Source organism: Lepus europaeus, chromosome 7, assembly GCF_033115175.1.
Source record: "Lepus europaeus isolate LE1 chromosome 7, mLepTim1.pri, whole genome shotgun sequence".
Classification (NCBI taxonomy): domain Eukaryota; kingdom Metazoa; phylum Chordata; class Mammalia; order Lagomorpha; family Leporidae; genus Lepus; species Lepus europaeus.
Window position 1 is genome coordinate 107096860 of NC_084833.1, and position 121896 is coordinate 107218755.

The following is a 121896-nucleotide window of genomic DNA, read 5'->3' on the forward strand; positions in this document are numbered from 1 at the left end:
AAAGGGCTCGCCTTGGGCCGCATCGTTGTGCAGGGCAGCAGGATGAACCAACCCCTCTTCCCAGAGCTCTTCCAGCCCTGGAGGGGAGGAAGGAAGCAATCCAAAGGCAAAGCAAAGGCCCTCTGAACCCTCCCACAGCATCTCGTGCTGGAGGACCCCGCGCGCCTCTTCTCCCCCTAACCAGCGACAGCTGATACTTCTGCCCTCGCCAATAGGGAAAGCCAGTCCCCTCCCACAGAGCCATCCATCATCTTGAAGGCCACTGCCCTGCACAGCTGCCCACCTCCCCCACCCCAGCTGCCCAGCGAAGCCAGGAGAAGCCAAGCACCAGGGGATGGGTGGAAGCTAAGGCTGCGGAAAGACCAGCTGCCCGCAGAGCGTGCGGCCCCGACACATCTCGGTCGCTTTGCCACAGATGTTCTGCCAGGGTCCCCACCCTGCAGCCATCTCAACCAAGCAGGAAGCTCAGACTGATGGAGTTCAGGCAGCTGCCCTGGCTCTGACCCAAATGGCACTGGGTCAGCCCCGTGTCTCTGGGTCCTGGGAGGTCTTCAGACTTTGGGTGGACTCCAGGTGGGCTCAGAGGCCAGCCAGCGTCCCAAGGAAGAGCTAAGGGCAAGCTAGGAGCGGAGCCCAAGGTGCGACAGGAAAGACTCCTCTCTATCTGGGAAGAGGGAAGGACAAGTGTAAGTCAGACCCAGCTGCCTCCTCCGCCAGGCACCAGTGGGCACGGAGCTCCCAGCGTGGTCCAGGGCCGGGGCGTCTGGACATTGATGGGAAGGAGGTAGACTCGTCCCCTCCTTGGCACCTTTCCCATGGAAATTACAGAAGCTGAGGCTGGGGGGGGGGGGGGGCGGGCAGCTCCCATGTCAGAGACGGAGAGCCCCGGAGCAGACAGACAGAGAGGGGCCTCTGGGAGCCACCTGACCCAGGCCCCCGCCCCCACGTATCACCTGAGGCTGTGCAGCGTGAGAAGCAGACCTGGGCAGGGAAGTCCCCAGTCCCCAGGAAGCCCTGTCCCCAAGAGGACACCACTCAGATGGAACCAGAGGAAGCAACTCCGCGCTTGGGGGGACTCCACGCTCAGGCCGGGGGTGGGGGCACCTGTGGGGCCGTCTGTCCTCCCCCTCCCCAGCCTCTGACTGCGGGTGAGAGCCCAGGGTCCCCTACAGCAGGCATGGGGCCCTGTGCCTGCATGTCCGGGAAGCCCTGGAGTCCCCCTTTTCCTCCCTGCATCTGGAAGGAAGCTGGCTAAGGAGGAGTCAGACACAGAAGGAAAAGGCACGAGGTTGGATTTTGAATTTTCTTTTTAATAAAAAGGCACCTATAAAACAGGTCAATACAGTACAGGCAGCACAGAGACCCCCAGAACAAGCCTAAAAATTGTTTCAAAATAAAAACCAAGAGGATGTCTTCACATATTGTATTTATATATTTATATTTATATATATATATTTATATAATGGTACAAAATGGCTGGGGGTATGGCCATGGATGGAGGGAAGTAGGCTGGCCTGTGAGTTCACCTTGGGAAGCTAGAGGTGGGGGAGGGAGAGAGGGGAGCAGGGAGGGCATGGGGCCCTTTGCAGCCTGCACTCTCTCCCCTTGGGGCAGGACACACTCAGACACTTCGGGCAGTCTTGGGACAGGAGTGGGGGCTCCCGGGCACAAGGCCCGGGTGGAGGCAGGGTGGGCACAGCGCCTGGCAGGTGCTCCCCAACACAGAGGCCCCAGCCTCAGCCCCTGGGAGGTGGTGGGGGCGGGGGTCAGGATCCTGCAGCCAGCCCCACAGGAAGCAGCGCTTGGCGCTTGACCCGGCTGACGGTGGACTGAGTGGACAGCACCAGACTGGGAGAAGTGGGGGCGAATTCCCTTTGTATTACAGCTGCCAATGCGAAACCAGGCCCTGCAGGCCAGGGGGGCTGGGGCGGGGCCCTGGCAGAAGATACCCTGTCTAGAATGGCCCTTGGCCCTGGGGGCAGAGCGCCAGAGGCTGCAGCCACAGAGCAGCCCCGCCCCCTCACAAGGCAGGAAAGGAAGTGAGAAAAGGAGTTTTGAATTCCTGGGGCCAAGAGTCGCTTATGGCTTCAGCTCAGACCAGAGGCGGGTGGGGCGCTCCTCCAGGGGAGGGCAAGGGGCTGAGGGAAAGCAGGGGCTGGGCCTGGGCGGGCGCGGGCAGGCCTGGAGCCCGGAGCCCCCGGGGCAGGGGGCCTGGTCGGTGCTGGGCGGGCTGCCCCCGCCCCTAGCACTCCCCATCTCTCCCTCTGGGGTGGAGGCTGGAGGGCAGCAGACTGACTCAGCCGAGCGCTGCTCCTTCCTTCTTTGGTAAGAAGTGGGAGGCAGGCTCTGAGGAGTCAGGGCCCAGGGGCCACCTGGCCAGGGGTACTGTGGCCACAGGCTCCCACTGAGGGGGGCAGGGGCCATATCACCCCCTCTATGGCTCCCCTGGGGGAAGCTACTCAGCTACTGCCTCCTCCTCCTCTCCTTCATCCCAGCATGGGACAAAGGGCTTCAAGTTCTGGCTAAGATGTAGCAGCAGAGGCACTGACATCAGCAGTGGGAAACCAGGGCCCCGTGTCACCGGCATGGGCTAACAGGCGTGCAGGTGCACGCTCATTCTCCCTGCAGCCCCGCTGGGGCTCACCAGGTGGAAGCCTCGGTGGTCTGACCTCAGGGTGGTGTGGGGCATCTATGTCATTTCATCACTTAGGGAGGGGACAGGAACGGACACCTTTAGGGACGCAGAGACACGGCACTCAGTGGGCAGGCATGTCCCTGGGTCCCGGGAGATGGAGGGGCAAGCATTTGAAGGAGCTGGGAGGGTTTCTTTTATCCTTTCTTTTTTTGTGTGACTTCTATCAAAACACAGAAATACAGCACACGCACAAACCGGCACAAAAGCCCAGCGCTCTATTTACAGCTATGGCTGGCACCTGCCCACCTGGCCAGCTGCCTGCAGGGAGGGGTGTGAGAGGGGGTCAGCCACATCGCAGGCGGGGGAATAAGGCAGGAAAAGACAGAAGGGAAAGGGGTGGGGGCAGAGAAATCAGAGGCGGAGAAATGAAGACGGGAGACAGCAGCAGAAAGAGGTGGGGATGGGGGCGGGGCTTGCAGAGAGAGAGAGAGAGAGAGAGAGAGAGAGAGAGAGAGAGGGAAAGGAGACGCCTAGGGGTTGGGGAGGGGCAGTCCTGGTGGCCAAAACGGAACCAACCCCAATCCCGAATCCCCCCCACCCCCACCCGCCCAGCTCTGCCGCTTCCCTCTAGGCTGCCAGCACATCTGGTCTCCACAAATGCCCCCACACAAGCCCCCGCCCCGCCCCCTCCACCCCACCCCTGGACCCAGGCCATCCCAACACGGCGGGGAAGTTTTCTTTAGGTTAGCATATTTGCAAGCTTGCCCCAGCTCCGCCCTCGCAGGGACCGCTAGAAGGGCAGGTTGGCCATGCCGCCCGGCGCCGGGAGGTAGCCCATCTGGCTGTCCAGAGACACGCTGCGCTGCCGCAGGGGGTGGGACACCATGAGGTTCTGCTGGGGCGGGGGGCCCATGAGGGAGCCCTGCGGGGACAGCATGTGGGGGGGCTGGCTGTAGACCTCGCCCCCCACGCCCCGTTGCTTCATCAGCATGAAATTCTGCTGGGCCATGAGGCCTTGTGGGGGGGACATGACTCCCTGGTGCAGGCCGTGGGGCACCATGCCCTGCTGCGGGGGCACTCCTGTCCTGCCCAGCAAGGACATCTGTCCGGGGTGGCACATGGACATGTTGAGCCCCCGCTGGACGCCCTGCTGTCCCGGGAGGTTGGGGGGCCGAGAAGGGGTCTGCTCCGCCATCATGTTCTGCAGGTTCATGAGATGCAGGTTGGGGGGCTGGGCCTTGGGGGGCTGGTTCTCGCTCTTGGGGAAGTACTGGAGGGTGCTGCTTGGCTTCTCAGAGGGGATGATCCTCGACAAGTCGAACTCGGGGATCCCCGTCGGGGTGGGCCGGATCACCTCACTCAGCTCGGGGTCGTTCAGCACGGATGCCACCCCAGGGAGCACGCCTGGTGGGTAGGTGTCGCCCACGCGCCCAGCCATGCCTTTGCCCATGAGGTGCTGCTGGGGAGGCATGGGGCCCGGGGGCTGGCTGGGCAGGTCCTCTGGGGGCAGGGGCATGCCTGAAGGGTAGTGCTGCTGCAGGCCAGGCCCCCCGCCCCCACCCCCAGTGGGGGCCATGGCACCATGGGGCTGCTGTAACCGCGGGGGGAAGGGCAGCATCTGGGAAGAACTGGGCACAGGGCCGCAGGGGGCATTCAGGGAGTCTGGGCCCCCAGGGGCCATCATCATTGAGTTTTGAGGGGGCCCTGCTGTCCCTTGCGCGTTGGGATGCAGTGGAATGTTGGAGCCCAGGGGAGTGGGGGAGGGCAACATGGTAGGCGGGGGCTCATGGGACAGGGGCTGCTGGCCTGGCAGGTTCATGGCCATAGGGCTCTGGGCAGCAGCCGAGTTCAGGTGCATCTGGTTGGGCTGGTTGTTGCTGATGCCTGTGGGGCAAAAGGACAAGGGGGTCAGAGCCGTGTGTACCCAGCGCGGAGATGGTGCACAACTCAGTGCCTCCCCATCCCCAGCCAGGCGGTACCAGCCTGCCCCACTGGCCTCCCCCACCCCAGAGACACAGCGTGAGGGCACTGGAGAGATCTATCCAGAAGCCCGGAGCCCAAGTTCTGACCACACGTGTGCCCGACACACTGCGGAGGAGTTTCCTGAATGGCTGCAGTTAAGTGGCACCAGCATCCAAGGACCTCAACACCCCTCCCCACCTCCCACGCCCAGGTCACCGTGGAAGCGCAGAAAAGCCAGCATGGCCGCGGGGGCACGTCTTCGCTGTGCCTACTCTTCCCAGCCCCGGGGTCCCCCAGGGCCCCCCAGCTGTCCCCACACCTGGCCCAGAGCCCTGCGGAGGCGGTGGTGGGGGCAGCAGCTCGTCGTCGGAGGTGGCGATGGTCTTGATGGCATTGTGGTACAGCGGGGTGGAGCTGGGCATGGCGTACTTGGACATCTGCGACATCATCAGTGACAGGGGGTTCTGGGAAGGTGTGGGGTCTGGGGAGGAGGTGAACGGTAGGCTGGGGTTCATGAGGCTGCTGGGAGGGTTGGCGGGAGGCGCGGAGGAGCTGCTCCGGGGGCCGCTAGGTGGGAGGGCACCTGTAGAAGCGCAGCGACAAAAGAGAGCAGGGGGTGACTGGGCTGCTCGTACTGGGGGACTTGGGATGAGCTCAGCTCCCCATGTCTCCCTCAGACTCCCCCAGGCACACCTATGTCCCAGGGAACACCGTAGCCCACCCTCTTCAAGCAATTTCTGAAGTGCAGAAGACCCTACCCCAGCCAAGTCCCAAGCACAACTCTTCAAAATACCCGGGAGATGGGTGCGGTGCTCCCTGAGCAAGCCCAGCACAGCCACCGCCACCTGCCCGGGGGGTGGAGGTGTGCCCAGGGTCACCTGAGAGGCACCCCGCTGGTCTACTCACCCTGTTCCACGTTGCCCAGGGGCGCAGAAGAGTTCATGGTGAGAGGTGGCTGCTTGTTCTGCGAGACCCCAGGGCTGGGCATGGCTGTCTTAGGCGAGGCAACCCAGCCTGGAGAAGGCACCGCCATGGAGGGAGACTTGAGCCTGCTGGGCGAGCCAGTGGGCGACCGGACGCTGAGGGAGGAGCTGAGGACCTGGGGCGACTTGAGAGGTCCTGGCGGGTTGGCGGAAGCCAAGGGCACCATCTGGGAGGGGGTCTGGGGCGACTTGAGGTTGGCAGAGGGCGAGGTGACCAGGGGCGAGTGCACCTGGCTAAGGGTGGGCGACTTCAGGTGCCCCATGCCCGGCGAGCCCATCTGGTTAATACTGATGGTGAGGTCTGAAGGCCGCCTGCCCAGCCCCCGGCTCGGGGCTGAATGCACGGGCCCGGGGGGAGGATTGGACGCGGCAGGCAGGGGCATGTGGCTGAGCCGGGTGGTGCCCACACTGCCCATGGGCATGGAGCTCTGGTCAGGGCTGAACATGTCTTGGGTGTTGCCCATGTCCTGCGGCATGGCTTGGTAGGGCCCCTGGCCCCCGGAGAAGCCCTGCTGGCCCTGGCTGGGAAACTGGGAGGGCATGAGCATCTTCTGCGGGCCGCCCATCATGCCACTGCTGTTCTGGGCCCGAACCCGGGCCATCTCCTCGGGACTGAGGCCCTGGGGCCCCATCATGTCCCCAGGACCCCGCATCTTCTGTGACATCAGCATCTGCTGCTGTGGGGTCATCTGCACATTCAGGTTCATGTTCATGTTCATGTTCACATTCATGTTCATGTTGAGGTTGCCCGGCCCCATGGGTGGGTCCACCTCCCTCAGCCCAGACTGCCCCATGGGCGGGCTCAGGAGGCCCCGACCTCCTCCGAACTCCATGCCCATGGGGGTGCCCGCCAGGCCCTCGCCGCCAGCCATCTGCCCAGGGAACATGGCAGGATCCATCTGCCGGTGCGCCTGCATCATCCGCTCCATCTCCATGCTCTGCCCCATGCCGCCGCCTGCCATGCCCAGGGGCCGCTGCATGCCCATCGACCGCTTCTCCAGCAGCTGGTGTCGCAGCAGCTCCTCCCGGACCCGAGGGGTCATGAATCGCTCGGCCTCCCCCTGCCCACCTGGGTAGGGCACAGCGTTCTGGGCAAAGTTGCTGGGGCCCCCCATAGGGGGCAGGTCTTCGGTCCAGCCCATGCCGGGCCGCACAGGCCTCTGCATGGCATTCATGGGCACCTCCATGGGCATGCTTTGCATGCCCCCAAACCCGGGCACCCGCTGCATCTGGTTGCCTGGGAAACGGGGCCCAGGGAAGGGAGGGCCTCCCCGGAGCTGCATGGGATCCTGGACATCCATGGGTCCGCGCAGCTGGCCACCCATTCCGGGTGGCCACTGATCCCCAGGCTTGCTGTGGTAGGGAGGCGGGGGCCCCCTCACCATCATGCCCCCCATGCCCATCATGTCCTGCAGGGGGCGGCCCCCGTGCAGCCCGATCTGCTCTTCCTTCCGCCGCTTCTCCTCGTAGTACTCCTCCTGCAGCTTGCGCCAGGCCACCTGCTCAGGCGTCAGGCTGTCCTGGCCTAGCCTCTGCATCATCATGTTCATCTGCGGCCCCATGTCCCCGCCGGGGGGGTGTCCAGGCACGTCGTGCTCCAGCGGGGGGCCCCCGAGGCTCTGTGTCTGCGACATCATGGACTGCAAGGGCTCCTCATACTTCTTCAGCCCGCTGGGGGGCGCCGCCGTGGGCTGCTGGGGGGCAGGCGGGGCTTGCGCCGGGGCGCCCCCCTCGCCAGCTCCTCCTGGGGGTGCCTTGAGGAAGGGCTCGGCCTCCCCGCTGCGGAGCAGGAGCCGCTCGATGTCTCGCAGGGTCTGTAGGGAGCGCTCCCGGTGCTCCAGCTGCTCTTTGGACAGGCCCTCGGAGCCCACCAGGCTGCGCTGCCCATTGCCCGCAGGGGCCGCCTCCCCCAGCAGGGCAGGGCCTGGGGCAGCCCCGGGGTCTCCTCCGGGAGGCATGGAGCTATTGGCGGTGGCAGCTGTTGGGGTGTTAGGGTGGGTGCCCCCAGTCCCACCACCCGTGCTGGCAGCTCCCACCGAGTTGGGGGCCAGGTCCTGACCACCGGGGTCCTCAGGAGGTCCCTCGGAGGGCAGAGCCGGGGGGGCACTGCCGGGGGCTGGGGGTGGCGGCGGTGGCGGCGGCAGCGGAGGTGGCTGAGACTGTGGGGTACCTGCTGACGGCGTGCTCAGGGGTAGCGGTTCTGGGGTGGGTGGCACTTTGGGGGCCTGTGGGAGGACCAAAACCAAGCGTGAGATAGGTGCAGCGACGTCCAGTATAGTTCCTGGAGGTGACACGGGGGCCCGGGAGGAGGCCCGCCCCAGGCAGCACACTCACCTGGTCCAGCTTGGCCCGGGGCACGTTCTGCTGGTGGTAGGCGAGGATGGAGTCGGCCCGGCCCTGCAGCACTGCCTCGGCAGCCCTGCACCAGAGTGGGGCGCAGACAGCTCAGGACTGTGCCCAGGAGGGAGTCCCCCCTCCCACCGTGCTCCCATGGCCCAGGCCGGGGCGGGGAGGAGGCCCGGCAGATTCCGGCCTCCCTGGCACTCACGTGTTAGCCAGGTGGGTGGTGAAGACATACACGAACTGAGAGGTCGGCTTGCCCCCGACGCCGCCACCCCCGCCCCCGGCTGCATCTGTCCGGAGGCCTGGCGGGGGGCCGTGCGGGGGCCCTGGTGCACTGCTCTCGCTGAGGGGCAGCTGGGCAGTTGGGCCGGGGCCCAGCTGCGGGGCCGCCATGGCTGGGTCTGCTACATTACAGTCTGCGGGAGGAGAGAGGACAGGGAAGAGGGTAAGCGGCTGGGAGGCAGGCAGCAAGCAGGACCGGCCGCGCCCCCAGCCCAGGCAGGTGCACTGCCTTACAATGGCCTGCCGTAGGGGGCCCTACTCTGTGACCCTCCACACTCACCTGCCCAGGATGGCCGGGGAGAGGAGGCAGAGGGGAGATGCGGCCCTTCCCCGCCTGGCACTGGGCTGGGGGCTGGTGGACGTGACCTCACCTAACCCACTCGTTCCTGGGCGTTCCACTGTACAGAGGAGGCGGCGGCCTGGGAGCCTCAAAGCAACTCAGGCCAGGTTACAGCCAGAGATCAGGAGCCAGCACTCAAGCCCAGGGCAAGGACGGGGCAACGCTGCTCCTGTCTGCTCTGCCCAGCACGCTGTGGTCTGCGCATGTGCACACACACTGCCTAGTGACGCCGGCATGGAGAAGGCAAAGAGGCTGCACAAACCCGCGATTCACCACCCACTGCCTCTGGGACATGTCGGCCCTCTAAGACCCAGTTTCTTAAAAAAAAAAAAAGGGGGCCGGCGCCGCGGCTCACTAGGCTAATTCTCCGCCTTGCGGCGCCGGCACACCGGGTTCTAGTCCCGGTCGGGGCACTGATCCTGTCCCGGTTGCCCCTCTTCCAGGCCAGCTCTCTGCTGTGGCCAGGGAGTGCAGTGGAGGATGGCCCAAGTGCTTGGGCCCTGCACCCCATGGGAGACCAGGAGAAGCACCTGGCTCCTGCCATCGGATCAGCGCGGTGCGCCGGCCGCAGCGCGCTACCGCGGCGGCCATTGGAGGGTGAACCAACGGCAAAAAGGAAGACCTTTCTCTCTGTCTCTCTCTCTCACTGTCCACTCTGCCTGTCAAAAATTTAAAAAAAAAAAAAAAAAAAAAAAGGAAAGTAGTGTAACAGAGGAAGAGAGAGAGAGAGAGAGGAATCTTCCATCTGGTTCACTCTCCAAATGCCTGCAACAGCCAGGACTGGGCCAAGCCGAAGCCAGGAACCCGGACCTCACTCTGGGTCTCCCATGTGGGCGGCTGGAACCCACGCACTTGGGCCATCACCTGCCTCCCAGGTGCGTTAGCAGGGAGCCGGATCGAAGCAGCCAGAGCTAGAAGCAGGTACTCTGATAAGGGATGCCGCTGCATCACAACACCTCCCTAAGCCTCATCTCCTCGACTATCCAATGGACACACAAGCCACGACCCTGCACAGGGCAAAGAAATCTGTTTTTAACAAATTCAGAACTACAGCACCAAGTTGAAAAAATCCACGTGCAAAACAGAGTTGGAAAAGGCCGTGTAGAAGCAGCAGAGTGGGTTCCGCATGCAGTTCCCACGCGGTTCTGCACGGCAGCCTGTGCAAGCCCTGAGGGTGCCACGTGTGTGGGGGGTGGGCACACTTCTCCCCACCAGCCACCGTCGGCCCAGGGACAGTGTCACAGCCCACAGGTTGAGGGCTCGACCCCCAAGGCTACCTCCACTCCAGATGCTGCCTGCAAGCCACAGGTTGCTCTGATCCTGCTTCTGAGCGATCTGCTACCAGGGACTTTAAAAAGTCTGCGGAAAACAGAGGGGACCGGCGACGTGGCCCGGTGGGCACTTGTGACACGCACATCCCATGTCAGAGAGGCAGCGGGAGTCCAGGCTGCTCTGTTTCCAATCCAGCTTCCGGCTAAGGGCCCTGGGAAAGCAGGAGACGATGGCCCAAGTGCTGCCACCCACATGCTGGAGTTCCGGGCTCCTGGCTTCCACCTGGCACAGCACTGGCTGAGCAGGCGTCTGAGCAGTGAGCCAGCAGACCACGGAGCCCCTCTCCCTGTCCCTCTGCTTTCCAACTACATAAATCTTTCCCTCCCCCAAAAAAAGTTTATGGAAAATGTACATGATGAAAAAGCTGAATGACTTTTGTACATTCAAAGTGAACTTTTTATTTTACGTATTTATTTGAGAGGCAGAGAGACAGACACACAGCCTCATTCATGGCTGGGGCTAAGCCATGGCCAGAGCTGGGTGTCGTCTGCAGGTGGCAGGAGCCCACTACTGCCTCGCAAGGTGCATATTAGCAGGAAACTCGCGTCGGGGGTTGGAGCCGGGAATTGAACCCAGGTACTCCCACAGGGATGCAAGTATCTCAACCATTTATTTGAAAGGCAGAGAGACAGAAACAGTCCGACAGACAGAGACCTACCATCCACTCACAGATTCACTCCCCAAACGCCTGCGACAGCCAGGGCTGGGCCAGGCTGAGGCCAGGGGCCCAGAACTCTATCCAGGTCTCCTGTGTGGGTGGCAGGGATCCAAGTGCTTGCGTACCAGCTGCTGCCTCCCAGGGGCGCATCAGCAGGAAGCTGGGATTGGAAGCAAAGCTGGGACTCTACCCTGGGCTCTCTGATGAGGCTGCGGTGTCCCAAACAGCATCTTAACCACTGTGTCACGTGCCCACGCCCTGACGTTCTCTTCATTCCACTTTCCACCAACCGTCGTATACATGAGAACTCCCACAACCCCACCCCACCTTCGGGTTCCACTCATTGGCGAGAGCAGCACATGGCATTCAGGGCAACGCTCGCCTCCACTACCGAGGAGCTCACAAAGAATGGGGAGACACCAGGGCAGGGCCTGCAGGAAGGTCTTGGTGCCCCGTGCCCTCTGCGGGTGCGCCTCCTCCAGGAACCTCCGGGCTCGCAGCTCTCCGGAAGCCCCCCGAACCCAGTCCTCCTGGAGGTTTCTGGAAGGCTCACTAGGTAGGCAGGACTGATCGGCTCAACTTCAGCCCCTCTCCCAGCCTCAGATTGGGGGTGGGGCTGAAAGTCCCCTCCACTAATCCTGCCTGGGTGTTTCCAGCGACCAAGCTCACTCACCCCACCCCACCCCACCCCTGAGCTCTCAGTCAACTTGTCTACAAAACACGAAGCACTTGGGAGAGTCCAAGGACCCAAGAGCTGTATGCCAGGAAAACGGGATGCACACTCCCTCCCCAAAGAGATCAGCCTCCGAGCACCGAGAGCTCTGTCCCACCGTGGGTGGCACACTAGCTGGTCAGTGGGTCATCCGTGGGCAGGCACACTCAGGAGCTACCAGCCTAACGCTGCGTCCCCAGCCAGGTGTCAGGCTCCCAGTCAGTGATGAGCCTTCTCTGACAGAGGCACCCCACGACGGTCCTGCTCTGACTGCCGCTCTGCGTGAACACACAGGAGCGGAGGCTTCCGTGTGGGGCTGGCGGGGGGGGGGGGGTTCAGGGACCTGAGAACCGGCCTCAGGGCGTGAGGGCTGCCCAGGGAACAGGGTTGGTTGCTGGACACGCTTGGCGGGGAGGCAGAGTTTATGTCAATAAGGACCTTTGCAGTACAATGATAATGACCAAAGAAACGGAATACTGGGGGGCAGGTATGTGGTATGGTGGGTCAGCCTGCCACTTGGGGTGTCAGGATCTCATGTGGGGATGCCAGTTTGAGTTCTGGCTACTCTGCTTCTCACACAGCTGATAACACATCCTGGGAGGAAGCCGGTGATGGCCCAAGTGCTCAGGCCTCTGCCACCCACGTGGGAGGCCTGGATGGAATTCCTGGTTCCTTGCTTTGGCCTGGCAAAGCCCTGGCTGCTGTGGGCACTTGGGAAGTGGTAAGCCAATAGATAGACCATCTCTCTGTCTCTTTCCCTCCACCTTTCATGTACATGAAAATAAATCAATTTTTTTAAGGACTTATTTATTTTACTTGAAGTCAGAGTTACAGAGAGGCAGAGGCAGAGAGAGAGAGAGGTCTTCTATCCGCTGGTTCACTCCCCAGATGGCTGCAACAGCCGGAGCTGGGCTCATCCGAAGCTAGGAGCCAGGAGCTTCTTCCTCATCTCCCACGCAGGTGCAGGGAACTAAGGACTTGGGCCATCTTCCACTGCTTTCCCAGGCCATAGCAGAGAGCTGGATCGGAAGTGGAGCAGCCAAGATTCGAACCGGTGCCCATATGGAATGAATGCTACCACTGCAGGCAGTAGCTTTACCCGCTATGCCACAGCGCTGGCCCCATAATAAATCTTTAAAAAAAAAAAAAAGTGAATTGGGAGTAGGGGTGGAGGCAGTGTGGGGTGCCATCACTGAGGGGCTCAGCCAGACGCTGGAGGATCACAAATCAGTCTCCTGGGAGAGGGGGGACCTGGGACCGATGGTCTTTGGAGTCCCAGAGAGCTGTAGAGGATTCAGAATGGGGGCACTTCAAAAGTTCGGGGGTGAGCGTTTGACACGGAAGTCAAGATGCCTGCATCCCGTACAAAGTGTCTGTGTTAAGTCCTAGCTCCGGCTCTAATTCCAGCTCCAGCTTCCTACTAACGCACACCTGGGGGGCCGCAGGTGATGGCCCAGGTACTCGGGCCCCTCCCACCCTCATGGGAGACCGGGATGGAGCTGCCTGCTCCCACTGCTGGCTCAACCAAGCTGTTGCACGCAGTTGCGAAACGAACCAGCGGATGGGAGACCTTTGTGTCTCTCTGCCTTTCACATAAAAAAATAATAAAAGTTATTTCAAGAAGTTAATGAACAGGGATGGCATCCCACTTCCAATTCAGCTCCCTGCTAAAGTATTTGGGAGGGGCCGGTGCTGTGGCATAGTGGGTAAAGCTGCAGCCTGCAGTGCCAGCGTCCCATATGGGCACTGGTTCAAGTCCTGGCTACTCCACTTCTGATCCAGCTCTCAACTGTGGCCTGGGAAAGCAGTGGAAGATGGCCCAAGTCTTTGGGCTCCTGCACCTGCATGGGAGACACAGAGGAGGCTCCTGGCTCCTGGCTTCAGATTGGTGCAGCTCTGGTCATTGCAGTCATCTGGGGAGTGAACCAGCTGATGGAAGACCTTTCTCTCTCTCTCTTTCTGCTTCTCTGTAACTCTTTCAAATGAAGGAATAAATCTTTTTTAATTAAAATTAAAAAATAACTAAAGTACATGGGAAGGCAACAGAAGGGCTGCCACTCACATGTGAGACCCAGATGGAGTTCCTGGCTCCTGGCTTCCACTTGGCCCAGCCTTGGCTATTGAGGCCATTGGGGAGTGAACCAGCAGATGGAAGATCTCTCTCTCTCTCTCCCTCTCTCCCTCTCTCCCTCTCTCCCTCTTTCTCTCTAACTCTGCTTTTCAAATATATAATTTTTTTTTTTTTTTTTTGGCCAGGCAGAGTGGATAGTGAGAGAGAGAGAGAGAGAGAGAGAGAGAGAAAGGTCTTCCTTTTTGCCGTTGGTTCACCCTCCAATGGCCGTTGCAGCCGGCGCATCTCGCTGATCCGAAGCCAGGAGCCAGGTGCTTCTCCCGGTCTCCCATGCAGGTGCAAGGCCCAAGGACTTGGCCATCCTCCACTGCCTTCCCGGGCCATAGCAGAGAGCTGGCCTGGAAGAGGGGCAACTGGGATAGAATCCGGCGCCCCAACCAGGACTAGAACCCGGTGTGCCAGCGCCACAAGGTGGAGGATTAGCCTGTTAAGCCACGGCGCCAGCCTCAAATATATAAATTTTTTTAAGTTCATGAAAACTGGATTTAAAAATATAAGTTCATTTTAATGCAAAATGTTTTAAATCCATACCTACTTTTTTCTTAATATGAATTTTTCCATCAACTTTTTGAAGACCACTTATATGCACAGATTTCAAATGTTTTTGCATCAAGATAAATTTTTTTAAGATTTAGTATTTAGGGCTGGCGCCGCGGCTCGATAGGCTAATCCTCCGCCTTGCGGCACCGGCACACCAGGTTCTAGTCCCGGTCGGGGCGCCGGATTCTATCCCGGTTGCCCCTCTTCCAGGCCAGCTCTCTGCTGTGGCCCGGGAAGGCAGTGGAGGATGGCCCAAGTCCTTGGGCCCTGCACCCGTATGGGAGACCAGGAGAAGCACCTGGCTCCTGCCTTCGGATCAGTGTGGTGCGCCGGCCGCAGCGCGCCAGCCGCGGCAGTCATTGGGGGGTGAACCAATGGCAAAAGGAAGACCTTTCTCTCTCTCTCTCTCACTGTCCACTCTGTCTGTCAAAAAAAAAAGATTTACTATTTAAAAGACAGTTACAGAGACAGAGGGAGAAAGAGAGGTCTTCCACCCTTCCACCTGCTGGTTCACTCCCTAGATGGCTATAATGGCCAGGGCTGGGCCAGACCAAAGCCAGGAGTTTCCTCTGGGTCTCCACGTGGGTGGCAAGGGCCCAACCACTTGGGCCATCTTCTGCAGCTTTTCCCAGGCGCATTAGCAGGGAGCTGGGTCAGAAGAGGAGCAGCTGGGACTTGAACCAGCACCTATACAGGATGCCGGCATCACAGACGGCTTTACCCCTTACACCACAATACCAGCTCCAAAATAAATTGATCTTTTAGATCCATTTTTCCATGAACATGCTGAGTGCATCCTTTGTGCCCTGGGTCTCTCTCCTGCACACTCCTCCAACAGCACACTCACTCCACCTCTGTTTCTTCCTCTGAAACACACAGCTTAGCCTGCCTCCCAGGAACACATAGGCAAAGTACCAAAGCAGCCACATAGTTCTCTCCTCCTTTCTCTGGTCTCTGCCTTCAACAAAGCCACAATTCCGCATTCTCCAGCTAGTTTCTTGCACCTAAAGTTGTCTCGGCCCCTGAACAGCTCTGAGGGGACACTTGTCACTGTGGAAGGGTTCCCCAGGGAGACAGGTCCAGAAACACACTGATCAACAAGAGAGTGGGCACCCATCCACACCCACTCCGCCTCCTGGGGACACACCCCGGCCCTCGCCAGGAGTCACGCAGAGGTTAGGGAAGGGCGCCAAGTGTCAGCTCACACCCAGGCTTAGCGTGGCTTTGACCAGCTGAGCCAGCGTCCCACGCCCAAGCAGCGAGGACCTTCGCCGCCCTCCCTCCACTGACCAGTAGGTGGCAGCATAGGCCAGGCATTCACGCGGAGAGGTGTAGGTGAGGTGGCCAGGGAAGGGGCCACCTGCCTGAACCCCACCGCCGGTCCCCAGTGAGCGGGAAGGCAGGGGCTGGGCCCACGCACGCACGCAGGGAGGGGCTGGCTGCGACGGTAAGGGGGAGCTGACAAGAGATTCCCTCAGGGCCTCGGAGCCAAGGAACACTCACTGTGGGTGGCCGCGACCGGCTTGTCGTCCTCCTCGCTGTCCGGGCCGGAGCACCACTCATCCCCGCTGTACGGCTGCTTCCGCTCCAGCACACAGCGCCGCTTGCTCCTCGGCGCCACCTCTGCCCAGGCAGGACCGGCAGGCGGGTGAGGGTTAGTGCCCACAGCCCCATCCTCCCACGCGGCCACCGTCCCTCCCGGGTCCCAGAGGGCACTGCCCAGTCCACGGCGGGCACTCTGCCAGTCCCTGGCCCCCGCCACACCACCATTTGTTTCTGATTTCTCCCTGCAGCCCTGGCTGCCCGTCTCCCCTCCCCCCCCCCACCAAGCACTGCATAATCCCCAACCACAACTGGTTCTAATTAGGGGGGGAGGGGGAGGGGGCAGCCACTGCTACTCTTCCAGGCCCCAGTGGCTGCTCCCAGAGGGCTCCCACCAGCCAGAGACACAGGCGGCTGCAGGGAGGTGCCTGGCCCTGTACCTCACCCCGGAGCACCTCCCTGGCCCCCACTCTGGGGCTGCAGTGGGAGGCAGGAGAGCGATGAGACCGGTGGCCTGGTCACCCTGAGCCTCCTCTCCCTGGGTGGCACCGTGATAAACCCCACTCCTGAATGACCTGGCACGTGCCCTTGCACAGATGCTGTGAGGGTCAGGCCAGCGAGAGGGAGGCGGGTTTCCAGCGAGCTGGGGGCTGGAGCCGTGGGAGGTGCTAGGTGTGGATACCTTTGGCCTCTGAGTCCAGGGACGGGGTCCCAGCCTCCCGCTGCTCTCCGGAGTCCACAGACACGCTGCGCTCCCGCTTCACCTTGCCCTTGAGCGAGCTGAAAGGGGGCACCCCTGCCTGGGGGTTCTTCAGACTGGAGTTGCTAGGTGAGATCTGGTTGGCCTTGGCCCCATGGTTCCCCGCCCCCACGCCCTTCGAGCCCAGGTTGCAGGTGGGTCCTTGGTTCACATTCTGGTGCTGGGACTGGGCCCCGGCATTCCCTGTCTTGCCATGATTGGTCAGTTTATTTTCTGGGTGCATTGGCTTGGCTGGGGCAGGGGGGCAGTGGCCGCGGGGGGACAGCGGCGGGCTCCCCGGAGCTTCTCTCCTCCTGGGATGGGGTAACCTGGGAGAAGGCAGGAGAGACAGAAGTTAATCTTGCCAGGGGCTAGCGTACCTGGGCTTTAACTCTCCCATCATGCCTCACCTAAGGGGAGCAGGGGGAGCTGAGTGGCACCTCCAGGCCACCCACTCTTCCCCTCCTCCCACCCTCCCTCCCTCCACGGCCCCTCAGACAAGGCTGAGACCATGGTCTACCTGGCCCCATCGCCACTCCCCAGCCAGGGCCTGGCACTGGCAGACCCTGCACCCCCGCCCCAACCCCAGCCTCCACCAGACCGCAGGCTCCCGTGGCCGGCCCGGTCCTCTGGCACCTGACCAGCACCGAGCGCCTTCTCGTCTAGGGCTGGTTCCTTTCAGACTCCATCCGACCCAAAGCTCAACTCCACCACCAGCCCTGAGGGTCACTCCTTCTGCCCCAGCCCCATTCCCAGGGGGAGGTGGGAGGAGCACACCCAAGGCTGGTGCCCACTGGTCCAGACAGCTCCCCGGAGCCGCAGGGGCAGGCCTGGGGAGGGTGGGCCGGCAGGCCGGGCGGGCAGGCGGGAGCAGGAGGGGGGAGGGGCGCGGTGTGACGAGCAGACGGGAGCGCAGCTTGAAGCCAAGGATTCCAGCAGCCTGGGCTGCGGGCCCTTTAAGCTCCAGCCCGCTCCCCCCGCCGCCTCCCCCTCCCCGGAGACCTATTAATAGCCGCTGGAAAGATCACATCACGGGAGAGGATATTTATCCCCCCTCATTCCACACCAGCTCAGATTTATTTCGGCTCTGCTGTCCTGCTGCTGCCGCCTGGCCCAGTCGGCCGGCTTCTCCCGGGGAGGGGAGGGAGGCGGTGGCAGGCACCACCCCCTCCTCGAGCTCCCGCCCCCAGCCACACGGAGGCCAGAGGGCGCCATTGGACCCCACAGTGGGGTGGGCGGGGGTCTGCTCAAACCGTTTTAAGGAGGGAAGAGCTAGAAGGGACCAGAAGCCGCAGGCAGCGCCGGCGGCAGGCCCTCTCCACACGCTGGGCCCTCGCCCGGGGCCTGTCCTCCTGCCCGGCGGAACCCCCGTGGGCCCACTGGTGGCCTGGGGAGCCAGGTGGCGGGAGACGTGCTCTCCACATCAGCACAGCAGGCCCTGCACCACTGGGCCCTCCCCTTCCCCGCCCGCCACGACACCCACACACCTTGTCTTGTTAGCCAGGATCCTCATGGTTCCCACACACAGTGGGGCTACGGCCCCTGTGCGTGCCCAGGGCCCAGCCAGGTACTCGGTACTGGAGCACGGACTGCAGCAACAAGCCCCAAAGAGAAAACTTGTGATTGGGGAGGGGAGAAGGGAGGACCCAACAGCCCTGGGACTAGGGAGCTGGCGGGAGAGGGAGCACTAGAGACGGGGGCTAGACCCCGGAGGAGCTGCGTGCACCTGGCCCTCAGGGAGCGCGCAGTCTCGGGCTGCGGGGGTGGACAGCACGGAGCAGCTGGGTGCCCCCCCCCGGGAGGGGACTCCCGCTCCCTTGACACGCCCCTCACCCAGGGTTTGGGAACCCCTCTCGCCCCGCCCCCGGCGCCGAGCCACGCCCCGGGGCGCTCGGGCCGCGGCGGGGGCCGGCGTGGGGACCAGGCCCCGCCCCGCCCCCAGCTCGAGGCCTAGCCCGTGCCCATCCCAGCAGGCCCGGGCGGGCAGCGCGAGGCCTGGCGGGGCCCCGGGGCTGCAGCTGGGCGCTTCTGGAGACCAGTAACGCTGGCTCGGATTCCTCCCCGACCGCAAGAATGCAGGAGCCTCCCCTCCCCCGCCGGGGCCCCCACCCCGCCCCCTCGGCAGAGCCCGAACGGAGAGGCAGAGCGAGCGAGGGAGCGAGCGACAGAGCCAGCGAGGCAGCGGGCGAGGGCGAGGGCGCGGGAGGCGGGCAAGGCTACAGCGCGGTTACCGGCCCGTGCGCGCGCGCGCGGAAGGATGGACGCACGGACGCGCCCGGCAAAGGCCGGGCCTCGGCGACCCACAAGGCCCCGAACTCTTGACTCCCACACTACTCACAGCACACACGTGGACAGGGAGACAAAGACACGCATGAGCCCGGCCATCTAGGGGCGCGCTCACGGCCGGCCCCGGACGCGCGCCGAGGCCGCCCGAGGGCTACGTGGGGAACTCGACTCATTGAGCAGATGAGAGGACTGAGGCCCGGCCGCCAGCGAGCCCTGGAGAGAGGGGTCTGGTCTTCACAAAGGCACACAGCGTGGTAGAGACACCGCCACGCAAACCTACACGGACACCTCACCCACCCGTCCCGCCAACTGCCAGCCGCTGCTGATCCCCGCCCGCAAAAGGTGGGGGAGGGAAGGGAAGGCGACCCGGCCGGCCGAGCCTTGTCCCGGTGACAGGCGCAGCCAGACGCCGGGCACGCTCGTGCCGCTCCCTGCAGGGCTGGCACTGGAGAGGGGGAGGGGGCCTCGCGGCCCCGCTCTGGGAACCTAACCCTAACTTAGCCCCAGGGCACAGCAGCCTTGCCGACTCCTTTCTGCCTCTGGCGAGGAAGGGTTCCAAAGTCCAGGCCTGGCTAGGAAGCAGCTGCCACCCCCATTCCCTGCATCCCAATCCGGGAGCGGCAGAGGCAGGCGGCAGGCGGGGGCACCCGAGCTCAGGGCCAGGCCTCTGGCGGACCGGCGGCGCAGACTCTCAGCAGTTACCCCTTCGCCCTGCGCCGCCCTTGGGGCACGTGCCCAGCACACAGCAGCGTCCCCTCAGAGCCTTCCACAGATGGGCGTGGGGCGTGCAGAGCAAGGGCCACCCACTACCCGCCATGCTGGAGACCTGTAATAATTTGGGGAGAGGGTGTGGACCCTTTCCAGGGGTCCCAGGGAGGCCAAGGCTCCTCCCCAGAAGAATCTCAGTGGCCCTCCCTGCTGGGACTCCACCCCGCCCTCCTACCCAGCCGCAGGGCAAGCTGAGTCAAGCAAGGATGAGTCAGGACTTTCCCATCTCACGTCTCCCCCTCCGCCCCCCAGGAGTCAGGCCCACTTCCCCAAAGACCCCTCCCCCTCTCCACTCTCAGTCCCCAAAGACAGCAGGAGTACCAGCCAGACTGCCCCCAGGAGTGGTACTGCAGGGAGGGGGGGTGGGGGTATCCGAGCTCGAGGCCAGGAGCCCACAAGGTTGGGTGGGGAGAGGTGACCAGCTCACAAACAAGCAGCAGGTGCAGGAGTCACCTGAAAGACACGGCGCCTACCAGGCTTCGTAGGCTTCGGAGACAAAGAACCCAAGATCCTTTGACACAATCCCCCCTCCTCAAGGGGGTAGAGAGCCAGCAGCCTAAGAGTGGGGAGGGGACCTGACCCAGCAGGGGGTTAGGGGTGAGGAAAGGCTCCAAGCCCAGAGCCTACAGGTGTGACCCAGCAGTTCTGACAGACCTGCCTCAGGTACGGCAGGCATCCACACACCACCACCTCCTGCCGCTGCCCCCATGTCGGGAGCCTCTGCCAGGGCCCCCAGTCTCAGCGCCCAGCTCCAAACCACATCACTGGAGCAGGAGATGCTTCAGAAAGTGCATGCTCCCACGTGCAGTGGGTGGGGCCTCTAGGGAGGACCCCCAGGGGACAGCCGCCCAGACAGTAGGGTCTGGGTCCCCTTTGTCCTGGGTGTCAGGACTCCTGGTCCTAAGCAGCCGTCCTCTACCTCTCAGGTCACTTCCTCTTCCCGAAGTGGTGACTCAGCGGGCGGGGAGGTCAAGGAATCGAAGCCCAGCAGGAAATCTGCTCAAGGACCAAGGTGCTTCTCTGGGACCCTCTACACGGGGGGACTTCCAGGCTCGGGGGCCTCTTCCCCGCCCGGGGTTCCTAGCAGCTCTCCCCCCAACCCCACAGCCCAGCTAAAGGAGATTATGCAAATCACTCATTTTCACCTGGGAGTTTCCAGCCCCGCCCCCCACCCACCCTGCGGCAACCCCTGCCTGGCCACGGAATCTCCGAGTTTGGGACCTTCCAGAAGGGTGCTGGGGTTAGGGGTGGGGACCTCAGCCCACCCCAGGCCACTGCCCCTTCTGGGGCCTGCAGGCTCATGTAGCCATGCCTGGACTGGCCTGAGGCCACCTCACTTCTTCTGGCTCCTTCAGCCCTCACCAGTGTGGCCAGGCCTTGGAAAGCAATCGTGGGGGGTGCCCCCCAAGACTGCTGCCCAATCCTCGACTGCTCCCTCCCTCAGGGGGAGGAGAGGAGTGGGGGGGGCACAAGGAAGTAAGACAGGGCAGGAAGGCCAGGCAGGCAGGCAGCGGGCACTGTGCGCCAGGCACAAACAGCCAACACAGGAAACCACAGCCCACCCCCGCCCACCCCACCCGCCCCAGGCTGGGAGAGAGGAGTGTCAGAAGCCTGGTACCCCAACTGCAGCGGCCAGGGCCAAGGGTCAGCCCAGGGCGAGGGAGAGGCAGGAGGCACTCCAGTAAGTGCTGGGCCAAAGACCCTACCTGGGGAGGGGGAGAGGAAGCCAGACTGGCAGGGATGGGCCTGCCTCTTTAAATCCACCGAAATCCTGAGCTAGGCCCAACCCAGCTCTGGTTTCACAGGAAGGAAGGAGTTCTGGAGCCAGTAGGGCAGGCGGTGGTGGCTGGAATTAGCCCCACCAGCCCAAATATATCTGGTCTCCACCCGCCACCCCACTGGCACTTCCTGCCCCCTGGCACCTGCACCAGGGTGGGGGTGGGAGAGGGTCTGGGTGCTACTCCCCATGCCACGGGAGACGCCAGTCTCAGGAGATGACCTGTTGCTTGGGTACAGGTGGGCAGAAGGTGACTTCCCAAGCCTGGACTCCCAGAACAGGGAAGAAGGGCAGAGTCACTCCCCGTGGGCCACCACCTGGCCTCAGTCCTCCAAGGGGTTAATGGGGCCCCTGTTTAGGGGGGTAGGGGTGGCCGAGGAACCTCCTCCAAACTGCCTGGCTGCTGGGAACAATGGGGCCATTGTGGGAGGAGCGAGTGCGGGCAGACTGCTGGCACGGCCAGCGCACCACGGGGCGGGACCTCACCCAAGGCCTGCCGCCGGCTCTGCTCTCCCCCAGGTGCTGCCAGAGGCAGAGCCCCTCACCTCGCCTCGCCTGCCTGGCCTAAACTCTGGGCACCAGCAGCACCCACAGGGCCCTCCAGCTCTGCCCATGCTGATGTCCAGAGCGCCAGGACCCTGCAGGCAGCAGGGGCATGTGGGCCAGGACAGGGTGGGGGTGAGGGTGATGAGACAGGATGTGTGCCTGTGATCCTCCTGCAGGGGAGACAGGAAGGCCAAATGGGGTGTCTGGTGTCAGTCCTGGCACCTTCCAGCCAGAGGAGCTTAGGGGATTGTGAGGGCAGTGACAGGCAGGGTCCCCTGCCCCCAGGCCTGCTCCCTGGGGAAGCCCGGTGCCCACAGCAGCCTTGCCTGCTGGGGTTGGGAGCCTGGCAGGCATTGTGTGTGGTGGCATGAGAACCGGCTTTGCTGCCAGGCAGACCGGGTGCCTGCCAATCATGCCGTGTCTCCCCTGAGCTCTGGAACCTCACCATCCCCTTCTCCCTCTGAACCTCGGTCTTCTCGCCTGCGACGTGAGCGTCAGGAGCATGGGATACAGCAAGAGAGGACGCGTGGTGAAGTGGGCTCAGTGCCTGCCACCGGCCCCTTCTCCATCCCCTGCCGCAGCACCCCAGTATGTGGGCATTTGGTGGATGGGGGCACTGTCCAGTGTTTGCCCTCTGAGGGCCCCGGGGAGCAGGACCCATGGGCTTCTGAGTGGTGGCACCCAGGACAAAGACTTGGTTTTGCGTCTACTCTCCTAGCAGAGGCCCTCTCCCTCTGCTTGCATGCCCCTCAAGCCCAGAGCGTGAACCCAGCAGGAAGCTGTCCATTCTCTTACCCTGAGGGCTATGCCTTAAAACCCCAAGGGAAGGGGCATTTCCTCTCCACCAGGCACCTCTCTGCAGGCTCCCTTGGCAGTCACCCTGAGGTGTCGGGCTGGGGGGCACTCAAGACTACTACGCTCTCACCATGGAGCTCTTTAAAGAGTGGAGGGTTGGGGCCACCGCTGTGGTGTAGTAGGCTAGGCTTCCACCTGCAGCGCCGGCATCCCATATGAGCACAGTTTGCAGTCCCGGCTGCTCCACTTCCAGTCCAGCTCTCTGCTATGGCCTGGGAAAGCAGTGGAGTGGAAGATGGCCCAAGAGTTGGGTCTCAAATCCACACGGGAGACCCGGAAGAAGCTCCTGGCTCCTGGCTTCAGATTGGCCCAGCTCCAGCCATTGCAGCCATCTGGGGAGTGAACCAGTGGATGGAAGCCCTTTCTCTCTCTCCCTCTCTCTGCCTGTAACTCTACCTCTCAAATAAATAAATAAAATCTTAAAAAAAAAAAAAAAAAAAAGAGTGGAGGGTCTGGGAGAGGAAGAAGAGCAACTGAGCAAAGTTCAGGAAAAAGCTGTGTTCCCCTCTCCACTACAGAGGGCTGCACCTCTCAGGGTGGCCCCACAACCCCCAAAGGGTTAACAAGGTCCTAAAAATAACCTGCTCCCAGCACGACCCGCTGATCAGAACCCTCCAGCCATCTGTTCCCATTTTCTCCTGTTCACGTTGGAACATCTGAAACCAGCCCCAGAGCCCCAGCCCAATCCCAAAAATAGCCCCAGCCTGCCCAAGGAACGGGCCCCAGGGGCCGGGCACAGGAGGCATGGCCAGCCCAGCGGCGAGGCATGGCCCAGGCAGACAGAGCCCTCACCTCTAGGCACCATGAAGGGAGGTGTTCCTGCTGGTCCCAGAAGGAGGTTGTGCGCAGAGCCAGGGATTCCTACCCACCCCTCTTGGTCCCAGGCCAGGGAGGGCACCTGCAGCCAGGCCCAGACCTCAGATCCAGGAGCCTGGCTTCCCAGGTGCTTCTGCCACGTCTTAGTCCCCAGATGATCCCACCCACCTGTCTGCACAGCCCCCCTCACAGTGGGCTCCCGACCCTTGCTGCCCACTCCCGGGGCTCCTCGCACAGAAGTTCCCAGGCCTCAGCCCTTCCGCCATGCCACTGCCATGCCAGGGCCTTTGGGAACGCCGGCGCCCAGCCCCACGCACACTGTCCCTGGCCTGAACTTTCTCCAGCACAGCCCACGCTCACCCACGCCCCCAAGGGGAAGATGTCAGATGTCCACTGGACACCTTGAGGACACCCACCCCCTGGCTGCCAGCTGCGTCTTTCAAGGTGCCTGGCTTCTCTACACATCGCAGGCCTGGGCACTGCCCCTGTACACCCAGGCAGGGCACACAGGGTACCCTGAGCCCTGGGGCAGTTCTCACAGCTGCCACTTTTCCTCCCAGGAAGGTCGCTGACCCCTAAGCCAGGAAGGAGAGGAGGCAACCGCTGAAGCCATTTAAGGAGGGAATGTCTTGTTCTGCCTGGTAAAAGAACACAGCAGCAGGGCTGGGAGGGGCGCTGAAGCTGAACAGAGCAAAGGGCCTGGGGGGAGGGAGGGCTCGGCCCCAGCAGCCTTGGGGAGATAGGGAAAGCAACAGATCCGAACCTCCCCAGGTCCTCCTCCAGGCCCCTGGCTACTTGGTAAACTTGCACCCAAGACCTCAGCCTGGAGGGAGTGGCATTCAGCGTAGTGGTTAAGATGCTGGGTAGGGGACCCACCAAGGAGTGCCAGGGTTGATTCCTGCCACGTCCGGCGCCTGACTCCAACTCCCTGCTAGCACAGGCCCTGCAAGGCAGTGGTGATGCCTGAAGTAGTCGGGTCTCTGCCACCCCGTGGGCGATCCAGATTGAGTGCCCAGCTCCTGACTTCAGCCTGGCCCAGCCACAGCCGTTACATCTGGGGAGCAACCCAGTGGCTGTGCGCTCTCTGTCTGTCCCTCTGTCTCTGCCTCTCAATTAAATACATCAAAATTTTTAAAGTTGTCAGCTGACATCAACAGTGGGGGGAAAACAAGGCAACAAGAAGGTGGGTGTGGAAGGGCATTAAATACAGGATTCTGAAGAATCCCCGCCCCGCCCCACCATCAGTTCTTCCTAGCTTCAGCCCCTGGGAAGGTCAAGAACTCCTAGGAAGAGCAGTGACTAATGATAATGAGGAATCTCTAACATTTACTGAGCCTTCACTCAAATGCTTTACATGCACTACTTAACTTTTAAACATTACCTTATTGAAATGCAGAGAGACAGTCAAGAGATCTTCCATACACTGATTCACTCCCCAAAGGCTCCACAGCATCTAGGGCTGGGCGAGGCCAAAGCCAGGAGCCCAGAACTCCATCCAGGTCTCCCATGTGGGTGGCAGGGACCCAAGTGCCTGAGCCATCCTTTGCTGCCTCCCCATATGCACATTGGCAGGAAGCTGGACTGGAAGCCGAGCTGCCACGCAAATTCACGGGAGCCCAACATGTGATGCCGGATGTCCCAAGGAGCCTGTCAGAACAACTCCTAAGAAAGTACTTTTGTTATCTCCATTTCACAGATAAGAGAGGCACAAGGAAGTTAAGCAACTTGCCCAAGGCACAGAGCCTCTAGAAAAGTCAGGATCTGAAACCAGACTCTCCAGCAGTTGGGTTCCCATCCATCGCAAAATATGGAGTCACTGTGACATGGTCCTCTCTTGTTTCCGGGAGAGAATGGGGGTCCGGCCTCGCTCTCAGCCCCACACCCTGCCTCCAGGCCTGATGGGTACCAGGTCTGCTCTAAAGAACACAGCTCCTGCCCAGGAAAGAGATCAAAGAGACAGCACCGCTCCCCACCCCCCACACAAGTGTCCCACTGCTCTGTGCTCCCAGAGAGCAAAGTTCTCGGGCCTCCCCGTCCTGCCCATCCCCAGTCTGCAATGTGCTCACACACGCGGGTCCCTATTGGTCAGAGGAGCAAGGCAAGCTACTGGGACAACAGCACAGGGCCCCTGCTGAGATGCCACCGGCTAGAGAGGAGCTGCTGCTCCCTCTCCCCCCACCCACCATGGGGGTCATAGGTCAAGTGGGACTCCCTAGTGAGGTGGAATCCAAGCCCCGCCCCGCCCCACCCACCTGCAGCCACACCTGTCCACTGCACCCCACTTTTTTCACTGCCAGAGTTGGAAGTAGGACCACTTTGTCCCAAGCGTCAAGGGGGAGTGGCCTCCAGTAGGGAGCCAGGGGGGCCTAGGACTAGAAGCCCCTCTCTCCTGAGGGCACTCTACAAAGCACCTCCTCCCTGTCCCCAGCTCTCTCCAGCTTCCCTAGTCAGACTGGGAGCCCACAGGAGTGTTTGTTGTGAATTCAGGGAGTTGTTGCTAAGGAGGGAAGGGAGGGAGGGGAGGAGGGGGCTGGCAGGAGGAGAGAGGCTGTGTGTGTATGTGTGTCTGCCTGGGCTGTGTGTGTATGTGTCTGCTTATGCATATGTGTGTGAGCCTGTGCATGTGTGTCTGCTGTGTGTGTATCTGGGCATGTGTGTGTCTACATGTGTGTAAACTTATGCATTGTGCAAGCTTATGCATATGTATCTGTATGTGTGTCTGCTTACGCTTGTATGTCTATACATGTGTGTGCATGTCGGGGGGGGGTCTGTGTGGGTGTGCGCCTCTGCCTACACGGGGCAGAAACCACACTGAGGTGGCTTTGACTCAGCCAGAGGGGGCCAAAGCCAATAAGGGGAGCAAGGAGCAAGTACTTGGGAGGAACAGGAAATAGTACCTTGCCCTCCAGGGTGATCGGGCTGAATCTCCCGCCTCCCATGGGGGTGGAGGAGACAGGGAGGAGGGGGAGGGAGGATGTTAAGCTTGGAGGAGGGCTGGAACCAGTGGAGTTGGGCTGGACCCAGCCCACCCAGCCCCGCCCCCACTCCCAGCTCCAAGCAACCAGGTTCCAGGTTGTTGAAGGCTACTGGCCCAGCGGCAGCCCCAGAAGGCCTCCCCCCAGGGGGTGGGGGAGGGAAACGAAGTGGGAACAGAGAGCCAGGAGGGAGCCCCAAAGACAAAACAGCCGAGCAGGAGGCTAAGCCGGGGTGACGCGGCCACTGCGGACAGAGCGGGAGGCTGAGGAGGACGCACGCAAGCACACGGACCTCTCACCTCGGGACTAGTGGGTGTCAGGCTCAGGCTCGGGATGGGGGCTCCCTGTGGAGAGAGGGTCACAGATGGAAGCCCCCACCAGCAATCCAGGCCCCCCCTGCTCCTCCCAGCCCGGCCCCAGCCCCACACCCAGCACATAAACATGTACACACGTACACACCGCCTGCAGCTCCAGGAAGTCTCTGGGCTGCTCAGACACCCCCCCCACCAGGACTTCTGTGGATTGGCTGGCAGCCAGGCCTGACCCAGCTGCCCGACCATGCCACTCCCCCTCCCTATCCTGGAAGCAGGAAAGGAGAAGGCACTGGAAGACCTCCGTGCTCCCAAGAGCTTGGCCCCACAGGGAGAGAGGAGGGGCGGAGGACTCCCACGACCTGGCCTGAGAGGGGAGGGCACTGGGGGGGACCTGGGGAGCCGGGCTCCCAGGGCCAGCCACCCCTGGAAAAGAATGACTGTGGCTCCAACATCACAATGACGGCTCCTCAGCTAGGGCCCTGGTCCCCTGAAGACACGAAGGCTTGGGGCCCCGGTTTGGGTGGGAGGGCCGGGACCTAGGGAGGCAGCAGAGGGGAGCTGGCTGAAGCCCCCACGACAGGCAGAGGGAGGCTGGTGGCTGGGCTCAGTTTGTACTGGGGGTCAAAGGGGAGTTCTTTTCCGAAGAATTCTGGGAGAGAAGCCAACTAGAGCAAGCTGCTAACCGCCCCTCCCTTTCTCTCACTGCACTGGGGGTGGGGGTGGGGGGTGTCCCTGCCAACCAGACTTAACCCTCTCCAGCCTATTGCTCCCAGGCAGGCTGGGGTTGCTGGGCAGGGGGCCCGCAGCTGGGCTCAGCTTCCAAGGCTAAGGGGCAAGCAGCACAGGGCATCTGCCAGCACGCGGCTGGGTCCACAGGCCCCATCTGGCACTGCTGGCCCCATGGCCACCTGGGTGACTTTTCTGGGCTCATCTCCCGAAGGTGTCGGCAGTGACGTGTGTGAGAAATAAACTGAAAATTCCTTGCCAAGGCCCTCCCCCTGCCGGGTCACTGAGCACTGTACCAACCTGTGCCTCTACCCCTCCCTTCCTCCCTCTGCACTCTGGGACCAGGGGCTGCGGGGGGGGGGTGTAAAAGGGAGAGCTTCTCCTTGTGACCACCTCCTGCGCTTCCACCACTGGCTCTGGGCCCCCAACAGCCTCTTCTCCTGCACTGAGGTGTTCACGTACTCCAGTCGTAGCCTGGGACCCCAGGATGGGAGACTGAGTGTGATAATGAGGCTTCCAGCACCTTTATCCACACAGATGTAACTCCATCATCACCATCCTGGCCTTGGCTAAACCACCCACCTCACTTCCTCCCCTCCTGCAGATCACTGTCCGGCTGCAGCAAGAGGCAAGGAGGTTAAACAGCAGGAAGGACTTTCCAGGACCAGGGCTACAGTGGCAGGCGGCCCCTCTCGCTGCTCCACAGGCTGTATGTATGAGGGTCCTGTCTTGTTTTGTATTTGTCCCTAGCTGGAGAGATCTGCATTCCTGAATGTCTGTACAGTTGTCCCCAAGCCCTCTGTGAAGCAAGTAACCCCATGGGTGGACGGTTCCCCGCCCTGCCCCTGTATGTCATCAGAACACAGAATGGGGAGGGGGCTGGCGGGGACACTTCAAAGTGCTGGGTATCCACAAGGGGTGGCACGAGCTGGTGTATCCCACAGTCTCCCTGCTCCACGGCCCGCTCGCTCACTCTTCAAGGACCACAGAACCTGCCAGAAGCCTGGGCCCCACGCCAGGAAACGTCCCTATCAACGGGCAGAGGACTGTGCGTCCCAGGGCGCTGTGGGAGACCTGTGACCGCACACGCCAGCCATGTTCCCAGAAGGAGGAGAGAGGCGAGGGGACGGGCGAAGCCCTGCACACACCTCGGAGAGCCACGGCCAGCACACACTCCCCACACACAGCCCCTGCCACAGCTCGCCAGCAGTGGCCCCTGAGACCCAGAGACTCCCACACCATGGAGGCAGGCCCGAGAGCTCAGGAGACACACAGAAGTGACACCCACACGCGGACACACACAAGGTAGTACGTGGGCCACGTGCTGGCGCACAAACTCAAACACACAACCTTGCAAGGCACAGCGTGGGGAGGGGAGTCGGGGCGGGTGGGGAGTGCTCAGGGATTTCAAAACAACCCTGGTTTCGAAATGCTGGATTCAGGGCCATTCCCAGTTGAGGCTTGGGGGGGGGGGGGGGGTGGAGAGCAAGGGGGGAGGGGAAGACAGGCCAGCAGCCTGTTTCCCAGAGCACTGCAGGAGGACAGGGGCTGGACAGGAGGAGTCCCAGCCCCTAGGGAAGGGGGCCTGGAAAGAGCCACCAAGGTCAGGAGGGGCAGGGAGGGGCAGGGAGCACCCGGGCTGCTGGGGAGGAAGCCACAGGGAGGCTTCGGCTCTGGCCCTGGACAGGGAAAGCAAGGAGGTGGGGGAGGCGTGCCTGTGCCCCTTCCCCATCAAAGCAGTGGCGACCAGCTTCTCCCCTCCAGAGCAGCACCCTGGCCCCCTTTCCCCAACAGCCAGCAGAGCCCCAGGGGGAGCTGAAAGCTAAGACTCAGGGACCCCGGTTTTCCAGGGCTCTCTACTCTCAGAGCAAGATGGGGGCGTCCCATGGGCACCCAGGGCTTCCTTCCCCTCCAGAGAGAGGGTAGACCCCGGGGGAGACTGAGTCAGGGCAAGCTGCTCAGCACCCAGGAAGTTGCCCCTCCCAGGGCAGCCAGAATGCCCTTGCTGCCCCTCCCCCAACCTCCAGGGGAGGTCAGGCCAGGCTGGGGGTGGGGCTCTGAAGGCCTGGCCCTGGCACCCAGCGGAGGAGATTCCAGGCTGTAACTCCAGGCCGCCTTCAGGGCCACCAGTCCAAGTGACATTCAGGAGCTCCCGTGCAGCGCGGGGGGGCCCTTCTTCCCTGAGCTGCTGAGCCCCTGGCCCTGACCGCCCAGCCCCCTGGCTCCAGCTCCGAGACTTAGAGGATGGGCATGAGGAAACTCAGGACCTCCCTCCCACCCGGGGCTGAGCCCCGGCTGAGCCCCTCTGGCCAGTGAGGGCCTCCTCTCTCAAGGTCCCAGAGGCTGGCCCTGGGTGGGCAGCTGTTGGAGCTGGCAGGCAGGGGCACAGATGCCAAGCTGGAGCAGCCAGGCGTACAACAGGTTGAGCCAGTCCTTGGAACAGTCGGCCCCACCCCAGGGAGAGCGGGCCTGGCAGAGGCTCCCTGCCCGCGGCACCCAGCCTGTACCCGCTTGGCTCCCACGGCTGCCCACTTTCCCACGGTGCCATCCCCCTCCACCCTCTCCCCCAGGTCAGCACCCGGGCAGTGCCCAGGGCTCTGGTACAAGAAAGCCCAGGGTGCCGTTGCCCTGTCAAGCCTGGGTGCCAAGGCCCTGCCAGCACCCCAGTCTCAGCAACCAGGAAGCCCGGGATGAGTGACCCAACAGCGAGGCAGCAGGAAGCCCAAAGTGGCCCCCGCCTCCGTGCAGGCCTCCGCTGATCCTGGAAAGCCTGGACACAGACACCCTGGCTCCCAGGAGCTGCCTCGGGGCTCTGGGACTAGACCGCAGCCTGTGGTGCCAGAGGCAGTAGGTGGGTGCCCCCAGTCCTTCCTCTTAGACTCCCTGGGGGGAGGCTGCAGGCCTGGGTGACTGCTGGTTCCCTCCACTCCTGTCAGAGCTGCTGCTGTCTGCCACCCTGGTGCTTCCCTCCCACCCCACTCCTGGTCTCCACTGAGCTCCATCCTAGCCACTCCCCACCCCCTACCCCGGCAGGCAGCCCCCCTTTAATCTAAAGCAGGTGCCAAGCGTTCCAGCCCTTGCTGAGTCGACACTGCCACCCGCCAGGTCTCTGGCCTTGGTCATGGACTTGGTCATGGACATTGAGTGCGCTGCCCAGGACTCCCCCATAACCCAGGAGCTAGGAGCACAGCAGGGTCCTAGGGGTCCAGTGCAGGTTCACTAGGTCCCAGATCACCACCGGTGTGCTCACCACCGGCAGGCCGGCCTCAGTGCACCAGCAGCCCCCCAGGGCCCTGTCATAGCCGTAATTAGAGATTGTCTCTAGCCACGGGACCCTGCTACCCTGGGCACAAGAGTCACTGTGGATTCAAGATGAAAGATATTCCACCCCTCCCCAGCATCCTTCTCAACATGAACCCCTAGCCCAGCTCCACCAGGATCCACGCAGGTAAGCAGAGAACCCCGAAAGAGGTGGCCAGACGCTGGCCTCCAAGGCCTGGTCCTCCAGGGCCAAGGAGGCAGAGCCCCCCACCCCCGGGAGCCAGCACCTTTCTGACACCAGATGCCCTGTCTCCCTCCCTGCCCCATTCTCCCTCTGTCCTGAGGCTGCTACCAGCAGGACCTTGGGAGTGACACCAGGAAGACAGGGCCTGAGCCTGCTCTTCCCCTGGGGCCATGAAATTGTGGTCCTGACCCAGAGGAGGCAGCCCAGCCTACACTGGGGGCCAGCAGAGGAGCCGGCGGCCCAGGTCAGGAAGAAGTAGCTGCTCATTGGAGAGCTAGGGAGAGGAGGGAAGCAGGCAGTGGAAGCCCGCCTGCCTGCCCCAGAGGTCTCTCTTGGAGAGAGCTGCTCAGGGCCGGTCGCCGGGTTGTAGCAGGTACAGTGTGCAGCCGGCCCTCCTAGGGGAAGGGTCCGCGGAGCCTGGGAGGGAAGGCGAAAGACCGAGGGGGCGCGGGAGCCCCTTTCCCAGGGCGACACTCTTCCTCCCGGCAGCAGCCGTCCCCCAGACACAGACACAAACACACACCCCAAGCAGCAGGCAGACAGGAGGAGGAGGGAGGGGGTGTCAGCAAAACCCGGAAGGAAGGAAGCTGGACAGACAGACAGAAGCCGAGCGGGGCTCCGCTGCTGGGCGCAGACACCTTCCAGCCGCCCCGCTTCTGAGCACCCGTGTCTTCCTCAGCCCCCACGAGGGAGGAGAGTGGAGCAGACCTGGCCTCTCCGGGCAGCGCGGGATGGGTCGTTCCCCCTCCTGTGGAGTCTCACTTCTCTCCCCCACATTCTCCTCCCCAAGGACCCCTGTGGACCAAGGCAGGGGCCACCCCCCTTCAGCAGTGCGGGGACACCTCCAAGGAACTGTGGGACTGCCCTACCCCCACCCCCACCCCCAGCCAAGCCCACACCACTCAGAATCCCCAGCAGCCACAGCTTCTGCTGCTCAGAGGCAGTGGCTAGGGGCAGAGGGTGGCCCCGGCGTTCCCCCAATCCTAACCCACCTCCTTCCGCTGGCTCTGCGGCCCAGGGGAGGAGGGCTGGGGTGCTGAGACCCACGGGATGGGGGAGCCTGGGAGGGGACTACATCTCCCAGAAGCCCCCAGGGCAGGGTTCCCCGCTCCAGCTGGCCCAAGGCCGGCCTTGTTCTCTGCGCTAGGGTGGCAGGGTCCCCCTGCTGCCCCTAAGCCCTCCTCCCTGGGCTCTGGGGCTGCCAACCTGATGGGGTGCCCAAGAGTAGCCTCTGCGGGCCCTGGGGGTGTCCCCCACCCCCTAAACAGCCTAGGAGTGTGTGCCAGCCGGCAAGAAACAATCAGTCTGTGTTTCCCCCTCCCCAATTCAAACTGGTGCTCCCTCCTTCGCACCTCTGCTGGCCTGGCATGACTTTCGCCCTCACCCCCAACCCACCCCTCACCTCGCTCGGGTCCGGGGATCCTCACGCCAGGCCGGAGCTGGACGCCATGACCAGGTCAGGGTCGGTGGGTGGCTTGGGGTCCTTCTGATTCACAGTTGGAGGTGCGGAGAGGGCGGGCAGGCGGTGATCTTTTGATCCTGGACGCCTTGATCTCAATCCCAGCCCGGCCCGGGAGAGGGTGTCCGGGAATCGCGGGGCGCCTGGGTTCCTGCCTCCCAACTGCGGAGCATGGTCGTGGGCGCCGGGCAGCGGCGGGAGAGTGCGCGCACCCGCCCGGCTGGGGCTCGGGGCTGGGGTCTCGGCCCCGAACCTCAGGGCTCCGGCTCCTGCTCCTCCTCCTCCCTTCCTTCCTTCCTTCCTTCCTTCCTTCCTTCGCCTCCTCCTTTCACTTTCCCCGAGGCCCGCGGGGACGGCGGGCACGGGGCGGGGAGGGGGCTGTCTGGGCGCTTATTGTTGGTCGGACGCCGAGGGTCCGGGTCGCAGCCCCCTGGCGGCGCGGCGCCGGGGGACCCAGGCGTGCGGGCGTCCGGCCGGCTGGCTCCGGGCGGCGGCGGTGGTGCAGCGGCCCCGAGTCCGGGGCATGTCCGGCCACTGGCTCCGCCGCGCGCCGCCGCCTCCCCGGGCTCCCCTGCGCAGCCGGAGCCTCGCTCGCCCCTCCGCTCGGCTCCTCTCCCCAGCCTGAATAAGCATCGGGGCTCTCTGGCTGCCTCCTTCTGCCTTCATACCAGAGCCCGGAGAGGCCCCTGTCAAAATAAGAGCTCCCCCATCTCGCTCGCCTCCTCGCCCGAGCCGGCTCCCCCAGCCTCCCAGCGGTCTGACTCGGTAAGGCGCCCGGCCGGCTAGCGGGAGGCAGGTTGGCCCGGGGGCGGGGAGGGGGGCTCCGGCCCTCCTCTCCTCCCCACTCCCGAGCGCGGGGAGGAGCATCCCGGGCTCGGCTCCGGAGAGATTTGACAAGCCTGGCCTCCAGTCTGCCCTGATTGGTAGGAGAGGGGGTTGCCTGGACACCCGCGCACCCAGCTCTGGGTCCCCTCTGTTCCTGTACCCACCCGCATCCAGGGTGCGCTGAGCATCTCCTTACTCATGTGTCTCCTGGTGGACCGTGAGGTCCTGGAGGACACAGATGATCATTTTCATCTCGGTCCTCAGCAAAGCTGAGTGAATGCTGAGAAATTGTGGAAGTGAAACCTTTGTCTTCTCAAAAGAGCTCACTCCTAACCTCCAAGTGTCAGTCTCTTTTTCAATCACACACACACGTCCTATAGCACCGAGGATGCAATGCAAAAGAAACTGTAAAGCACTTTTTGAAAGCATTTCACATGTTGTGTCAATGATCGCCCCTCACCTGCTAGAATGATGTTATGGTCCCATTACACAGGCGAGGAGACTGAGGTGGGCCTTACCGAAGGACTTACTGGGGGGGAGGGGGGTTACACAGCTAGAAAGTGGCGAGTCCAGAGCTAGAATTTCCATCTCCCTATCCCAAGTCACTTTCCCTCCATCCTACCGGTCTCGCCCCCTCCTCCCTGGAATGATCACCAGGTGACAAGCGTTTCCTCGTGCTTTGGAAAGAAAGCATACCAGCAAGTGTGTTTATTTGCTGCTCCCCTGCCCCTCGGCACGGGCGGTCTCCCGGGTTCTCCAGCCCTCACTGACCTCCCTGCCTTCCCACACCTGTCACATCTTTACCCCACCCAGGACCCAGATGCTGGAACTCCTTTCCCCTGAGCCCGTGTCTGGTCGCCCCCAAGGACTCCCTGGGGCCTCTGTGCTCCTCACAACAGGACTTCAGGATCTGATGCATCGATGGCGCAAGCCGCCGGGCACTGGGCAAGCTCGGGGGAGGCCGACCTGGAAAGACGACCTCCACCCACCCAGCCCCAGCTTGTGTCTGACACGTCACAGTCTGCAAAGTCCTTTCATGCGCACCGTGGCAGGATCCTGCTTTGATCCCACGAAGAGAACTCTTCAAGTGCCTGCTGACGGCTGTGCACGCACGGCGTTAGGTCACGGGTGCACGATCCTACGAGGTGGGAGGAAAAGAGAACCGAGGTCCGGAGAGGCGGAGCTCTGCTGTGGGAGATCCCAGCACCTACACTAGTGCCTGGTCCGTGGAAACAGGCGTCAATTTCTTCTCTCTCCGGGGTCCCTGGAGGACAATACAGGCCACGAGTTCTCAAACAGGATGTTTCTAGAAGAGCGCACGCACAGTCTTGCATTACATACATGACCAGCCACGTGGTCGTATGATGCCCTTGGCACGAGCCTGTTCCTCGTAGGCCCAGAAACCGGGGTTTGCAGGGGTGCGTGATGGCTAGGTTCTAAGGAGGTCTCTTACATGCGGTGCGCCCGTCCTGGGGAGCGGCCTTGTGGAGCGCTCCCCTGGGTGGGGCTATGACTCACTGCCCCAGCGTAGGCTCCAGGTTGGGATGCCGAGCGGACTGGGGGCAGCCACGAGTTCTGGGTGGGACCGGGAGAGAGCGAGGAGCCAAGGCAGACAGGCTGAGGGCAGCCCGCGGTGGGAATCGAGCGGCTCCCTCTACTGGCGAGCGGGGGAACCGCGGCGATTTCGGTGTATCTGTGTGTCACTGAGTCACGAGGGGTGTCACAGGTGTGTAGCGAGTGGGGGGTGCCAGCGCCACGCGACGCCTCGCTGGAAACAGGGGCGCGCACAGCTGTCACGGCTTACTTCGGGCCTGCCGAGCGTCTGAGATGGGGCATCCCGAGTGCCCGGCGTGGCTGGGGCGCACGGCTGCCCGGTCGGTTCCCCTCCCCGGCCCCGCGCACAAGCCAGGGAAGACGCGAGGGCTTCAGGCCGCGAGGACCGTTCCCGGTAAGGGACTATCCCGTCAAACAACCGGGCGCCCAAGAAAGAGTTAACCGCGAGCCCCACAGCGACCGCAGTCATTGGCTCAGGGCGCTGTCCGTCAGCGAGCTGGGGGCGGGGCTGGCGGGGCCGCCGCCGGATCGCCTGGAGCCCCTCACTTGCCCCTCGACCCCCACATCCTCTGGCGGCTGGGCTGCTCCCACACCCCCATCTTGCTGGCGACGCCTCTCGGGCCCTGGAGGAAGAGCGGACCGGGCCTCCCGGCGTCCCCCACTCTCTCCAGCTGCCTGGCTTCCCGACGGAGGGTGATGATTACATAACAGAATAGCCGGGCAGACCCGTGCCAGCGCCCCTCCTCGGAGCCTGCCCCGGGCCTGGCACCTGCCGCGAGAGCCCGCTGCGCCGCCGCCCCGCCGGGAGACCCCGGGCCCCCAGACGGCCCGGAGGCCGAGTCCCGAGGCGCGGCGGGCGCCAGGCTGGCAGCCGGGCCGGCGCCCCGCGAGGTCTCAGGGTCTCGCCTGCGGTCGGGTGGCTTCGCCAGCGCCTCTCTCAGACTGTGGGACCCACCTGGCCCCCTCCAACTTGAACTTGGAACTCGGGAGCCAGTAAAGGTGGGGCCAGAGGGCGCAGAGGCCAGGGTCGGAGAGGGAGAGGAGTTCGGAGACGCCGCGGGGGCTGGGCGAGGGGCCAGCAGGGGCGGGGGGGGGGGGACTCTTATCCTGACAGGGCTCCCGCCTTCCCCGACTGGAGGGTTTGGAAAAACTGAGCAGGCAGCCAAGGCTTGGCTGGAAATCCTGCAGCCCACCCTCTCGGGGACACAAAGCTGCGGGGCGGGGGCAGGGCGGGGGAGGAGAGCGCGACCCCGCGGAGGGCAGGGCCTCTTTTGGGGCTGGGGGCCCAGGGGCCAGGTCCCCGGGGAGGGGGCTCCTGGCGCTGTCTCCCTGCTGTCTGCTTCCCCCGTCCCCTCTCTGCCCCCCTCCTCCGCGGCCTCCTCCCCCTCCCCGGCTCCAGTCTTGCAGATTGCGGGCAGACTTAACTCCTTGCGTCCCAGCCTGGCGGACTCCGGGGTGGGGACGCCGTGGGAGAGGGGCTCCGGACCCCGCTCCCGCCCGCAGCTGCACACCTGGTGGCCCGGAACTCGGGCAGGTCAGGGCCGGGAAAGGCTGTCCCGCGCAGACCCCGGCCCCGGCGGGCTCCCCGGCGCACCCTGAACGGTCTCCCCGCCCAGCTCGCGCGCTCCGCGTCTCTCCCTCCGCCCTCTGTCTGCCCTCCTTCTCCCCGCCCCGACCGCTGACTGCGGCCCAGGCCCCCGGCAGCGCGACGGCGAGCGGAGCCCGCGAGTCTGGGCGCCCTAGCAGCCTCGCCGTTCTCCCCCGCGTCCGCCGCCGAGGCCCAGCGCAGGTGACCACAGCTCCCGCCTCGCTCGCCCCCCAGCGGGGTTCTTCCACCCCTCCGGCCATCCCCAGGGGCGGAGAGTGCCAGTCTCCCCCGGAGACCCTGACCTCACCCTGCCCCAGCCCCTCCCCTGTCAGATGTGCACCCCCGAATTCTTGTGGGAACGACTCTGCCCGAGGGAGACGCCTCGCACTCGGCCGGAAGGGGTTAACGGAGCTAGCCGGCTCTACGTGAGAGCCAGGTGAGGTCCCGCCCACCTTGGCCGTCAGGTGCGTGTGGGTGGGAAGAGGAGGGACACTGACCTTAAGGACGGCTCGGTTTTTTTCTCTTGCCCCCTGGTGGCTAGACCTGGCTTAGCAGCCGCCGGCAAAAACATGCTCACGTGGGGATTCGCGCAAGGACGTTGGGGACAGCTAGAGGGTCCCTCCCTGAGAACTGCACCGTCCGAGGGAGTGAGAGCTCTCCAGGGAGGAAGAAGGGAGCTCGCAGGACCCCTGACCTGGCTGTCCCACACAGCGGGCTGCCCCAGCCACTCCCAACACGTGCCCTCCAGACCCCAGTATCCTGCAAAGCCCTAGCCGGCTTCAAAGCTCTCACTGGCAATCCTGCCCCATAGAGCTTCCCGCCTCCAACCAAGCGGCCTTCTGGGTTCAGATCATCAAAAGATCCCCCTTGAGGGATTCTGGGTGCTCACAACCGCTGCTTTTCCCCTCAACAGCCCTCCTAGATTGTCAGAGCCTGTGGTCACCCAAGGCCGGGCCATTGCCTCACTCACTCCCCTGCCGGCCTCCCTGTCAGGTCTCCTATGCGGGCAGTGCTGCCCCTACAGGTCGCCATACCGGACTCAACATTTGCCTTCCCCTCCCCTGACGAACTCCGCCCATTTAGTCCTACCATGTGCTGGGCACTGCTTATGCTTGTGACAAAACACATGGGGTCCTGGCCCCCCTCACAGCCTAGTTGGAGACTGACAGCCAGTAACAGACTGGCTCATCTCAGTGTGATGAGGGCTTGGGCACACTCAGGGGAGACATATGTCCCAGACTTGGGACTCCAGAACAAGGAATGACATCCGAGCGGAGACTTCTTCCAGCCACGGGTGTGGTTCTGTCCAGGCAGGTGGTGCGTGTCACTGGGGGCCTCCAGGCAGAGCAGGAGCCCAGCAAGAGGTCCCAGCCAGAAACCTGTGGGGCTGCATTCCCATACAACCCATTTCTCATCCATTCAATCCACGTTCCAGGAGGAGGTTGGCCTGGGAGTCCAGTGCATGTGACCTTGGCCTAGGTACTCCCTCTCGCCGGGCCTCTGTCTCTTCAGATGTACAAAGGAGTGAGTGTATCTGCAAGGCCTTCTTCACCCTGCAGAGAGAGATTAAATAACAAGCCAGAGAGAGAGAGAAAACTGCTTGGCTCCAGTCCACGTGGGAGGATGGAGTTCATAACCCAGGAGCAGGGCCCCCGAGGAAGTCACAGCCAGGCACCTCTGCTTGCCCGATGCCCCACCTCGGTTGTTCTGGGTGTTGGGAACATTGAATTCGTGCCCTTAACCGAAGGCTGGGGGGACAGTGCCCACAGAACATGCTTAGTTGCTGCATGAATTTGCTCTTACATGCAGTACTGTAGAGCTGCTACTTGCAAGAGATGGGGAAGGGACTTGTGTAAAATCACATGGCTAGGGAGTGACAGCTGGCAGAAGTCCCCAGGCCTCCTAATACCCCATCCAGACTCTTCCACAACACCACTGTGCCTCTCATGTCCAGCGTTCCACTGGACTTCTTCCTGTGTCTGGCTCATTGCCCTTAGCGGCCAGAGGCTCTGGGAAGGCAGGCCTGGCCTCCCGATCTGGACATCGCCCCCCTCCCACACCCCGGCCTGCAAGGGTGCTCAGAAACCTCCATCTCCCAGGCCCCCCTTTGCCCCCTCATCACCACCCTATTCACATGCGTGTCGCTCATAGGCATCTCTGGATTGTGCACAAAGCAGGAGCCAGGCGTGTTCTGAGCCCCAGCCAGCCTGAAACCTGCTCTGTGGCCCCAGGCAGACTGATTAACCTCCCTGGGCCTCATGTCTTCACCTGCCAGGAACCGTAACCTGGGGCTGGCTCCCAGGCTGGTGGTTAAGACGCTGGCTGGGGTGCTCGGGTCTCACGTGGAGTGCCTGGCTGCTGCTCCTGGTTTCAGCTCCCTGCTCACGCGACCTTGGGAGGGGCCAGTAATGGCCCCAGTAGTTGGATCCTTGCCACCTACAGCTCTAGAACAGCCTTGGCTGTTGTAGGGTGAGCCAGCAGACAAGAGTGTTCTCTCTCTCTCTCTCTCCCTCTCAAATAATAAAAATTTCAAAAATATTTGTGCAAAGATCTTTAACTTCTCATAACCCCTAGGGCACTGGTTAGTTGAAATCCCAGTTCAGGAAGAGTTTTTAAAAAGTTGGGGCCGGTGCTGTGGCGTAGCAAATAAGGCTGCCTTCTGCCTGCGGTGTTGGCATCCCATATGGGCACCAGTTTGAGTTCTGGCTGCTCCACTTCCAAGGTTCGAGTCCTGGCTGTTCCACTTCCAATCCAGCTCCCTGCTGATGCACCTGGGAAGGCAGCGGAGAATGGCCCTAGTGCTTGGGCCCCTGTACCCATATGGGAGACCCAGAGGAAGCTCCTGGACTGGCCCAGGTCCAGCCTTGTCTATTTGGGGAGTGAACTGGTGGATGAACGATCTCTCTCTCTCTGTCTCTTCTTCTCTTTCTTTCTTTTTTTTTTTTTTTTTGACAGGCAGAGTGGACAGTGAGAGAGAGAGAGAAAGGTCTTCCTTTTTGCCGTTGGTTCACCCTCCAATGGCTGCTGCAGCCAGCGCACCGCGCTGATCTGAAGCCAGGAGCCAGGCGCTTCTCCGGGTCTCCCATGCGTGCGGGTGCAGGGCCCAAGGACTTGGGCCATCCTCCACTGCTTCCCGGGCCATAGCAGAGAGCTAGCCTGGAAGAGGGGCAACCGGGATAGAATTCAGTGCCCCAACCGGGACTAGAACCCGGTATGCTGGCGCCGCAAGGCGGAGGATTAGCCTGTTAAGCCACGGTGCCGGCCTCTCCTTCTCTTTCTATAATGTGTAACTCTGCCTTTCAAATCAATCAATCTTTAAAAAAAAAAAAAAAAAAAAAGATACAGCTCTGAGGCCAGAGATGTGGCACAGTGGGTCAGGCCTCCACTTGAGATGCCAGATCCCATAGAACACCCATTGGAAACTGGCTGCTCCCGTTCCTATCCAGTTCCCCGCTGATGCACCTGGGAAGACAGCAGATGGCTCTAGTGCTCAAGTCTCTGCCACTCTATCTGCCTTTCAAATAAATTTTTAAAAATTTAAAGATTTTATTACTTGAAAGGCAGAGTTATGGGGAGAGAGAGATCTTCCATCTGTTGATTCACTCTCCAAATGGCCATAATGGCAAGGGTAGGAGTCAGAAACTCCATCCAGGTCTCCCACGTGGGTGGCAGGGGCCCAATCACTTGGGTCATCTGCTGCTGCCTTCCCAGGCACATTAGCAGGGAGCTGGAACCAAAGTGGAGCAACCAGGTCTCAACTGGTGCTCATATAGGATGCCGGCATTGCAGGCAGCAACTTAACCCACTGGGCCACTAAGTAAAAAAAATATTTTTTTTGGACAGGCAGAGTTAGACAGTGAGAGAGAGAGACAGAGAGAAAGGTCTTCCTTCTGTCGGTTCACTCCCCAAATGGCACTGCGCCGATCCGAAGCCAGGAGCCAGGTGCTCCCGGTCTCCCATGCAAGTGCAGGGCCCAAGCACTTAGGCCATCCTCCACTGCCCTCCTGGGCCACAGCAGAGAGCTGGACTGGAAGAGGAGCAACCAGGACAGAATCCGGCGCCCCAACCGGGACTAGACTAGAGCCCTGGGGTTCCAGCGCCGCAGGCAGAGGATTAGCCTAGTGAGCCACGGTGCCGGCCAATATTTTTAGTAATAATAATAAAAGGAGCTCTGAGTAAGGGAATGGTTAAGCCTAATGCTTCTGTCTGTGGGGTCCCATGACCTCAGGGCCACATCCACGCTAACTGCTGGACCATGGCACTGTGTCTGGGGCGTTGACACCCCGGCACCAAGCTGGGTGCTGTGACCGTCACAGACCTTATAAAGTTGAATGCACTCTGGGTGTGCCCAACCCAAATGCATACGTGTGTCGGTGAGCGGCCCAGAAAGAGCAAACGGGAGAGAAACCCGGATCTTGGTGGGAACAAATCTCAAAGACCAACTGCCAAGTTCAGATCCTTTCTGATGTTCAACTCCCTGCCAACATCTCTGGCAAGCAGAGCATCATCCGGAACAAGCGCGGGAATGGAGACCGCACGGCCGCCCCAGGCAGCCCCTTCCCTTTAGGAACATCTGGTTTCCCTCGCTCTGAGCTGAACTCCGTCTCCTAGCACTCTCCACTGAGCCGGCTCCGCTTGGGGCTGAACCCTGCCTCCCAGCAGTCCCCCCAGTGGAAGACTCCTTCCTCCCAGAACAGCCCTTCAATACTTGAGCCCTGGGGACTCCTGACTTCCTCTGCTCTGGCCCGAACACTCCCATCCCACCACCAGTTACTTCCAGGATGACACCTGACCAGCTCCTCAGGCAGGACCATCCATCCTCTCCTTTATTCCAAATATCTTCTCTCCAGCAGTACAGCTTCACATCGACTCCGCCTGGGGCCGCCCAGTGGGTTAAGCTCCCTGCTGATGCTCCCGGGAGGCAGCAGACCCTGCCACCCGTGTGGGAGACCACGATGCAGTGCCTGGCTCTTGGCTTTAGCCTGCTCTAGACCTGGCTGTTGTGGCCATTTAGGGAGTGAACCAGCAGAGGAAAGCTCTCGCTCAGTCTCTCTCTCTCTCTCTCTCTCTCTCTCTCTCTCTCTCACTTTGCCTTCCAAACAAACAAATAAATCCTTTAATAAAAATTGAATTTGCTTGTGGCACCCACGTTATGACTCGGCTGACCATATTAAAACCCCTGACTCTTCTCCACCTGGGCGCTTGCTTGTACGCCGTGTCTGGCCCTGGGCATGCTAACATTCCCATCATTTCATCTTGTTGGGTCTGCCGTTCCATACAGGGGGATGATTTTTTGATCCTCTCTATCCTTCAATGTTTATTATCCCTCCAGAGATGTGATACTATTTCTACACAAGCTGTTAGTAAAGATACTCAACAGGCCAGAAATGGAGACAAAATCCAAAAGCACACAAATGTTCTGGTTGATACCAGCTCTTGTCACACTGAGAAGTCTCAGGGATGTGACTGCAGAGGGGATCGAAACAGGTTATAATGATCCTCAAAAGTCTCATGGGGGGCAACATTAGGTGCAAAAGTCAAGTCCCCCTCGGGATGCCTGCATCCTCTGTCAGTCTCTGGGTTCAACTCCTGGCTCTGCTTCCAGTTCAGCTTCCTTCTAATGTGCATCTTGGGAGGCAGCAGGTGATGGCTCAAGTAACTGGGTCCCTGCCAGCCACATGGAAACCCCGATTCAGTTCCAAGCGCCTGTCTTCCGTGTGGCACAGCCCCGGCTGTGGTGGGCTCATGAGGAATGAACCAGCCAAGAGAACTCTCTCTGTCTCTCTGCCTTTCTAATATTTTAAAAGTGTGATAGAAGAATAAGATCAGAAAATTTTGAGTACAAATGTCAGATAAGGTACAGTCTTTTATTTAAAAAAAAAAAAGATTTATTTATTTAATTGAAAGAGTTACGGGGGAGGGGGGGAGATCTTCCATCTGCTGGTTTACTCCCCAAGTGGCCACACAACAGCCAGGGCTGAGCCAGGCCAAAGTCAGGAGCCAGAAGCTTCATCCGGGTCTCCCACATGGGCCATTAGCAGGGAACTGGATCAGAAGTGGAGCAGCCAGGACTCAGTCAGAGCCTATATGGGATGCTGGTGTTGCAGGTAGTGGCTTTACCTGATAACCTACAGTGCCGCCCCCTGCCCTTTTTTTTTTTTTTTTTTTTTTTTTTTTTTTTTTTTTTAGTTTATTTATTTAAAATGTAGAGTTACAGAAAAAGAGGGAGAGACAGAGAGCAAGAGCCAGAGGGAGAGAGAGATCTTCCATTTTCTGGCTCACTCCCCTAATGGCTGCAATGGCCAGGGCTGGACTGGACTGAAGCCAGGAGCTCTACCTGGGTCTCCCACGCGGGTGCAGGGGCCCATGCACTTGGGCCATCCTCCACTGCTTTCCCAAGCACATTAGCAGAGAGCTGGGTTAGAAGTGGTGGCTTCCCTGTCACGCCACAGCACAGGCCCCAAGGGAGCAGTCTTGTATAAAAACAAAAGCTCTTACTTTGGAACTCTACAGATCTGGAGAACCTCAGGCACTCCAACATGGGACACAGGCAACCCAACCACATCGTTTTTGTTTTCTTTTGTTTAATTACTTTTCTGGAAGGCAGACAGAAAGAGGCCCTTATACTTTGTTAGTTTATTCCCCTAATGCCTGCGAGAGCCAAGGCTGGGCCAGGCTGGAGCCCGGGAACTGCACCCAGGTCTCCCACGTGGGTGGCAGGGACCCAGGTACTTGAGCCATCACCTGCTGCCTCCCAGGGCTCCCTCCGCAGGAAGCTGGATTGGAAGTGGGTTAGGGCTCAAACCTAGACACTCCAATATGGGATGTGGGCTTCCCCAGCACGGCTCCCCCAACCGGCATCCTAACTGCCAGGCCAAGTGCTCTCCCTCCCTAGACAGACTTAAACAGACCTAGCCCGCTGACACCCACCCACTGCGGCACTGAGGACGGACCTCGTGCAGTACCCACTGGGACCCAATCTCTGATCACTCGGGCTTCTCTGCCTCTTCCGATAGCACAAGACACAAGTTCTGGTCCTCCCAACAGACCCCAGCTCGTTGCTACCGTCATGGGCTTGAAAAGCAAAAGAGACAAGAGGGAAGGTGTAGAGCGATGTGGACAGAGGCAGGCCGGGAGGTAGCAATACCAGCGAGACAGGAATAGAGAAGCCGAGAGATAAAGGGGAAAGTGGCACCCTGTGAGTGCTGAAGAGCCAACCGAGGGAGCAGGAGGAAAAGATGGAAGGAGGCAGAAAAAAAGATTTGCAGAGAAGCCAATGAAGTGCAACTGAGAAAACTGTTGCCATGGTGACGGGTCCAGACGAGGGAATAGGAATATAAATCGGATTATGAGTTGGGGGTGTCTGGGGGTGTTCAAGACCCAGAGGCAGTCTCCCCGCACGGGGCGCCCCCACCAGACCTCCCTCTGCCCATCCCATGAGGGAGACCTTCCCCAGGGGTCTGGCCCAGGCCACGTGAGGAGTGCAGTGAGCAGAGAGCATCAGAGGGGACCAGGGCTCTGGCTCTCCCACCCTTAGGCCCCTGGGGTGAGACAGACTGGATCCATAACTGCACCCCAGAGTACCCACTGTCTCTTGGAGAGCTCTCTCCAGGGACCCTAGTTTCTCTCTACTCCTCCATCAGAGAGCCACAGAAGAGGGCAGGGAGGGAACTTGTTTTAAGCACCTACTATGTGTCCAATACCTCATGCCTTGTTTCTTTCTCTCCTCATCTCAGCTTCTGGGAGGTAGGCGCTCCCACCTCTGTTTACAGACAGGAAACAGATCAAGGTCACAGGCAGGAAGGTAGCAGGTGCTGGGGGTATAGCCCCGGGCCCTTCCCATTCCCTCCCAGCTCTCTGCCAAGGGGCCCACTTCCCACTCGGGCTTTGCCTGCTCCCTTAGGGCAGGATTGGCAGCATGGAAGCTGCTCAGGGGCTGGCCTCTTAAAGAGCTGAGAAGATCTGAGGCCAATGTACCACAGCCAGGCAGGTGGGCCAGGTGGGAGGCCAGGGGAGCATGAGCTCCGGGATGGGGGAGCAGGGAGGAAGGGCTGGGGGTTGAGAGGCCCCATGGGGGGTAAGGGGAAGTTCAGAGGCCAGGCCATTTCCGGCAGAGCTGAACAGCAACTCCCAGCCTGGGGCACGTGGGAGCTGGGAAAGCAGCAGCCTTGAGCCAGGGAGGGAGAGTGGCTGGGGGTTGGTATTTGCCTGCAGGTCCCTGCAAGTGGAAGTGGCGGGAGGCAGGGAAGAGGAGGGAGCAGCTTCCCTCCCTTCTCCTCCCTCAGGCTTCTGTACAAATAACAGTTTTGCAAAGGGCACTGGTATCTGATGTGCATATCAAGCAGGGCTGGGGAGGTGGGGGAAGGCAGGCTGAGGGTTGAGGCCTGGGCAGCTGTGGCCAGACTACCCCCCGCCCCCGCCCCGGGGCAGACCTTTGGCCTGGTGGCTGAGACACAAGTCCCCATGCTCACAGCCCATATTAAAGTGCCTGGGTTCCACTCCCAGCTCTGCTTCCTGCTGTTGCACACTCGGGGGGCAGCCTGTAAGGGCTCGAGTACTTGGGTCCCTGTGACCCATGTGCGAGACCTGGATGAAGTGCCCAGCTCCTGGCTTTCCCTGGCTCAGCCTGCCGGGCGGAGAAGGGAACCAGCAGATGGCAGCTCTCTGTGGGGCTCACTCCGTCTGCCTCTGGAGTTAAAATTCAAACTAATAATGATATGTACCCCCTTAGCGGTTGGTAGGGGTTCAGAAGCATTCCTGGTCCCTCCCATCGCAGCCAATGCTACTTGGGTGGCTGCCTTGAGACAGTCGGCTGTGCTCTCTGGGGCCTGGCTTGGGCCACAGCCTGCCCTGGAAGTCCTTGGTGGGGAAAAGGCCAGACTCCAACAAAGATTGAAGTTCCCAATTCTGTTGGGTCCCTCAGCCACTGGACTGGAGAATTCAGGTCTCCCCCATAATTGTTGGGGCTCCCAGGCTCTGTCCTTGACCTTTTCTTCCCCCATGCACTCCTTGCCTAGTCTTCAGCAGTAACACCTGTGCTGACCCTTCCCCCCGCCCTCCACAGCACCTGCTCCAGGCTGTGCATCCAACCACCTTCCACACACTCACCTGGTGTCCTTCATGCCCCTCAGCTGAGCAGGTTCCAAGCAGAACTATCTGGGCCTGTGTTGTCACACAGCGGGTTAAGCTGGTTGCAACACCAGCATCCCAAGTCAGAGTGCCAATCCAAGTCTGGGCTGCTCCACTTCTGACGCTGCACTCCCTGGGAAGGCAGTAAAGATGGCCCAAGTGCTTGGGCCCCCGGCTTCAGAAAGGCCCCGTTCTGGTCTTTGCAGCCATTTGGGGAGTGACCCAGCAGACGGAAGACCTGTCTCTGTCTTTGCCTCTCTTTGTCTGTATCTCCACCTCTCAACTAACTAAATAAAATATTTTTTAAAAAATTAAAAAAGGAAATAAATAAATAAATAACAACTATCTCCACCCCACAAATCTGCTGATCCCACCACAACTGTTCCTCAGCTGGTGCCACAGTCTGGATTACAAATAAATGAAAATAAACATAGAAATGTGATGAACTCCGAAAAAGAATCCATGACTACTTTGTATCAGGACTTAGCAGAAGAGAAAATGGCAACAGCTATTATTACTGTTATTATCCTCATTTAAAAAAAAAAAGGTTTATTGATTTATTTGAAAGGCAGAGTGGCAGGGAGAGATGGGGAGAGATCTTCCATCTGCTGGTTCAGCCCCCAAATGGTTACAACACCCAGGCTGAAGCCAGGAGCCCAGAGCGTCATCCGGGTCTTTCAAGTGAGTGGCAGAGGCCCAAGTACTTGGGCCATTTTCTATTGTCTTCCCAGGTGTATTAGCAGGGTGCTAGATCTGAAGCAGAGCAGCCAGGATTTGAACTGGTACCGGCGTCACGGGCAGCAGCTTACCTGTTGCACCACAACAACCACCCCCATCGTCCTCACGTCCTGAATAAGGAAACCAAGGCACAGAGAAGTCAACGTTGCTGAAGAGGTCCCTCGAGCAAAGGGGCAACGTGCGTGGGTTGGGGCAGTCAGGAAGGCCTCCTGGAGGAAGTCCTAACCAAGGGGAGACCTGAAGGCTGAGTGGGAGGTAGCGGGGTGCAGGGGGAGGGAGGAGAGGTCGTGCTAGGCGCAAAGAACTGCAAAGGCCCCACCGAAGTTCTAGAACAGAATCTGGGAAGTCCCTGGAGAGTTAGCGGGGACCGGCTCAAGAGCTGTTCAGGCCTCCTTCAGCAGAAAAGGACGTCCTTGAAGGGTATTAAACTGGAGAGGTCGTCAAACCTGAGTCTACAAAGCTCACTCTTGCTGCAGCCGGGAGAGGGTGCGGGGCTGTGGAGATCACATTATAGCAGAAGGGGCTTTCAGGGGGCGGCCAGTGCTTGGTGGGGGCTTGGCTGGGAGGGCTGGGGGTGGTGGCGGGCAGGTGGAGAGTTTGGATTTGGGCCTGCATCCCGTAACAGAGTGTGGGGTTCAAGTCCCGCCTCCACTTCTGATCCAGCTTCCTGCTAATGCGCACCCTGGAAGGCAGCAGGTGGTGGTTCAAGTATGGTACATGGGAGACACAGGTGGAGTTCCTGGCTCCTGGCTTCAGCTGGTCAGGCCCTGGGTGTTGAGGGCATTTGGAAAGGGACCCGGTGCGGGGGGAGGGGAGGGTCTGTCTCTCTCTCCCTTGATGATGCAAATGTTTGTGATTTCCCCAGGACGGTTCTATTGGTTGTCTATTACTCCATAGCAAATCACCCCACAACTTAGTGCCTCATAACAGCAAGCATTTCTCCTGAGGAGGGAGTCTGGGAGACCCTGGCTGGCTGGATCTGGCGTCTCACCAAGCTTCAGTGAGGCTGGCGGAACAGGTGCAGTCCTTGAGGGTCCGAGCAGAGGTGGACGACCAGCTTGAGAGTGCACAAGTTCTCGGACCTGCTGCCCGGGGTGGGGTGGGGGGGTGTGAGGTCAAAGTGACCCACCGCTCATTGGCGGAGGCCTCAGCCCCTCCCGAATAGACCCCTCGTATAGCAGCCACTGCGTATCCTCCCAAGCGAGCCCTCCGAAGGGTGGCAGGAGGAAGGCACCTGCTTCTTACCGCTCAGCCTCCGCTGTGGCACGCCATCACCACTGCCTGTTCTATCGGCCACACACGGATATGGTTCTACACACGTGGGCGCACCTGCTGGGAGCAGAGGTCACGGGCTGACCCTGGAGCTGGCGTCGCAGCACTCAGCACAGCCACAGCTTTTTCTCCCGGCCCCTCCCATCAGATGCGCTCTGAAACAGATCCGGAAACTGATCTTCATTCTTCCTTCCGTGAGCCTGCTCTGCAGGCAACCCCTGACTCCCGCCAGCCTCCCGGGAACCGCCCGCCCTGCCATCTGGGGGCTCCCGGCTGTGCCCATGCTTCTTGCCTGGCACACTTTCTCCCACTTGGGTCATTTTGCTTCTCGCCTAGTCATCCTGCCCCGTGTCTTCCCGGCTGCCAATCCATTCTCCACACTGTTGCCAGAATGCTCTCGACACACTTAAAACCTCTCAAAGGCCTTCTGTGTGCTGCAGGGCAAACACCGAGCCCCAAGCCTTCGCATGGGCTCCGAAGTCCTGGTCGCCAGCCAGTGGCATGGCTCACACCATGCCCGTCTTTGAGTCCTGCTTTCCGGCCACCATGGATCATTTGTAGTTCCCAGAAGGCAGCAGGCTAATGCACACCGCTGAGCCTACCCTAAGCTGCTCCCTCTGTTTTAGAATATGCCCTTCCACTATCTCAGCCAGCCTAACTGCAGTTTGTTCTTCGACCCTCAGTGAGTAAGGTAAGAGCAGGGATTGCATCTGGTTATCTCTGCACCTCAGCACCTGGCCTGGTACCACCAGAGATGGGATGTGCACCGACTGGCGAATGAGTGCGTGGGCAGGCAGTGTGTGCCTGCTGCCTCTGAGGGGCACACGGGGAACAGCTGGCCCCTGCTCGGCCGCCTTTGCACTTGGGCTACCTTTCCCTGCCTTTCAATGGCGTAATTGGAAAAACAAATTCTGAGTTACATCCCACCTCATTCCTTATCTGCTGTGACCTCAAAAAGTCATATGTGGGGTCCGGCGCGGTGGCCTAAAGCCACTGCCTGAGACGCCGGCATCCCAAATGGGCACCAGTTCATATCCTGGCTGCTCTGCTTCCAAACCAGCTCCCAGCTAATGGCCTGAGAAAAGCGGTGGAGGATGGCCCAAGTGTTTGGGCACCTGCCACTCACGTGGGAGACCCGGATGAAGCTTTTGGCTCCTGGCCTCAGCCTGGCCCAGCCCTTCCATTATGTCTATCTAGGGAGTGAACCAGTGGATGGAAAATCTCCCTCTCTCTCTGTAACTCTGACTTTCAAATAAATAAATAAGTCTTTTCTTTTTCTTTTTTTTTTAAATTTTTTTTTGACAGGCAGAGTGGATAGTGAGAGAGAGAGACAGAGACAGAGAAAGGTCTTCCTTTTCGCCGTTGGTTCACCCTCCAATGGCCGCTGCGGCCAGCACATCACGCTGATCCGAAGCCAGGAGCCAGGTGCTTCTCCTGGTCTCCCATGCGGGTGCAGGGCCCAAGGACCTGGGCCATCCTCCACTGCCTTCCCGGGCCATAGCAGAGAGCTGGATCGGAAGAAGAGCAGCTGGGACTAGAACCAGTGCCCATATGGGATGCCGGCACATAGCACCGGCCCCATAAATAAGTCTTGGAGGAGGAAGAGGAGGAGAAGGAAAGAAAGTCACGTATGGCCTCTGGGCCTCCGGTCTTCATTGGCAATGAGGGTTAATGAAAAGGAGAGGATACAATAAATGATTTCCATTAGTGTTCTTTTTTTTTTTTTTTTTTTTTTTGACAGGCAGAGGTAGAGTTCATTGAGCCAGATACTGTACTAGGCACTCTTAAATAAATTCATTTGATAGTCACAAAATTCCAGTAAGACAGGTTTTATCCCCCCCCCCTTTTTTTTTTTATTTCCTTGAAAGGCAGAGTTACACAGATAAAAAGTTACACAGAGAAAAAAGGAGAGGCAGAGAGAAAGAGGTCTTCCATCCACTGATTCACTCCCCAATTGGCTGCAATGGCTGGAGCTGGGCCGATCCGGAGCCAGGAGCCAGGAGCTTCTTCCAGGTCTCCCATGTGGATGCAGGGGCCCAAGGACTTGGGCTATCTTCTACTGCTTTCCCAGGCCATAGCAGGGAGCTGGATCAGAAGTGGAGCAGCCGGGACTCGAACTGGTGCCTATATGGGATGCCAGCACTGCAGGCGGCAGCTTTACCCACTGTGCCACAGGGCTGGCTCCTCACCCCCTTTCTATACAAGATGAAACTGCAGCTCAGAGCAGGCAGGTAACTCAGTCACAGCACAAAGCTGGAAGGGGACTTGGGATAACTGGTGTATCACAGGCTACATTAAAAAAAAAAAAAAAAAGGAGAGCATCTAGGTCTCTTCCAATCCTTGGAGCTGGGATTCTCTCTCTCTCTCAAGAAAAAAACAAAAAAACAAAAAAAAAAAAAACCCATGTATTTATTTATTTGAAAAGCAGAGTTAGAGAGAGAGAGAGAGTAGAGAGATCAATCTTCCATCCACTGGTTCATTCACCAGATGACTGCAAGGGCCAGGGCTTGGCCAGGCCAATGCCAGGAGCCATAAGCTTCATCCGGGTCTCTCACATGGGCAGCCGGTGCCCTAACACTTGGGCCATCTTCCACTACTTTCCCCAGACCATTAGCAGGAGCTTGGTTGGGAATGGAGCAGCCCATACAGGATGCTGGCATCTCAGGTGGACGCTTACCCTGCGGCCCCCTGCGCCTACACGTGATGGCAGAGTCCCCAGCAGTCCTCCTGCATCTTTATTTTAAACCACTTTTACACCTATCATATCTTGCTCAATCTTTATAGAGTAGGGAGGGAATGAGTCTTCCCATTTTAAAGGTGTGAAAACTGAAGTTCAGAGCAACCCCCGGGGGCCAGCGTGGTGGTGTTGGGGGTAAGCTACCTTTTGTGACACCGGCATCCCATATAGAACTGACATTTCCAATCCAGGCTGCTCTGATCCAGAGCCCTGCATCCAGGAGAGCAGTGGAAGATGGTCAGAGTATTTGGGACCCTGCCACCCAGGTGGGAGACCCGGATGGAGTTCCTGACTCCTGGCTTTGGCCTAGCCCAGCCCAGGCCATTGTGGCTATTTGGCAAGTGAACCAACAGATGGAAAATCTCACTCTGTCTCTGTCTCTGTCTCTGTCTCTCTTTCTCTGTCACTCTGCCTTTCAAATAAAATAAATTAACTTTAAAAAAAAAAAGACCCAGTTGAAGTTGTATGGCATCGCTCAGATAGAGGAGGACTGGAGTAGCCACCGGGGGCTGACCTGCCCGTGGAGCCAGACAGACATGTGTTTCTAATTGGGAGGCGGGAGAGCAGCAATGTGGAAAGAGAACCAAAGGCGCGTCAGAAACTCTTGGGCTCTGAGTCCAGCTTTTCTGGCTATAGAACTGCCATAGTTCAGAAAAAAAAAGAAAAAGTCCCACAGTCCAGAAAGGAGAGGTCCGTGCAAGGAGCGAGTCGGGGCAGAGAGAGGCAGAGCAGCTCCTTGGTGGAAGAAACTTCTCTGCCCCTTCTACCTTGGTGCCTACGACAGACACACTTGGTGCTCAGCAACCGTCTGTGGGCTTGAATACGAGATCTGGAAGGAGGAAAGCTGGGGGGGGGGAACGTGAGAGTTCAGAATCAAGATCAAGACTTCAAGCCGAGACAGCCTGGAAATACTGAGTCCAAAAGACAGCCCCCAGGTACCTGTGGCCCTGGTTCCCTCCTGGCAAGCCATGGAGAAATCCTCAGAGGAATGGGTGCTGTGACTTTAAATGACTTCAGCATTGTCAATGAATCTGTTCTGCTAAAAGAGTTATCCTCTAGCTCCTGCACTTGGCCTCCCCCTCCTCTCAGCTCCCCAAACCCTTCTCAGCCACTGTGATGGGATAATTAGATGCGAGAGCTCAGCACAGATGATGCTCCAGTTGCTTAGCAACTAATGGTTTCCATGGAGACCGCAAAGCACAGCCTCCAGAGCAGCCAGTGAGCAGCTCGGCAGGGCAGGGAGAAGACGCAACTCTCAGCTCCTCCAGAAACCTGGGGAGGGTTGGGGTGGGGAAGGGGGGGGGGGGATTGCAAGGAGAAGGGAGGGCTTAAAGGCACAGAGCCTTCATAGACCTTTCGAATCTCGTCAGAAATCTGCTCTCCCCTCCCCCACTCTGTCCCAGTCGTAATTCCCGATGGGGCTGGGGGCTTGCGGGTGGACCCAAAGCAACCTGCTCTGCAACAAACCCAACCTGTTCTCTTTGCTTCCTGACTGTGACTGAAATGGCAAGAGGTGCCTCCCAAGTGCCGGTGTGAACATCCTGCCGGCTGGGAGGTGGGATTTGAGGAGCCCCGGGAAGACCCCTCACCCAGCAGTCTACCATTCAGTCTGTTCCCGCTCTCCCGAGTTCCCTTTTTTCTTCAAGATTTATTTTATTTGAATGGTAGAGTTACACACACACACACACACACACAGAAAGAGACATCTTCCATCCACTGGTTCACTCCCCAAATGGCCACAATGGCTGGGGCTGAGCTAGGCTGAAGCCAGGAGCCTGGCACTTCATCCAGGTCTCCCGTGTGGGTGGCAGGAGTCCAAGCACTTGGTCCATCTTCTGCCACTTGCCCAGGCACATCAGCAGGGAGCTGGATGGGAAGTGGAGCAACTGGAACTTGATGGCATTTATATGGGATGAGGGTGGCAGCCTAACCTGCTGTGCCCCAAGTTCTCCTTAATGTGCCAAAGGCCCTCTTTCCATCTGTAGAGCGATGGTAGGATCTGATCTAAACACGGACAAAAGTCAAGAGACAGGAAACAGAATTCAGTTCTGTACTCAGAGGTAGCCGGTCCTGACAGACTGGGAAGAAAACACCGCCCTGGGGCAGGGGGCAGGTCGGGGCTCCCAGAGAGTCTCTGGGACCCCAGCTGTGGGCCTCTCAGATCGCCCCCTCGGGGCCGCCTGGAAGGAAGCTCATCAGAGATGCAGAAGTTCAGTGTTCACCTCAGACCCCTGCATCAGCGCCCACATCTAACAAGATGCCCAGGGCCTCTGGAGCTGCTTAGATTTGGAGACAGGTTGGCCGGCGCCATGGCTTAACAGGCTAATCCTCCGCCTTGCGGCGCTGGCACACCGGGTTCTAGTCCCGGTTGGGGCGCCGGATTCTATCCCGGTTGCCCCTCTTCCAGGCCAGCTCTCTGCTATGGCCCAGGAAGGCAGTGGAGGATGGCCCAAGTCCTTGGGCCCTGCACCCACATGGGAGACCAGGAGAAGCACCTGGCTCCTGGCTTCGGACCAGCGCGATGCGCCGGTCGCAGTGGCCATTGGAGGGTGAACCAACGGCAAAAAGAAGACCTTTCTCTCTGTCTCTCTCTCTCACTATCCACTCTGCCTGTCAAAAAAAAAAAAGAAAAGAAAAGAAAAAAGAAATGTCAATTCAGATCCTTTAAGAGGGTTCTTAAAAAAAAAAAAAAGATTTGGAGACAGGCGCTCAGGAGTTCTGTCTTTCCTGTCATCCCCCACCTGCCCCCTGCTCCCCACCATGGAGGTAAGGCCACATCCCCCCTACCCCCAGCCTCTCACTTTCCTTCTCTGGAAGCGGGAAGACACAGAGTAGAGACACACGGGGACAGACACCTCACAGGGCCCCGGGAGCTCTACAACAGCCTCTCCCACCCGCGTCCCGGGTCCCACAGGTGAGTGCACCTGTCTGTGTCTCGGGTCCCACATCTGCAGAGCTGGGGGACAACCTCACCTAGCGAGCATGCGAAGCCTGCCCAGAGTCTGGGCTTGCTCCTTACCCACCCCACTCCCCCTTCATTGTCTCTTTCCAGTTCTTTCTCTACTTTCAATCAGTTCAGCAAATGCTTGCTGCCCAAGGCTGATCGTGCTGGCAGTGTCAGTGTCCACCTCCCTGGTATCTGCTGTCTGGTCTCTCCGGAAGTCTTCCCCAGCCCTCCTGGTGCTTACCCCTGGAGGAATCTGAAGGCCCACACACACCCCCGGCACAGGCCCCTACGCCTCTCCTGGAGCCACAGCATCTGGACCTCAGTCAACACCAAGAATTAGACTCCTTGGCTCTGCTGGCCTCCAACCCCAATGTCTGCTCTCTCTCCCATTCTTCCCTAGCCAAGGGCCCTCCAGGAACCCATCCTGGCTGCTCGCCTTTTCCTATACATGAGGGTAACTTCAGAACTCCCTGCTCCCCCCACCCTGGGATGCCCCTAACCTGGGGGCACAGTCCCCCACAGGCCAGACCCCAGAGACACACTGTGCCTAAGGTGTGATTTAGTCTGGCCACTGCTGCCAGGCTGCCAAGACCCCAGCCGGGGCATCTCCCGCCCCACAGCTGCAGGGCCAGCTCCCTATCCTGAAAAACCTGTCTGGGGACCTTCCCCTGAGGCTGTGGGGCCTGGGGCAGGTTGGACTGGATTCCCCTCCAGCCCCTCCCACCCCCAGGATATAATCGGTCATCCCCGGGGCAGGGCCTCACTTGCCTCGGGAAGCCCCAGCCTGCCAGCACCGGTCCAGCTCCCAGCCCAGCATGGCATCTCCGCTGCCCGTCTGGACTTTGCCCTCGGTCCTGGTTTTGCTGGATGTCCTGGCCCCAGGGGCTGCAGGTCTCTGCTGTGTCTGGTGGGGGTGGAGAGGGCCTTGAGGGCCTGGCAGGGGGCACTGTGCCTTCCAGGGCTCTCAGAGAGGTACTGGTCTGGCCTGTTGAGGGTGGGAGCTGGTGACGGCAGTGACCAGGCGCAGACACTAGGCCCAGAGCGCACTCCTGGTCCTCTTCCAGACCCAGGAGGCACAGCGGTGTGGGAATGGGTCCAAGGCTTTGCTAGGGAGTAGGTCGGTTGCTCCCGCTCCTGGCTTCCAGGGTCTGGCTGGGAGCAACTTGGTGGAGCACCCGGTTTCTGCAGCCCAAGCCTGCCACCTGGCGGGCAGACCCGCGCAGGTCTGGCTGTTCTGCCCATGGGTGGCAGCGTGGAGGGGGAGCTGGACTCTGAACTCAGAATGGGCCCAGTGGTTCAGGGTCAGATCTGATGGCCTGGGGGAGTCAACTCCCTTCTGAGTGCCCTCCTGGCCTCCCAGCAGACTTCAACATCTCAGGCCTCACTGGCCTGCTGTCCCCGGCGCTAACGGAGAGCCTGCTGGTTGCTCTGCCCCCTTGTCACCTCACGGGAGGCAATGCGACGCTGAGGGTCCGCAGAGCCAATGACAGCCAAGGTCTGTGCCCCATCCCGGGACACCCCCTGCTCCCCAGAGGGCCCATCCCAGGACACCCGCGTTCCTTCCTCTGTTCATGCCATCCTGGTGACCCCTCCCCCGGGGCACACCCCCAACACTGCTCCTTTGCGGGGCCTCCAGACACTTGACCCTGTCTCCCACGCCCCATTTCCTGCCCAGTGGTGAAGTCCAGCTTTGTGGTGCCTCCGTGCCGCGGGCGCAGGGAGCTGGTGAGTGTGGTAGACAGTGGGGCTGGCTTCGTGGTCACTCGGCTCAGTGCATACCAGGTGACAAATCTCGTGCCAGGAACCAGATACTAGTAGGTACCCACTCCAGACCTGGGGCACCTGCGGGATGGAGGTACAGGAAGAGAGGCTCATGGGTGGGGGTCTGGGTCATGTGGGGGCGAGAGGGAGGGCACAGCCAAAGGGGTAAAAACTGGGCCTCTCTTGGTGGGGCGGAGATGGGAGCACAACCGTGGGGGCGGGGCCCAGGCCAGCGCCCTCCTCTGCCAGGTGCCGCTTGCTCACTGAAGGGTCTCTCCTATCTCTCCCAAACCCCCAAAGTGTTTCCTACCTGGTGACGAAGGGGACATCCGCAGAGTCTAGCAGAGAGGTCCCAATGTCCACGCTTCCTCGTAAGTCACACTGCCACCTCCGGCACACGTATCAGGGTCCACACGCGCTCCAGACCCCCCCCCCCACGCCCCAGTCTGGCTCTGCTGCGCCCCGCTGGGCCCCCTCGGCACCTTCGCTCCTCCATCCCAGCGCTTGGCCCCTGACACGCCCTCTGCCTGTCTACCCACCTGCCGCACTACTTAGTGAAGGGCTCCTCGCAGGCAGGGGCTGTGTCCTGGCTGACTGACAGGTAGGTGCTTCAGAAATGGTTGCACCCATTGGTTGGTCAGTTGCTTGGATGGATGAGGGGCTAGGCTGTGAGCCTCAGCAGGCTGCCGCCAAAGGCTCCACCCGCCTTGCTCTTGCTCTCATGCTCTCTCTCCCTCTCCCGACAGGAAGGAACGTGGAGTCCATTGGGCTGGGAATGGCCCGCACAGGGGGCATGGTGGTCATCACCGTGCTGCTCTCTGTCGCCATGTTCCTGCTGGTTGTGGGCTTCATCACGGCCCTGGCACTGGGCGCCCGCAAGTGAGGAGGCCAAGCCCCGCACAGCCCAGGCTCCACCCTTCCCCCAGCCTGGATCCTCCCAGGCCTCAGGGAGCAGCCTCTCGCTCCCTCGGTGCCCTCACCTCCCTCCTCTGGGGTCCTTGATCCAGTAAGAGCCATGTTCCTTCCCAGGTCACCCCCCCACGCCCAGCAAGTCCCCTCTCAGGGAACTCAGTCCTTACAATAAAGGCTGACGCCCCATGTGCAGCGTGTGTTTCCCTCCGCCGGGCTCCACACCCGGGCTGCAGGGGCAGGGGCAGGAGCAGGTGCCTGACCTGCCCCAGGGCCTCAGAGCTGCTTTCCCCCAGGAGGGAGGCAGGCAGGGGCCGGAGGATGAGATGGTCCGGTCGGGGCGTCAGAGCTCCCAGCCCCACACCCTGCACAGCGCACAGCAGGCCACCCAGCCAGGGGCCTGGGGAAGATGCAGAAGCTGAGGCTGGTGCGCCTTATGGGGCCTAAAGACCCAGGGCCGGGGGCAGAGCTGGCAGAGCATGGGAACTGCTGGAGAAAGGAGCAGAGGGAAGCTCTGTCCCGCTTAAGACAAGGCCAGGGCCTTCAGGGCGACATCCAAGACCAGGGCACTGCGGGGTGCGGGGCGGAGAACAGGCTGACAGGACGCCAGCTGGCCAGAGTCAAGACTGCCATAGTCTGGTCACCGAAGGGGTCCATGAACGCTCACCCTCATTGCCTTTTCCCTCGCCAGTATTGAGTCCTTATAAGGATGGGTGATGTTTGCATTGCTTACGGTAAAGACCAAAATCCTTCAGGTGAGCTTCGAGGCCAGGCCTGGTCTACTCCATAACTCCCCCTCAGCTTGCACCATGTTCCTGCCAATGTCCAGTCCTTCTTGCCCCCGGGCCTTTGCACAGACACTCCATACACTCAAAGTGTCCTCCTTTCCCCCAGCCGCTCTCTGCAGAGTTGGATCACTGTCTCTTCTCTCCAGCCTCCATTCCCCCACCCACCCCATTAGCCTGGGTTCATCTTTTTTTTTTTTTTAAATATTTATTTTTATTTATTTGAAAGACAGAGTTACAGACAGAAGTAGAGACAGACAGAGAGGTCTTCCATCCACTGGTTCACTCCCTAAATGGCTGAAACAGCTGGAGCTGTGCCGATCCAAAGCCAGGAGCCAGGCAGGCGCTTTATCCAGGTGTCCCACACGGGTGTTGGGGCCCAAGCACTTGGGCCATTCTCCACCGCTTTCCCAGGCACATTAGCAGAGAGCTGGATCGGAAGTGGAGCCGGGACTCCAACTGGCGCCCATATGGGATACTTACACTGCCGGCCAGGGCTTTAGCCTGCTGCACCACAGCGCCGGCCCACCATCCTGTCTTACATATAGCATCACTATGGCTTATAAGCATGGGTTTATGTCATTATTAGGTTGCCTCCCCTGTCAGACTGCTTTGCTCCCAGAGGCCTGTAGAACCCTGGCTCTACACAGTAGGTACTCAATAAATACCTGTTGAATAAATGAATGATCACGTGAACACATGAATGAAGAAGCCCCTGAAGAGAAGGAAGGGGCTGGGAAAGTGCCAGAAATTCTATGGGAAGAATCAGAAAAAATGCACAGGGGTGGCTTTTGGCCTAGCGGTTAACATGTCACGTGGGATGCCCACGTTCCATACTGGAACACTTGGATCCGACTTCTGCTCTGCTCCTGTTTCCCACTTCCCACTTGCCACTGACGCAGACCCTGGGAGGCCCCAGGCGATGGCTCAAGCAGCTGGGTCCCTGCCACGCCCATGGGAGACCTGGATTGAGTTCCAGGCTCCTGGCTCTCACCTAGCCCTGGCCATTACAGGTATTTGGGGAGTGAACGAACAGATGGGAGTTCTCTCTCTCTCTCCAGTCTTATTTGTGTGTCTCTCTGCCTTTCAAATAAAAAAATTAACTTCAACAATAAAATAAAAACAAAAGAAAAATTTTAAAATAAATTTAGTCGAGTTTGAGCAAAGGAAAACAATCTGTGAAGCAAGCAGCTCCCAGAACCACCAACATGATCTGACAGCAGTTAGAGAAAACGGAAGGAGCTGTGGCGACAACTTAATTGGTTACAGCTTAATTGGTTAATTGGTTACAGAACTTCCTGCAATTAACTAAGGCTCAGCTACTGTGATTAAACTCCATATTGGTTTTGTCTGTTGGACCCAAAGTAGGGACTTCATTCAAGTCAATGTCGTCAGACAAAATTTTATTTAACACAACAGAACACCAAGTAAATGAATGGCAAAGAAGTAAGAGATTCATAAACGCCATTTTACCACTGTCATTGTAATGCCTGACTTAGGCAAGAGTGGTAAGTGGATTTTACTGGGTCCAAGTCTGATGAACAGGATTCTAGATAATTTCTAAGTATCTCCCCTCACATGGCTCACTAATTACATAAGGGGAAAGCATCTTTATAGTAGGGTGACCAGGTGGATCCCCCGATCCATGTGATAGACGTTACCATCACTAATAAATGAGGCACGCCGACATCCTGTGCCCGATGCCTTACACTGAACAAGAACCATCCTTCGGCGGTATTTGTGCCAAAAATGCATACTCTAACTTCAATTACGGGGAGAGGCCAGCCAAACCCAAACTGAGGGCCAATCTTACAAAATAAACAGCCTGTGCCCTTCAAAAACGTCAAAGTAGTGAAAGATTATAAAGGCCGAGAAACGCCTGCAGATTACAGGATACTAAAGAGATGTGGATACTAAATGCACCCTATGGGGGCTGGCGCAGTGGTGTAGTGGGTAAAGCCGTCGCCTGCAACACCTGCATCCCATGTGGGTGCAGCTGGTGTCCCGGCTGCTCCACTCTTGATCCAGCTCCCTGCTATGGCCTGGGAAAGCCGCGGAAGATGGCCCAAGTCCTTGGGCCCCAGCACCCACATGGGAGACCTGGAAGAAGCTTCTGACTCCCAGCTTCAGCCTGGTTGTTGTGGCCATCTAGGGAGTGAACCAGTGGATGGAAGATGTCTCTCTGCCTCTCCCTCTCTCTCTGCAATTGTGACTTTCAAATAAAATTTTTTTTAAAGATTTTTATTTATTTATTTGACAGGTAGAGTTACAGACAGTGAGAGAGAGAGAGAGAGAGAGAGAGAGAGAAAGGTCTTCCTTCTGTTGGTTCGCTCCCCAGATGGCCGCAACAGCTGGAGCTGCACCGATCCAAAGCCAGGAGCCAGGAGCTTCTTCCGGTGTCCTACCTGGGTGCAGGGGCCCAAGGACCCGGGCCATCCTCCACTGCCTTCCCAGGCCACAGCAGAGAGCTGGACTGGAAGAGGAGCAACTGGGACTAGAACTCGGTGCCCATATGGGATGCTGGCGCCGCAGGTGGAGGATTAACCTAGTGTGCCACTGCGTCGGCCCCTCAAATAAATCTTTAAAAAAAAAAATGAACCCAATGATCCTGAAGGATCATAGACAAAAAAAAATTACACAAAAGACATTTTAAAAAATATTTATTTTGAGGCTGGTGCCGTGGCTCACTAGGCTAATCCTCCGCCTGCAGCGCCGGCACACCGGGTTCTAGTCCCGGTCAGGGCGCCGGATTCTGTCCTGGTTGCCCCTCTTCCAGGCCAGCTCTTTGCTGTGGCCCGGGAGTGTGGTGGAGGATGGCCCAAGTGCTTGGGCCCTGCACCCCATGGGAGACCAGGAGAAGCACCTGGCTCCTGGCTTCGGATCAGCTCGGTGCGCCGGCTGTAGTGGCCATTGGGGGGTGAACCAATGGAAAAAGGAAGACCTTTCTCTCTTTCTCTCTTTCTCACTGTCCACTCTGCCTGTCAAAAAAAATAAATAAATAAATAAAATATTTATTTTGTTTATTTGAAAGAGTTACAGAGAGAGGCAGAGACAGAGAGAAAGGTCTTCCATCAACTGATTCATTCCCAAAATTGCCGCCAACAGCCAGAACTGAGTTGATCCTAAGCCAGGAGCCAGGAACTTCCTCTGGGTCTCCCATGTGGGTGCAGGGGCCAAGTACCTGGTCATCTTGTTGCACCTGAGCGAGTGCAGAGGAGCGCCACACACTGGTAAGATTTGATGGTCCTTTATTGCCAGAGGGGAAGAACAGGCTCACACCATAAAGAACTCTCAAGCCCGAAGCCCAAAGCAACAGGGTTTATAAAGGCAAAAACCACAAAAACAGGAGGGGGATACATGGTTGCTAGGATGGGGAGGTGGGGAATACATGGTTACTGGGGTCAATCTAACCTAAAGTCTATGCAAAACTAATACCAATTATAATCTTAACAATATCAGTTACAATCTTAACAATTTCAATTAGGTTCTTGACATTAATCCAGGTATTGGCCTAAATCATACTGAAGTAACACCTTGGCAGCAGGGACTCCATTTTGGAGCACCCGAGACTCCATCTTGACTCCATCTTGAGAAAGCACCCCCCAATGTGAGACTCTGGTCTGAAACTATGACCTAAAACACTCAGACAGTAGCAGTCCACGACATCACAGTAGGCAGAGCACAGAGACCCTCTCACATGCTTGTTTATGATTAAAAACAGATAGGCTGCACCTGGGTTAATGAGATATTGTAATTTGTCTATGTCCTACATATGATTTAGGCCAATACCTGGATTAATGTCAAGAACCTAATTGAAATTGTTAAGATTGTAACTGGTACTGTTAAGATTATAATTGGTATTAGTTTCACATAGGTTTTAGGTTAGCTTGACCCCGTAACCATGTGTTCCCCCTCCCCTCCTTGTGATTTTTGCCTTTATAAACCCTGTTGCTTTAAGCTTGGGAGTCAAGAGTTCTTTAGGGCGTGAGCCCGCTCTCCATCAACAGCAATGAAGAACCATCAATTTTATCGATGTGTGGTGCTCCTCTGTTTTCACTTGCTCAGGTATAACAATATGTAGGACATGGACAAATTACAGTCTTATCAGTAACCCAGGTGCAGCCTGTTTTTTGTTTGTTTGGTTTTTAGATTTATTTGTTTATTTGAAAGGCAGAGAGAGAGAGAGAGAAAAAGAGAGAGAAAGTCTTCCATCTGCTGGCTCACTCCCCAAATGGTCACAGCAGCCAGAGCTGGGCTGATCCAAGGCCTGGAGCCAGGAGCCAGGAGCCAGGAGCCAGGAGCCAGGAGCCAGGAGCCTCTTTTGAGTCCCCACAAGAGGGCAGGCCTGGGGCATCCTCCACTGCTTTCCCAGGCCACAGTAGAGAGCTGGATCGGAAGTGGAACGGCCAGGACATGAACTGGCACCCATATGGGATGCCAGCACTGGCCTCACCCGCTAGGCCACAGCGGCGGCCCCACCTATCTGTCTTTAAGCTTGAGCAATCATGCGAGGGGGTTTCTATGCTCTGCCTAGTGTGATGCAGTGGACTGCTACTGCCTGAGTGTTTTAGGGCATAGTTTCAGACCAGCGTCTCATGGAGGGGGCAGGGAGGGTGCTCCAAAATGGAGCCCCTACTGTCAAGGTGTTACCTCAATCTTCTAGTGCTTTCCCAGACACATCAGCAGGGAGCTGATCAGAAGTGGAGCAGCTGGGACGTGAACTGGAACGCATATGGGATTCTGATGCTGCAGGCTGGGGATTTAACCTACTGCGCCACAGCACTGGCCCCACATAAAAGGCATTGTTGGGACAATTGGCAAAATTTGAATAAGGTCTGTATACTGATTATAGTAATGAATCAAAGCTAAATTTTCTGATTTAGATACTTTTCTTATTTTTTATTATGTAAGCCAATATCCTTATTTTTGGGAAATAAGTATTTATGGGTAAAAGTGCATATCTCCAAATTACTCTCAAAAAGCTAAGAAAAAAAGCCTGTGTTATATGTATAACAAATTAAAAATATGACAAAATGTCAATTGGCAAATAATGGGAATGGGTAAACAGGAATTTTCTCATAGCTTTTTTGGCATTTTTCTGTAAACTTACAATTATTAAGGGAGGCACTGCTGTGGTGTAGCGAGTAAAAGCCGCTGCCTGCAGTGTGGCATCCCATATGGGTGCTAGTTCGAGTTCCGGCTGCTCCACTTGCAATCCAGCGCTCTGTTAGGGTCTAGAAAAGCAGCAGATCCAAGTCCTTGGGCCCCTGCACAGGAGTGGGAGACCTGGAAGAAGCTCTTGGCTTCTGGCTTCAGATCGGCCCAGCTCTCGCCGTTTCAGCCATTTAGGGAGTGAACCAGCAGATGGAAGACTTCCTCTTTCTGCCTCTCTAACTCTTTCAAGTAAATAAATAAGTCTTTTTAAAATGCGATAAAATAATTAAGAACAAAATTAAATCACCATTGAGTCTAATCCTATCTCCACCATCTGCTAGGAGGTGACTCTAGATAAGCCATAAAAACCCATCAGAAGTTCTAGAAGGCGGCTATAAGTAGTGGGGGAGGGGAGGGCCACGATGCCTTTTAAACAAAATAACTTTGCACGAAAGCACAGCCAGGGGAGACTCTGTGGGACCCCTCCCTGAGGTTCCCAAGCCCCCAAACTCGCCGGCAGTGGGCGAGGGCAGGCTCCCTCCGAGGAGATTAGAGGCGTCAAACGAGGACTGGCACACCTGCGCCACCTCCCTCCTAATCCCATCGGAGCGAGGGTACTTGAAGCCCTCGGAGGCCCACCCGCAGTCTCCCCCGGCTCGCCCCGTGCGCGGCTGGGCGCGCCGCGCTCTCCCCAAAGGTGGACCTCAAACTCCAGCAGCTCGACGTCTGGGCCAGCCTCCATGGCCAGGTCCCGGGACTGCTCGACTGGGACATGGGGAACGAGGCCTTTCTGGCCTTCACCACATCGCACCTGCCTGTGGCCGAGCAGAACCGTGAGTGCCGGGCGGGGGGGAGGGGCGAGCGGCGGGCCTGGCCGGCGGGGGCGCCGCGGTGTGTGTGCCCCGGGCCGGGCTGCGCGCGCGCGCCTTTCGACTGGAAGCCCGCGGAGGACAGCGGGTCTCGCCGACCTTGGAACGTGCCAGGGCTCCGCCGAGCCGCCTCTCCTTGCTCGCTCAGTGGCTCCTCGGCGGCGCCATTTGGAATGCTGTAGGCTCGCCTTGTTTTTCTGTCTCTTAAAAAAAAAAACCAACTAGGCCGGCGCTGTGGCTTAACAGGCTAATCCTCCGCCTTGCGGCGCCGGCACACCGGGTTCTAGTCCAGGTCGGGGCGCCGGATTCTGTCCCGGTTGCCCCTCTTCCAGGCCAGCTCTCTGCTGTGGCCCCGGAGTGCAGTGGAGGATGGCCCAAGTGCTTGGGTCCTGCACCCCATGGGAGACCAGGAGAAGCACCTGGCTCCTGGCTTCGGATCAGCGCGGTGCGCCGGCCGCAGTGGCCATTGGAGGGTGAACCAACGGCAAAAAGAAGACCTTTCTCTCTGTCTCTCTCTCTCACTATCCACTCTGCCTGTCCAAAAAAAAAAGAAAAAAGCAACTAACGGTGTGTGTTTGCATCCCCACCTCCGGATGCAGACTTGTGTAGTGCTTGCTGAGGGGATGGTTGGCGGTGGCCGTGTTGTTTTCTCCTCCCTCTCGGCCCTCCAGGGTTGAGAGCCGAGGTCATTATTCCAAAATTCGCGGCCCCATGTTTGCCTGCGCGGCCGCTAAAGCGTTGAGTTGACTCTGCCCATTTCCCCTCTGTGTTGGGACCCCGATCTTTTGAGTGTCTTCCCGGCTCCCACGGTTCTCCGGAGCTCTTTGTGTGTTGCTAGATGCAGGGCTGGTTCGCTATTTCCTGCACTTGGGTAGCCGCCTGTGGTCCACGTGTGTTGCCTTCTGTGTTGTCACTGTCCTGACACCTAAACCCTCCCCAGCTGTTTGCCATGGTGGTTAATGCCACGGGGCGTTCCTGTGTGTTCCCTCATTCAGGGCCTCGCCTTGGCCTGCCACTGCCCTGGACGCTGGGATGCACGGGGAGTGGAGGGGCGAGCCGGCCCGGGGCTGCTGTCTCCTGGGGCGGGCAGACAGTGCCTGGAGGAGTGGGTTATGTCCTATGCCTAGCCTGTAATGGGAAAGGAAACAAGGGATGGCACGGTTGGAGGTGGTCCCAGCTGTGGTGTTGCAGGGTCATGTAGACCTCCACTGGGAACAGGATACTTGAGCAAGGAGTTGAAGGGGATGAAAGCCGTCCCGCTCCATGCCAGCGTCCTCGGGTGTTTGGGGAGCTGCAGAGAGGCCAGTGAGGCTGCATCCAGGCCAATGCTGAGAGCTTGCGGGCTGTGTGTGGGTGCAGAGGTGTTTATCTGCTGTGTCAGGGCTTCAGTACTGACTTAATGTGAGGCACGGCCGGGAGGTTTGGGGCAGACAAGTGATGTGACCTGGGGCCCCTCTCGTGAGCCTGCTGCCCGCTTTGCCACTGCGGTCTTGACTTTTTCCTGTGTGACCAAGGAGCCCCATGGTTTCACTTTGCATCGGGCCCTCCAAATGACAACCCTGGTTTGACAAGATGTTCCAATCTGGAAGGATCCCTGTGGCTGCCAGCTGGAGGGTGTGCTGTGTGTGGGGCAGATGGGAGAGTAGCAGACCAGGTGGGGCCGGGCGAAGGCGGCCACAGTCGCTGGTGGATTGGATGCCTGGTGGAAGGAAGAGATCCTAGCGAGTGGCTGTCTGAAGCTCTTGGTGCATCGGGTGAAAGTCTGGCACTGCTAGAAGTGTTGAGTAGGCGGTTGGACCTAAGGGCCTGGTGTTCTGGGAAGAGGTGAGGACTGCAGATGTAAATTTCCAGGCTTTGGGATATGGGTGGAGTTCGAGGAGTGAGGCCGAGAGGGCCAAGGATGAACCCAGGGGCATTGCATTATAAAAAGATTAGGGAGAAGAGAGATAAGTAGGAAAAAAAAAAAAAAAAGACCAGTGAGAACCAAAGCCACGGGACTGGTGTCCCGGAAACCAGTCAAGGGAGGGTGTCAAGGAGGGGAGAGATCAGTGACTGACTTAGCAGTCTGGAAGTCCCTGATGACCTTGGGGGTGGGGTGTAGAATGGAAAGCTGATCAGAGAGCTTTAGGGATGGAAAAGAGAGAGGCTGGAACTCTCTAAATAAATAAATAAAGGAATGGAAGGAGGGGCAGTGAAAAGTATAAATTCTTCTTTCAAGGAATTTTGTCTGAAAATAGTGGTGGCCAGGTACAGAAAGTGGGGGCCAACAAGTTCTTTTTAGTCACACGGGAGAATTAACAGCGCATTTGGGTGCTGGTGAGAATAGCAACATTAATGACACAGGAAAGAGGGAGGGTTCCTGGGACGTTGTCCCTGAGAGCACAGGGAATCTGCTAGCCAGACAAAAGACAGAGGCTCTCTGCTCGGATCCTGCTGAGGTCTCCGGCTTTCCTCCCCGTTCTCCTGTGGCTTTCAAACAGAACCCTGATTAGGTTCAGCTCTGCCAAACAAGTGCTCTGAAGCCTTTGGTCGATGGGTCGGTGATCGTGGGAGGTCCTAGTCGGGGTGGAGAGTGAGTTAGCGGGAGAGACATAAGGTGGCACGTTCTTACGTGGTGCACAGACGAGGTTATGGAGAGGCTGCGGTTACTGGTTTAGCTCATGACGGAGAGAGGGACTGTCTAAAGTAGTGTGGAAGTGTTCAGGAAACAACCAGGACCTAGGGCAGAAGTGATGGAGAGGGTGACAGTAAGCCCTTCTAAATGAGGGGGAGTGGCCGAAAGTTTAGTGGAGGACAATAGCCGAAGAGTCCTGTTAACAGGAGCAGTGTGGGGGGTGGCGTGCACTGGTTCTGCCTGAGTGCTCCACGTGGGGCTGTGTGGCTGACAGCCGGAAGTGCAGGGTGATCAGGGGTTCTGTTTTCTTCATGATTCTTGTTAATCTGATTGATGTGAAGTGTTGTATTTTATTTAATTGCTAATAAGGTTGAACATCTTTTAGCCACTCAGGTACCCCTCTTTAGGAACGCTGATTTTTTTTCTCACTTGTAAATTTGTGTTGATCTTTTATTTAAGGATTTGTGGGAACTCTGCATGTTAGAGAACTTTGGGTTGAATTTTTTCCCTAGTTTATTGTCACTTGTCTTCCCCTTTGGCTTATGGTGACTTTTAGTGTGCAGAAATTCTAATTTTTTTAAAGATTAATTTCGGGGCTGGCATTGTGGCAGGGCAGTTAGGCTGCCACTTGCAATGCCAGCATCCCATTTCAGGGTGCCTAGGATCTCTCTCTGTCACTCTGCCTTTCAAATAAATTAATTATAAAAAGAATTAAAAATCTTAAAAATTTATTTTTAGAGAGATTTTTCCATCTGCTCGTTCATTCCCCAAATGTCTGCAACAATCTGGGGCTGAGCTGGGCTGAAGCCAGGAGCCAGAAACTCCATCCAGGTCTCCTTCGTGGGTGGCAGGGACCCAAGGACTTGGGTGTCTGCTGCCTTACCAGGCGCGTTAGGAGGGAGCTGGATGGGAAGCAGGGGAGCCGGGACTTGACCTAGCACTCTGTTACGGGATGCCAGTGTCCCAAGTGGCAGCCTTCACGCTAGCTGTCCCATCATTTTTATGTGTTATTAAATGTGCATAAAAATGTATGGGTTGTTGGGGTCGGTGCCATGGCGCCCCCATCCCATATGGGCACCGGTTCTATTCCCAGGTGCTCCTCTTGCAACCTAGCTTTCTGCTGTGGCCTGGGAAAGCAGGTCTTGGGCAAGTCCTTGGGCCCCTGTACCACGTGGAAGGCTAGGAAGAAGCACCTGGCTCCTGGCTTAGGAAGGGCATGGCTGCGGCCATCTGGGGAGTGAACCAATGGAAGGGAGACCTTTCTGTCTCTCCCTCTCACTGTATGTAACTCTGCCTCTCAAATAAATAAATAAAGTCTTTAAACAAATTTATAGGTTGATTTGAAAGGTAACTGGCATCTTTATTGTGTCTTTGTTTATTCAAATCTGTTATGTCATTAAATACTAATTAGATTCCCCCCCCCCTTTTTTTTTTTGACAGGCAGAGTGGATAGTGAGAGAGAGAGAGAGAGAAAGGTCTTCCTTTTTGCCGTTGGTTCACCCTCCAATGGCCGCTGCAGCCGGCGCATCTCACTGATCCGAAGCCAGGAGCCAGGTGCTTCTCCTGGTCTCCCATGCGGGTGCAGGGCCCAAGCACTTGGGCCATCCTCCACTGCCTTCCCGGGCCACAGCAGAGAGCTGGCCTGGAAGAGGGGCAACCAGGACAGAATCCGGTGCCCCGACCGGGACTAGAACCCAGTGTGCCAGCGCCGCAAGGTGGAGGATTAGCCTGTTAAGCCATGGCGCCGGCTTTTCCCCCATTCTTTTATGGGTTAATTCCTATCTACTTATATATTTTTTAAAGATTTGTTTATTTTATTTGGAAGAAAGAGTTACGGAGAGACAGAGAAAGAGATCTTCCATCCTCTGGTTCACTCCCCAAGTGGCTGCAACAGCCAGAGCTGAGCCAATCTGAAGCCAGGAGCTTCATCCGGGTCTCCCACATGGGTTCAGGGGCCCAAGGACTTGGGCCATTTTCCACTGCTTTCCCAGGAGCATCAGCAGGAAGCTGGATTGGAAGTGGAGCAGCCTGGACTTGAACTGGCACCCATATGGGATGCTGGCACTGCAGGTGGTGGCTTAACTCTGCCACAGCACCAGCCCCTGGTTCTTACTGTAAATACTACCTTTTTGAAGTCTAACAGTTTTAATGCTGTTATAGAATAACAGTATTGATTATTATGTTGTTGTATTCAGCAAACGCACTTTGTTGGTTCTAGTGATTTGTATTTATTTGAAAGACAGAGAGAGGGCTCCCCTCCATTGCTTCACTCCCTAAATGCCCACAATGGCCAGGGGGCAGAAGCCAAAGCCCAGAGTTGGGAACACAGTCCAGGTCTCCCTGGGTAGCAGGGGTATTTAAGATTTTATTTATTTGAGAGGCAGAGCCATAGACAGACAGAGACAGAAAGGTCTTCCATCCATTGGTTCATTCCCCAAGTGGCTGCAACAGCTGGAGCTGAGCAGATCTGTAGCCAGGAGCTTCTTCCTGATCTCCCACTTGGGTGCAGGGGCCCAAGCACTCGGGCCATCTTCTGCTGCTTTCCCAAGCCATAGCAGAGAGCTAGATCAGAAGTAGGGCAGTCGGAACTTGAACTGGCACCCATGTGGGATGCCAGCCCTGCAGGCGGCAGCTTTACCCACTACAGCACAGCACCAGCCTAGGGACATCCTTTTGGACTGCCAAACCCTCAGTAGGACATCATTACCGCCTGACAAAAACCAAGCCTCTGTAACGTGACGTTCGTGGGGACGGAACAGCGAGTTGGCTGGTGGTGCTGTTTGCCGAGACAGGGACGCTGCAGGAAGGAGTGGGAGAAGGAGGAGTTCAGGTCCAGCAGGGTCGAGGGTGGCGCACCGCGGGCTACCCAAGCCCTGTCTCAAGTGCTGCTTAGGGGCCGGCGGAAAGCCTGGGCTAGAGGTCAAGGGTTGAGGACCCCGAGTTTCTAGATGGTAACGGCAGCCACAGGCTCGCGGCATGTGGCTCAGGATGCTGTCTGTGGCTGAAGGAGAGAACCGGGGCAGGAGAGCCCCCCAGGCAGGGCTCGTCTCTCGAAGTCCCAGGATGTCTTGACCATCTGCACTTTATTTTGCCAGTTGCCAGGTACAGGCTTCAAATAGTCGAACCACCAAGGTTACCTCTGGAGAAGAAGCCCCACGCTGACAGAGATGGTGAGCGGCCGGATCTCTGCCGACACAGCTCCATGGCCCAGGCTGGACGCCGGGGACGCCGACGCCCTTTGCTCTCCCCAGGTCCAGAGTATGAGCCCAACCTGTGGATGTGGGTGAACCCCAACATCGTGTACCCACCAGGAAAGCTGGAAGCCCAAGGGGCTAGCGAGAAGAAGGAACCGGCGGGCGCGGTCCCTCGCCCTCGGCTGCCCTGCCATCAGGAAGATGCCTGCTGCCCTGAGGCTGCGGGGGCCGCCGGTGCACTGTCACTTTCCTCCCCCGAGCAGTCTCCGTCGCCGAAGCACTTTTCATCTTCCCCCAGCAGCTGGGAGGTAGGGATTTCTGGGGTGGGGAGTAGGCAGGGCGGGCACAGGGACGAGGTGCCAGAGTTCTGCTCTTAGGGGCAGCCTTGGGTTGGGGAGCAGCCCAGCTGGTGGGCCTGTGCCACTGCCCCTTCCTGCCAGCACAGCCCTGAGGGCAGCCGAGGAGTCAGGACCAGTTCCTCCTCTGTGCTCCTCTAGCTCACGGAAGAGGAGGAGGCCGAGGACCAGGATGACAGCTCCTGTGTGGCTCTGCTGTCCCCTCACAAAAGGGCCCCCCTCCAGAGCCGGAGGCTTCAGCAAGCCAGCAGCCAGGAGGGGAGGCTCTGGCCCCGGCCCCCTCTCAATTACTTCCACCTAATTGCCCTGGCATTAAGAAACAGTTCCCCCCGTGGCCTCAACGTGCAGCAGATCTACAGTTTCACTCGGTATGTGCCGGGGGGCTCGTGAGGAGGGCGGGGAGGGGCCAGGGCCCTGCTCTAGAGCCTCCCAACCCGCCCCCAGGCCCTGGGCTGCTGGCTCGGTCCCCCTCTGGTCTGAGAGCACGGGAGCTCACCCAGGGGTCTCTTCCCAGCTGGGTGTGTGCCCCACTCCCACATCCGGGAACACGTTCACTCTCACATCCTCGAAACACGCCAAGCTTCTTGGTCACACTTCCCCTCCCAAATCCCACTGGGCCTGGTGACAGTTGCTCCACGCCCCTCCCTGTCCAGATTAGCCAGTGTGAGATCTAGTTTCCTGGACATCGACAGCATCCCACCTGCTTCTCCCTGGCTGGCACGCCTCCAGGGCCGGCATGCACAGCTAAGAAGGGAGAGGGGGAGCTTCGCAGGCCCCCTCCCTGCAGTACAAGGAGGGCCTGCTCTTCAGAGGCGCCCCTCCCTGACCAGGAGCCCGGTTCTGCCTGTTTGTGCTGTGGGCACAGTCCTGAGCCCTTGGAAGGCAGGAGGAGAGTGAGGGTGGAATAGGCAGTGGGCCGGGCCTGCAGGAGGAGGGGGCTGGCACGGCTGGCACAGGTCGGGGTGTTGCTGTGCCCTCGGCCACCCGAGAGCGGCCTCGGCAGACGGCACACTCAGAGCCCCCCTCCCTTAACCTCTCCTGTCCACAGACAACACTTTCCGTTTTTCCGGACGGCTCCGGAAGGCTGGAAGAACACCATCCGCCACAACCTGTGTTTCCGAGACAGCTTTGAGAAAGTGCCGGTCAGTATGCAGGTCGCGGCCAGCGCCCGGCCCCGCTCCTGCCTCTGGAAGTTGACTGAGGAGGGCCGCCGCCGCTTTGCCGAGGAGGCCCGCGCCCTGGCTGCCACCCAGCTGGAAAGTATCGAGCAGTGCATGAGCCAGCCAGGTGCGAGGCCTTGGCGTGCGTGCGTGGCGGGCTGAGGCGGGGCCGGCCACCCTTGCTGGAGGCGGAGTGTGGGAGCCTGGGGGCGTCTCCCGTGGGGAGCAGGGGTGGGCAGAGGTGGTCTGAACCCTCTAGTGATACATGCCTGAGGTGGGACCTTGATGGGGGGGTGAACCAATGAGGGGCTAGCAGCCCTGCTCATGGGGGGCCACACAGTATGGGAAGCGCGCTCAGGCGTGTGCAGCCGGGACAGTTCCCGGAGCAGCTCGGCGCCTGCGTGGCGTTTGAGCCTTGAGCCAGGAAAAGCAGATGGCCGGTGCGAGCCTTCCAGACTCGGAGGACAGCAGGTGCCGTGCAGATTCCTCTAAACTCTCTCCTTCTCTCACAGGTATGATGCCCTTCCTCTTTGACCTTTGATGCCGCGAAGCGAGTCAGCCTCTGCCTTATTAAAGTTGCCCCAGCAGCTTTGTGTGGATGTGTGTGTGTGGTCTCTGAAGATGGGGTGAAGGGCGGAGGTGCAGTTCCAGCTCGGGGTGGGGAGCAGCCCATGCGTACTCCCAGGCAGTGGGGCAGCTGCTGGCGTGCAGACCCAGAGACCACGCTTGTCTCGGAGGAGGAGAGTCCTTGCCCTTCGCCAGACCTGAGCAAGTGCCCGTTTTCTGGATTTTGAAGATAATCTTGGGAGATGGTGGCTTGTGGCAGGCAGCCCTGGGAGCACCACCTACTTGTTCAGCTAACATCGTTAAGCTGCTACTTAACGAACTCATAGGGCTTCAGGGCCCCGGGACAGTTTCTGCTGTGCGCTGTGGTAGCCATGACAGGGGTAAGGGCAGGTGCCAAGGCAGCAGAGGGGCCAGTTTTAGGGAGAGGCTACCTTTGTTTGGAATTTTTGATCAGTAAAGGATAATATGAAGAGCCCCTGCATGTCTGTCGTCCAGCTTCACTCCTGGACACTGCTGTTTTGTTACAGGCGGTACCCGTTCTCCCCCAGGTTATGTTGAAGCAATTCCTAAGTGCTTTTCCTTAAAAGGACTGTTTGAATGTATTTTTACTTGAATACTGGTCATACTTTCCATCTTCCTGAAAGTTGAGATTTTTTTTTGAAGGTTATTTATTTGAACGTAAAAGAGACAGATCTTCCATCTGCTGGTTCCCTCCCCCAAATGGCCACAACATCTGGGGCTGGGCCAGTTGAAGCTCAGAGCAAGGAACTCCCTCTGGGTATCTCACAAGGGTAGCAGAGATCCCAAGTATTTGAAGCATCACCTGCTGCTTTCCAGGCTCATTGGCAGGGGCCTGGAAGAGAAGCCCAGAGTAGTCTGGCATCAAACTGGCACCCTGATTAGGGACGTGGGTGTCCTACCCTGCTGTACCATAGCACCTGCCCTGAGCTGAAATACCTGTATAGAAAGTTTTAGCCTGCCACAGTTATGATGTGTGGCTCCTACAAGAGAGGCAGGACAAGTACTTGACTCCTTGGCTAGTTTTGAACACAGAGTTTGCTCTCTGGCAGGGAGGAGGTAGTTCTTGAATTAAACAGGAATAGGGTACCGACGAGTGAAAGCAAGATGGGATGCAGAGAGAAGTGGGAGGGCTGGTGGATGCTTGTGTTCAGGTTAGGCCATCCGGCTGCCTGTGTGTGGATGAAGAGCAGGAGAAGGCTGAGGCTGGAGCCAGCCGGTGGGGTGAGCTGGGGAGAAGGTATGGCTGCAAGGGAGGTGCAGAGAATGAGAAGGGGACGGGCTGCGATGTGTGGGCGGTAGAATCTGCTGGCTGGGGCGCAGGGGGCCGGGGAGGAATCTAGGCTGGGCTTGGGTATAGGGATACAATTGGAAGAAGGGTGCATCCATTTGGGAAATGTTGAATGGGGAGTCCCACGCACCACTGTGGGGGTGGTCAGCATGACGAGCCGCGGAGAGGCGTCCAGAGCACAGAAGCAAGGCCTGTGGGGTGTGGCTTGGGGTCAGAGTTGAAGCCACAGCTGGAGATGAGGGTGTTACGGGGCAGTTAAGGAAGGGAGCTGCAAGAAGTGAGGAGTCGCTTCTTCCTCCCTTGGGCTCTTGACATTTCCTCTCTGGCTAGGGAGCACCACATTGACTTTCGCTCTGTTGTAGTGGGGATGGGGGATGAGTGTGCAGGGTAGGGGGGCAGTGAGAATTCGCATCCCAAGAGCCAGTGCCTTCCACATGCTGCTGAGTCTGTGATGCCTCAGTGAGTCCTTGGGGCTGCTGTGGCCCAGGGCAGGGCCAGCTCTCGGGTCAGAGAGGATCCCACAACACCCCAGTGTTGCAGGACCATCCTGTATCTTGCACGGGACCCCCTGCCCACCAGTCATCTGTGCCTCACGCAATGCATCACTCCTCTCCAGAGGTGCCTGTGGTCCCTAACTTGGGAATGGCTCCCTGGTCTCTGCAGGCGGGGAGCCTGAAGTGGTCCCTCACCTTCCCTTTTCTTGTTGGTGCTCGGCCCTGACACAGCTTCTGCCTGGTACTGAGCCTGGGTCATGGTGGGAGCCAAGTGTGTGGTTGTGGCGTCTGGGAGGGCCACCAACAGCCTGCATCTCCTTTTAGCCCCCACGATGCTTATTGGTAGCCTGGGCCTTACTGTTGCTTAGCAACACTTTTATTTTCTATATCTGACTCTCCGTTCCCCCTCAGCAGAAAATCTGCCCTGTAACAAGCTGGATGTCTTTTTTTTTTTTTTTTTCCAAGCTGAATTTTTACAACATTTTTTTTTTCTCCTGAAAGAGAGGAAGAGACAAAGATTTCCATCCTCTGATTCACTCCCTAGATGGCTGCAGCAGCCAACACCTGGCCAGGCTGAAGTCAGGAGCTTCATCAGAGAGCCCCAATATGTGGGCCATCTTCCACTGCTTTCTCAGGCCATTAGCAGGGAGCAGGATCAGAAGTGGAGCAGCTGGGACTCAAACCGGTGCCCATATGGGATGCTGGCACCACAGGCTACAGCTTAACCTGTTAATGCCACCGTGCCAGCCCCCTTTTTAAACATTTCTAAACCTCTGTTTCCTTAGTTGTAAAATAGGGATAAGGAAAGTACCTGGAGAGCTGACTTGAACTGAACAAGATAATGGGAAGTGTGCAGTCCAGCATATTAATAGTGGAGTGCTTGGAAGCAGGTTAGACACCATTTCACTCGCGTGTGTAGATCCACACAGGCATCTTAGGAGGATGGCTGGGGGGTGCGCTGGGGCTACGCCGCCACTTGGAACACCCGCGTCCCATGTCCGAATGCCTGGGTTTGAGTGCAGCTCTGCTCCTGGCTCCAGCTTCCAGCCGACGTGCACCCCAGGAGGCAGCAGGGGAAGGCTCAGGTGTTTGGGTCTCTGGGTTGACTTCCAGTTCCTCCTCCTCTGTCCTGGCCCAGCCTCAGCTGTTACAGGCATGTTGAGGGGCCAACAAGTGGATAGAAGATCTGTGTGTGATGTTTGTCTCTCAGCCTCTCAAATTCAACATTTTAAAGATTTATTCATTTGAAAAGTTGAGAGACAGGAGATTGTCCATCTGCTGGTTCACTCCCCAAGTGCCTGCAGCAGCCGGGCTGGACCAAGCCAAAGGTAGGGGCCAGGAACCCCACCTAGGTCACCTACGTGGGTACCCAGCATCCAGCACTTCCCACCTGTGTTAGCTGGATCAGAAGCAGAGTAGCCAGGACTCGAACGGGCACGCTGGTATGTCTCGAGCAGCCGGCCCCCAGATAAACATTGTCCCCGTCTGTGATGGCTGTTCTGTTTGAGGAGTAGCCTTCACTTCCTGTCCACTTAGCACTGTTTCATGCCCTGTGAAGTGGCAGCTGAGGCCCAGCTGCCTCCTGCCTGCTCTTTGAAACGTGGTGCTACTCCTGAAAGTGCAATCCATGTCCTACCAGAGCAAATGCGCCTTTAGAGAAAGAGCTGTTTGCTGGTCTGCATGTTTCTGTGACAGGAAATCCTTCACGGCCACTCTGCCCCCGACTCTCCCCACCCCCACCACCCGGTCTCCTGCCCCGGGCCCCAGCCCCTTCAGTCTCACCGTGCAGCAGGAAGTTAGCAGTGCTGGGCCAGGGCCCTCACTGGGCACTACAGGCACCCCAGGGGGTGTGGTGGGCATTGGCAGTCAAGGCCCTGGGGTGTCAGATGTCCCTGGTGCAGGAGACAGGCCTTCACCTTTAAGAATTGACCCAGACCACAGCTGTTTATAATGAGCTCAGCCAAGAACTAACTTGGTGTTCTACCTAAACAAAATGCTTTGTAGCATCAGGTCAGCACACACCGAGTTTTCCAGGAATGCAGCTTTTATGTGAAGAAAGATACTTTTTTGGTTTGGAAGTTTACTAAGAGGAGTTTGTCATTTTGGGAAATCAGTTCACTGACAGCAAAGCTATTCTAGAGTTGTAAGTCAACACCTCACCTGTGTCAGCGTGTGTATGTGCGTGTCTGGCGCGCTCAGAAGGATCGTGCGTAGGCGCACATTTCTTCAGCTCTAGTTCCAAGGTAGTCAGTGTAAAGTATTCTCAGTAGTTGAATATCATCTGTTTAGGCTATTCCCTGTAAGTACACGGGAATTTCCGGTGAAAATTTCCGGTAGCTTATCCATTGCTACATTTTACTTTATCCATTTTACTTTATTATAAAACAGTCTCCCTTTGTGACATTGCAACTAGAGCATTATGTTGGACTTTTTTTTTTATTTACGTGTGTAGGTTGGTTATTTTTATCAGAGTCACTTCATGGTGGTAAATGGGGTCTTGAAAGCATTTGCTCCACCTCTGGGTTGCTAAGGCTGATGGGGTAGAGAACCACTGAGCCAAGCCACGCGCAGCCCACAGCCCCACAGCTACTCAGTGCTACTGGCACCCAGGGACGCTCATGTCCAGGCCCCCACAGCTGCACATTCGCTGTGAGTGGTCTCTGGTCACTTCTGTAACTGACAGATTCCACAGTTCCTGGACACACAGAAGAGAGGGTTTGCTCCGACTGGGGGACCTGAGGAAGGCTTCTCCCGGGAGGAGATGTCGGCACTGCTTTTTTTTTTTTTTTTTTTTTTTTAAGTATTTATTTGAAAGGCAGAGTGACTTAAGGAGAGAGATCTTCCATCCACTTCCCCAAATGGCCAGGGCTGGCCCAGGCCTGAAGCAAGGAGCCTGGAACTCCATCCAGGTCCCCCATGTGGGTGGCAGGGCCCGAGCACTTAGGCCATCTTCTGCCGCTTTCCCAGGTGCATTAGCAGGGAGCTAGATCAGCAGCAGAAAAGCCAGGGCATGACACAGTGCTCCCGTGTGCGATGCCTGTGTCACAGGCACCAGCTTAACCCGCTGTGCCACAACTCTGGTCCTGGCACTGCCTTTTTAACCACAAGCTACCTGGGCTCCCTCCCCGGTAAGAACGTCCACCCCTGAGGGGCGTCTTAACCTCAAGCTGCTTGGCTTTTGACTTTTAATTTGACAAACATATCTAGAGGGCCACCATATGCTAATTCTTAGTGGTCAGACATGAATGGGACGTGGTCTCTGTACTTGAGCTTTCCAACTATTGGATTTTCAATGGGATACTAAAAATAGTGACAACTTAAGAAGCAAAGGACCTTGGAATTGAGAATTCTGCTGAGCCAACTCTGGAAGGCGTCACAAAAGGGGAGGCATTTCATTTTTTCCATCAATATTATTGAGAACTTGCGTGCCAGATGGTCACCAGTTTTCCATATGTCCCATTCTGTCAGTATTTCTGAGCTTTATGGGGTGGAATGCATTTATGAGGCAGAACTATTGACGGGTAAATTCTGCAAACTAAGGGCTGGAATACTAAAGTGCTGGGAGCAAGTGAACTATTGCATGGGGCAGGGGAGGAGGAGTTGGCAATCAGATTGTAATTTTCTTTTTGACAGGCAGAGTGGACAGTGAGAGAGACAGAGAGAAAGGTCTTTCTTTGCCGTTGGTTCACCCTCCAATGGCCACTGCGGCCGGCGCATCGCGCTGATCCGAAGCCAGGAGCCAGGTGTTTCTCCTGGTCTCCCATGCGGGTGCAGGGCGCAAGCACTTGGGCCATCCTCCACTGCACTCCTGGGCCATAGCAGAGAGCTGGCCTGGAAGAGGGGCAACCGGGACAGAATCCGGTGCCCCGACCGGGACTAGAATCCGGTGTGCTGGTGCTGCAGGCGGAGGATTAGCCTATTGAGCCGCAGGGCTGTTTTTTGTTTTAAGATGATTAATTTGAACAGAGTTACAGAGAGGCAGAGAGAGAAGTCTTCTATTTGCTGGTTCACTCCCCAGATGGCTGCAACACCACAGCACCGGCCCCGGTGAAAGGTTTTAAAAGGCATGCTTGGAGCAGGTGTTGTGGCATATCAGGTAAAGCCACCGCCTGTGATGCCAGCATCCCATATGAGCGTGTTTCAGGTCTCAAACGCTCCACTTCCAATCCAGCTCCCTGCTAATGCAGCTGGGAAAGCAGCAGAAGATGGCCCTGCCGCCCTTATAAAGGCCCTGAATGAAGTTCCAGGAGGCTCCTGGTTTCGGCTTATCCCAGATTTGGCTGTTGCAGCCATTTGGGGCATGAACCTATAAATAAAAAATTTTCCCTTGGGCCGGCGCCATGGCTCACTAGGTTAATCCACCGCCTGTGGCACCAGCATCCCATATGGGCACCGGGTTCTGGTCCTGGTTGTTCCTCTTCCAGTCCAGCTCTCTGCTGTGGCCTGGGAGTGCAGTGGAGGATGGCCCAAGTGCTTGGGCACCTGTGCCTACACCTGCGTGGGAGACCAGGCGGAAGCACCTGGCTCCTGGCTTTGGATCAGCGTAACTCCAGCCGTAGCAGCCATTTGGGGGGTGAACCAATGGAAGGAAGACCTTTCTCTCTCTTACTGTCTGTCAAATTAAAAAAAAAAATTCTCCCTTTCTGTCACTCTGCCTTTTAAATAAATATTACATGGATGCAAGCAAAAGAAGGTAACTGAAGTGACACAGTACAGATGGAAGGTGGGGCAGGCATTTGGCCTGTGAGGGGTAGATGTCTTGGCACACCAGGTTAAGGCACCACTTTGACGCCCACACTCCATGTCACAGCACATGGGTTCAAGTTCTGGCTCTGGTTCTGATCCAGCTTCTTGCTAATGTACACCATGAGAGTAGCAGGTGATGATTTAAGTACTTGAGTCCCTGCCACCCATGTAGGAGACTCAGACTGAGTTCTGAGCTACTGGTTCCAGCCCAGTGTTGCCTAGCTGTTATGGTCATCTGGGGGGTGAACTGGTGAATGGAAGATCTGTCTCTCTGCCTTTCAAATATCAATGAAAAGAACAAAGTTCCGCAGGATTCATGAACCCACAGATGGGCTTCCAACTTAATAAGTCTAAGGTCCAAGAATTCGCATTACTAACAGGCTCCCATTTGCTGATTCTGCAGGCCTGAGGGGAGGACAATGTCACACTTTGGAAAACCACGGGCCTTGAGCCAAGCATCCAGCGGCAGGCAGACGCTGAGTAATTTTCCAAGAGACTAGAAAGATTCAGAGGAGCATTTTGGGGGGGGGGGGGGGGTTAAGGTCCTGGATGGACCCTGCCAGAGGAATGATGGGAGATGAAAGAATTGAGTGTTCTAAGGGTCACTGAAGTGAATCGCATCTGGCAAAGCCTGGAGCCTACAGGGCAGCCCCACCAAAGTGAAGATCTGGTATCTTTGTCAAGTTTTCGTCCCTTTCACCAAAACACATGAAAGGGAAAAGGCTTACGTTCCTTCTGTTGTGGTTCATAGTTCAAGACCAGTTGGCCCGGTGCTCTGGTGTCTGAGGGGGGTGCACGGTGGAATGCACACAGGGGAGGCATGGCGTGGTGAGCCAGGAGGCTGAGAACCAGGGAGCACACCCCTCATCCACCCTATGTGGGTTCTTATAAAGCCATCTCAATTCCATTATGGGATTCCTAATTAATTCAGTCACTTTCCAAGGCCCACCTTAGACAACATAAATGGATTAAGTTCCATCCTTAATCCATTAATCCAAGATTCCCTCAAAGCAAGGGCTCGGGACTGCCACTGTGGTACAGCCGGTTGAGTGTCACTTGTCACCCCTACACCCCCTAACAGGGTGCCATTGTGTTCCGGCTGCTCCACTTCAATCCAGCTCCCGCCCTGCTAATGCTCCTGGACAGCAGTGGAAGATGGCCCGAGTCCTTGGGCCCCTGCACCCGCGTGGGAGACCTGGATGGAGTTCCAGGCTCCTGGCCCAGTACAGGCCGTTCACTGTGGCCATGTGTGGGAATGAACCAGCAGATGGGAGATTTCTTTTTGTCTCTTCCTGACACTCTGTGTTTCGAATAAAATAAAAGTCTTACAAACAAAAGCACAGGCCTTTGGAGAGATACCCAAATGATTATCCAGAGCACAACAGCACGGGTCTAGACGCCTCCGGCCCCGGGATCGTGTAGAGCTGAGAGTTGCCCACGAGCAGCTCCGGGCCGGCCCAGCCTTTCCTGTGGAGTCTCTAGGGCCATCTCTGCCTGGTGACTTCAGCCCTGCGAAGGGACACTTCACCTGAGGCCCTAAGGCTTGGAAAGCAGCCAGTAGGAAGGCTGCTGATTCTGGGAGTAGCTCGGGAAGAATAAAAATTCCACTAGCATGGGAATTTTACAGACGAACCCCCGGCAACGATCCTTTAGCTTCCCCTTTCAGCCTGCAGGATCAGCGCCCCACACCCCGGTGGCACTGGGTCATGGTCACCTCCAGCAGGTGGCCCCTCCAGGCTGCTGGCGCGGGTGCAGGGCCCGCCTCCACCACCTACACCTGCATCTCCAGAGTGCCTGACCCTCCATGCCTTAGCTTTCCCGCTAGCAAAATCCGACAACAGTCCTACAGCCGTTCCTGCGAGGCTTCCGTGAGGTCACCGGACCCAGGGCGCTCCCTGTACTATCAGCTCTGATTCGTCACGCAGTCCACCACCGGTCCACGCCAGTGCCGGAGACGCGCGCGCTCTTTCCCGCGCGCCGCACTACTTTCTGAGCTCCCACGGCGCCTGCGCGGTGCACGACTCCTCCGCGTTGAGCAGAGATGCGTCCGGCGGAACGGTCCGCGCAGCCGCAGAAGGGCCTGCAGCCGCGAGCGCCGCGGGAGACCCTGGGTTCGCCCCGCCCCCAGGGGTCAGGGGTCGCCGCGGGGCGGAGGATCGGAGTGGCGGAGACACCAGGGGCCTGCAGCCTCCTGGGCCCATGGCGCCGCCGCAGCGCTGTGCCCTGTGCCGCCAGACCTTCTTCTGCGGTCGCGGACACGTCTACAGCCGCAAGCACCAGCGGCAGCTGAAGGGGGCTTTGGAGCGGCTCCTGCCTCAGGTGAGGCCGCAGGGCTGCTGGGGGCGCAGATGCGGGGCGGGGGGGGCGCCATCGGACCCCAGCTGGCCTCTCTCCTGCAGGTGGAGGCCGCCCGCAAGGCCATCCGCGCCGCTCAGGTGGAGCGTTTCGTGCCGGAGCACGAGCGCTGCTGCTGGTGCTTGTGCTGCGGCTGCGAGGTGCGGAAGCACCTGAGCCACGGGAACCTGACGGTGCTGCACGGCGGGCTGCTGGAGCACCTGGCCAGGTGACAGCAGGCGCGAAACGTGGGGGAGCGAGGAAGGGTTGAGACGACCCTACAGGCATTGCCAGCCTGGGGCTTAGGGCTGCCGGTTCTAGGTGGGAAAGCCCGCTCGGGCGGCCCCCGCCCTACACGTTCCCTTAGTCTCATCATGTTATTGGGAGAAGGGAGATTGGAGATCTAGACAGACCTGGCTACAGTGTTCCTCTCTCAGCCTTGCCCAGGGCGGAAAACCAGGTGTCGGTTGGTTACTTACCACCTGCGGAAATATCTGACGACTGTTTTATCATCTGTAGCTGAGATCACTAATCCTCTCCATTCTCAGCCCAGAACACAAGAAAGCGACCAACAAATTCTGGTGGGAGAACAAGGCTGAGATGCAAATGAAAGAGAAATTCCTGATCTCTCCCCAGGAGTATGCACGGTAGGTCTCTGGTTAGGAAAAATGAAGTAGCAGAGTGAATTCTGGATCGCCTGTCTTGTGTGGGAGCTTCCTCTAATGATTGGAAAACTCACTGTCTGCCTAGCACGTAACTGTTCTAAGCCGTGTACTGTACACAAAAGCGTGGTAAGAACTGAGGTGCATAATCTAGTCGGGGAATGGGATTTGGCAGAGAGAACACTATATAATAACAGTGTTATAATCAACTACTGGAGTGCTACGTGTAAGCACAGAGAATACTGACGTCCTTTAGGTACAGAGAGGCTGTTTACCGTGTGCAGGAACCTGGTGCTCACTCAGGGCCCACTTTGAATAGTTCTGGACGCTGTAACTGCTCTCCGGAGGGCGGCTGATGTGCGGGAAGCAAACTGGCCCGCAGGAGGGAGTGTGAGCTCTGCGCAGCTTCCGAAGAGCACGCACGGCCTCTCTGCACCACCCGTTTTGTTTTCTGTTAGCTGGGAGGCAGAGACAGAGCGCCTATCCGCTGGGCTGCTCAGCAAGTGCCCCCGATCGCCAGGGCTCAGTGGGTCCGAAGCTGGGTGCAGGGAGCTCAGTCCGGATCTCCCGTCAGGGCTGCCGGAGCCCAGTCATTTGGGCCATCACTGCTGCTTGCCAGGCTCTGCGTTGGCAGGAAGCTGGAGCTCAGGCACTCTGGGAGACACGGGCATCCTGACTCGTGTCTTAGCTGCTAGGCCAGATGCCCACCCCCGAGTCCTGGGAGGTAATGAGAAACTGTGAAGACAGCTTCCTATGGGGGAGGGAGAGACAAGGGGAAGGTGGCTCCATAGCTCCTGTTACAGGACTCCTGCTGTCAAGTTCAGCAGGTAGGAGGCATTCAGCCCTGTGTGGTAGCTGGTGCTGTTGCTATAAAGATATGTGCCATGCTGCTGGTGGTGGTGTTACTCTTATTGTGTATTGTAGGATAAAACAGTTGCAAATATTTTGGTGTTTTTCGGAGCCAGGGGTTCGACTCTGGAGAAGAAATAAGGAATGGAGGGATTAGAATAGGGAAGTACCAGTATTCTTGATTTAAAGGGGGAGGAAGGCTTTGTCTTCTCAGAGCTGGAGCCATGATGCCTGTGTAGGAATAAGATCTTTGCTAGTGCGTAGCTCTGTGCTTTTGAATACCGTTGGGTAGTGAAAGAACTCGGATCTCAGTGCAGAGCTGGTTGATTTCAGGTTTGGAGCAGGAGCCGGCTTGAAGGGGTTCTCATCAGCCAAATAATGACAGGAGTAAATGAGAGCATGATAGCTGGGGCGACTACTTAGTGGGTTGTTTTAGTTTATTTTATGTTTCTGTGAGTTTAATCTAGTTTAATCTAGTTTAGCTCACTAGGCTAATCCTCCACCTGCGGCACCAGCACCCCAGGTTCTAGTCCCGGTCGGAGCGCCAGATTCTGTTCCAGTTGCCTCTCTTCCATTCCAGCTCTCTGCTGTGGCCTGGGAGTGCAGTGGAGGATGGCCCAAGTCCTTGGGCCCTGCACCCGCATGGGAGACCAGAAGCACCTGGCTCCTGGCTCCTGATCAGCGCAGTGCACTGGCTGCAGCGGCCATTGGAGAGTGAACCAACGGTAAAGGAAGACCTTTCTGTCTCTCTCACTGTCCACTCTGCCTGTCAAAAAAAAAAATATATATATATATATGTATGTGTGTATGTGCCCATATATATATATATATATATATGAAAAGCTTTTTTTTTTTTTTTTAATATTTATTTGAAGGTCAGAGTTAAGAGTGAGATCTTTGATCCTCTGGTTCACTCCCCAAATAGCTGCAATAGCTGGAGCTGGGCCAATCTGAAGCCAGGAGTTTCTTTTGGGTCTCCCACATGGGTGCAGGGGCCGAAGCACTTGGGCCATCCTCTGCTGCCTTTTCCAGTCCATTAGCAGGGAGCTGGATCAGAAGTGGAGCAGCTGGGACTTGAACCAGTGTCCCAAGAGGGTAGTGCAGGCGCCAGCCCCCATGAGGAGCTTTCCACAACTGGCTGAGGCTAAGGTTCTGGGCTGACTGGCTGCTTTTCTTTTTAGATTCAAGAAGTCCATGGTGAAAGGTTTAGATTCCTATGAAGAAAAAGAAGATGAAGTGATCAAAGAGGTATGTTAAAGGGAGGGCCTCGGAAGGACCCACCCTGTGACCCTGTCTAAACCGCCTCTCTCACAGATGGCAGCTCACATCCGGGAGGTGGAGCGGAGCCGGCAGGAGGTGGTTCGATCCGTCTTAGAGGTTGGTCTCACTCGGAGGATCCAGAGCAGTATCCAAATCCACTGATCCCTGGCTCTCCTAGGGCCAGCATCTCATGAAGCAGCTCTCCCTACTCCATCCCTCATCTGCTTGGCTGGAATTCCTTTCCCTGTGCAGGCCTAGTCAGTAACGTGGGCAGAGCCAGCAGGCAGGGAATTTTGCGAAGACAGGCAGTGGCCTCCATCTGTCAGTTTCCTTAGGTGCCTGGAGGGTGGGGGCGTGGCCTAGGCAGGCTCTTAAGCATTCTAGACACATGTATTTTTCCTGAATCAAACTCAGCCTCAGACAGTACCAGACCCAGAAGAGGGCTCTTCAGTACCTGAGAGCTGGAAAGGAACGAACAGGTAAGACTGGGAGGGAATCTCCTGTTGAGTTTGACACTTTGGAGCAAACTCTCACCTTTAGGCTACAAGATGGATCAGAGATCACCTTTGCCACTCCAAGGCCCAGGGACCTCATCTGCCAGCCTGGCTCTTGTTCTTGCAGCTCCCAGCAGCCCTCACATGTGGACCTGCCACCAGCTCCAGAGCTTGCCTGGATGGAGCCAGAACAGCCTCTGACGTTCATTGGCCATCAGGTACGTGGATAAGCAAACAGGCAGGGCCCTCAGGTCCCAGGACACTGCAGGCCAGCTTGATATGGGGATATTTACTGTTCAGTACCAGAGGCACTCAAACTACCCTCAGGACTCCTGTATACCCATCACTGCGGACACAGAGCCTTACCCTTCCTCCTTTCACCTCCCATATCCTGTTGGGAGAACTCTCCATCCCAAACATACAGAAAATCATTTTTAAAAAATCCTTATTTGAAAAGCAGTTACAGAGAGAAGGGGGAGGACAGATGAGATCTTCCATCTGCTGGTTCGCTACCCAAATGGCTGCAACGGTTGGAGCTGGGCCAGTCCAAAGCTGGGAGCCAGGAGCTTCTTCTGAGTCTCCCATGTAGGCAGCAGGGGCCCAAGGAGCTGAGCCATCTCCTGCTGCTTTTCCAGGCACATTATCAGGGAGTTGGACAGGAAGTGGAGCAGCTGGAACTGGAACCCATAAGGGATGCTGGCTTAACCTCTTACACAACACTGACCCCAAAAAAACCTTTTACCACCTGCAATCTCACCGTGTTCCAGCTGTGTACCCTACTGCTGCTCCCTGCTTCTATAGATTTGCTTTACTTTCTATTGTAAAGACGAACCACATAAATCTGCAGATGTAACTTACGGTTATTTCTCTTCAACTGTGCATGCACTTTGTGAGGGTGGGGCTTATTCGCCCGTGGGTAATAAGCATTTGAGCTTTGGTCATGTCCACTGTTAAGATTGCAGCATCTTGAGGACAGGACGTCTAACGATTACTGTGCTCTTTAATGTTAGCAGGGCCGCCAAGTTAGCACCATGGCAGCAGCTGCAGCCACCTTAAGTTTTTCTTTCAAAGTATCCTAATATCTCCTCTTACTAGAATTTTCTCATTTCCAACTACAGGATATGCCAGGAGTTGGTAACGTCCACTCAGGTAAGGTCCAGAGCAATGCTTCTAAGATGCAATTTTTAAAAATAAAGATAACTACTGTTAGAACGGTAGAACCACTTTGAAAACCAGTGCTGCGACAGAAGCCAGCCATTCCATGTGTTACCCAAGAATAAGTAAGCTGGTCTACACAGATCTTCACAGTAGTTTTATTTATAGTAGGCTGACTGAAAGCAATCCAAATACCCAAGAGGTGGAAGATTAAACAATGGAGTGTCACTCAACAGCAAAGATCATTTTTTGGCAGAGGGGGCCTTCCACCTCCTGGTTTGCTCCCTAAATGCCCACGAAAGCCAGGGGCCCAACTCTGTCCAGTCTCCTGTATGGATAGCATTTGCTGCTTCCCAGGGTGCACGTTAGGAGATCGGGTGCAGCGGATGCAGGACTCATCTGAGCAGAGTGCTAACCACAGCACTGGTGACTCTAAAGGCCTGGACACACCTCCACAAGGAGCTATGCAAGCTAGTCTAAATGGTTGTCTGGGGCAGCTAGGATCTTAATTGGCTGAGATACTTGGGGGTATCAATCACATGGTGCAATTTGTGAATTAAACCTCAAAACTGTTTAGAATGCTTTCTTTTTGACAGGCAGAGTGGATAGTGAGAGACACAGACAGAAAGGTCTTCCTTTTTGCCGTTGGTTCACCCTCCAATGGCCACTGCGGCCTGCGCATCGCACTGATCCGAAGCCAGGAGCCAGGTGCTTCTCCTGGTCTCCCATGCGGGTGCAGGGCCCAAGCACTTGGGCCATCCTCCACTGCCTTCCCGGGCCATAGCAAAGAGCTGGCCTGGAAGAGGGGCAACCGGGATAGAATCCGGCGCCCCAACAGGGACTAGAACCCGGTGTGCCGGCGCCGCAAGGCGGAGGATTAGCCTGTTAAGCCACGGCGCTGGCCTAGAATGCTTTAATACCTGCTTAATGGGTCTTTCTCTTCCAGGGGCCACACCTCCCTGGATGGTCCAAGATGAGGACTACAGCTCTGGGAACCAACAAATAGGCCCTTCCTATGAAGAATTTCTTAAAGAAAGTAAGTAGACTAACTGTAGAAGGGCAGGTAGTTCTTTGAGACTCACTTAAAATTTTCCCTATCATTGCAGAGGAGAAACAGAAACTGAAAAAACTGCCCCCAGACAGAGTCGGGGCCAACTTTGACCACAGCTCTAGCACCAGCTCAGGCTGGCTGCCATCTTTTGGCCGGGTCTGGAATAATGGCCGCCGCTGGCAGTCCAGGTATGCATCCAGTGCCGAACTGCAACCCACTACTCTCCGGAGCCCTCGTCCCTTCATTCTAGTAACTCTCCATTTCCTTTCAGGCATCAGTTCAAAAGTGAGGCTGCCGCAAAGAAGAAACAACAGTCACATAAAGAAAAAACCTAATTGCTCCCCAGCTACCCTGCGGCTCAGAGCAAAGCCAACAAGCCTATGCTCAAACTAATTCCTTTTACCAAATCCTTCTAACTGCCTTTCTCAAGAAACACACATCCAACCATTTAATTTAATAAAGTTTTATTTTTTCAAAATGTACAACACATTGGACCTGTAAAGGAAAATTAAAATAATGAGATCGTTTGTGAGGTCGATGTGTGCACTCCCCCCGCCTAACTCCCGGGCCCTTACCTGCTCACGCATCTTCACCCGCAGCTGGGGCATCTCCCCCCTTGGTGTTTCTGGTGTAAATCACTTGAGCTCTGTGCTTTGAAACCAGTTTGATAAGTCCTAGGGAGAAAGGAGACGCTGAGAACCAGCACGTTTTCTATACCTTCCCAACATAACTGCTTAGTTTTTGACAGTTTGTTAACAGAAGTAGGTTAGCTTAATTTACATGAATCGCTAAAATGAAATGATGGTGATTAGATTCACCAGCTGAATGTTAAAATTGTTTCAGTATACTGCGGGAACGTTGAGCTTCACAATACTGCTGCAGTGACCCACGACACACAGCTGGCCAAGGTCCCTCTAAGGTAGTATCCATCTCGGAAATAAGTTATTAGAAAATATGTTACTGGCAACAAACTAAAGAAATCCTGGGGCCAGCGCCGTGGCACAGGTTAATCCTCCACCAGCATCCCATACGGGCACCAGTTCTAGTCCTGACAGCTCCACTTCTGATCCCGCTCTCTCCTAATGGCCTGGGACAGCAGCAGCAGATGACCAATATCCATGGCCCCCTGCACCCGTATGGGAGACTAGGAAGAGCCTGGCTCCTGGCTTCAGATCAGCGTAGCTCCAGTCGTTGCGGCCATTTGGGGAGCGAACCAACGGACGGAAGACCTCTTTCTGTCTCTCCCTCTCACTGTCTATAATTCTACCTCTCAAATAAATAAAATCTTTAGGGCCGGCGCCGTGGCTCAATAGGCTAATCCTCCGCCTTGCGGCGCCGGCACACCGGGTTCTAGTCCCGGTCGGGGCGCCGGGTTCTATCCCGGTTGCCCCTCTTCCAGGCCAGCTCTCTGCTATGGCCCGGGAGTGCAGTGGAGGATGGCCCAAGTGCTTGGGCCCTGCACCCCATGGGAGACCAGAAGCACCTGGCTCCTGCCTTCGGATCAGCGCCATGCGCCGGCTGCAGCGGCCATTGGAGGGTGAACCAACGGCAAAGGAAGACCTTTCTCTCTGTCTCTTTCTCACTGTCCACTCTGCCTGTCCAAAAATAAATAAATAAAATCCCAACTTTTCCAGTGAAAGCACTAAGAGGGCCAGCCCAATGTAACCCGCAAAAGCAGCCCAGGCCGCACTCCCCACCTTTACTCAGGAGCTCCTGCAGGGCTGCCCTGGCCAGGGACCCGCGGATCTTCAGTCTCTCAGAGACCACGGCCGGAGTTATGAGCTTGTAGTTGGGCACTTCCTTACAGAGCTTGTCGTACGTAGCTTTGTCAAACAAGACCAGGTTATTGAGCTTGTCCCGAACTTTGCCTTTAGACCACTTCTGCTCAGAAACACAAAAAGGAAACCAAGTCAGGCCTCCTGGCAGGAGGCTACTCTCCTTCCCAACCAACCCACGTCAGAGAAGCCGCCCACTCTCATCAGAGATCAATTCTAGATCCTCGAAGTTAGGGACAAGTCCATGAGCAGTTAAAATAACCCGCACCACACATCGCTGCGAACGGCTCCCGCCCCCCTCATGTCCGAGTCTGAGCGGCAGCCTCCGCCCTAACACTGGGAAGAGGACAGAGTATAGAGCGACGATGTCCTGAACCCTAGTGTTAGGTCCCAGAACCCACACCCGGACGGCCACGCCGCTGCGTCCACACCCCCACTCCGGAACTCCGAGAGGGCACCCCGGGCGCCCGCTCCTGGGAGGCGGCTCACTCCTACCTTCTTTTTGGCCTTGCCTCCAGACTTGTTCACGGGGTCCTTGTCTTTCTTGGCCGACTTTCCGGCATCTTTTTTCTTCTTGTCATCCTTGGGCGGCTGCAGAAGGGGAGGGGGAGGCAGGCAGATATGAGAGCAGCCCCACGCTCCCCCACCACCGCAAACCCCCAATGCCGCCGCGGGCAACCCACTACCGAAGCACATGGGTGCGGCGCTCCCCGCGCCCGCGCCGACTCCCAGCGCGGCAGCCCCCGGGACCCTCCCGCCCGACGCCGTCCCCGCCGCGCCCGCGCATCGCCCGGCCCTCAGAAGCCGCCCGGCCCCACGGCCCTGACGCTTACCATAGCGAGGCGCGGAGAGCAGCAGCGACCACCTCAACTTTGCAAGATGTCGGACAAAAAGGAAGCGCCGCTGCCCAACGAGCCCAGAAACCTCCGCCCGCCGGGAGTACTTCCGGGGCAGGGGGCGGAACCTCGCGCGGAGGTCCTGCCCACCGACCCGTAGCGCGACGCGAGCAACGGACTGGCGTAGCCTAGTGTCCCGAACGCTGGCCTAGATTGACAGGCACGGCAGCTAGTTGGGAAGCATTTTCAGCGCAATGGCACTGAGAAACAGAAAACACTGTGAGGTCCCGCCCTCGCTCACACCGAGTGCGCAGGCGCCGCCGGAGGAGCTCGCCGGGGTCGGAGGGCCGGGTCACGTGACAGGGACTCCGGGGCGGGGCCGCCGCCCAAGGCGGAGCCGGGAGTCCGGGCGGCGGCAGCCATGGCGATATTTAGCGTGTATGTGGTGAACAAAGCTGGCGGTCTGATTTACCAGCTGGACAGCTACGCGCCGCGGGCCGAGGCCGAGAAGACCTTCAGTTACCCGCTGGATCTGCTGCTCAAACTACACGACGAGCGCGTGCTGGTGGCCTTCGGCCAGCGGGACGGCATCCGGGGTGGGCAAGGCTAGGTCCGGGGGGCGGCCCGGCGTGGCGGGGGGCGAGGCGGTGGGGCTGGGTGCCCCGTCCCCCTCGGCGGAGCCCCGGGGCTGCGGCGTCGCTGACCCTTAGCCTCACCCCTGCAGTGGGCCATGCGGTGTTGGCCATTAATGGCGCGGACGTGAACGGCAAGTACACGGCCGATGGCAAGGAGGTGCTGGAGTATCTGGGTAATCCTGCAAACTACCCAGTGTCCATTCGGTTCGGCCGGCCTCGCCTCACCTCCAATGAGAAGCTCATGCTGGCCTCCATGTTCCACTCGTAAGTGCCTCCAGCCTTTCTCGTGCCTGTAGACGTGCGCTCGGCTCGTCGGCTGTCTGCGGGTCTGCGAGCAGTCCCCCGAGCGGCAGTGCCTCTCTGCCTCCTCTTGGGATTCGGCTGTTGAGATGTATTCATTCATTTGAAAGGCAGAGTTACAGAGGGACAGAGAGTGGGCCAGACTCCGCTGCTTTCGCCGACTCACTAGCAGGAAGCTGGGGCTTGGACCGGCACCCATCCGGGAGGCCAGCCTCGCAGGCAGCCCAAACTATGGGTTCTTACAAAAGGGAAAGCGACTACCCCAGGACTCCTGGGTAATACTGGCAGTGCTATGATCTTACTTAACTCAGTTTCTTTTCTCTGAGCTTTAGGTCCTTCATCTTTGAAGTAAGCCAGTTGAACTAAGTGTTTTAAAATCGTTTCTTGCTCTCAGCTGTGGTAGGAGATGTGCTGGCAAGTACCTAGTTAGAGAGCAGAGTAAGTGTGGCACGGACTCAGGCTATTTATGCAATCCGGATTTTCCCATGAGTGCTTCATGGGAAAGTATGTCACTCTGGGACCCGTGTCCTGGCCCAGCAGGCAGTCCAGGTATTGGGGCCCCTGCCACGCACGTGGGAGACCAGGGTGGCATCCCAGGCTCCTGGCTTCATCCTGGTCCATCCCCAGTCTCTGCTGTTGTTTAGGGAGTAATCCAGCCAATGGAAGCTCTCGGTCTTCCCTGTCACTCCGCCTTTAAAATAAATACATTTTAAAAATAATGTAATGTAAAATACCTGCAAAGTCCAGATGAATTAAATGTCGACAGTGCTGCTAGGCATTGACGCCGCCTCTCCTGACTGTCCAGGCTGCCCTGTGAAGGCCTCAGCAGGCGGCCACTTCAGTGGAACCCTTTGAGAAACACCCCCGCCCCACAACTTTGGGGTGCATTCCCCTCTGTCTCTTCTGCTTGTAGGCTTTTTGCCATTGGCTCCCAGCTGTCTCCTGAGCAGGGGAGCTCAGGCATTGAGATGCTGGAGACAGACACATTCAAACTGCACTGCTTCCAAACGCTGACAGGTACGTGTCTCCAGATAGGCCAGAGGAGCAGGTGGCACAGGCTGGGGGAAATCCGGATGACTCTTGCTTTGGGGGTGGGATCAGCTTTTCCTGGGACAGTCTATGTGTTTAGTGACTCCAAAGGCAATATTTAATTTGAAGCAGATTTTATCTACGTCAGCCAGTGTGTTCAGTCATCCTGTGTTCAGATCAGACTCACCGTTATCTCATACTGCACACGTTTTAGGTGTGTTGTTTCTAAAACAAATGTGAAAGCCAAATGGAAACGGCCTTTGGATCTGGAGTGTCATTGCTTCACTCCCTTAACGCCGATCACTGGGAGTCGCCTCTGCGTGTGTCCCCTTCCCGGCACTGCTCCTGAGGGATGCTGGGAGTACAGGTGCATGGCAGAGCTAGAACTCAGTCTAGTCTGGATTGGCTGAAAGGTAGAGTCCCTACTTCACTTTATGAGACTCTGGCCTCATCTGTAGATTCAGTTTTGCCTTTCTCGCTTTATGTAGCAATGAGGATTGCATAAAAGTGGGTTTACGATAAATACATTGCAAAAGTGAAAGGGCTGTACATCTCTGTGCTTTGGTAACCATTCCTGGCCTCCCTCCAGGGATCAAGTTTGTGGTGCTGGCAGACCCTAGGCAAGCTGGAATAGATTCCCTTCTCCGAAAAATTTACGAGATTTACTCAGACTTTGCCCTCAAGAATCCATTCTACTCCCTGGAAATGCCCATCAGGTAGGTGCCGCACCCCCCCAGACACTGGTCAGGGCCATGCGCTGTCCCCAGGGACGACAGTGAGTAGCCCTTTATTTGGAGAATCCAAAGACTTGCTCGGAGTTCATGTCCTCCTTCCAGTGGCGTTCCCACTGACTGCCCCTGCACCCAAGGTCGGGGGAGTCTCAGGCCTCGCTGTTTTCTTACTTTGTGTTTCCTGGGCTTGGCTTAGGTGTGAGCTGTTTGATCAGAACCTGAAGCTAGCCCTGGAAGTGGCAGAGAAGGCTGGGACTTTTGGACCTGGATCTTGAGCAGAACCTGCCTTGGGACCGCCCCCCCCCCCCCCTTCTGTGATCCTGCAGCAGGGGCCTGCTGTTTCCACGCCAGTGGAAATCCAACAACTTCGTTAGTGTACTTGAAAATGCGAGACTGCTGAGCCTGAAGACATTACTGATCTCCGAGCCTTTACCATGCTCTCTTCCCTCCTGTATATATCATGGCCCTACCTCCTAGCTCTGTACAGGTTTATTTATGGAGGAGGTAGGCCCACTAATCCTGTAATAAACATTTCTTTGATCGTTTGTTTGCTCTCCTGATGATTTGGGTCAAAGGCATGGGATGGGAGGCAGCAATGGTAGGGGAGTTCTGGGAAGAGAACTCTGTCCTGGTAGAAACAAACATGTCCATCTCATGAATGAACATTAGGACTGCATTAAGTGATTTAACTTGCCTATAGTCTAACAGCTGGGTCTCTAAAATGATCATTCAGCTATACAGTGTTGAGCTCAAGGTAGATGAGGCATGAACCCATCTATCTACACTTGAACTTCCTCTTTCTCTTTCGGGAAAATGGAATTTCTCCCTTTAGGGGTGGAAAGAACAGGTATTGACAGTATTTTTCCAAGCAAATGTCTCTGTCTTGGCTTATTCCTACCCCCAACCCCTTTAAAAAATAAAATAAAATAAAACTTGAGAAACAGATCTCCCGTCTGCTGGTTCACTTCCCAAATGCATGTAACAGCCGCCAGCAGGGGCTGCAGCCAGGAGCACAATCCAGGTCTCCACGTGTGGCTGCAGGCCAGCTACTTGAGCCATTACTGATGCCTCCCAGGGTGTGCCACCAGCAGGAAGCTGGAATTGAGAGTGGAGGCAGGACTCGGGCCCAGAGCACTGATACAGGCTGCGGGCATCCCAATGAGTGTCTGTAAGGCCAAAAGCCCACTGTTACTCCTAAAAGAATGACTCACTGACAGTGTTTAGTATAAAATCCAGTTTTAATCTATAACAAGCCCTTTACCCTCCCACCCATACCTCCTGCTGTACCCCGGGTTTTGGCCTCCTCTCTTCCCCTGGAGACTGAGGTATTGGCAAGAGCAGCTGCCCACGGCTGAGGGCCTCGGGGCAGAGCGGAAGTCACTGGCCTTTAGTGCGCTGTGGCTGCAGGGGCAGAACCACTCCGGTGGGTCAGGTGAATGGGGTGAGACGGGGCCCAGCGGAGGAAGGCTGCTCTAGGAGACGCCCTGACTGGGGAGGGCGAGGGGTTTCTGTTTGAAGGCAGGAAATGGGAGCTAATGGAGTCCCGAACACAGGTTATCTTTTAAATAGAGCATGGCAAGGGGAGCTGGTACCTCATTAGCCACTGTTAACTTCAGCGCCACCTGGACGAGGGAGAAGGCGCAGAAACAGAAGCTGAAGGTTCAGGCCCGGCCGGAGCAGCCCCCTCCCCCACTGCGTGCAGGCGAGAGGCTGCAGGTGCGGGTGCCCCGGGGCCTGCTCTCTTCACTCAGCCTTCTTGGGCACTCTGCCCATCTTGGTGCGGATGTTTCGAAGCAGGAAGAAGGCAGCGGTGCTGGCGGCACAAACCAGCTCAGCCACCCAGAAGGCTGTGCCCCAGCTGTAGTGCTTGGCAATGGTGCTGAAGGGCAGCCCGGCCAGAAAGCCGCCCACTGTCAGGGAGAAGAGGAGAGCCTGAGCCACTGGTGATGCTACAGCCAGCGGGGCTCACAAGGCACAAGCCGGGGAGAGGCAGAGTCCAGGAGGTGGCACACTTACCATTGGCCATGAGTCCCACAATGGCATGAGAGGTGCCACATAAGTTGGGAGGAGCACTCTCATTGGCTATGACTCCAAACAAGGCGATGGGGCCATATGAGGAGAAACCAAACACAGCTCCCAACACCAGGATCCAGAGCTGCAAGAGCAACGTGAGGCCAGTCAGAAACCCCACCCCTGTCTGGAACAGTAACAAAGGGATAGTAAGTGACCCTCCTCCGCCCCTCCCCAGTACAACTGACCGCACAGAACCAGAGCAGCAGATGCCACACTGAGCCAACCCAAGGGCTGAGGCGGACCAGGGGAGCAGGTGCACAAGGCGACACTGCCTGCTCTCAGAATGCACACAAGCTGGACTGGCAAGGGGCAAAGCAGAGTGGGCAGACAAGGGTGAGACAGACCAGGAGGAACCCAGAGACATCTTTAAGGCACCTCGTGCTCCGTAAAGCCTGTGAGCTCAGCGAGAGGGTGGAGAGCCGCAGTCCAGAAAGCTACCTCCTAGAGGAGCAGAGGGAGAGGAGAAAACCAGGCCAGAGTGGAGGAGAGGACTCAGGGGGCAGAGGAGGGAGACTGCGCTACAAACAGACCTCGGAGGGAAGTCAGGCAGAGAAGGGCTGCCCAGGCTGGAGCCAGAGACAGGGAGACAGTCTGACCCCTGCTTTCTCGCCTGTGCCTGCCATGGGCCTGGCCCTCCTTATTTACCTTGGGGGAGTCACTGGTCACCGTCACCCGGAAGAGGTACATGGACGCTGTCATGCCGGCCATCATGAGCAGCAACAGGCCATGGCGAGGGCTCCCGTACACGGACAGCCCCGCCTACGGATACAGTGGCAGCAGCGTCAGGCCAGCGGAGCAGGGCAGAGAACCCTCACCCCTGGACTCTGACACAGCAGGCTCCTGGTGACAGGTCTTTGGCAATCCTGGGCAGCTCTGGGAGGCCCTGGGACCTGCTCATTATGTTTTGAGGCCAAATTCCACAACATCCTTTCCTCAACTTTGGGGCACGCTTGGGACACGTGCTGGGGAGCTGCCCCAAGGCTGCCCCCAAGCCCAGTTCTCCTGGGGCTGTGGAGAGGCCTCCGGCTGGACTGACATCAGCTAAAGCCCTTTCTCCACAACCCCAGGAAAGATAAGAGAAGCCTGGACCCACTGCCTCCTTATTACCCGGCCCACACCAGCAGCTGCCAACCTCTCTGCGCCCAGGGCTCCCATCTTCCCAGTGCCTGTCCCAGCCTCCTCCTTCCTGTCCCCTCTGTCCACTCACCTTGGCCATGGCCCGGTCTGACAGGTAGCCAGCTGCGATGCTGCCTACAAGGCCCCCTACCTCCAGGGCACTCATGTAGGAGCTACCTGCAGTGGGGAGTTGCGGGAAGAGGGAAAGGCAGGAGTTACACACTGGGTTGTCCTACAGTGGCTTAAACCCAGAGAGGTAGGGGTCCCTGAGAGTGGCTAGCCAGCCACTGCTGCCCGCATAGCACCCGGCCTCAGGCAAAGAAAGGGGACCAGGGGGAGAGGACCTGCACATCGCCTCCTGCTGCGTATGCCCACCCCTGTGCCGACACCCCTCTTACCCACGAGGGCTGACTGCCCTTTCTCCTGGATAAGGAAGAACTGGCCCCAGTCAGTACAGCAGGTTTTTACTCCAAACACCACCAGGTAGCCAGTGGAGAGCACCCATAGGTAGGGGGAGAGCAGCAGCTCCTGTAGGGTGCTCTCCTCCTTCGAGGAGCCTGGAGGTGGGAAGAGGCTGGGCTCAGGCTCAGGCTCCTGCTGCCCTGCCCCCACCTGCACCCCACCATTCATTAACCTGCCACGGGGGCAGAGTCCATGAGCACAGTCAGGACCTGCCTGAAGGGTATCCCCTCACGCCCTGCCCTCTGCTCCCCGCAGGCCTCAATGAATGAAAGAGAAACTGAGGACCAGGGTAGAAGGAAGAAGGGACCCAGGCCAGGCCACTTCAGCGTAGGATGCTGTCCGGGAAGGAGTCACAGCACTGTCAGTTCTGCCCTGGGGATGGAGTTTCATTTCCTTCCCACCTGACCTCCATCGCCACCCCTGCCCGTGGGCCAGTGCACCACCAGACCCACGGCGAGGCCCCCACAGATTCCACCACGTGAATGACGAGTAGCGGTGCCCAGGGGTTGGCCTGGGTGGCAGCTCACCCTTCTTGCCCTTGGAGGGCGTGGGGTCCAGGTTGCGGAGTCCAACATCGGCAGGTTCATTGTGGATGAGCAGGAGACAGAGGAAGGAGACAGCCACACACAGGGCCCCAGACAGTGCCAGCGTGCTGCGCCAGCTGTAGCTCTGGGCCAGGACAGTGGCCAGGATGGGGCCCAGCCCTCCAGCCAGGTTCATGCTGGTTGACAGGATGGCCCACCAAGTGCCAAACTGAGATGGCTCAAACCACTGTGGGGCAGAGGGGGACGGAGTAGGTGCCCAGCCTACAGCCCGTGTTGACGGTAGCTAGGGGCAGGGGCAGACCCAGAAGCTCACATTACAGGGATGAGGGCAGGGCCAATTCCCTCATCTGCCACCCGATCCCACCACTCTCAGGCTCCTAAAATAGGAGCTTGAGGAGCTGGCCGAGAGCCCTGAGGCACCTGCCGCAGGGCGGGGTGGGGCGGGAGGTGGTGTGTAAGGGGGGTGCCTCAGGTACCCTCCATGCACACCCAGGCGCGCTCACCTTCCGTAAGACCTTCCCGCAGGGGGGCCAGCCCAGCCCCTGGGCCAAGCCATTAAGAAACCAGAGAGCAGCGAAGACAGGGACCGCGGAGCTCCAGGAAAACACTATGTTGACCAGGCCGACCAGGAGCAGCCCAGAGGAGAAGAGCCAGCGGGCACTCATCTGGTCGGACAGCACACCACTCACAAACTTGCTGATGGCATAGGCTGCCGACTGGCTGCTGGTGATGAGCCCTGCAGGGGAGGGGAGCGGGCAGCAGGACACCTGGGGGGTTAGGGGCCAGGGCAGAGGCACAGGAGGGGTGGAGGAAGGCATGGGGTCAGGTGTGTACAGGTGCCGGGAGGGTGAGACAGGACCTTTCCCCGGGAGGAGCAGGAGGAGCCTGCCCTGAGGCCCCGCCGTCTCGGCCACCTTGGCCACCTTGGCCACCTCTCCCGCCTCACCCTCAGCACTAGCCCCAGACTGACCCAGGAGTCCTCAGCATCTTGGAGAGTTCTGGCTCAGCTGCCAGGACCCAAGAAGGCAGCGGGATGTGGAAGCTCCTCGCCCTGGGATCTGCATCCGCCTGATTTCCCACCTCACCCGGATGCCAACCCAAGGCCTCGAGCAGCTCCGTGGCCCCTTCCAAACCTGAGGCCAGGGCTCAGGGCTCAGCCTGGGACCTCGTTGCTCCCAAAGGGTATACCACAGGCCAGGCCACATGAAGTCACTGCCGACCACCCAGTTCCCAGAGTTCACGATGGCGGCCGCCAGCACCCACCCTGCAGCCTCAGCGTGCACCCTCACTCCTGGGAACCGCCCTGCCCTCCGGGGCACATGTGGCTCCCAGGGGTCACGCACGCACCAGGGAGGCAGCTCTCCTTAGCCCTTCACTTCTGAGCCACTCCTCCGCCACGTGCTGGCCGGCCCCGCCTCTGCCGTGCAGATACTCTGCACGTGCTACACGCCTGCACACACACCGCACTGCCACAAACACCCAAAGTGCTGGCGGCTTCTGCATCCCTGAGCCCGCCACCCTGCCCCTCGGGGCTCACCCAGGTCATCCTTGTCCAGGGGGATCTCCTGCACCAGCGACGGCATGACAAAGGAGAAGGTCTTGCGGTTGAAGTAGTACAGGCTGTAGCCTCCGAACATGGCTGAGAAGATCACGGTGCGGTAATAGCCATAGCCCCGGGCCGCCATGGTGGGAAGAAGCAGGCCCTGGCGGCCAGGAGGAGCCTCCGACCACAGCTCCTGCCTGCGGCTCTCCCCGTGCACAGATCTGCTGAGTTAGGTTTCTTCTGCTCCCTCCTCCACCCAGCCTCCCAGGCTCCCTTTATAGCCACCTCCTGGACAATCATTAAGCCTGGGGCGGCTCCTAGGGAACCCGGTGTCCTGAGGGAGACAGGAAAACAAGAGATTACCCAGGGCCAAACTGGGGGGGAAGGGGGTCCCAGAGGGAGGCATGCCCGCCAGCCAGTCCCGAGCCCCATGTCTCCTGTCTGTGCACCAGCTGTGATTAAGGAACAACCTAATTACTCTTGTCTGCAGGGACCCGGGGAGGCAGGGGCTGGGTAAGCCTGGCTGCCCTGTCTATCTGGCCCTTCACTTCCCCGTTCACTCAGGACACTCTGTCCAGGGCTCACTGGCTGCAAGAGCTGCTCGGTCAGTTTCTCCACACACCCCAACACCCAGCTTCCAGGGCTTCTGTAGCTGACCACGCACCCAAACTCCCACCCAATGCTTCCTGCTCCGGCCGTGCCCCTGTGGATTCCCGAAGCCGTGGTCCCACTCAACCCTGTACATACTGTTTCTTCCTGTACCTACAAATCTCGGGGAAGTTGATAAATCAGGTACACGAAGAGCTGAACAACAGTAGCTGATGATAACATAGACTGGTTATAGCAATGTGCTGTAATAAACACGAGTTATTTATTTCTGGAAATTTCCACTTAAATCTTTCTCAGCCTCGGTTGACCTCAGGTAACGAAACCGTGGATAAGGGGGGGGCCCACTGGAGCTGCAGAATTGTAAACAGCGGGAACCCCCTCGCTCGGCCCCACGGAAAGCCCCACTAGAGGCTGCGGGCTGGCGCGGTTGCACACAGCTGCCTCGGGTCCCCATCGCCCTGCAACTCCGCTCTGGGCTTCCGCCCGCCTCTCTGCGGGCTGCGGCTCTGGTGTCCAGAGCGGGTGGGCAGGCCACCAGCTGGCTTCGGGCCGCAGCGCCCAGCTGCCCTGCTTCCCAGGGCCCGGCACCAGGCCCCGACTTTTCCGCTAGGCTGGGAAAGCAACTGGAGCAGAAGGCGTAGGCGCCGCGGAGCAGCGACCGCACGTAGCCTCCCGGGGGCCCTGGCTGCTGGCGCCCGCGCTCCCCCTGCCAGGATCCGGCCGAGCGGCGAGGGCGCGGGGGGCCGCCGGCGGCTCCTGGCACCTGCCCAGCGCCGGCGTCCTCAAGCTGCCCAGGTCACCGACTCCGGGACTCCGGGGCTGGACCGCGGGGGCGGGAGTGCAGCCGGTGCGGAGGCCCCGGGGCGGGCGCTATAAAGGAGGGGGCATGCGCTGGTCCCCGGCAGCCCCCAGACCCAGAAACTGCCCCCCACCCCGGGAGAGGCAACCGCAGAAGCAGCCACAGGTCGTACCGGAAGTTAGGGGTCGCCCACAAAGGAGCCCCGAGACCTTGAGACGCCCCGTCCCGCCCCGCCCTCAGGTGGCGCCCCTCCCCCTGCACGCCGCCCCCTACCTGAGTGGAGGCGGGAGCCCGAGCGGGATGGGGCGGGGCCGGGACTGCGCATGCGCCGTCGGAGGGGCGGGCTCCGCGCGCATCCTCTCGAGCCCCGGGCCGACTCCTCCCCCAGGGACGCGGGTTTCGTCGTGCCCGTCACTCTGGTCCATAGACGATACAGCGCCGTCTACCGGCTCTGCGTGGCGCGTCCACCTCCTAACTGCATCCAACATAGATCAGGTAAGAACCATTGTTCCTGAGCGGCTCAGACTGGGAGGAGTCTGGGTGAGGCCGATATTTTGTTTATTTCTTAAATTTTTATTTGAAAGTTAAGAGAGACACAGAGGGGAAAAACAGATTTTACATCCACTGATTTAGTCCCCTAATTTTTATTTTTTAAAATTTATTTATTTATTTGAAAGGCAGAATTAGAGGGATAGAGAGAGAGAGAGAGAGACCTTCCATCCCCTGGTTCACTACCCAAATGGCTGCAATGGCTGGGGCTGGGCTAGGCAGGAGCCAAGAGTGTGGCACTCCATCTGGGTCTCCCACATGGGTGGCAGGGGCCGAAGCACTCGGGTCATCTTCTACAGCTTTCCCAGGCAAAGTAGCAGGAAGTTATGCAGCCGGTACTAGAACCAGCACTGACATAGGGTGCCTGCGTTGCTGGTGGCGGCCTAACCTGCTGTGCCACAGCGTTGGCCCCAGTATTTTCTGCTTTTTAAAAAAAGATATATTGATTTGTTTGAACGGCACAGAGTTTGCATTTGGTTCACTCCCAAATGGCCCCCATAGCCCAGACTAGGCCAGGCTGAAGCCAGGAGCTCGTAACTCCAGGTCTCCCACACGGGTGGCAGAAACCCAAGTACTTGGGCCATCCTCTGCTGCCTCCCAGTTACGTTCGCTAGATCAGAAGCAGAGCAGCCAGAACTGGGACCGTACTCCCATACGGGATGAGAGACAGGCAGGGAGGGGCCCTCCATGCTCATCCTGGACCCCTGCACTCCAGCGCTGACACCTTGGGCGGTCTCTGGTCCCAGTTTCTTAGCAACCTCATCAAACCCAGCAGCTGATTCAGACATGAGCTCAGAGAATTCAGATAAGAATTCGCCACAACACGGCTTTTGCCTTTTAAGCCAGAACTCTTGAGAGTAGCAGGCCTCTGAAATAGGAGTTTTGCTGAGCTGCTATAGATGCTAGCCAGAAGGACAGACCTGCTCTGGGAGAAGTTCCTGCAGCCACCAGCAGCAAGGCTAGGGAGCACTGGGTCTAAAAAGCCGGATTATCTTACAGTGGAATTTGGGGAAAAGAAAGTATAAATTGTGTACAGTGACTATGGGGCCGGCGCTGTGGCTTAGCAGGTAAAGCCGCCGCCTGCAGTGCCCATATGGGCACCGGTTCCAGTCCTGGCTACTCCTCTTCCGATCCAGATCTCTACTATGGCCTGGGAAAGCAGTGAAAAATGGCCCAAATCCTTGGGCTCCTGCACCTGCACAGGAGACCTGGAAGAAGCTCCTGGCTCCTGGCTCCTGGCTTTGGATCAGTGCAGCTCTGGCTGTTGTGGCCAATTGGGGAGTGAACCAGCAGATGGAAGACCTCTCTCTCTCTCCTTCTCTCTCTGTGTAACTCTGACTTTCAAATAAATAAATAAGTCTTTAAAAGAATTGTGTACAGTGTCTCTACAGTGTCTGTAGGTAATGTTACTGGCAATGGGTGGGTGAGGTTCTTGTCTTCGCGCAAGAAAGAATTCAGGGGTGAGACAGAGAGCAGTGTAAGCACAGTAGCAAGGTGTTCTGGGCTAGGGCATCCGTCAGAACGAACGGTGCAGAATAGAGAGACGGTGCCCAGGCTCTCAGACCCAGGAGAGCAAGGGTCCGCAGTCCTATGGAGAGAACACTCCTGGCAGGCCAGGCGGGCGGCTCAGCAGAGAGCGGAGAGCTGGGCGTAGGACTTCTAAGGGAAAGGAGTCCAGGCCTCCCACCAGCCCGGTTCTCCTTCCCCTCCTCCTCCTCCTCCTCCTCCAGGACAGGGGTTTGCGGAGTGTGAATCAGGTGAAATCCCCCCCCCCCCCAAGCTTTCACTCTCAGCTGTCAGGCTGGGGAGCCCACCTGGCGCAGAGCAGAGGGGCTGCCCCCAGCGGGCCTGCCTTGGAGGGGGCTGTGAGGGTTTTGTCGCTCCGTGTCATCAGCCAGGTAACCCACCTGCTGCTGAGGGAGAGGATTCCCCTGGGGAGCTTCCCTCGGGGAAGGCTGAGACCCCCTGTAAAGGCGTGGGTGCGCTTTGTGGTGTGAAATACAGGGCTGCTTCCAAGGGGACCTCTGCAGGTGCCGTGTCCTCCCCGGGCCCCTCACACACAGAGGATGATTCCTAGCTTCCTACCTAACACCAAGAGGGGCTGGACGTGCAAAAAAAGGGCAACGTTTTGTGATGGGGACAATCTATAAGGAGAAATATTTCTTGGTTCCAGATTGGTTGGAGTTGTAAGCAGAATGAGATGGTACCTTGATGGCCAACTCGTTGAGATATTTTTTTTTAAAGATTTATTTATTTATTTGAAAGGCAGAGTTACAGAGAGACAGAGGCAGAGCAAGAGAGAGAAGTCTTCCATCTGCTGGTTCACTCTCCAAATAGCTACAAAGGCTGGAGCTGGACCAATCGGAAGCCAGGAGCCAAGAACTTCTGAATCTCCCATGCAGGTGCAGGGGCCCAAGGACTTGGGCCATCTTCTACTGCTTTCCCAGGCCTTTGCAGAGAGCTGGATCAAAAGTGGGTGCGAACCAGCACCCATATGGGACGCCGGCACTGCAGACGGCAGTTTTACCTGCTATGCCACAGTGCTGGCCCCTTGCTGAGATTTTTAAAAATATTTATTTTGAAAGGCAGAGTGACAGAGAGGGAGAAAGAGATCCTCCATACACTGGTTCACTCCTCAAATAGCCAAACAGCTGACTCAGGGTCAGGCTGAAGCCAGAAGCCTGGAACTCCCTGTGGGTCTCCCACACGGGTGGCAGGACCTTACGTCATCATCCGCGGCGTTCCCAGGTGCATTAGCCGGGAGCTGGATCTGGAGTGTAACAGCTGGGGCTGGAGCTGGCAGCAGCCAGTAGCCGTGGCACCTGCCCCCCTCCCTGGGGTTTTGAGTTGAAATTTCAATACACGAATGGGAATATGGAGCGGTTGCTCTTGTTGGTCTGGCTGAAGGTGTTAGTTGATGATTTGTCTCCTCTCTCCTCCCCTCCATCCTTTGCCTTTGTAATTAAATTTAGACATGGGGGAGGGGACTAGCACTGTGGTGTCGTGGGTTAAGCAGCCACCTGGGATGCCAGCGTCCCATATGGATGCTGATTTGATTCCCTGCTGCTTCCTGCTAATACACCTGGGAAAGCAGCAGAGGATGGCCCGAGTGCTTGGACCCCTGCAGCCACATGGAAGACCATGTATCTCAAGTTCTTGGGTATCTCAAGTGCGTGGGCCAAGTACCAGATGGTCTCTCAAGTACTTGGGCCCCTGCCACCTGCTGGGGAGACCTAAAGGGAGTTCCAGCCTTCAGGCTTTTAAGGAGTGAATCAGTGGGTGGAAGCTCGCTCGCTCGCTCTCTCTCTCTCTCTTTCTCTCTTTCTCTCTTTCACTTGCAGTGTGCCTTCAAATAAATGCATAAAAGGGCCGGCACTGTGGCTTCGGATCGGCACAGCTCCAGCCATTGTGGCCATTTGGGGAGTGAACCCATGGAAGGAAGACCTTTCTCTCTGTCCATCTCACTGTCTGTAACTCTACCTCTCAAATTAAAAAAAAAAAAAAAAAAAAAGCTTTATGTATTTCCTTGAAAGAGTTACACACACAGAGAGAGGTCTTCCATTCTCTGGTTCACTCCCTAGATGACCACAACTGCTGGAGCGGAGCCAATCCGAAGCCAGGAGCCAGGAGCTTCTTTTGGGTCTCCTACGCGGGTGCAGGGCCCAAGGACTTGGGCCATATTCTGCTTTCCCAGGCCATAGCAGAGAGCTGGATCGGAAGTGGAGCAGCCGGGACCTGCAGGTGGCAGCTTACCCTACTCTGCACTGCACAGGTCCTCAGAATCAGCTCCTCGAGCCTTCACGTGCTGCCTCCGGGCACTTCAGGAAGGTGGGTGGGAAGCAGAGTAGCCGGGTCGTGAACACTCCAGTGCGGGATACAGGCATCCCACGTGGCAGCTTCCCTGTGTCCCGCAGTGCCCGCCGCAGCACGGACACTGTTTACAGACTTAAGGACTTTGAGCTCAGGGGAGTGAAGCACTCAAACCCTGTTTGCTAACACTTTGTTTGCCACGGAGGTTCAATGCAGAGGTGGACAGACCCTTGATTCCACTGTGCGGCGCTCAGATCTGACTCGAGTGAGAACAGGGGGAGTCCCCTGGCGCAGGCAGGTCACAGAGATCCTGCCTCAGCCACTGCTGCAGCTGGCTGGCTAGGCAGGGCAGGGACCGGGGCGCAGCCAGCCAGAGCCAGAAGCCAGAGACAGGGCAAGGCCCTGCAGACATTCCGGAAGTAGAGTCTAACATGGCATCAACCAGAGCAGCGCCAGTTAAGTCCAACCGCAATCCCCGTTCACCCACAATTCCTGCTAAGTTGTCGCATGTCAGCTTCTACAGCAAAGCAGGGACTGTATAACCCACCCTAACATGGCTGTGGGCATGAATGAGAATGTGGGTCACCGTGGTCAGCACATAGTAGGGATGCCGAAGCTAGTTGCTCAGTCTTCTCCTTTTTTTAAAGCTTTTATTTATTTGAGAGGGCCCCAAGCACTTGGGCCATCTTCCACTGCTTTCCCAGGCACACTAACAGGGAGCTGGATTGGAACTGGAGCAGCCAGGACCTGAACTGGTGCCGTAGGCGGAGGCTTAGTCCACTATGCCAGAGCGCTGGCCTGCTCAGTCTATTTCTCAAGAAAGTTAAAGAAAAAAAATGAGAAGGGAAGGGAATCCCAAAAAAGGAAGGCAGACTTCATTAAGGATGATAAAAGCGACTGTGAGTGAGCTCTAAATCATGATACAGGCATGGGAAAGAGGCTATGATTTGATATTTTCAAAATGCCAATGCTTGGCCGGGGCCGCAGCTCAATAGGCTAATCCTCCGCCTGTGGCGCCGGCACACCAGGTTCTAGTCCCGGTCGGGGCGCCAGATTCTGTCCCGGTTGCTCCTCTTCCAGTCCAGCTCTCTGCTGTGTCCCGGGAGTGCAGTGGAGGATGGCCCAAGTGCTTGGGCCCTGCACCCGCAAGGGAGACCAGGAGAAGCACCTAGCTCCTGGCTTCGGATCAGCACAATGTGCTGGCCGTGGCGGCCATTGGGGGGTGAAAAAACAGAAAAGGAAGTCTTTCTCACTGTCCACTCTGCCTGTCAAAAAAAAAAAAAAAAAGTCAACGCTTTTCAAATTCACTTGCAGTTTTTTTGGTTTTTTTTTCTTTTCTTTCTTTCTTTTTTTTTTTTTTTTTTGAGCGGCATAGAAAACCTTACCCATTGGTTCACTCCCCAGATGCATACAACAGCTGGGGATGGGCCAGGCCAGAGAGCTGAAAACTCACCCTAGTGTCCCACATGGGGGGCAGGCACTACTTGAGCAGTCACCAGGCCTCCCAGGGTCCACGTAGGCAAGAAGCTGGAATCGGGAGCCAGAGCCAGGCATTGATGCTGGGTTATCCACTGTGGGACACCGGCATCCTAACCAGCATTTTCACCACCAGGCCAAATGGCTGCCCCTCACTTGGAGTTCTTAAGTAATTCTAACTAAAATACCAACTGGATGTCTTCAGAGCTGGACAGAATTGTGTTAAAGATCAGCTGGAGAGGGGCCAGTGTTTTGACGTAGTGGATTAAGCTGCCATCTGCAGTGCCGGCATTCCATATGGGCACTGGTTTGAGTCCCTATTGCTCCTCTTACAATCCAGCTCCCTGCTAATGAGTCTGGGAAAGCAGTAGAAAATGGCCCAAGTGCTTGGGCCCCTGCACCCACGTAGGAGACCTAGAAGCAGCTTCTGGCTCCTGGCTTCGGATCGACCCAGCTTTGGTCCTTGCGGCCATTTGGAGAGTGAATCAGCGGATGGAAGCTCTCTCTCTCTGTCTCCCTCTCTCTATAACTTTGCCTTTCAAATAAATAAAAGATAAATCTTTAAAAAAAAAAAGAAAAAGAAAGAGAATAGGGAAAAAAATGGTCATCTGGCGAAATAACCATTGGAATAAGAAATTTGAATTAAAAAGAAGAGAGAAAAGAATTTCCACTGCCAAATAATTCTAAAGGTATGGTAATTATAACTGTGGTTTAGAGCATAGCCTGACATTTAAAAGGAGTAAAGTGTATCAGAAACATGGGCTAGCATTATGGCTCAGCAGGTTCCACATCAGAGCACCAGTTTGGTTTGAGTCCCGTCTGCTCCGCTTCAGATCCAACTCCCTACCAATGCATCCGGGAAGGTAGCTGAAGATGGCCCAAATACTTGGGTCTCTGACACCCACATGAGAGACCCAGATGGAGTTCCAGGCTCCTGGCTTCGACTGTTGAGGGCATTTGGAGAGTGAACCGGCAGATGGAAGACCTCATTTGTTCTCTCTCTCTGTCTCTCTCTCTCTCTGTCTCTATCACTCTGCCTTTCAAATAAATAAATCTTTTTTTAAAAAATTTGTACTAGAAACAAACCTTTTCATGTATGATTTTAACTCTGATAAAAAAAAAAAAACCACAAATCAATGGGGAGGGGTGGGATGGATTCATTAATAAATGTTGTAAGATAATCATCCAGCTATTTAGAAAAAAATCGATCTCTACTGCACATCCCACACAGAGTAAATCCCAGATAAAGGGTGCTGTTTAGGAAATAAAACCACTAAGTTAGTCTCTGGGTGAGGAAGTACTTTCTGATCTTGCAAACAGCTGAAGAAATCGCCCAAGAACACAATAGATTTGACAACATGAAAAGATCATGAAAATAATAAAGATGTCCTGAAGGGATGTACACGGTGCGGGCTGTGGGCCTCCAGCCCCAGCCACAGTCAGAAGTGGGAGGAAGTGTGAGGACCCTGTCAGTTGTGCACCGAGCCATGGCTGCGCTCCTGGAGCACAGGAGGCAGTGCCCTCCTGCCTTTGGGGTAGGGGTCAAGGGCGCTGGAGGAAGCCCAGAGTTACAGGGACAGAGATAAGGCAAGAGCGAGTTCCCAGGTCAGCAGCTCATGGTCTCTCAGCAGTACCCGGCAGGGCTGTGGCTGGCCGTGTTGATCTTTAGGGCGGAAGACAGCAGCCAACTCAGTGTCAACAGGCCCGGGTGTAGGTTTGCAACACGGGGAGGTAGACTGGCTGAATCCGAGCCTTTACTTTGCTGCCGTAAAACCTGAAAGCAGAGAGAGTGTCAGTGTGGAAAGCAGCTCCCAGCGTGGGGGCTGCACTACTTTGGAAGATGTTAACACCAGAAAAATTGCTGCTGTGTGAGTACGTTTCAGACCCCTCCTCCCTACTCAAGCCTCATCCATCAGCAAGTGCACATGCTAGACATGAGCTTGATGTGTTTCCTTGAATCAGAGAGGGAGAGGGAGGGAGGGAGGGAAAGAGAGCGAGCGAGCTCTCCCATCTGTGGTTCATTTCACAAGTGCTCACAAGAACCGCAGCTGGGGCAGGCAAAAGCTAGGAGTCAGGAATGCAATCTGAGTCTTCCACGGTGGTGCCAGGGACAAAGGACTTGAGCCACCGTCTGCTGTCTCCCAGGGTTCGCGTTCTCAGGAAGGTGGAGTCAGAAGCAGGGCCAGGACTTGAACCCAGGCACTGAAATACGGGATGCTGGTGTCCCGAGCTCTGCTCTGCTGAACGCCAGCCCCAGGAGATTTAGCCGTTCATCACAAGTCCACCAGCCAAGGTGACAAATACCTCCAAGGAGATAGGAGCTCAGGAGGGAGAAGTCTAGACACTTAGGAAAGAAATTGTTATAAGATGCTGAAAAATTGAACCCTGTGTAATAGACAAGGCAGACTGGTGGGTCAAGATGTTAAAATCAACATATAAATATTTCAGAAATATAAAGCAGGAGTCATGAAACTCTTAGGAAGGTCGTCAAGGTTGCTTTGCTTCTAGTAATGTCAGACTAGCCTTGTTTCAGGCTGGTCCTCCTGCCCAACAAATAGAACAACTGGTCCACATATAAAATCACTGTCCGGCCGGCGCCACAGCTCAATAGGCTAATCCTCCGCCTTGCGGCGCCGGCACACCAGGTTCTAGTCCCGGTTGAGGTGCCGGATTCTGTCCCGGTTGCCCCTCTTCCAGGCCAGCTCTCTGCTGTGTCCCGGGAGTGCAGTGGAGGATGGCCCAAGTGCTTGGGCCCTGTACCCCATGGGAGACCAGGAGAAGCACCTGGCTTCTGGCTTTGGATCAGCGAGATGTGCCGGCCGCGGCAGCCATTGGAGGGTGAACCAACGGCAAAGGAAGATCTGTCTCTCTCTCTCTCACTGTCCACTCTGTCAAAAAAAAAAAAAAAAAAAAATCACTGTCCAGAGGTCTCAGAGAGCTGCCAAAGCAGCAAGTTATCAATTAACATTTGTACTTAACTATTTTTTAAAAAGATTTATTTATATACTTGAAAGTCAGAGTTACATAGAGATAAGGAGAGGCAGAGAGGTCTTCCATCTGCTGGTTCACTCCCCAAATGGCTGCAACGGCTGGAGCTGCGCCAATCCGAGGCCAGGAGCCAGGAGCTTCCTCTGGTCTCCCATGCCTCCCAGACGCGGATGCAGGGGCCCAAGGACTTGGGCCATCTTCTACTGCTTTCCCAGGCCATAGCAGAGAGCTGGATCAGAAGTGGAGCAGTTGGGACTTGAACCAGCGCCCATATGGGATGCCGGCACTGCAGGTGACAGCTTTACCCGCTACGCCACAGCGCTGGTCCCTGTACTTAACTATTACAATGAACAAAATCACCCCAGAGTCCAGTCACTTAAGCCAATCACGAACGTCTTATAGCGCACAAGTCCTTGGGTCAGCAGGGCCTGGCTGTTGTGTCTGTAGGCGGGTGGCCTGGTACCTGGCTGATCTCAGACGGGCCCAGAGGAGACGAAGCGCGTGCTGCGTGTGGTCTTGCGTCATCCTGCAGAGAAGCAGGAGCTCCTTCTCATGGCAGGGGTCTGAGGAAGAACTGAAGCCTGCAGACGTCTTGGGGCCTCGTTCCAGATGGTTCAGCTTGGCTTCTGTTGGCCAAGGCAGGCTACAGGACCACCGAGACTTGAAGGAAGGGGAGACGGGCTCCACATTTGGCACCACTTTGTTAGGGGGCTGGTGTCGTGGCGCAGCAGGTTAATCTGCTTGTGACGCCAGCATCCCACATTAGTGTGCCAGTTTGAGTCCTGGCTACTCTGCCTCAGATCCAGCTCCCCGCTAATGTGCCTGGGAAAGCAGCAGATGGTGGCCCAAGTTCTTAGGTCCCCACCACCCATGTGGGAGACCCAGATGGAGTTCCTGGCTCAGACCTTGCTGTTGGGCCATTTGAGGGGTGAACCAGCACGTGAAAGATCTCTGTCTTTCCCTCTCCCTCTCTGTTAATCTTTCAAATAAGTTTTTAAAAACCCTTAAAAAAATTAGAGCAATTTGAGCAAAATTCAGTGGGAAGCAATGTTCCATTTGCCCCTGCCTCCACACACTCGGAGCTACTGTATTATCACTACAACGAAATACCCAATACAGGCTACTGCTATAAAGTAAAAAGGCTTATTTGGCTCAGAGTCCTGGAGATTTGAGACCAAGGCCTTGGCATAAGATGATAGGAACCTCACTGTGATGGTCTCATAAGGGCAGGATCACATGTGGGTGTACCTGGACACAGGAAGCCAGAAAGCCAGAAAATGGTTTAGGAGCTGGGCTCACTTCTTAGCAACGTGCTCTGGAGAGCTCGGCGGTCCCACAGAGGGAGTTTAATGTCTTGCAAGTGCACTCCCAGTGACTTAAGGACCTCCACAGGGCCCAACTTTTTTTTTTTTAAGATTTTTATTTGTTTATCTGAAGGGTAGAGTTACAGAGAGGCAGAGAGAGAGAGAGAGAGAGAGTTCTATCTGCCATTTCACTCCCCAAATAGCTGCAATGTCCAAAGCTGGACCAGTCTGAAGCCAGGAGCTTCCTCTGGGTCCCCCATGTGGTTGCGGGGGCCCAAGGACTTGGATTGTCCTCCGCTGCTTTCCCAGGCTCAATAGCAGAGAGCTGGGTCGGAAGTGGAGCAGCCGGGACTTAAACTGGCGCCCTTATGGGATGCTGACACTGCAGGTGGAGGCCTTACCTGCTATACCTCAGTGCCGGCCCCTGGGCCCAACCTTTTAAGGTCCATCACCTCTCAACACCGCCACACTAGGGTCCAAGGTCCCAAGAGCTGAGCCCTGGGGGATACACGGAAACCATGTGCAATCCAGAGCGGCCGCTCTCAGCGCCCTGCACAGGCGTGATCTGCTTACAACGATCCACGAAGCTACACTGGCGCTGCCCAGCGTCTGCGTTTTACATTACTGCCCACTCTTGGTGCTGGACGGTCTGCGGATTTTGTCAAATGACACATACCCTCCACCATAACTGTCACACAGACCTTTGGATGACAGTGAAGTACGGGCTCACCACCCTGGGGGAGGCTGAGCGTGTGGGAGTTGCATGGGGACACTCTGTACTGATGAATTCTGCTGTGAATTCAAAACTGCCCTCAGCCATCTATTATTAAGGTTCAAAACTTGTCTAACCTGTCCAGTCTTCAGAGAAAACAATGACCTCCGTCATCATTAAATATATACTCAACTGCTTGGATATGTAAATGACTCAAGACAGTTTTCCCTCCCTTGGGAAAAGAGGGAGCTGAGCCACGAGGTGAATCTCTATTATGTTCCTGTGGCAGATTACAAACAGGTGGTCCTCAGACCAACTGCCCCGCCTCTGTGCACTGCCTTATTACCTTGAGAATGGACGCTACCTACGAATGCCTGGCAGGCAGAAGTCCGAATAATGGTAGAGGGAAAACAGACCAAAATTTTATTTTCATGAAAAAAATATATCTCAACTAAGTCCAGAATGTTAACAATCTTTTGAAAGGTAACCTAAAATTTTATTTGAGGGGCCAGTGTTGTGGTGTAGCAAGTAAAGCCACTGCCTGTGATGCCAGCATCTCACGTGGGTGCTGGTTCGTGTCCCGGCTGCTGCATTTCCAATCCAACTCCCTGCTAATGGCCTGGGAAAAACAGCAGAAGATGGCTCAAGTACTTGGGGCCCTGCCACCCACGTGGGAAACCCTCCTGACTCCTCCTGATTTCAGCCTGGCCCAGGCTTTGCCCTTGTGGCCATCTAGGGAGTGAACCAGCAGACAGAACATCTCTGTCTCTCCCTCTTTCAAGTAAATAAATCTTTAAATGAAATTTGGGTCAGAGAGCGTAAGCCAGCAAGTGAAATTGTTGAGTGAGAAAGTGCTCCCCCTACTGGTTCACACCTCAAATGATTGCCATAATTGGAAGGGGTAGTTGGGTTGGATCCAGGCAGCTTCAACTCAATAAGTCTCCCACGTGGGTACCCAGAACTGAACTACTGGAGCCTCCCAGGACCAGCATTGGCAGGAAGTTGGAGTCAGGAACTGGGGACTGGACCCAGAAACTCCAATCTGGGACATGGGCATCTTAACTAGGGTAAATGTCCTGTCCACTCCCTGTCTTACCTTCTATGTTAAACATGCAGTCTTGAAATTCTAACTTGAAGGCAGAGATCTTCCATCTGCTGATTCGCTCCCCAAACGCCCCTAACAGCCGGCATTGGGACAAGCTGAAGCCACGAGCCTGGAGCCTCTACCGCTCCCATTCGGTGTGTTAGCAGGAACTGAACTGGAAGCAGTCAGGACTGTAACCCAGGAGTTCTGATGTGGGATGTGGGATCCCAAGCGTGGCTTGACTGCTGTACCCAATGGCTGCCCCTTCACATGCATCATGTATATCTGGGAAACAAGCTCATGTTTCAAAATGACAGCACAAAAACTATAGAAAAGAATATTTTATTGAAACAATTTCTCAATTAACAATGGAGCAAAGTACAATTTGATTCAAACCTGTCCAACCAGCCTCAACTGCTAATGAAAGAACTCGAACATACAGAAGGGGGTGGGGGGACCTTTTCTGCCAATGTGGCAAAAACAAAAAAAAAAAGGACAAAAAAGACAGAATGACTGACACAACCCGGTTCACCCTCGTCCCGGAGTGCAGGAGGCTGCTCCAGCTCCGGCGGCAGGACAGGTGCCCTCCGCCCCCACCCCAGCAGAGCGATGCACAGAGGAAGGCCGCCCGCCCTCTTCCTCCACCCGCAAAGCCTGCCTCCAAGAGTGAGGTGCTGTGTTTACATTCACACCGTGGGCTCTCCAGGCCCCAGGGTCTCAGCATAGGGGCTCACAGTAGCAAGCACATTTGGTCAGCCCGGGGGGTGGGGGCAGAGCAGCAGGAGGGGAGGCAGGTGGGCGCAGGCCCCAGGGCGGCCAGCCTACGGGGAAGATGCAGGTTTTGAGGGCTTGCACGATGGATGCTGGTTTCCCACGCTGACCACTCCACAGGCTTTCCAGGGCTGTCACACACCTCCCCCTCCCCTTCCCTCTGCCTCCTCTGGCCAGTAGGGGTCATCCGTGAGAGCGGAATACTTCCAGATTTCCTTGTCAGTCCAGATGGAAGGCTTTGGGCAAGGGGCAGAGAACTACCCAACCTGCACCAGGAAGCCGAGAAAATGCTTGGGGTGGGGGGCGGGGCAGGGATGGGAAGCCCTTGGAGGGAGGAAGGGGCAGAGACTCAGAAACCAAGGCTGGTAACTGAGGCTGTGCAGACTGGCCCAGCGGGACATGGGTTTCATGGGGGAAGGGGAAGGAGGGAGGGCGGGATGACCAGAGAGGACTGGACACTCTCCCATGTCCCAGGATGCCCTCCCCACCTCCAGGCCCAGTCAGCCACTGTGGCTGTTCTCTCGCCTACCTGCAGGCAAAGCCTTAAGACCTAATAGTGATTATTCCCCAGTGTAGGGCCTGGGTGGGCAGGGAGCCGGGGTGGGAGCAGGGGGTAGACAAGTTCCGGCTTTAACCTCAGAGCTATCCCAGAAGGAGCCGGTGAGCTGGCCCCTCCTTCCCCTTCTCCACACTCCAGCTGCAAGTGAGAGAAAAGGAGCCCCCAGGGCAGGACCGACCCCTCCCCCATCGATGTTTAATAAATAGAGGTGGCAGGAGAAGGGGGTGGTGACAAACAGGGCCGGGAGGTGGGGGTTATAGCTCATCATTCTTCACAGGCTGCTTCGGCTGCGCTGGCTGCTCCGGTTCTGATGCTGTGGGGGAGGGGAGAGCCAAGGACAGCAGCTGAGACAGAGGGAGTAGCCCAGGGGCCCCTATGGCTGTCCTCCCCGAGACCACCCAGGCTTCCCGGCATGCCCCGGCTCCACCCTCACCTGCTCCCGGACCTCCTAACTCCAAAGTCTCTGAGCTTGCTGGTTCCGATTCTGCTTTGGGGAAGCAAAGGGTTGGTCAGGCTCCACAGAAAGCAGGGACAAGCTAACCGAGTGAGGGGTTGGCAAACTGCTTCTGGAAAGAGTCAGCTAATGACTGAGCATGTGTGGGCCACGGGGGTCTCTGCCTGCTTTCCTTTTTTAAAGGAGCTCTTCTAGTTTTTAGAAAGGTTGTAGTCTGTGGGCTGCACCTGCCAGTCTGCCTACCCCGCTAACACAGTGTTCCCCGCCAGTCTCCCCACTCACCCGCTTCTACTTTCTCAGGTTCTGGGATGGGCTCTACATCCTCCATCTGGCCTGTGGGGAGAGCAGGATGAGTGTGTGCCCAGGAGGGAGAGCAGCGCCCCCTGCCCGCAGGAACAGGGAAACAGGCACCCGGCCCTCACCTGCTGGGGGGATGACCTTCTCCCCCTGGTCACTGTCACTGGCATTGAGGGGAGGCTCTGCCCGGGTCCCGTTCTTGTCTTTGGGCCGGGGCCGCGGCTTGGCAAACTTGGCCTTATTGAGCAGGTACTGCACCTCGCGGTCCAGGGCCATCATCTTGGCCTCGATGTCTTTTGAGAGCAGCACAGGCTTATCTGTGGCGGGAAGTTTGGCCTGCTCGGCCACCGTCGCATTCTTCCAGGCCTGTGGGGGAGGCCAGGACAGGCTCAGCGCTGGCCACAGTGTGCGCAGCCGTCTCTCTCCCAGGAGGAATCGGTCCCCAAGCAGCTCCAGGCCCCTCACTCTGCCACCCCTTGCTGTCTGCCCCCAGGTGAGTGGGCGCCTCTGCAAGGCAGGCCATAGGGGCCCACGCTGCAAGCCTCCAACTCTGGGGCAACCATAGCGGAGCGAAGCCCTTGCTTCTTCCTTCCTGGCCTCTGCACGTCTAGGCTCTGACTCAGGAAATCCCCACCCATCCCAAGCAGCGTATGCCTCACAGGACAGGTCACCTGGCTGGTCCACACCCAGCCCATCTCTGAGCCTGGCTCTCCCTCACTCATGGGCCCAGGCTTCTCTGTTCCCCCCGACTCTCAGCTCTGACCCTTGCTTGGGGCTAATCAAAAGCGGGCTTGGCCGGTGCCGTGGCTCACTAGGCTAATCCTCCACCTTGCGGCGCCGGCACACCGGGTTCTAGTCCCGGTCGGGGCACCGGATTCTGTCCCGGTTGCCCCTCTTCCAGGCCAGCTCTCTGCTGTGGCCCGGGAAGGCAGTGGAGGATGGCCCAAGTGCTTGGGCCCTGCACCCATGGGAGACCAGGAGAAGCACCTGGCTCCTGCCATCGGAACAGCGCGGTGCGCCGGCCGCAGCGCGCTACCGCGGCGGCCATTGGAGGGTGAACCAACGGCAAAGGAAGACCTTTCTCTCTGTCTCTCTCTCTCACTGTCCACTCTGCCTGTCAAAAAAAAAAAAAAAAAAAAAAAAAAAAAAAAAAAAAAAAAAAAAGCAGGCTCAGATGCAAACATCCTGCCTTCCTAGTCAGCAGCTATGCAAGGAGGCCGACGCTGCCACGTTTCTGGCTCCCACCACCTCCCATGGGGCCGATGGCCAGCTTCCGCGGCGGTTACCCAAGTCTCATTGATGACTTTCTCCAACGTGGTCATCTCCACCTCCGTGAAGATCTGGTCCATCTCTGGAATGAGCCGGGCTCCCCTGGATGGCAGAGAGGAGACAGTGAGCCCTGGGCTAGGTGGGAAGAGGCCCAGGGTGTGGGGGGTGGCAGTGGACGGAACCAGAGCCAGGGGCCTTGGCAGGACTAAATGAAGCAGAAAGGGCGCAGGTCCGCTCACTTGAGGAACATGCTGGAATGATTGAGCAGATTGTCGAGGGCCGACAGCCGTTCGGGCCACTTCTTGCGCTCTTCTACCCGAAAAAACAGCCCTTGGCACAGCTTCTTCAGCTCCGCCAGCTTCTCCTTCAACTTCTGAGGGAGGTGGGGTTGGGCAGGGGTGACAAGAGAGCCCTGGATCAGCCCCGCGTCCCTCCTTATGGCCTCGTAGCCCCTCGCCCCACCAGCCACGTCCTGGGAGGCCCTCACCGCGGTCGTGGCCCCAAAGCCCTCGTCTTCCAGCCAGGTGGACGCGGCTCTGAGCTTCCCCGAGATGTCCTCGCGCTGCTCCTCGGTGGACACTTCCTGGTACTCGGGCTGGTCCAGCTTGTCCTAGGGAGGGACACGGGTGTGTGCGGGCGGCAACCCCCGGTAAGGCTCTCAGAGCCAGGGACCGGGTGCTGCCCAGCCCACCCACCTGCGTCTCAAAGATGAAAGCCTCCAAGCTGTTGGCAGCCTTCTCCCGTTCCTGCTTCTCCAGGTCTCGCGACGTCAAGTCCTCGAGCCTGTGGGACGAAGAAGCAGGCACGAGGGAAAGAGGGCTGAGGGCTCAGACTCTGGGCATTTCTCCTGGGCAGGAGGCTGCTCCACGCCCTGCGCCCCACGTCCAGCGCACACATGTGCACACGTGTGTACACGCACTCTCGCCCACTACGTCCTACGTCCAGCACACACACAGGCACACGTTCTCTCGCCCACTACGCCCCAAGTCCAGTGCACACATGTGCACACGTGTGTACACGCACTCTCACCCACTAGGCCCCACGTCCAGCGCACACGCAGGTGCACACTCTCGCCCACTAGGCCCCACCCACGTCCAGCGCACACGCAGGCACACGCTCTCGCGCCCACTACACCCCACGTCCAGCGCACACGCAGGTGCACGCTCTCTCGTCCACTAGGCCCCACGTCCAGCGCACACGCAGGCGCACGCTCTCGCGCCCACTAGGCCCCACGTCCAGCGCACACGCAGGCGCACGCTCTCGCGCCCTCTTACTTCTGCACTGAGCGGGCCAGCTCGACCTCTGCCAAGTCAGGCACGTCCAGAACGACGAGCTCCACCCCGATCTCCTCCACCATCTTCTGCTTCCGGGCGGGCTTCTGCTTCTTCTCTTCCTCGGGGGCCGCGGGGGTGCCCTCGGGCCCTGCCTCCCGCTTCTCGCCTGGCTTCTGGGCAGGAAAGGGGACTGAGGAGAGTCTTCCGCAGCGGGAAGCAGGCAGCCCCGCCCTCTGTCCCCGCATCCTCCGCTCACCGGTGCCTCAGGTCTGTCCCCATCTTCCTTTTCTGCTGCCTTTGCTCCCTCAGGGCCGGTGTCCCCCTCAGGCTCAGGGAATGGGGGCGGAGAGGCATCCTCTCGGGGGGCCCCTGCTTCTTCCTTGGGCTCTGCCTGCTCCCCAGGCTCGTCCTTGCTCCCCTCAGCAGGGCTCTCCTCTTCCTCCTGGGGGACAAACACAGACACGCTGCAGGGGAGCCTCAGCCGCAGAACCCAGGGCAGGCCTGGCCTCGGCAGTGCAGGTGCTCATGGCTCAGGGCACAGCGTCAGGGAGGACAGGTGACAAGTGCATGGGAACGGTCAGCAGGCCCGACAAAGGGAGAGGGTCTGGAGAGGAGGGCAGCGGCTCTGGGCTCTGGAACAGGGAATAGCCTGGAACGCGGAGGAGCCTGTAGAAGGCTGGGCTGGGGGCGGGGGGAAGGTGAGAGCTGCTCCGAGTCCCAAGCAGCTGAGCCCACCCAACTGCCCCCTGCCCCACGTGCTGTCCTCCATGCCCCAGCTCCTCCCTGAGCTCACCTGGACCGTGTCAGTACCATTCTCTTTGGCATCTGGTGTCGCGCCACCTCCGAACAGACTGGAAATGGTGTTGCCGAGTTCTAGGAGGAAGAAAGCCAAAGACTCAAAAGGGGACCACAGGGGCTGGCGCTGTGGCTTAGCAGGTTAAGCTGCCACCTGCAATGCTGGCTTCCCGTATGGGCACCAGTTCGAGGTCTGGGTGCTCCACTTCCAATCCAGCTCCCTGCTAATGCACCTGGGAAAGCACTGGAAGACGGCCCAAGTGCTTGGGCTTCTGCACCCACATGGGAGACTTGGAAGAAGCTCCTGGCTCCTGGCTTCCAATCGGCTTAGCTCTGGCCATTTGGGGAGTGACCCAGCAGATGAAGATCTCTATCTCTATTTCTTTCCCTCTGTAACTCTGCCTTTCAAATAAATTTTTAAAAAAAGGAAAAAATAGGGGACCAGAGCAGTGACTCCACCTCCTCAGCCAAGGGCAATGCCTTGTCTGCTTCCCTGAACTGCCCCAGTCCAAGCGTACTCTCTCAGACACGCCCACGCACACGCACGCCCACGCAGGCGCTCCTTACTGGTGAGAGTAGATTCCTCTTCCGGACTGTCCTCCACCACGGTCTCAAACACAGACTCCACCTGCAAACAGGTCTAAGTGAAGCCGCACACCTACGATGCCACCTCCCGCCTCGGGCCCGGTGCTGGCCTGCCTTCCCAAGGACCCCCGCACGGCCCCCGCCCCCTTTGATCATGAGCCCGAGAGAAGAAGCCTGGCTCCCGTACCCCCTGGAGCATGCACGGGCACACTTCCCACGGCGCATCCTCAAAAGCAGCCCAGAAGTGCTCCACACAGTGGCTGCCTCTGTCATTCCTGGGCTCCCTCAGAGAATCCCACAACGCCCGTAAGCATGGGTAGCCCACGAGCGAACCCAAGCCAGATCCCCAGTGGAGCCAAGATCTGCTGATTCCACGCCCTGTCTGTCACGTCCTAACACCACGCAGAAGCCGCCCGGAAAGGGGCCGGTGAGGCCTGGGCCCCTGCCCTGCACACACAGCCCGCTCTGTGCTCACCCTGTCTAGACTGAGCACCCCGCTCTCGTCCAGGTTGAAGTGGGCCTTGATGCCCTTGGACTCGTAGTCGGGATACTTCTTGAAGCTCTCTCCCACACCTTTCAGCTTCACTGTGGTCAGATTCTGGGAGCCAAACACCCTGGGTGGGCAGGAGAGAAGAGTCTGAGGGGACCGCACAGCCTCACGCTGGGGCCGGCAGGGGCGCTCCCCAAGGCCAGGCCAAGCTACTGCCCAAAGAGGCGGCTTGCCACCTCGCCCCAACCCCTCGGCCTGCTCCCCCAGTGGCCCCGCAGGCCCCACACCCTGCCCCTCACCGAAGATCCTCAGGCCCCAGGAAGCCCAGGTCGCCGTAGTTGATGTGGAAGTTGAAATCGTGGCTGTAGCGGTTGAAGGTGATGACTTTGCGTTGAGGGTAGGGCCCCATGCGGGAGAAGAGCACGCGCTTATTGTGCTTGAGGCTGCGGACCCCGGGCTCCTCCTCCACCTCCCTGGTGAACTCCACCTACACAGCAGGCAGACAGGGCGCACTGGAGAACCGGAGGGGGCGGGGAGCCCTGGCCGCGGAGACAGAGGGAAGCGGGCTCCTGCCTGGAGAGGAAATGGGGGGCTCACTCACCAGGATGGGGTAGACCACGGCGTCCCGGACGACGAACGGCTTCACCTTGAAGGCTTTGCTCAGGGCAGCTGCCTGGTACACGGCCCCCATGGCAGCCGCCTCGTCCGCGTTGATGTTCTTCCCGAGCTCCTCCCTAGGAGAGTCCCAGGCTCCAGCACCATCCACGGGGACACCCCGCCACTCTCCGCCGGGCAGACCCAGCCCCACACTCACTTGCCCACGGCCTTTAGCAGCACCTCCTGAACTTTGGGGACCCGAGTGGCCCCGCCCACCAGGATCACCTGCTCAATCTCATCCTGCAGAGGGGAGGAATGTGAAGCGGGACTGCGTGCGGTCGACGCCCCCCTTATCCACTGACACTTCCCCCACGTCCTCCGTGGCCCCTGCCCCAGACCCTCACCAAACTCATCTCGGCACTTTGGAGGGCCTGCTGAACGGGCCCGGGCACCCGCTCGAACAGGTCGGCGCACAGCTCCTCAAACTCCACTCGGGTCACTTTTGCTTTGAAGTCCACGTCGTCCATCAGGCCCTCGATCTGGGGGAGGATGAGGTGTGTCAGCGCCTGCTCTCTGCTGGCGGCACTGACACCCAGGAGCAGCAGGCAACAAGCCCAGTGGGTGAAGCGGGGACCCTCCGCCTCCCTGGGGGCAAGTCTGTCTGCATGCAGCCCCCGGGGGGCACCTGGGCCATGTGGTCGGCATTGGCGCTCAGGACGGTTTTGAGTCGGTTGGCCTCACGGAGCAGCTTGGCCATCGCCCGCGGGTTCTCTCGCACGTCCTTTGCTCGCTGGCCTTTGCGCTGCTCATTGAAAAGCCCGGCCAGGTGCTCCCGCAGCCGGAGCTCCATCTCCAGGCCGCCCAGGGTGCGGTCAAACCTGCTCAGAGAAGGCAGCAGGGGAAAGTGTGAGGAACATGTGGGGGTCCCTCCGCCCACTCAGGAGCCCCATGTTTCAGGCAGGGACCCACACTCTGCTCTCTGCTCCCCACAGCATGGCTGACACCCCACGCAAGCAGCTCGCTCATTCATTCATGGTATTTACTGAGCACCGACTATGCACTCGTCTCTGGGAACGTAACTGTGGCAGGAGTGGCCGGGAGACAGGGTCCCTGCTGCCAGGGCTTATGATCTAGCAGTGGGAAGGCCACGTCGCTGTCAAGTGTGTGCACAAAGGAGAGTGCAGCGGGCCGGGCGTGCACGTGGGCTATTTAGCAACATCCAGGAGAGCTTCCCTAAAGAAGTGATGCCTGAACTGAAACCTGAAGGGTGGGCTGGTAGAGAGAGGGAAGAACATTCTAGATGCAAGGAACAGTGCTCATAACGACCCTGAGAGAGCAAGTTCCAAAGGAGGGCGCCACTGGAGACGAAAGAGCAAGAGGGCTGGGGCTAGAGCCGAGCTGTGGGAGGCGGGGCTTAGGTGGGCACAGCAAGGTTTTGGTGGGACTGAGTGCTTTCTGAAGAAACGGGCTGCAGTCAGATTGGCATTGTTAACACCAGCCTCTCACTGCGCTACGGAGAGAACCCAAAGGAGACAGAGAGGTCCTGTTTAATCCTGGAGGTAGGGGGCAACGGCCAGACCAGCGTGGGGGTGCCGGAATCCACCGACAGCAGACTGACAAGAGCGAGCAGCTTTTACGTGAATTCAAAAGAGAAAACATGATGGCCTCTAACACCTAACAGGTGGCCTGCCGTCCTGTGCATTTCCCTAGACGCTCCACGGGCTCCCTGCCTTTCAGCCTTCCCAGCCGTCCTCCCCAGGCCTTGCTCTTGGGCAGCGGCGCCCCACGGCAAGCGATGCTATAACCTGGGGAGCATTCCTACAGCGATCAGGAAGGGGAGTGGTGCCCCTCCAGGAGGAAACCCCTGACTCGAGGGTCTCGACAAGAAGCCCACCCCTGAGCACCCACTTACCCCACGCCCCGGATCTGCAGCTGTGGCTGCATCCCGGCCTCCTTTGTCTTCACCGTCTGGTAGGTCACGATGGTGCACACGGTGCTGCCTGAGCCCATGTCATAGAACATGATGTTCTGCGGCGACATCAGAGCAAGTGTCACAGGAGCCTCATCAGACCTCAGGGCGCTGCTGTCCACCTGCCTGCCTCCAGGGACCCCGGCCAGCTCTCAGCATAAACTCCAGCAGCCCCAGCATGGGCTGGGAGGAGGCTGCAGCCGCCTTTTGCCAAGAGCCAGCCATGCAAATGAGATGCAAAACAGGCCAGGAGACCGCCAGCCTCAGACTCTGGCCCCCTGTGTGTCTGGTCAGGGCGCCTCCCCTGCTCACCTGGGCGGTGGTGTTGATGTCTTTTCGACGGAAGACACCGTAGCTGAGGGCGGTGGCAGTGTTGTCGTTGATGAGCTGCAGCACTTTGAGGCCGGCCATGCGAGCAGCCTGCAGCACTGCCCGGCGCTCGGCCTGGTTGAAGAAGGCCGGCACGGTGATCACCGCATCCTTGATGGGCTGCTCTGCAGAGGACAAGAGAACAGGGTCCCACCAGCTCCATGCCTGGATGAGGGTTTCTACTCTCGGCGCTACTGACACTTGGGGCCAGGTAACTGTTGCTGGGGTCTTTCCTGTGCACTCCAGGGATGCTAAGCGGCGTCACTGGCCTCCACCCACCAGAGGCCAGATGTGACAACCAGCTGTCTTCAGACATAGCCAGATGTGCCTGCCCGTTTGTGAACTGCTGCTTTAGCTCCTGGGGGATCTGGCTGCCACGGGTCCCACCTTGGCACTCACCAGCAAAATCTTCAGCCAGGGAGCGGGAGTAGTTGAGAATCATGCCCAGCACCTCCTCGGGTGAGAACTGCAGCTGCCTGGGGAGAGGGAGGGTAGTTGGTGGCAAGGAAGCCGTGAGCACGCACCGTGAGGAGCCCGCCTGCGCCAGCGCAGCACTCACGGGCTGATCTGGAAGTGCACGGTCTGCCGCTGGGGGTCGAAGCTCAGCTCGTGCTCCGGGAAACGGGCCCGGTAAAGAGCCACGTGTGGGTTGTCTGCCTGCTTCCCCAGGAGGTGCTGGAAGTAACGCAGGGTGGCCTTGGGGTTCTTGATGGCCTGTGAGGTGAGGAGCAGGCTGAGTATTAGGGTCTCAAGCCCAGGGGTGCCCATCTCCTATGTCAGACACAGATAAGGGACCAGATTCAGGGTCTGCCCACTGCCCACCACACTGGAAATGGATGCTGGCAGCTCACCATGCCTGCTGCACTGTCTCCAAAGAATCTCTCATTTTCTTTCAAGGTCACCATCACCGGGGTTTTCCTCCGAGATTCCCTGGGGAAAACAGACATTGAACCCAGGTTCTGCAGCACATGTGGGTTCAGGAGCCTCAGCACCTCACGTACAATCAACCCCTCAGAGGCCACTGTCAGCTGTGGGCACTACAAGGACCACCCCACACCCACACGGAGCCCGGGCTCCCTCCCTCCTGACCCCCGCCCTGGGGCCGGCCTCACTTGTTCAAGACGATTTCCATGGGCACTCCAGGTTTGACGATGGCCACCTTCATGGACTCGCTGCCCAGGTCCACAGACATCACTGCCAGCGTGTCTGGGGAGGGGGGAGCAGAGGTTTGTGGGTGAGCCTCCCTCCCTGTCTTACGGAGCCTCCTCCACTTTCCATGTAGAGAATAAGACAGCAAGAGACAGAGAAGAAAGCCTGGGTCCTGCAACCCAAGAGACTTCTGACCAGGCGCCTCGAGCCCCCTTCCCACCATGTGACACTGGCTCAGACCCCGTACGTACCACTCAGTGCCAGCAGGTCTGCCAAGAGCACAGCCATCAAGGCAAAGCAGGCTGGCCTCCTCAGCCTCTGCCTCCTGCCTGTGGCTGCCATTATGCCCTGGGGAGGAGGGAAAAAAAACACTAGTAACCGGATGCCCCGAGTGACGGAGACACAGCCACTTCCAGACCAGAGAAACGGTAAGATTCGTACCTACTCCATTCTCGCCCAGGGCACAGCAGCTTATACCCCCTTTCCACCTCCTGATGAGTGTCAACCACTCTCCAGGCATCCCCAGCAGTGTCCACACCAAGGCCCAGGCGAAACAGCATGGGCCCTGGGCTCCATCACATCCCCGAGAGAAGATATTAGGCCGGAAGGAAGGAGACAGGAGCCTTCCAGGCAGTAGCCGGCGTACCCAGCACCGGGCCCGGCTGTCAGACACCCGGGGTGGGGCCGGGGATCCCTGGCCAGGGCTCAACCACCTCTCCACACCTGGAGTTCCCCGCGAGCGAGCAAAGCCGGCCAGGGCCTGCACGGGAACTGAAAGGCGATGACGCTGGGGGTGGCTGGGATGGAAGGGGCCCGTCTCCTCAGCATCCCTGCGGCTCGTCCCGCCCACTCCCCTTCCTCATCCCGCTCGCGGGGCCCCGCAGCCCACACAGACGCTGCGCCGCGAGCCCTAAGGTTGCTCTCACGGCGGGTATCGAGTATCCGCTGTCCACCTGAGCCTCACCTGACCCAAGCTGAGGCGCCCAAGCCCGGAAACGGGTCCTGGCCACCCTCAGCGCGCGGGGGCGGCCCGAAGGCCGGCGGCGGGGCCCGAGCGCGGGGCCGAGAGCACCAGCGTCCGTGCGGCCCTCCCTCCCGGTACCGACCCGCCCCCGGAGCCAGCACGCTGCCTCCCTACAAGACAAGAGGTGGCCGGCCCCGGGGCTGCATCCCCACCCCTGCTACCTCCTGCCTCCGCTCCTGCGGCCCCAGCTCTGGGTCAGACGCGGCGCGGACGTACCCACGAGACCGGCAGCGCGCCCCCCAGCCCGCGCCCTTCACAACTCCCCTCGGTTTGCAAACTGTTACATTAACCACCAACCTCTCGGCGGCGTCTCGCGCACCAGCCGGCCCCGGACGCGGCGCGCACTCATTGGAGCCGCCGCCGCCCGGCCCTGCTCCCCGCGCCCGGCCCCGCCCCCGCCGCTCCGGCGCGCGCTCCCATTGGGCCACGTCCTAGGCCCGCCCCTCTCCGTCCCGGCGCTGTCCCGGAGGCGGCCGCGGGGCCCGTCCGCCAGTTGGGGTGAGGCGCCGGCGCCGCCAGCCCATTGGGCCACGTCACGGGCCGGCGCGTCCGCTCCCTCCCCGCCGGTGCCGGCCCCGCGGCGGCCCTGGCGCTGGGTGCATCGCGGCGAGGGCTCGGGGATGACCCGCACCTGGAGCGAGCCCTGAGCAGGTCGGTCCCGCGCTCGGACCTCTGGGTCCCCTGGGGAGCCCCGGCAGTGGCCTGCATCGCCTCCGCGGCCGTGCGGAAGAGGCGTTTGCTGGCCGGGCTTGGATGGACATCTGAGAATGGCTGCGCCGCGGGCTGGGTCCTCCCCAGCCTCCCTGTCTCATTGAGAAAACAAGGCATAAATCAGACTTCGCTGGTGGGCCGGGAATAACCGATGTGTTAGTGGCGGGACTTGGCCTGGACTCCTTACCCTAAACCCCCCTCGTACACGAAAGAAAACCCCAAACTGTGAAGCGCTACAGACAAAAGGCATTTTTATTATTGAGGCTACGGTGCGGTGAGCACGCGTGTACCCCGTTTTCCTGTTGCATTAAATCTACACCATCTCTAACTGCTTCTGGGGATAATTAAAGCGCTTCGCAGCCCTTAGAGGGCGCATTCTTTAAAAATGTGACCCAATCCTTGCCAGGGTTTATTGCTTTATTTACTAACTTATTTATGTGAATGGCGGAGTTGGGCAGAGACAGAGAG

The 121896-nt window shown here is 57.9% G+C and overlaps 8 protein-coding genes across 23 annotated transcripts; 4 read left to right on the forward strand and 4 right to left on the reverse strand.

Moving 5' to 3' along the window:
- Positions 1-3333: 3333 nt before the first annotated feature.
- On the reverse strand, positions 3334-32701 carry BCL9L (BCL9 like). Of its 5 annotated transcripts, none has more exons than XM_062197153.1 (10): positions 32170-32701; positions 26522-26566; positions 17687-17788; positions 16143-16528; positions 15422-15541; positions 8129-8339; positions 7915-7999; positions 5504-7805; positions 4917-5180; positions 3334-4519 (listed from the first exon to the last, which is right to left on the reverse strand). In XM_062197153.1, exons 3-10 carry the CDS (start codon positions 17710-17712, stop codon positions 3426-3428), a joined length of 4488 nt encoding a protein of 1495 aa, XP_062053137.1. In that variant the 5' UTR covers positions 17713-17788; positions 26522-26566; positions 32170-32701; the 3' UTR covers positions 3334-3425. The 5 variants fall into 5 exon arrangements, with proteins under 5 accessions (XP_062053137.1, XP_062053138.1, XP_062053139.1 ...); XM_062197154.1 differs by having other exon boundaries at positions 26515-26566; XM_062197155.1 differs by lacking the exon at positions 26522-26566.
- Positions 32702-53802: 21101 nt separating this feature from the next.
- On the forward strand, positions 53803-55660 carry UPK2 (uroplakin 2). Its single transcript, XM_062198389.1, has 5 exons — positions 53803-53907; positions 54380-54511; positions 54692-54830; positions 55078-55148; positions 55524-55660. Exons 1-5 carry the CDS (start codon positions 53832-53834, stop codon positions 55658-55660), a joined length of 555 nt encoding a protein of 184 aa, XP_062054373.1. The 5' UTR covers positions 53803-53831.
- A 6668-nt stretch (positions 55661-62328) lies between these two features.
- On the forward strand, positions 62329-70359 carry FOXR1 (forkhead box R1). Its single transcript, XM_062198390.1, has 6 exons — positions 62329-62458; positions 68204-68278; positions 68360-68610; positions 68800-69026; positions 69707-69945; positions 70331-70359. Exons 1-6 carry the CDS (start codon positions 62398-62400, stop codon positions 70357-70359), a joined length of 882 nt encoding a protein of 293 aa, XP_062054374.1. The 5' UTR covers positions 62329-62397.
- An 8723-nt stretch (positions 70360-79082) lies between these two features.
- Positions 79083-85224, forward strand: CENATAC (centrosomal AT-AC splicing factor). Its single transcript, XM_062197158.1, has 11 exons — positions 79083-79253; positions 79334-79497; positions 79817-79915; positions 81961-82027; positions 82094-82156; positions 82454-82518; positions 82661-82751; positions 83652-83682; positions 84635-84724; positions 84795-84927; positions 85011-85224. Exons 1-11 carry the CDS (start codon positions 79134-79136, stop codon positions 85072-85074), a joined length of 987 nt encoding a protein of 328 aa, XP_062053142.1. The 5' UTR covers positions 79083-79133; the 3' UTR covers positions 85075-85224.
- On the reverse strand, positions 85187-87458 carry RPS25 (ribosomal protein S25). Its single transcript, XM_062197160.1, has 5 exons — positions 87348-87458; positions 87010-87105; positions 86437-86620; positions 85315-85413; positions 85187-85234 (listed from the first exon to the last, which is right to left on the reverse strand). The coding sequence occupies exons 1-4, from the start codon at positions 87348-87350 to the stop codon at positions 85319-85321; spliced, it is 378 nt and encodes a 125-aa protein (XP_062053144.1). The 5' UTR covers positions 87351-87458; the 3' UTR covers positions 85187-85234; positions 85315-85318.
- Positions 87459-87703: 245 nt separating this feature from the next.
- Positions 87704-90980, forward strand: TRAPPC4 (trafficking protein particle complex subunit 4). Its single transcript, XM_062197159.1, has 5 exons — positions 87704-87946; positions 88075-88249; positions 89199-89302; positions 89904-90030; positions 90242-90980. Exons 1-5 carry the CDS (start codon positions 87772-87774, stop codon positions 90318-90320), a joined length of 660 nt encoding a protein of 219 aa, XP_062053143.1. The 5' UTR covers positions 87704-87771; the 3' UTR covers positions 90321-90980.
- Positions 90981-91264: 284 nt separating this feature from the next.
- SLC37A4 (solute carrier family 37 member 4) lies at positions 91265-97509 on the reverse strand. 6 transcript variants are annotated; one of them, XM_062197163.1, is made up of 9 exons: positions 97466-97509; positions 95779-96118; positions 94745-94977; positions 94224-94467; positions 93633-93791; positions 93326-93411; positions 92764-92877; positions 92062-92200; positions 91265-91955 (listed from the first exon to the last, which is right to left on the reverse strand). In XM_062197163.1, exons 2-9 carry the CDS (start codon positions 95924-95926, stop codon positions 91789-91791), a joined length of 1290 nt encoding a protein of 429 aa, XP_062053147.1. In that variant the 5' UTR covers positions 95927-96118; positions 97466-97509; the 3' UTR covers positions 91265-91788. The 6 variants fall into 6 exon arrangements, with proteins under 6 accessions (XP_062053147.1, XP_062053148.1, XP_062053146.1 ...); XM_062197164.1 differs by lacking the exon at positions 97466-97509 and adding an exon at positions 97365-97417; XM_062197162.1 differs by lacking the exon at positions 97466-97509 and adding an exon at positions 96547-96874.
- An 11932-nt stretch (positions 97510-109441) lies between these two features.
- On the reverse strand, positions 109442-121097 carry HYOU1 (hypoxia up-regulated 1). 7 transcript variants are annotated; one of them, XM_062197169.1, is made up of 26 exons: positions 121015-121097; positions 119945-120041; positions 119657-119750; positions 119396-119474; positions 119104-119258; positions 118944-119020; positions 118488-118669; positions 118119-118234; positions 116892-117084; positions 116611-116745; positions 116424-116506; positions 116211-116343; positions 115909-116096; positions 115595-115733; positions 115102-115162; positions 114533-114612; positions 113996-114181; positions 113740-113912; positions 113161-113248; positions 112953-113075; positions 112705-112838; positions 112483-112567; positions 111322-111562; positions 111182-111232; positions 110879-110932; positions 109442-110758 (listed from the first exon to the last, which is right to left on the reverse strand). In XM_062197169.1, exons 2-26 carry the CDS (start codon positions 120033-120035, stop codon positions 110700-110702), a joined length of 3000 nt encoding a protein of 999 aa, XP_062053153.1. In that variant the 5' UTR covers positions 120036-120041; positions 121015-121097; the 3' UTR covers positions 109442-110699. The 7 variants fall into 7 exon arrangements, with proteins under 7 accessions (XP_062053153.1, XP_062053154.1, XP_062053156.1 ...); XM_062197170.1 differs by lacking the exon at positions 121015-121097 and adding an exon at positions 120934-121002; XM_062197172.1 differs by lacking the exon at positions 121015-121097 and adding an exon at positions 120135-120620 and having other exon boundaries at positions 113740-113909.
- Between the last annotated feature and the right edge of the window lie 799 nt (positions 121098-121896).

What these genes read in the sequence shown, in the direction of transcription:
- TRAPPC4 (XM_062197159.1), top strand. Translation starts at nt 87,772, where the DNA reads ATGGCGATATTTAGCGTGTATGTGGTGAACAAAGCTGGCGGTCTGATT. An exon ending in CTGCTTCCAAACGCTGACAG is followed by an intron (nt 89,303 to 89,903) that starts GTACGTGTCTCC and finishes GCCTCCCTCCAG; the next exon opens with GGATCAAGTTTGTGGTGCTG. An exon ending in TCCCTGGAAATGCCCATCAG is followed by an intron (nt 90,031 to 90,241) that starts GTAGGTGCCGCA and finishes GGCTTGGCTTAG; the next exon opens with GTGTGAGCTGTTTGATCAGA.
- SLC37A4 (XM_062197163.1), bottom strand. Translation starts at nt 95,926, where the DNA reads ATGGCGGCCCGGGGCTATGGCTATTACCGCACCGTGATCTTCTCAGCC. An exon ending in CCTGGACAAGGATGACCTGG is followed by an intron (nt 94,978 to 95,778) that starts GTGAGCCCCGAG and finishes CCTCCCCTGCAG; the next exon opens with GGCTCATCACCAGCAGCCAG. An exon ending in AGGGCAGTCAGCCCTCGTGG is followed by an intron (nt 93,412 to 93,632) that starts GTAAGAGGGGTG and finishes TCCCCACTGCAG; the next exon opens with GTAGCTCCTACATGAGTGCC.
- UPK2 (XM_062198389.1), top strand. Translation starts at nt 53,832, where the DNA reads ATGGCATCTCCGCTGCCCGTCTGGACTTTGCCCTCGGTCCTGGTTTTG. An exon ending in CAGAGCCAATGACAGCCAAG is followed by an intron (nt 54,512 to 54,691) that starts GTCTGTGCCCCA and finishes TTTCCTGCCCAG; the next exon opens with TGGTGAAGTCCAGCTTTGTG. An exon ending in GTGCCAGGAACCAGATACTA is followed by an intron (nt 54,831 to 55,077) that starts GTAGGTACCCAC and finishes AAACCCCCAAAG; the next exon opens with TGTTTCCTACCTGGTGACGA.
- FOXR1 (XM_062198390.1), top strand. Translation starts at nt 62,398, where the DNA reads ATGGGGAACGAGGCCTTTCTGGCCTTCACCACATCGCACCTGCCTGTG. An exon ending in GCCCCACGCTGACAGAGATG is followed by an intron (nt 68,279 to 68,359) that starts GTGAGCGGCCGG and finishes TGCTCTCCCCAG; the next exon opens with GTCCAGAGTATGAGCCCAAC. An exon ending in GCAGTGCATGAGCCAGCCAG is followed by an intron (nt 69,946 to 70,330) that starts GTGCGAGGCCTT and finishes CTTCTCTCACAG; the next exon opens with GTATGATGCCCTTCCTCTTT.
- RPS25 (XM_062197160.1), bottom strand. An exon ending in GAGGCAAGGCCAAAAAGAAG is followed by an intron (nt 86,621 to 87,009) that starts GTAGGAGTGAGC and finishes GTTTCTGAGCAG; the next exon opens with AAGTGGTCTAAAGGCAAAGT. An exon ending in GCAGGAGCTCCTGAGTAAAG is followed by an intron (nt 85,414 to 86,436) that starts GTGGGGAGTGCG and finishes CTTTCTCCCTAG; the next exon opens with GACTTATCAAACTGGTTTCA.
- BCL9L (XM_062197155.1), bottom strand. Translation starts at nt 17,712, where the DNA reads ATGAGGATCCTGGCTAACAAGACAAG. An exon ending in CCTGGACTCAGAGGCCAAAG is followed by an intron (nt 15,542 to 16,142) that starts GTATCCACACCT and finishes CTGCCTGGGCAG; the next exon opens with AGGTGGCGCCGAGGAGCAAG. An exon ending in ACCACCCACCTGGCTAACAC is followed by an intron (nt 8,000 to 8,128) that starts GTGAGTGCCAGG and finishes ACTCTGGTGCAG; the next exon opens with GGCTGCCGAGGCAGTGCTGC.
- HYOU1 (XM_062197169.1), bottom strand. Translation starts at nt 120,035, where the DNA reads ATGGCAGCCACAGGCAGGAGGCAGAGGCTGAGGAGGCCAGCCTGCTTT. An exon ending in ACCTGAGAAAGTAGAAGCGG is followed by an intron (nt 110,933 to 111,181) that starts GTGAGTGGGGAG and finishes GCTTCCCCAAAG; the next exon opens with CAGAATCGGAACCAGCAAGC. An exon ending in GTTAGGAGGTCCGGGAGCAG is followed by an intron (nt 110,759 to 110,878) that starts GTGAGGGTGGAG and finishes CCTCCCCCACAG; the next exon opens with CATCAGAACCGGAGCAGCCA.
- CENATAC (XM_062197158.1), top strand. Translation starts at nt 79,134, where the DNA reads ATGGCGCCGCCGCAGCGCTGTGCCCTGTGCCGCCAGACCTTCTTCTGC. An exon ending in TGGAGCGGCTCCTGCCTCAG is followed by an intron (nt 79,254 to 79,333) that starts GTGAGGCCGCAG and finishes TCTCTCCTGCAG; the next exon opens with GTGGAGGCCGCCCGCAAGGC. An exon ending in GGCCGCCGCTGGCAGTCCAG is followed by an intron (nt 84,928 to 85,010) that starts GTATGCATCCAG and finishes ATTTCCTTTCAG; the next exon opens with GCATCAGTTCAAAAGTGAGG.